This window comes from Brassica rapa, chromosome A08 (genome assembly GCF_000309985.2).
Source record: "Brassica rapa cultivar Chiifu-401-42 chromosome A08, CAAS_Brap_v3.01, whole genome shotgun sequence".
NCBI lineage: Eukaryota > Viridiplantae > Streptophyta > Magnoliopsida > Brassicales > Brassicaceae > Brassica > Brassica rapa.
The window spans coordinates 7,606,117-7,750,295 of record NC_024802.2 but is presented as its reverse complement, the minus strand read 5'-3'; the positions used below and the strand labels follow the sequence as shown (position 1 = coordinate 7,750,295).

The following is a 144,179-nucleotide window of genomic DNA, read 5'->3' as shown; positions in this document are numbered from 1 at the left end:
AGGGCATGAGCCAAGCGTTGTACACAACTCCAGAGCTACCATGCAATTGCGCAAAAATCTCCCTTCACTCCCTGGCAACCGCGTGCTAATGTAGCTGTTACAGAATCGTACAATACGAATCAGTGGTTGCTCGATAGTGGTGCTACTCATCATATCACCTTAGACCTTTAAAACCTATCCATGCATCAGCCATATGAAGGAGGTGAGGCGGTTGTCATTGAAGATGAGACTAATCAGTCGATCACACATACTGGTTTTGTTACACTTCCTACTCCGACTAAGTCTATTGTGTTGAATGATATATTGTGGGTCCCTAACATACAAAAGAACCTGATTTATGTATATGGCTTATGCAATACTAATCAAGTTTTTGTCGAATTCTTTCCCTCCAAATTTCAGGTGAAGGATCTGAGCACGGGAACCCAGTTAATCCAAGGCAGAACTAGACAACAGCTTTATGAATGGCCAACTGTGAAGCTTGCTCCTACAGCTATGTTTGCTACTCGTTCTCTGAAGGCTACAATATCTTCTTGGCACTCATTGGGCCATCCTTCTATCTCTATTTTAAACAAAACAATTTCTAAGTTTTCACTTCCTGTCTCTCAAATTTCCTCAAAAATAATGTCATGTTCTGATTGCTTGATTAATAAAAGCCACAAATTTTCTTTTTCCAATTCCAATATTACTTCTACTAGACCTTTTGAGTTTGTTTTCACAGATGTATGGTCCTCTCCCATACTATATATTGATCACTTCAAATACTACCTAACTAGGATAAGACATGCACCTTGCGCAGGATAAGTTTATTTTGTATATATTATCGATAATTGTTTTTTATATATTTGATCATTTTATTTACACATATACAATGTTTTTTGCCGTTATTATATAATTTTTTTCTGATGGACCGGATCAATTTTTATTAAAAGTTGTGGAATTAAACTATAAATCATGGGTTGATCGGATTGAACATTAAACAAATTATGACACAAGTATTGTTCTAGTAGATCACTACACCAAATACACTTGGCTTTACCCCCTAAAACAAAAGTCCCAAATCAAGGAGATTTTTGTAACTTACAAGGAGCTAGTTGAAAATAGATTCCAGAACAAGATTGAGACTCTATTCTCAAACAATGGAGGTGAATTTGTGGCACTAAAATCTTACATTCATACGAATGAAATCTCACATCTGACATCACCTCCACACTCCCGAACACAATGGAGCTGCATAGAGGAAACAAATGCACATAGTTGAGACTGGTCTCACTCTCATGTCTCATACTTCGATGCCCAAATTCTATTGGTCCTTCGCCTTTGCTGCTGCAATATACTTGATCAATCGGATGCCAACTCCAAACCTTGAGTACCAATCTCCATACGAACACTTATTAAAGAAAACTCCAAACTACAATAGACTTTGTGTCTTTGGATGCTGTTGTTACCCTTGGTTGTGACCATACACGACTAACAAGCTGGATGATCTCTCCAAACTCTGTGTGTTTCTGGGGTATTCCACAACTCAAAGTGCGTACCTATGGCTTCATTTACCCACTCAGAGGCTCTATACTTCGCGCCATGTGATGTTCTAGGAGTCGGTCTTTCCGTTCTCCGTCGAACAGTCTCATACAGCTTCAATTAGTCAGATTGAGGAGTTGAGCTCATACACAATTCATCACCTGGCGGTTACATTGGTTTTTCTCTCTCCTCAATTACGGACGCCGACGATAGCTCCCCCGTGCTTGGATCCTCACCTCTAGACTTCGCCAACTCCGTCGTCTCCTCCATGAACTTAGATTCCGTCTCATATCTCTCAATCTCATTCTTCTTCTCCCTCTAACTCTAAGCCCACTGCTCCAAATCAAAATGGGCCGAATCCCATGGCCCAACCCAACCAGACAAATGAAACCCAACCACAAGAAACACAACATCTATCTCCTCCTTCTCTCCAAACCCGTTCTCCTCCTTCTCTCCAAACCCGTGTTCCTCAAGCTAGTATACCAGAAAATCAACCACCATCAAACAACATAACCACCCAAAACTCAGAAAATCAAACCACAGCCGTCACTTTTGAACAACCCCAAAATCAGCATCCAATACGTACGAGGGCTAAAAACAAGATAGTCAAACCGGTCACCAAGTTCAGTCTCAACGCTTCCAAGAAATGCGCCACCTCAGAACCAAGAACGGTAACTCAAGCACTAAAGGATGAGAAGTGGCGTAAAACAATGTCTACTGAGTATGATGCACATATTCAATATGAGATTTGGGAGTTGATTCCTCCACATTCGTCTCAACACTCGGTTAGTTGTCATTGGATTTACACAACAAAATATTTTGCTAATGGCGAGGAAGAAAGACCCAAGGCTCGCCTTGTGGCTCGTGGCAATACACAACAATATGGAGTAGATTATGGAGAAACATTCAGTCCGGTCATCAAATCTACTACGATTCGACTTGTTCTGAATATTGCGGTGACAAAAGGATGGCAACTTAAGCAGTTGGATGTAAACAACATATTTCTACAAGGTGAACTTCAGGAGGAAGTTTACATGACGCAACCACCCGGCTTTGTTGACCGAGATAGACCAAATCATGTCTGCAGACTGAAATAACCCATTTACGGCCTGAAACAGGCCCCCGTGCTTGGTACATGGCTCTCAAACTACACATGATCGACATTGGCTTTCATAACTCCTTGGCGGATACATCTTTGTTCATCTATACCGCTGGAGAACACATCACTTATATCCTTGTTTACGTCGATAATATAGTGGTTACAGGAAGTGATGCTCGTCATGTCTCCTATGTTCTTCAGTCCTTAGCATAACAGTTTTCAATTAAGGATCGAGTTGATCTTCACTATTTTTTGGGTATTGAGGTCACGCGAACGACCAAGGGATTACACCTAATGAAACGCCGATACATTCTGGATTTTCAAACACAGACCACCATGCTTGATGCCAAGATTGTCTCCACGCCAATGGCAACCACTCCCAAATTCACACTTCATGGTGGTCCAAAAATGTCTGATGCATCTCAATATCGATATGTTTTTGGGAGTCTTCAGTATCTGGCATTCACCCGGCCTGAGATCTCGTTTGCGGTCAACCGATTATCTCAGTTCATGCACCAACCTACTAACACTCATTGGCGTTATTTGGCCGGCACAACAAGCCATGTGATTTACATGAGAGCTGTGTCGCCTTTGCTACTACATGGGTTCACATATGCAAATTGGACAGGTGATGGTGATGACTATGTGTCTACGAATGCCTACATTATCTATCTCGGCTCCACACCAGTCTCATGGTCTTCTAAGAAACAGAAAAGAGTAGCAAGATCATCAACGGAGGCAGAGTATAGAGCTGTAGCCAATACATCATCGGAGGTTCGGTGGATCTGCTCGCTTCTTCAGGAGCTCGGGATCAAGGTTCCTGCAGCCCCAATGATATATTGCGACAACATCGGAGCCACTTACTTGTATGCAAACTCAGTCTTCCACTCCAGGATGAAACCTATTACCTTAGACTATCACTTCATCAGAAATATGATACAGCTAGGCATGATCAGGGTCTCTCACATTTCTACTAAAGATCAGTTAGCTGATGCTCTTACCAAACCATTGTGTCGTCAACAGTTCATTCAAGCAACATCCAAGATTGGAGTCACAAGAGTACCTCCATCTTGAGGGGCATATTAAGAACATAGATGTAGATATGGAAAAGACTCTGATGTAAATAACATTAACCTAGATTAGCATCCTACGCTATCTATATATTGTAATGTGTTTACCTCTAATGAGAATTACATTCTCAATTAATATATATATGGGATTTGGTTTGCACATAGTTTTACCAAATCTAATTTCTATTTAGTTTTAGTTAGTTGGGTTTTACCAAATTGAACTTGTGATAATATGAATATTATTACCGTTAAACTCATACGAAAGAACTCCGTCCATTGGTGCAGCTCCAGTAATCATGGTATCGGTGTTGGAGTCGCAATGATTCTTGGTATTGTATCTACCTAGCGGTGTTGATTATATATCACATTATCAACTAATAGTTATAATGGAATGGAGATTATTTTCTTTTTTTTGGGCAAATGAGATTATTTTCTTTAGGTTAAAAATCAGGTGAATCCAGATTTTGATTGGGTGGATGGGTAACTAAACAAATATTAAGTTTTATGAAGGGTAAGATTGTAATTTTCAGGTGTTTTAGTTAAAAACAAGAAAAATAGAAGAAAAAAAAGATTTATAAGAGGAGGATATTTCAGCATTTCTTTTTTATAAATGGTTACGGACGGATCTGGGAAGGAAGAAGCTCGTTGCCTTGCCGTCTCTCTCCCTCCCGATTTCTCGACCATTGCAAAATTGAAGCTTTGACATGGCTGAATCCAACGGGTCCCATAACGAGACTTCCTCAGGTAATCCTCTAAGCTTTTGCTTTCTCAATTATCTACGCGGAGACCTTTTAAATCGCCTCATGACTCTTAGGGTTTTCAATCTTAGCTTCTTCAACTGCAAAGGAGTAGCCTTTTTTTCTTATTTACCGAAGTTTGTTGCTTGCTTGTCGAATTTTGGATTAGTACAATATCTCAAACTAACTAGACATGAGCTTTTGGAACATGCAAGTTCGGTGCCTTTTTAGGTCGGCTCATGACGTTTTTTTTTTTAATTTTGGGTTTAGCTTCTTCAAGTGGAAATGAGTAGCCTTTTGTGATCCTTGGACATATATTTAGGATTCTTTATAAATTGGAAGAGGGTTTGTGGGATTGTAATTGATGAATAGATGGGAAATGATAGTTTTATTAGAGAGAGAGAGAGAGAGGCTAGGGAGACTGCAGCCTTACTAGATGATAGAGAGAAGAAGCGGGTCATAATGATACCTTGGCAGCTCAGCTGGGTTCATCTATATGTTGTCCTTTGCAGATGACGAGGAGGAATATGAGGACAGCAACAGGGGTTTTAACCTGGGCTTTATCTTTGGAAATGTTGATAACTCTGGCGACTTGGATGCTGATTACCTTGATGAGGTTATCTCTCTGCTTTCTTGAATTTAAGATACCTACTTTATTAGCTGGCTGGTGCCAATGATAACACGTTTCAACTTTTTACAGGACGCCAAAGAACATCTTTCTGCATTGGCTGATAAGCTGGGTTCATCTCTACCAGATATTAATGTAACATCCTACGCACTCTCTAATATTTTGTTTCTTTAAACTCAGTGTTTTTAATCACTTTTTTTGCTGTACTGGGATGCCAAAAATTGGGGATTCTAAACTCAACAGTTATTGGCAAAATCTGATCGTACAAGTGATCCAGCTGAGCAAGGTGGTGCATATTAATCTGCGTAAATCATATATAGTTATTTTACGGCCTATGTTTGAGATCTTCTAAATATGCAAGGAGCACTTCGCATAGCAGTTACATACTGATACTATCTGCTACCAAGTCCTGGTCATCAGCTTTCACTGACTGTGATGATATGCTGTGTAGATTATGATAGAAAAGCTGAGGATGCTGTTGATTATGAGGATATTGATGAACAGTATGATGGGCCCGAGGTTCAAGTAGTTAGTGAGGAAGATCATCTGCTGCCCAAAAAGGAATATTTTTCCACTCCAGTTGCTTTGGGTAGTCTAAGTTCTAGAGCATCTGTGTTTGATGATGATGATTATGATGAGGAAGAAGAAGAACAAGAGGAGGAGCATGCCCCAGTTGAAAAAGCTCTTGAGACTGAAGAGAGCGAACCAGGTTTGCAATTAGAAATCTTCTGTTAAGATCCCTCTTGAGCTACTGGTTATGAGACAGAAAAAATATTGCTTTGCAGTTGTCGCCAAGGAAGACAAGACCTTGGAGTATGAAAAGGAGGTTAGAATCTTGGAAAGCGAGGATCATATGGACACAAACGGTGCCCAGGAGGTCAGTCCCCCCACATCCCCTAAAGGGAAATTGTTTCTGAAACAACGTATCTATTTTCTGCTGTGGGATGATTTTGTTCTGTTAGTGATCTCATCAAAACATTCAGGAGGAGGTTGATGAGTTCCTGGAAGGTGCATTGGATGAGAAAGGCGCCACCCCATTGCCTACTTTATATGTGGAAGATGGTATGGTCATATTACAATTCTCCGAGATATTTGCTATCCATGAGCCACCACAGAAACGGGACAAGAGAGAAAATAGATATGCCTCGTATAATAGAGGTATGCGATCTGAAATGTTTTTCGTATTTAATATCTTCTCAAACCCTACTAAGTTTTAAATTTGCAACACCAAATAAAATTCCCCAGATGTTAATAGTATTTACCTCTCAATCACTGTAACTCTCATGTGTCTCAGTCTCTTCTTGCCGATCATGTACTAGATCTGTGTAGTTGGTGCCATTGAAAATATGTTCTACATCTGTTTCTCTTTTTTTTTTCTAAGCAACTTCATGTGAAAGTGGAACTGTTGCATCATAGCCTTCTTCCGTACAGATAAATACAAATCAATGGATATCTCTGAGCTTGTTGAAGATGATGAGGAGATACTCCTGAAGAGCCATGGTGGGATCGATGATGATGCAAACCAAGCTGATTTGATTCAGCTAGATGTTCCCTTTCCAATTAGCGAGGGCTTACAGCTGGTAAAATCTAGCACAATTGGAGGTATCACACCTGAATCAAGAGAATTTTCCAAGCTAGGAAGGGATTCATGTATCATGGGTGAACTGTTGAAGCAGGACGTAATAGAAGATGATTCCTCTCTGTGCCAGTCTCAGTTATCAATGGAAGTTTTTCCTCTCGACCAGCATGAGTGGGAACATCAAATTCTTTGGGAAAATTCTCCTGAAACTAGTGATAATTCTGGGGATAGCTTCGAATCTAGACTTGAGTCACTAGGTATGCTGGTTCAAGGAACAAATTCAGAGACAGAACAAGAAAGCTTGAATGTGATGAACTCTGGAGAGCAAGCTCAAGCTGAAAAGAATATGCTTGTGTCTTTTTCTGCCAATCTATTGGAGTCTTTTGGCTCAAGAGGTTCCCATTCTGGAAGCGAGTCCACTAACAATCGTCGACATCATCCACAACTGCTAAGGCTAGAATCCAAGTCGGATGAGGATCATCTTAGTGAAAACGACATTACTGGATTGGAGAATATGAAGCGACCTGAAAGCAAATCTCGCTTCAGCAAACTTGCTTTGCAAAAGAGGGATATGGGGGATGAGGCATGGTTAGATCGTATAATATGGGAATCAGATAAAGAGTTGAGCAGGTCTCAACTAATTTTTGATCTTCAAGATGAGCAAATGGTCTTCGAAATTTTGGATAACGAGGAAACCAAAAATCTTCAACTTCATGCTGGAGCTATGATTGTATCCCGGTCTTCAAAATCCAATGATGAAATCCTTCAGGAAGGCTGTGAATCAAACTCTGGCTGGCAATTTAATATTTCTAATGACAAATTCTATATGAACGGGAAAAGCTCCCAGCAGCTGCAAGCAAACACTAATAAATCCGGTGTTCATAGTTTGAGAGTTTTTCATTCAGCACCAGCAATTAAATTGCAGACAATGAAGAACAGATTGAGCAAGTAAGTGGTCACTCTAATTTTGGATTCTTAAAAGTTTGAAGATTGGATGTTTTTACATCTATTTTTAGTGTCTGTTAAATTGTTTTGTGTTAACTCATTACAGTAAAGACATAGCAAATTTTCACCGGCCCAAAGCTGTGTGGTATCCACATGACAATGAGCTAGCCATCAAGCAGCAAGGAAAGTTACCCTCCCGAGGAGGATCCATGAAAATTGTAATTAAGAGCCTGGGGGGTAAAGGAAGCAAGCTACACGTTGGAATAGAGGAATCTGTCTCTTCGTTAAAAGCGAAGGCTTCTAAAAAGCTAGGTTGTTTTCTTTTTGTCTGCCGCATTATGGCGTGAATTCTAATTGAAGAACACAATATTTTATTGGTTTCACTGACAAGTGTTGGTGCTCAATTTCTACCTGTTTTGCAGATTTTAAGGAAACTGAAGCAGTCAAAATGTTTTATATGGGAAAGGAACTTGAGGATGAAAACTCTCTCGCTGTACAAAATGTTCAACCAAATTCTTTGGTACATCTTGTGCGTACCAAAGTACATCTGTGGCCATTGGCACAAAAGCTGCCTGGCGAAAATAAAGCTTTGAGACCTCCTGGGGCATTCAAGAGGAAGGCTGATTTATCTACTAAAGATGGCCATGTTTTTTTGTTGGAGTAAGAATGTTTTTTTTGCTCTTGTAGATAATTTCACCTGTCTGTCAGCAGGAAAAGACTCGTATTGGAAGTCACCGTTTCTTTTCATTGATCTGTGTAGGTATTGCGAGGAGAGGCCGTTGATGCTCAGCAATGCAGGAATGGGTGCAAATTTGTGTACATATTATCAGAAGTCATCCTCAGAGGATCAACGTGGGAACTTGTTGCGCAATCAAAGTGACACCTTAGGGAATGTGATGATTCTGGAACCTGGAGACAAATCCCCTTTCCTTGGGGAGATACAGCCTGGTTGCTGTCAGTCATCTGTTGAAACAAACATGTATAAAGCACCTGTTTTTCCGCATAGATTGCAGTCAACAGATTATTTACTGGTCCGGTCTCCCAAAGGGAAGCTCTCTCTAAGGCGTATTGACAAGATAGCTGTTGTCGGACAACAGGTTTGTCTTTCGCAAGAATTGTCTCGTAGATTTTTTGTCCAAGGAAGGTCTCAGTGCATGTCTATATATATACATAGAAAATTAGAAAAATAACTTTGTATGTTTCGTGCTTTTGATTTAGTAGCGCAATAGAGGAGCTTAGTAGCCTGAGTGTATTAAATTCTATTATCATTTACGTTACCGCTTTTACCTTTGCTACTTTCGTTGGTACTTTGGCGTTAGTGTTTAAATGTGAGATGCTCATTTTAGTCTGGTTATGAGTTCCACCTGCATTATAATTAATTGTGACATTCTGCAGCTTATTTTTTTTTTTGGTTTCATAAAGTCGGCATGCTCAGATTATTTTTTTCCCAGGAACCTCGCATGGAAGTAATGTCTCCTGGATCAAAGAATCTACAGACTTATTTGGTGAACAGGATGTTGGTTTATGTGTACCGGGAGTTTATGAAGAGCCACTCAATTGCTGCAGATGAGCTAGCCTTTTTATTTTCTAACTTAACAGATGCAGTTGTCAGAAGGAACATGAAACTTTGTGCCGGTTTGAAGGTATATTATCAAATTCTCACTTCTGCATAAGTAGCATCTATAGTTGCACGCTTACGCTCTCTCTTTTTATTTTTATTTTTATTTTTGCTTAATCATGCTTTGTATCATAGTATCATACTTACCCCTTACATAAATGTACAAAATGCAGAGGGATAAAAATGGCCAGCCTTGTTGGTACAAGAGACCTGATTTTCAAGTTCCACCTGAGAATGAACTTAAAAAGCTGGTGGCACCAGAGCATGTTAGTTTTCCCTTTGAGTTCTTTTCATGGTTGAAATATGCCCCGTCTGCTTTCCACTATTCAGAGTTGCAGTTAATAAGCTTTGGATTGATATTACCAGAAATATACTCTTTAAGATGCATGGTTTTCTATATTTTGTTGGCCTAGGTGTGTTCCTACGAGAGTATGCTAGCTGGGCTGTACCGGCTCAAACATTTAGGGATCACCCGGTTTACATTACCTGCCAGCATATCAGCTGCATTGACTCAGCTCCCAGACGAAGCTATTGCTCTCGCTGCTGCATCACATATTGAGAGGGAGTTGCAGATAACGCCATGGAATCTGAGCAGTAATTTTGTTGCTTGTACAAATCAGGTAAACATCACTTATCTATGTTGAGACTTACATAGCCAGTGAGTTCTATATATATATATATTTATATTATGTTAGGAACTTAGGAGTTACGGTTGAGTCAGCCATAATCCGTAAAGGCGTGGTTTTTATATATATGCCAGGGCTGAGACATTATTAGTACATTCATATCAACACTAGAATCTATTTCATCTCCATGTACACTAGTTTTGTGAAAAGTGTTTCCGAATCTTGTCAGTGGAATTGGATTTGATGCTTCTGATCAGTCCTTGCTCATACCTTAGTTTTACCTTTCCGATGCTCACATATCTGGTTTTCATTTGTGGATTTGAGTAGGATAGAGCAAATATAGAGCGTTTGGAAATTACTGGGGTTGGCGATCCATCTGGACGGGGTCTAGGATTCAGCTTTGTCAAAGCTGCACCAAAAGCACCAGCTGCGGCCGGGCATATGAAGAAAAAGGCAGCAGCTGGTCGTGGAGCCCCAACTGTCACTGGTACAGATGCTGATCTTCGCAGATTAAGCATGGAAGCAGCTCGAGAGGTATACTTCTTTATTTCAGATGTCTAGGAACCTTAAAGGACATCGTTCTTACAAGTTTCCCTTTCCTTCTATAAAGTAAATCCAGTGAAAGTCTTAATTAAGATATGGTTTGGATGATCTCTTTTTAGGTTCTTATCAAATTCAATGTTCCTGATGAGATAATTGCTAAGCAAACTCGATGGCACCGTATAGCTATGATACGGAAGCTATCAAGTGAGCAGGCGGCATCTGGTGTTAAGGTTGACCCTACAACAATAGGCAAGTATGCCCGTGGGCAGAGAATGTCTTTCCTGCAGATGCAACAGCAGGCTCGAGAAAAGTGTCAGGAGATTTGGGATAGGCAACTTTCTTCCCTTTCTGCTTATGATGGTGATGAGAATGAAAGTGAAAATGAGGCCAACAGTGATTTGGACTCCTTTGCCGGAGATCTGGAAAACCTGCTTGATGCTGAGGAAGGTGGGGAGGGGGAAGAATCTAACATATCTAAGAATGACAAGTTGGACGGAGTTAAGGGTCTCAAGATGAGACGAAGGCCATCTCAAGTTGAGACTGACGAAGAAATTGAAGATGAAGCTACTGAATATGCGGAGTTATGCAGATTACTGATGCAAGGTACGTGTGTGGCATTTGTGCTATTAACTAAAGAACTTTTTGTCGGCGCATCACTGACTTTGATGCTTTAATTAGATGAGGACCAGAAGAAGAAAAAGAAGAAGATCAAAGCTGTGGGAGAAGGAATGGGGTCCTTTCCTCCTCCACGTCCCAGTATAGGTTTTCAAATTGCGGAGCCTGTAAGAAAGGCCACTTTCATTGACAAGAATCCTATAGCCACCCAACCTGATGCATCTTTCTTAGTAAATGAGAGCACCGTCAAAGACACCAGAAATGTCAGTACAAGTTTGACTCTTTGCCTTTTTCTGATTGCATGTGTTGACAACTTGTATTTTCCCCTCCAGTGGCAGGTTGATAGCCCTATTCTTAAGACCCCCAAAGGTAAACAGGTTAAAGACAATGGCAATTCTTTGGGCCCGCTTAAGAAAGTCAAAATACTTAACGAAAACCTAAAGGTACAATTAAATGAGTATAACAATCTATAGTTTTTATGGTCAATTCTGAAGTTTTGCCTGTTCTCGTGGTCTAAACTAGGTATTCAAGGAAAAGAAATCGGCCAGAGAGAATTTTGTTTGTGGAGCCTGTGGTCAGGTATATCTGTTTATTTGTGACTAGATTATGAATCTAAACTTTGCTTGTTTGAAAGGAATGTTTGATTATTTATTTTCATGGACAGTATGGGCACATGAGAACCAATAAACACTGCCCAAGATACAGAGAAAATACAGATCCACAACCCGAAGGTGTAGATATGGAGAAGTCCGTGGGAAAACCAAGTACTTCAGAACTATCAGGTCAGGCCAAGATTAAACCTATCAAGAGCAGCAAGGCTGCGCCGAAAAGTGCAATAAAAGTCACCGTAGATGCAACTCCCAAGGGAGATAGTTCCACTTCCAAAACTGGGGGTCTCCCTCTGAAGTTTAGATATGGTATCCCTGCTGGAGCGATGTCAGATACACTTGGTTCAGAAGCTCCAGGAAGTTCTGAGCAAGCAGCAGTGTCGGACATAGACACTGGGACCAAGACCACATCTAAGATCAGCAAACTCAAGATTTCAAGCAAGGCAAAACCTAAAGAATCGAAGGTTGAATCTGACAGACCTTTGCCTACATATAGCAGAGAGAGAGGGGAGAGCGAATCTCACAAGCCTTGTGTCTCTGGAAATCAAGCTGCCTCAAGCAGGCACACTATATCTATTCTGCAACCATCGTTAAGCATGGATAGAGATCAAGCTGAATCTCGTAGGCCTCACCTGGTGATACGACCGCCTACAGAAAGAGAACAGCCTCAGAAGAAACTTGTAATAAAACGTTCGAAAGAGATAACTGATCATGACATGAGTAGTCTTGAAGAGAGTCCACGGTTCGAGTCCCGGAAAACAAAAAGAATGGCAGAACTAACGGGTTTTCAGAGACAGCAGAGCTTCAGAGTAGCAGAGAACTCTCTAGAGCGGAGACCAAAAGAAGACAGAGTATGGTGGGATGAAGAGGAGATAAGCAGGAGAAGAGATTATGATGATATGAATGTAACAGAAGAACCCAACGAGATAGCTGAGATCAGGAGATACGAAGAGGTACTACGGAGTGAGAGGGAGGAAGAGGAACGACAAAAAGCGAAGAATAAAAAGAAGAAAAAGAAGATGCAACCCGAACTAGTAGAAGGGTATCTAGAAGATTATCCTCCTCGAAGAAACAACAACGATAGAAGAGGCCGGAACGTTAGAAGCCGGTATGTGTCCGACTTTGAAATGAATGGTGCGGATTATGCACCTCAACCCAAAAGACGCAAAAAAGGAGAGGTAAAACTTCTCTTTGCAATTCATGTGCGTTACGTATTAAGCTTCAACTCATCTCTGTGTGTTCTCTCTCGTCTATACAAACAGGTTGGGCTAGCAAACATCTTGGAAACCATTGTGGACACACTAAGACTCAAAGAAGAAGTGTCGGGGCTCTTCTTGAAACCGGTTTCGAAGAAGGATGCTCCAGACTATTTTGATATAGTGAAACGCCCGATGGATCTGTCGACAATCAGGGATAAGGTACGGAAGATAGAGTACAGAAACCGCGAGCAGTTTAGACACGATGTGTGGCAGATCCAGCTCAATGCTCATCTTTATAACAACAATGGGCGTAACCCAGGGATACCGCCTTTGGCAGATCAGTTGCTGGAGATTTGTGATTACTTGTTAGAAGATTATGGAGATCAGTTAGCAGAAGCAGAGAAAGGTATTGATAGATAGATCCCACTGACTGAGAGAGTGTGTTTTAAGATAGTCATTCCTCTTTTATGCCATAAAAAAAAGAAGTGGGATTCTAGCTTTAGCTAATGATTTGTATGGAAAAAAAAAAGAAACATTGTCATGTGCTGTCTGTGTAAAGGTCAAGTAAGTAAAAAGAAAATTGTTTTCTTTTTTCTATTGTTGTTTGTAAAATTTTGAGGTTTTCACTAAAGTGATGATTGTGGTATTAAATAGAACTTTGAAAGATGATGTGTTAATGTCGTGTATAAAACTTTGTTTTCATTGAGAATTTGAGAATAGGCCTTTTGTTAATTATTAATTTCTTATCCCCTACCTAGTATTTAGTAAAATTGGAGTTAATTGAGATAAATTTGCCAATCTATCTTTGTTTTGGTCGGGAGTATCCTTCATGGCGCTTCTAATACCTTAACGTCGTCTCTATTATCTCTTCTTCGACATTTGCTGTGTATGATTCCTTGTCTTTATATTTTAAGGAACTATAGAACAAAATATTTTTTTATCAAAATTGACATGCAACAAAAGTAATAAATATTTATTTCTATTTCTTTTATTTGTTCCTATTCTTTTTTTTTTTTCATATTCATTCATATTTATATTTTAAATTTTAATGGTCATGTAATCTATAAATAGCAACATTCAGTGATAAAGGTCAATGAAAGCATGGTTAACATAAACAGAAGATTATCTTTTACATGGTCTTGATTGTTTGTTTGCGTTTACATTCGTTTATCTTTTCTAAGGGTGGGCATATCGGTTTAGTTTCGGGTTCGGTTTGGGTTCGGTTTGGTTTGGGTAATTTGGGTTTTGTAAAACTAAACCCAATTAAAACCATAGTAGCTTTGGTTTGGGTTCGGTTTGGGTTTAGTTTGGTTCGGTTTAGTTCGGTTTGGTTTATATTAAATTCAGTTTGGTTTTGATTTAGTTCGGTTTGCTTTATTATGGTGTAGTTTGGTTCGGTGTAGTTTGGGTTGGTTATAAAATATGATGGCATCAGTTTTACTAAAAAATCATCAACTTATAAAAGATAAAGAGGGAATATAAACTTTGTTAGCTAAAAAATCCATTACTAAAGTCAAAAACAATGTATCCAAAAACTAAATACCAAATATGGTCCAACTGAAAACAGATCTTCACTAAATTATAAAGCCGAATAAAAATCAAAAACCCAATTTAACTATAAAGAGAAAGAAGAAAAATCAATACAATCTATTCTTTAGGTATTAGGATTAGAGATAAATATATAAAATAGTTTTATTTAAATCATATTTAGAATTTTTTAAAAATATATGGAAGTTAAGAAAAAATGGAAAACTAAAATTTACAATATGTTAATATACATATATATATATATATATTTATAGATAAAAATATATTGGATAATCGGTTTGGTTCGGTTTGGTTCGGTTTAAACCCAAACCAAACCAAACCATTCGGGTTGAGTAAAACATGAACCAATTGGGTTATGTAAAGAGGACGGTTTGGTTTGGGTCGGTTTAACTTCGGTTGGTTTGGTTCGGTTCGGTTCGGTTTGGGTTTTTTGCCCACCCCTAACTTTTCCTTAAGATTTCATTTATTAGGAAAAGATCTGCTAAACATAAATGGATAATTCTTGTTTACGTTTAGAGTATTTTCTAAGAATTAGTTGAATTCCCATTTATTTGTTTCATTATTTAACGAGTAAGAATCGGTCCTTTTCTAGTAGTACTAGATTTATTTGAAAATATCTTTGAATTCCTTTTTTATAGGATCGTTTTGCCATACAGTTGAATCTTCATTTTGTATATAAAAATGTTTAAATTGATTTGACAAAAACATTAGCTCTTTCTGTCAATTAACGTCTATTTTGAAACTTTGATCTAGATCTAACATTTGGTGCCAAAGCTTCCACTATAAAATGAAGCTCTGATACTAAATTGTTAGAAGTAGATAAAAGCTTTAATGTTGATGTAAATTGGTCGAAAACAAGAAATGAAAAATGTATTTAGATTTATTTTCCGATTATTACCGGATTTTGGTGCATATTCCGCGATGCTTTCATTCTGATAGGAATATTTTGTAGGTTTATCATTAACTTATTGTTCTTTGATTGTATCTTTTGATGAATTTTTATTCAGTGAATGCTGGAGCGTTATGATTCATGAACGTAAACTGAGTCTCCTGTGAATAAAATCTTAAGCAAAACGTACATATTTCTTTTTATTTTTATATATTAAAATATAATGTTCTCTGCATGCTGTATATTATCATTTTTTGACTAAGAAAAATATAAGGACCAAGTGTCGGGGGTTATGTTGCAGATTCTTGGTGTTAAACAAGACGCCTTTGAGTAATCTTGCAGCTTTCAATGTATCAACGATCGATGCAGTAGAGACAGGCCACGTGGATTCTAAGAAGAAGATTGAGATAATAGTGTTACCAAAAAAAAAGATTGAGATAATAGGAAGTGGTTTACAAATATGGAGTCGAGTAATTATTGTCAATTGATGTGTCTTGTTAGAGCTTTTTTTTTTTTGGTCAACAGATGTTATTAAGAACAAGGTTAGATCATACAATACCAACAGATAAAATAACTTTCCGTGGTTACCTAAACTAGCAGAAAACAGGTATATTTCCGGGCACTAAAACCCACTACGGAACATCATACAAGCATTGAAACAAACGGCTAACTTAAGACAAGTAACTAACTTCCAAACCTCTAGAACAAGTTTCACAATTACATGAATGACAATCTTTTTAGAGAATCTATGCCAGCTGCTTAACGGGAATACCCTCGGCCAGACCACCGCTAAACCACCTCCTCCTAGAACAACGAGGAAACACCTCAAGTACCACACGTAACCAAAAATTCATACACCGGCAAGTAAGAATCAATCTCGGATTCAGTCAAGCACTCCCGGAAACGTCTGGATCTCTAGCTACTATTGAAAGCCTAGTTATGAAGCCACATATACAACAACAAAATCTCCACGAGATCTGAAAGAACCACTAGGGGCAAAACATATCTAATCCGGAATATAAGAGCTGGCCATGAATGGCATAAGAATGGATTAGATAGAAGCCACAGCAAACTCTACACGTACAGTAATCACCTATTGCCTTCAACAAGACAAGTCTAGAGGCGAAGGAGAAACACAAAATTAACCGGACAAAACAGATCGGGAGTGAGATACGAACTCAAAAGCTTTGTAGCTAAACACATCGTTATCGATAGATCCTTGAACTTTTAGTTTAAGCACCCACATCAATCTGAGACCCAAGGCGATTTGGAACAAGTGAATCTTCTCCCAAAATGAAGTAGAAGCTACACACCGACAACAGATGAACAAAGAACAAGACAAAAGAGGAGATTTGGACCGCCGCTGGTGCTGAGAGAGCTACCACGCGCCTGTCTAGGAGAGAAACACAAAGACGATGAAGAGCGGCCGCAAAAGAGTTCGAAAGAAAAAATAGGTTTTTGTTAGGTTCCTTCGCATACAATGTTTTAAAAATAGGCAAGAGAGCTCGAAAGAAAAAATAGGTTTTTTAGGTTTTAAAACAAACCTCTTCTTTGTTTTAGAGCTTTTATATTATATAAAAAATAGAGATGTATTAAAAATAGTCTTAGCTAGCTGAATAAAGTAAACCATTCCGTGATTAACATAACAATTAAATTATGTTGGATCAAGACCAAGATGACTTTTGACATCGGAGGTGATTGGTAGTTGATGTAGGTGCTGTCAACGGTCTTATTTATTTCTACAACACCAAATTCAGAGCAATCAAGCTTTAATTTTTTTTTTAAACCACATCTCTTGAAATAACCTACAGCTGTACAAGTGCTCTGCAGAGCCAAATATCCAAAAGTGCTTTCCATAAAATTCTACAACAATAAAATCTAAACCACAACAAAAAGTCTACAGACTTTTTTCTACAGCAAAAATTTTAAAGGTACAACCATTACCAATCGTTTTGGTTAATTGCTTCCATATAAAAATTTTGAAAAAAATTAATCGGTTATATATTGTCACAAATCGTTAATACAAAGAAAACTCATCTTATTAAGATTTTGATAAAATTGATCATAGTTAAATATTTAGATATACAAGTTCGTATGATTTATGGCATTTATCAATATGTTGTATTTTTATATGAATAACCATATCTCTATAATATTATTTGAGAAGTCAGTTTGCTATGTGTCGCTCTCACGTTAACTCTCACGATGGTTGATTACACTGATACCCTTAATGAATTAACTTATATTTAAAATACTATTATTTATTATTTTATTTAGTTTCCTTTTTAAAAAAATTCGAAAAATATACACATAAAATAAAAAGGAAATTTTTATAAAGTTAAAAAAAAGAATTGAAAAACGAAAATATATGTATATATAATATGATTTCATAAAAAAGGAAAGTTCACAAAATAGTAATATTAAATTTAATTTTTTTTTAAATAACATAAAATATTATTTTGAACTAATAAAATACTTTCTTTATATCTATATTTTCGTAGATGAAAATTATAAATTTCTATATAACATGATTTCATTGAAAACAATTTACACATATAATTTTGATATTAGAAACAGAAAAATTATTTCTTCTAAAACATAATTTAAACAATACAAAAAAGTTCAAATTAATAAAAATATTTTTATATACCTATATTATTAGATGATTACATAAAATAATTAAGTAACATAAACTAATATATGTTTAATTATCTAAAATTATTTACAATTAGTAATATTGAAATGTTTTATTTATTTTTCATAAACTTAGTTGACTATAATATCTTTCAATTACAGCAAAAAAATATCGATAACATATATTTTACTTATATAATATTATTTTAAATACAATCACAATTTTTTTTACTGCTTATTTTTAAGAGTTTCATAAATTTAGTTGACTATAATATCTTTCAATTACAGCAAAAAATATCTATAAATTATATTTTACTTATATAATATTAGTTCTAAATACAATCACAATTTTTTACTGCTTATTTTTAAGAGATATTAAAAAAAAAACTTAAAAAACAAATTCTAAAATACACATCGTTTGATCAAATAGTTACAAAATAGTTTAATGAGGTAGATATATTATATTTTTTCATTATTAATGTTATTTTTTCTTAATATTAAATATGCTTTTAAATTTTATGTTTTTGTATTTGTGGAACTTAATAAAACCATAATCAAAATACCAAAGCAAATCTTAATTCTCATTTTAAAGATTATTCAAATAAACTTTAGTTTCCAACTTTCCATTCAATAAATCAAAGGCATAAAGTTATTTAGAATTTTTAAAATATTTTATTTATTTTAAATATTGATATGTGTACATTAGCTTTCAAAAATGTATCAGCTCCTTACGCATGTCATTTCGTATTCATCATCCTTTATTTTCTATTATTTTTTAAAAAAACATCAACATATAATTTGATAAATGTTATGAAAATACATGCACATTTGACTTAATTATAATAAAAAAAATAATTATACTTCATTTTTAATTTGAAAGAATATATGTAACTCAATATACTCACAACATGAATGATTCGACTAATCCAACTTATATCTAAAACCATAGATTTAACTACAATAAGATTATATAATTTTATAAGAATTGTAATTTATTTTATAAATATAAATCATAGGACAACTCAAAAAATATTAAAAATGAAAATAAAATATTAACCAACTGTTACAATTTAGTTCTTTTGTAAAATTTATATATATATATATATTAAGAATATTATCGTTTCGTTATATTATCGTTATATTCTTTTGAGACTTAAGAATATTATCGTTTCGTTATATTAATTTATGTAATTTAGAATCATACACTTTAGTTTATTTATTTTTATTTCATTCTAAGCACAATATATCTTAAGTTATACATAATCTTCATAAAATATATTTACATATCTAAGATAACAACCACCTAAATTTAAATAAGAAATTAATCAAAATTTTAATATATAGAATAAAAAATATTACAGTTGAATTCATATATGGAATCTAATTTATCCAAATGATAACTAAAGCGACTAAAAAACAACAAAACCGATTAGATATAACATATATAAAAATTAAAGTAATATAATATTATTAATATAAATGATGTATATAAATTATAAATTAATTTAATATTAAATGTAAGTAGCAATCAATTATTATAATATATTTACTTTAGAAATATTTATACCTGTGCATGAGCACGGGAAAATCACCTAGTGGTAATTAAGTAATAGGACAAAGATTTTCTTATCATTGTCAAGACGAGTAAGAAAACCTTGTTTTTATATACAAGATAAATTTAAAATATTTGTATAAGTAACCATATTGATACTTTACTCATTTACAATAATTTTACCTTTGTATAGTTCTTTCGAAATAATAAAGTGGAATGCCTCAAAAATAAAATAAAAATCATAACGTCTTGTAAACACGATCTGGTAACAGATCAAGATCTTGTCAATTCTTAATTTTGTCCCATATCGACAACGATCAAAAGAGAATGAATCAGGGTCTTTGTTATGAATAAGGAACCGCTTCCAATTTCTCTTTCGTCCAAGTCTACGTCCAAGTCCACCATGCTAGTAGTCTAATGGTAGGTAATCAATTAATATCATTTTAAAGCTTATTGTTCGTTATTGTATTTATCCGTGGTTAGATCTGGAGAAGGAAAGGTTGGAGTGTCTGTACGAAAATTTTGAGTTTCTCGAAGGGGTGTTCAATATGGTAAAACTGAACCGTACCGAACCGAACCAAACCGAAATAGACAATATGGTTTGGTTTTGGTATATACCATATAAACCGAATGGATATAATTTTATAAGAACCGTAGGATTTGGATATGGTTTGGTATATAACCGATTAAACCGAATAAACCGAACAAAACCGATTAAAAGTAGAAACATGTAAATATGCATCTATTTTATAATAATACATAAAAATCTATTTGTTACATAAGTTAAATTTGTGTTAATAACTACTACCATAATTTTATAGTAATAAAGAACCTTAATATGTAAAACACTTGAACTATAATTAAATAACAATACATCGAAATTCAGATATCTTATTTTTAAAGTCTTCTTTTGATCTTTTTGCTTTATTTTAGTCTTCACTAAATTAATATTAAAATTATTTTGATAGACAATAATTAACAGAAAATTTTCACAACTTTTTTTTATCTGTAAATAAACAGAGTTTCGTGTTCAATTGAAAAAAACATGATTTTAATGAACACTAAATATGGAAGAGTGAAAAAACTTTTTTTTCATGTTTCTGTTTTGTTTCATATTTTTATTTTCAAAATTTCAAGATTTCATTTTAGTTATAGATTTGATTATTTTATTTGATGGCAGAAGCATTTTTACTTTTTTGTTCATTTATTTGAAAATGTAATATATTTTTAATAAACGATTGTGTTGACAATATAACTTTAAAATTTATATAATATGATCTCAAACTAAATAATTATGTTTTTTGGTATAAAATCGAATAAACCGAAAACCGACGGTATATAAACCGAATCGAACCGAAGTAAATATGGATTTAGAATGGTAGTTATATTTTACTAACCGAAATACCGAAAACCGAAAAAAAACCAAACCTAAACTGAACCGATATCCGGATCGAACACCCCTGGGTTCTCGTGATCGAGATCTCTAAAGCAAAAAGCAGATACATGTCCGAAATCTGCTCCTTTTGATTATTTATACAATAATTATTTTCTTTTCAGTTTATTTGTTGTTAAATTAAAGAAATTTTGCATGAATTTGCACCTCCAATATATATTTTGAGGACGCAACAGATACGAGATGGACTCCAAGAACCTTGGAGTCACCGGAACTTAGCTGAAGCTGAATGTCTAGTCAGAGTTAGGTTTGGACGGACCGATGACAAGAATCTTTCAGAATCTAGATTGACACTACCATTTAAAAATGATCCAACAGATAATTATGATTTCATTTAATTATTAATATGATTTATTATTGGTTTAACATTAGTACTGTCGACGGCCCACACAACGACCGAACCAAACATCCCCTATATATTAAAGGAGAAGCATTTTTAAAACTTACCTTAAAGGATTATTGGCAATGTGTGTGACGTGGTTTTATGAGAAGTTTTTATTTAGCAAAACGCTTAGGTGTCATGCAGAGAACGAGAACGTTTCTCACCAAAAGTTTGAATTTAATGCAAACAAAAACTTTCCTTAAAAAAATTACATACGAAGTTTACGAACGTGAAGCTGAAGGTTTACGTCGAACACTTATAAAAAGTATCGGGTCCCTTATCGCTAAAAGACTCATACCTTTTGGCTGCTTCATCTCTTACAACTAGACGAGTCAGAAACAGAGGATCCCATACCAATATTACCCGGACCTTCTCTCCTTAGCAGCGAACAACGATGTCATCGTTCTCTCCTGCGTTCTGATGATCAGACGCACCACATGTGAACAGAGAAGTGATGAAGGCTCTTGGGAGGAAGGGGATTACAATCAATGTGGGACGAGGAGGGCTGATTGATGAGATGGAGATGGTTAAGTGTCTGGTGGATAGTGTGATTGGTGGTGCTGGTTTAGATGTGTTTGAGAAAGAGCCAGGAGTTCCTGAGGAGTTGTTTGGTTTGGACAATGTTGTCTTGTCTCTACATGCTGCTATGGTCATGCCAGGGTCTTTGGACAATATTGTGCACCTTTATTTAGCTAACGTGAAGGCGTTTTTCTCGGACCAGCCTTTGATTTCCCCGGTTCGGTTAGATTGAAAGATCGTCCGGTTTGATCAAAGGGGCTAATAATCAAATTTATTTTTAATTGTTGCACGATATGGTTAAGAAAAAAGAAAGAGAAGTGTATTGTTGATCAATGATCATTGACTCATATATAGGAGAAGACAGAATATTAAAATCAAAATGTTAATGTGTAACTGTTGGAGCGATCTGTGGAAGAATTAAATAAAATTTTAAATTACTTTAAGATGAAATAATGAGTAACTTAAAATTTGTAAACCGTAAATTCATTATTTCATCTTAAAGTAATTTAAAATTTTATTTAATTTTTGCGTACTTTAAGTACATTATAAAGTTTTGTAGATATTAAGTACATTATAAGGTTTTGTAGGAGAAGACAGAATATTATAAAGCTACCGCGAATTGAGATGGGTAATGGTAAGTTTTTATTCTTCTGAATATTAGTAATCCTGCCAGAAAAATGTTATTCTTTATGATTAGAACTGAATTTTTGAGTTTAATAGGCCGCTTCAGGCATCTAACAACAATTGAAGACTGTTCGGATATTTTATTTGATCCTCGGATTTCTGAAATAAAGTACCTCAAATCACTGTGAGTTTATTATGATTTCAAAATATTATTATAGCAACAGTGAACATAATTAGTATTATGTTAATACTATTGATGTTAAAAAAAAATATTTACTTTCAAGATTCCATTCCGCGCATTTTGAGTCGACTTCAAGAGAATTGAAAACTTTAATTTATTATCTTATGCAAGTTTTATGTTATTTTGGGTTTTTTTTTTATTTTAAACTAATTATTTGTTTTAGAGGGTGGAATAACCTTCGATTGCTTTTATTATGCAACTACATTTTCTGAATTATGAAGCTATACTTTATTAATTTCACCCAGTTATGTTTGTTTGTAACTACGTTTTTCCGATTTTTATTTGTTAAACCCCTAAGTACATAACTACTACAACGTGATAGACGAAATATAAAAATATTATATTCCAAAGTTTCTTTTCAAACTTGCAAATACCGTATACACTACAAGAAAACACAAGTTTTACGAGGGCAGTTTTCCTCGTTACTTCGTCGTAAAAGCAGTGTTACGACGAATTAGCGAGGAAACCCGTTTCGTCGTTATACGTTTGTCGTAACGCATATATCCTCGCTAATTCGTCGTAAGTTAGCGAGGAAATAATTTCGTCGTAAAAGCGAAGGAGGATATTTCGTCGTAAAGACCACGTAAAGATTCCACGTAAGGACGTCGCTAAGTTTCCTCGTAAATACCACGAAAAACTTTCCTCGTAAAACCCACGTAAATAAATACTCGTAAAATAAACGTAAATACCTTGACAGCTTTCCACGTAAAGAAAACGTAAAAACCTTGATAGATTTCCACGTTATTTCCTTGTAAATGTTTCCTCGTAAAAACCACGTTAAACTTCCACGTAAAGAAGCCGCAAAATTAGCTACGAATTTACTTCGTTTCATTATTTTATAGAAATATAAAAAATTATAATTATAAATATAATTTAAATTATTTAAATTATTAATAAAATTAAAATTCTAAAAAAATCAAAACCAAAATATTTTATATATAAATAAGTTTTGAATTCATAATACAAGAACCGAAATTAAAAAGAACTAAGGGTGGTCGTTAATTAATCGCCTCGTAGAATTCATCACTCCTCGCCTGAACATCCGCCTCGGCATGTGAGTCGTCGGTCGGTGACTGGCCTGGGATAGGATTTTGTTGTCGCATGGTCCTCAACAAAGTCGCCCATTCCGGATTTGTGGCCGCTACAACGTCCAAGAAGCCCTCGAGTCCACCCATACGAGATCGCAGCTGAGTAGACTCTCTACGCAGCTGAGTAGACTCTCTACGCAGCTCTTCGGACTCCCTACGCAGCTGAGAGACTTCATCATCCCGTCGCTGAACATAAGACGATGTCGCTCTCGGAACATCGTTGACGGAACCAATCCCCAACGTCCGTCCCTTTTTTTTAGGGACAACCTTAAAAACAAAAAATAAATTTTGTTAGTAAAAATTTAAAGTTAAATTAAATGAATATTTAAAAAAATTAAAATTTTAGAAAATTTACCTCCTCGTAAAGCTTATCCACTTCAGGTGTGGATAAGGTGACGGGTAATCCATCGGTGGACTGTTGGGTCAGCTGGGTCTGGCGTTCTTCAACCCGAGCAGCCAAATCGTTGTAGATTTGCTCGGACTTGCCATCTATAAATCGGCCCGCCTTGTTCTTGTGGATCCTCTCGTAAAGTTGCATAAGAGACGGGAATTCTCCCGTCTCTTTGGCCTAAAAAAACATTTAAGAAAGTTGTTAATTAGAATATATATAAAAATTTAATATAATTAAATTTTTAATTACCATTTCCAAACGGACACCGGCGTGGGGTTTTTGGCCCGTAGTGTGAAGCATCGGCCCGTTCCCGTGCTCATCGACTGTGTTACGGGAGTTAGAGCAAGACTGGGCGATTCTAATGGAATCAGGAAGACGCCAATATCGGATGAGGCCATCCCAGACATCCGTAGTGAGCTCAGCGGGTTTGCCACGCTCATACCCCTTCACGATCCAGTCACCCTTCCAGTTGGAGACCGTGTCCAACAAGCGAACTTTCGCCTTCGCGACAAACTTCTTCCTCACCCTCTCAGTGATCCCCAAGGCCCAATTATATTTTTGCTGTTGGAAAAAATAATTTATAATTAGTTTTTCAGAAAAAAATATATATATAAATAATAAAAAAATTTAAAGATATATATTTAATTAATAGAACTTACAGCGTAAATTTTGAACCACGTCTTTCTGACGTAGTGGGGCGTCGTTTTCCAGTTCGGATGTGCCATGGAGAAGTAACCTTTTATCGTGTCGGTTACGTCCGATGCAAGACATCCGTCAATCCCCCACCTGAAAAATACAAATTTAAAATATAAATTATTTTTTAAAGTTATAAAAGAATTTAAAAAGAATAAAAAAATAATGAAACATACCATAAAGTTCCGTCCGGTCGGTCGGGGTCGATGACTGGTAAACCTTCTCTGCCTGGCAGACGGAGAATGTCCTCTACGGTGTACTGCGAGTAAGGAGCACTCGGAGGCACCATCAAATCGGGATGAATCTCGGCCGCGGGCATCGGAGGTGCCGGCATCGTAGGAGGCACAGGAGGAGGAGGCATCTGGGGAGGCACGTGAAGAACCGATGGTGCACTAGAAGAAAGAGATCCAATGACTCTCTGAGTGTACTGAGTCTCGGGGACAGTCTCCTGACCCGAAGAACCGGGAGCTGAAGAAGACGACGGGTCTAAACGACTACCCGGCTCACCGAACATCTCTCTGTAATGGGCAGTAAGTCTACCTTTTCGAACCTGAGAAAAAAATTTAATTTTTTAAATTTTCGTGAACATATACTTCCCAACATTATCCACCTAATCAACACTAAATAACATAAGATCCGTAAACCTATCTAAATTCCCTATACTAACCACCTAATCTATCCTAAACTAATCAAACTAGAGAGGAATTAGAGAGACTTACCATTGCTACGAATTAGGGAGGAAGTGGAGAGGAAGTGGAGAGGAAAGACGGAGCGAGCTCGCTCGGGATATATATAAGATTACTTGTCCTCGTAATTTCCTCGTAAACTTACGAGGAATTACAGAGGCCCGCGTTTTCAGTTACGACGAAATAGCGACGAAATACAAAGGCCCGCGTTTTCGTTAACGACGTTTTTACGACGAAATGGGTTACGACGAAATACAAAGGCCCGCGTTTACGTTTTCCAAACCCCATCTTTATTTCCATTCCAAACCACAATTCCCACATTTACTTATTTATAAAACAAACTCCCACAATTTCTTATTCATAAAACAAACTCCCACATTACCTTATTCATAAAAGAAACTCTCACATTACCTTATTCATAAAACAAACTACACAAAATCAAATACATCAATCGGATACATCGACATTCTCGTCATCACTAGAAATATCATCATTTTCATTAAACTCGTCTTCTACAGCTTCGTCTGTGGCATCATCGGTAAGATCTTCGTATTCGTGATTATGCGGATCAATGAGAAGGATGTCATCAACTTCTTGTTCAGGTTCCTCGACTTCATTTATCTGTTCTTCTTGCAATGGTGGTTCTTCTCCACTGATGATTCGTCCTCGAGGTGTAACTTTGATCACTGCTAACCAATTTATACCCGAATCTCTCATCCGAGGGTATGGAAGGAAGCTAACTTGGTCTGCTTGTGAAGCTAAGATGAAAGGCTCGAATTTGTTGTACCGACGTCCACCGTTGACATCAACTACACCAAATTTGTTAGACCGAACACCTCTGTTGACGACGGGGTCGAACCATTCACATTTGAAGATGACGCATTTCAGCTTCAGGATCCCTGGAAATTCGACTTCAATAATCTCCGTCAAGATCCCGTAGAAATCTGTTTCCCCTTTCACACATATTCCATAGTTACTGGTCGCCCGCTGTCTACCATACTCATATGTGTGAAAAGTGTAGCCTCGTGTGAAATACATCTGTGATGTGGTGACCTTTACAAGTGGAGATTGAATTACTTCGTGTAACCACTTAGGATAATCTGCATCGTCGTCATAATCAACCTGCAAAAATAAAGAGAACATTAAAATACAAATCATGTATGAAAAAATAGTTTGAGTTATAATACCTGATTCCGCAACCACTTAATGAAGTGCTGATCTTTCCTTTTGTCTACGTCACTTGTGGATATACCAGGAAATGTTTCTTCGACTTGAGAAACAAATAGGCTGTAAAATTAATCACATTTCATAGGAATGAATCTCTTGCAATTATATAATTAATTATATGTGTTTTGAAGTGTCCATATATGTTACCTTTCAAAATAACGCATCAATGGATCCTCGCAATTGAGTAGAATATAGGTGTGTGCACTATGAGCGTCTTGTTCACTCGACCACCAAACCTCTTTAGACTTCCCACCGAGTCGTCCAATCTGGCTAAAGATGTCTGGAACACCAGCAACTGCATATGTTGGCACAACTCCACCATCATCATATCTTCTTGGAGCTCTTCTACGGGTACGTACTTTTGACGCAAAGTAGTACGATGTGAAGTGAGAAACTTCTTCCGTCAAACTTCCAGCAATTATAGAACCTTCAACTTTGGCGAGGTTCTTTGCTTTTCCCTTCAAATATTTCATGGCTCGCTCATACTGATACATCCATCCGTAATGTACAGGTCCACGAAGCAATGCTTCATATGGGAGGTGGACAGCTAGATGCTCCATGACGTCAAAAAATCCAGGAGAAAATATCTTCTCCAAGTTGCACAATAAGATGGGAATGTTCTCCTGAAGCTGTTCTACAACTTCTTCTTTAAGAGTGCGTGTGCTCAGATCCCTGAAAAATGCTCCAATGCCTTTTATATTCCAAAAACAATTAAACACATTGTTAGTCGTATATTATTTTGCAAACAAGACCGTTATAAAATTATTGTGATATAAAACACTACGAACCTGCAAGTGCTTCATGTACGTTTGTTGGAAGTAGCTCCGCAAATGCAAAGGGCAGTAGTCGTTGCATAAAGACATGACAATCATGACTCTTCATCCCAGAGAACTTTTGACCCTTTTCAACACATCTAGAGAGATTTGAAACATACCCATCGGGGAACTTCACTTCTGATGCCACCCAGTTGAACAACACCGACTTTTTTTCTGAAGACAGTCTGAATATCGGAACGGAAACTTGTCCATTGCTTTTAATATGTAACTCGCTTCTTGAGCAAATATCCGGCAAGTCCAACCTCGATTTTATGTTGTCTTTTGTCTTCCCTGGGACATTCAATATTGTATTCATGATGTTCTCAAAGAAATTCTTCTCTATATGCATCACATCGAGGTTGTGGCGCAGAAGAAGATCCTTCCAATATGGCAACTCCCAAAATATACTCTTCTTGTGCCAGTTGTGATGAACACCGTAAGAATCAGGCATATTACGAGGGACATGCCAATTACCACCCCAACGAACTGTTTCGTTAGCTCCGTAGTAGTCGATTTGTGCTTCAATTTGTTCTCCAGTTAGATATGGTGGAGGAGTGTCTCTCACAACCCTTTTGTGCCTAAACAAATTCTTGTTTCTTCGGTAAGGATGGCCAATGGGAAGAAATCGACGATGACAATCAAACCAACTTGTCTTCCTACCATTCTTCAGTTGAAACGCATCTGTCGTTCCATTACAATATGGACAAGCTAATCTCCCATGTGTAGTCCATCCAGACAACATCCCATATGCAGGAAAGTCACTTATGGTCCACAAAAGCATAGCTCGCATCGTAAAATTCGTCTTCGTTGAACAGTCATACGTCCTCACCCTTGTTGACCACAAATCCTTCAACTCTTTTATCAGTGGTTGTAGGAAAACATCCAGGGACCTTTTTGGATGGTTCGGACCAGGTATCAATATCGTCAAGAATAGCAACTCCCGTTGCATGCACATCTCCGGTGGCAGGTTGTATGGCGTAAGAAAGACTGGCCACAATGAATATTGTCTCCCTGACATTCCGAACGGACTAAATCCATCTGTGCATAATCCGAGATACACATTCCGGCTATTGCTAGCAAAATCCGGATGTACTTTGTTGAAATGTTTCCAGGCTCTTGCATCTGATGGATGAGTCATCTCACCATCCGTCTGAGTATGCTCGGCATGCCATCTCATCTTTGCAGCAGTCTGCTCTGATTGATACAATCTTTTCAATCTGTCTGTAATTGGTAGGTACCACATCCTTTGGTACGGTACCCTATTACGTCCCCGTCCTTGCGGCTTGAATCGTGGCTTCTTGCAGAATCGACATACTTCTAGCTTCTCATCATCTCCCCAATAGATCATGCAATTGTCGATGCAGACATCTATCATCTCCGAAGGCAACCCAAGACTATAAACTAATTTCTGAATCTCATAATAAGAATCAGCAGACACATTGTCTTCCGGCAAATACTCTTTAAACAAGTCCGCCCATTCGTTCATGCAACTTTCAGGTAGATTGTGATCAGTTTTAATATTCATCATTCTAGCAGCCAACGACAATTTAGAGAGACCTTCTCTACAACCACTGTAAAGTGGTTGATTCGCCGCGTTTAACATTCCGTAAAACTTTTTTGCATCTATATTAGGTTCTTCATCTTCATCATGAGCTACGAATGCATCAGCTACCATATCATGAACCCTATCATAATCTACCATCTCCTCCTGATGGTAACTATGTTCATTATGCAAATGATGATTAACCGGTTCTTCCTGAAAATTGCTATTACTACTACTAGCTTCATTCTGATCATAATTATAACCTTCCCCATGTTGAAACCAGATATAGTAATTTGGCGTGAAACCTCTATTTATTAAATGCTTCCAAACATTTTCACGGTTTGCCAATTTCGAATTGTTGCATTTCCGACAAGGACAGAACATCTTACCACTTTCTTGGGCGAGCGGTGTTGAATCTGCTTGGTGCATAAATGTCTCCAGCCCCGCAAGGTATTCTTTCGTCACTCTCCCGTTAGCATCTCTATGCATATACATCCAACTCCGCAACTCGTAAATAGTCCCAGAGCCAGCCATTTTTTTTTCTTTCACGTTTTTTGTTGTTGGTGTGTTTAAAATGATGTTCCAACATCCATATTTATAGAAAATTTCGAATCTGGTAGTTGTAATTTTACTATGAAATTACGACGAAAATTAATTGTATGGCCAAAAAAAAAACGTGAGCCACCTACCAAGTTGGTGGATTCAAAATGTCCTCGTTAAGTACACGTAAAATATTTCGTCGTAAAGCACTCGCGAAATTTACGTGGCTTTTACGAGGAAAAACTATTTCCTCGTAAAAGCCACGTCAATTTACATCGTCTTTACGACGAATATTTTTTGTCGTTACCTTACGACGAAATAACGATGCTTTTCTTTTTCAACGTACTTTCCTCGCAAAATCAACGTTTTTTTACGAGGATTATTTTTCCTCGTTAAAGTTACGTTTTCTTGTAGTGATATTACCGCACCCATTGTAAAAATACTCTGGCTTCGCCCCTGATAATAATCATAACTTTAATTATACCTAACTATGATTAAAGTATATATTATGTTATACATAATCATAATATATAATTTCAACATTAATATAGATATCGTATCCCGCGCAAAGAGCGGGTTACTACCTAGTCTCTTGTTATAACAAAGACGCTTACATGTTGTAACCTAATCCTCAAGTTGACGATGGCAGTGTCCCAGCCTTTCTCTGTTCCTCCCATTTCTCAACCTTACGTTTTAAGAAGAAAGAAAAAAAAATATTACAAAACAAAAGTATAATTTAAGAAACTATATCAAAGATATTTGCTCACCAGTGTTTCAGGGCACATCGTACGTACGTAATCTCTCAAACTGTTACAATCATTCGCATCTCTTCCTTTACCCTCAAGACACCTATGTATTTAAAGGTAAATATTTTTTAACATATTAATCTTAGTCATTTAATTTAGTTATAGATAATTTTAAAACTTACCTATGGTATTGCATATACCGATTGAAGCAATGTCGCGTTTCTTTAGTCACCTGAAACAGTTCATCCCTCGCCGAATCAGTCTCTTCTCCACCATCTTCTCCTCTCTTAGCTCGAAACGTGGCCTCGTTCTGGGGTGGAGGCGACACCGTGCCGGGAGCGTGCGTTGGTCTTGGCGCCTGCTGGCCTCTTGCGACTTTACTGAGGTCGCGTGATCTCATTTTGTCGTGTGGGTCCATTTGCGCGGACGACATCTCTGAGATTCAGCTTGCCTCTTTGGGGAGTTTTGCGTTCAACTTTGTTTGGCTGTGAAATCAAAGTTTTAATACTGAGGTTTGATGCTGCGTCATAGCGGTTGAGTATACGTGGCGTGATCAACAGACCTGTACGTGTTTTCTCTTGGTCAGTTTGGTCAAAAAATGTGCTGGCCCAAGTAACCTTTGTTGTAATACTACGGGTCTTAGCATGTTACTAGCGTAAACATTCGGCCCAACGTAGAATGGCATACACTTTCGAGATCTTGAACCTTAAACATTAAACTTTAAACTTTAAACTTTATTTTTTAATCTTTAAACTTTAAACCGTCTCTCAGCCGTAAAACATAGAAAGAAATACTCTTTTACGCTCATCAACCTCAAATTTCTTTCTTTCAAAAACTTTTTGGGGGTAACATATTAATTTAAAAACTTACGAAACTTTAACATATTAATTCAAAATTTCTTTGAAGTTCAGAATTTATGTCTTATGATTTGAAATTTGGGGTATATATTTAACAGTTTTTCTTTTAACTCTGAGAATTACATTACTTAAAAACGAAAAGTGAACAACTAAAACAATCAAGATAAAACTAAAACCAAAACCAAGAAAAACCTCCGTAAAAACACATACTAAACATAGCCGTAATACACTGTGGAGATGAGATACCAATCGTATGTGGCGAGTAGAGGCCCTTTTTGGCTACGGGAAGTTTTGGACAATGATAAACAGGGGTGCCATTCTTGAGTTTTGTTCTTGGCGGCGTTTTATTCTGAGGATATGGGTGGTCTTGGAAGTTGTTGGGGGAGTGTATATATTTTAGAGTTTATGCTTAAGAAATTTATTTTAAAACTATAATTCTTTTTAGGGAAATTGGTCATATTTTTGTTCTCTTGATACAAAACCAACCTTACTTTGTCCCTATAGTATAATAATGGAAATTTTGGTAAAAAGAGATAACTAAACTCACCTATTATCTCTTTAGAACAAAATCAATTTTTACCATTTTTGGACATTTTACATTCATATAATAATTCATATCAATATATTGAGAAAACAGAAAAATATGGAAAAATATAAAATATTAAGATGTATGTGCATTTGTTGACAAAAAAAAGATGTATGTGCATTTAGGAAAAATATTTTTCTGATGAAACTATTTTAGAAAAAACAATTTTGAAATTGGTCAAAAAGTGTTAGTATACCTTTTCTACCATCTACAATGAATTAGAATTGAGAATCCACCGAAAATACAATAATCTACAAGACTTAGAATACCATATATATTCATCTACTAATGTAGAATACTGAATCCTCCATTCCTTATATATTCTCAAATATAGCAGATGAGAACGCCTAAACATTAAACATCTATCTACATTTTCAGAAATTATATTCTTTCATAGAAACTTTCATCTACTTCTTGCTATATATGATTTCTACGCTTTCATCTATTATCTAAGTCAGGTAGAATGTGATTTCTAATATAATTTGCAATTAATATCCGAAAATATAGCTGGAAACGTAAATCTTTTAAATCTCTTTATTTCCTTTTAAATTATTTTGCAAAAAAATAGACAATTTCTTTCTTCTTTCTAGATGTTTTCCTTTTTTCTTCCTTAGCTCTTCATTTCTATTGTCAATCTCAGAATAACAAGAAGTTGAAAATGTATCATCTTATGTGGTATTATTAATCATCAGAAAAAGAAGTTGAGAATGAACATGTAGTCTTTTCATTTTTAGCTACTCCTATTGTTAAATCACACACATGTAGTCTTTTTATTTTTTAGCTACTCCAATTGTTAAATCGCGCATTAGCTTTTAAGCATAATTATTCATGGTTTTTAACAGAGTATAACACCAAGAACAATTTGAGAATCTTTTGCTTGTAAAGTTTCTAAAGTGGACATGAGACTAAATTCTACGAGCTTTTGATGTTACTGTGATGACAGCAGATAAAACCTCATCGATATTGCATCAATAATCTTGGGATATTAGGATCTGCAAAGACCAATGGATCATGGACTACAATTGATTGATATTCACTCTAACAATGACCTAAAAGATCTGGCGATGACACATTCTTGCATTGAAAAGCTTAATGTTTTGACTTCTTTACACTTTCAAAGCAACTGGTTCTATATACTGATACGACCAGTTGCTTTGAACATGGAGATTACTATCCCATAACAATATATAATCCAAATACGTCTACTTTTTTCCCATAAGATCATACAAACCAAAAGGATACCAAAGAGTATCATAAAACCAATATTTGAGATCACTTCTTATATAACTTAACTCAAATATGAACTGATAAATTGTCCAAAGATAAACCATACGAAAATATAAACAATCAAATAAATCTCATGTTGTGCTCTTGTTATTACTCTTGCTTGTGTCTGGATGCACCAATCTCTTGTTTTGTTCATGCCAAAACTTCTGAATGCCTTTGTTCTGCCCATGGGTTCCACTAGCATACCTAATCTGAACACTGAAACTGCCAACTCACAATCCAATCCCATCCTGACCTGAATCAGAGAACCATTTTTCAATTCCAAAACATCATCTTTAAAGCCTTACTACCTTAAGGGAACAATCACTATATTGAAGGCATCCTGAAACAAAAACCAGTGGTTGATGAAAAGGATGTCAACGAGTGGGTTCACACTCACTGGGGAGGCTAAACGGTAAAATCAGGTTATTGGTTAGCATGTCAGCTAGAATGCTCAGACGTGCGTAATGCCTAGCGCCACCGTCCCTTCACGGACTGTTTCAAAAAATGTGGAAGGTAATGCCCCAAAGATCAAGATATTCATGTGGAAAGCATTATCAAACGCACTCTCTGTGAATGATGGACTGTTACCAAGAGGTTTGAAGATAGACCTACGGTGTCAAAGGTGTGGGATGGAAGGTGAATCTATTAATCATGTTCTTTTCTCCTGTCCAGCGGCTCGGCATGTGTGGGCGCAGTCAAACTTCCCATTCGTGGTTTTGAAAACATATCTCTGTATGAAAATTTCAATTACCTCATGTTCCCTCAAAGAGGTTCTAAAACCCCTGAAGAAATCATCTGTCTGTTCCCATACTTTGGATTCCATGGAAAAACAGAAATGTTTTTTTGCTTGAGGGTACGGAGTTCCCGGTAGCAGACACAGTAGCGAAGGTTTGGCAGGATACTAACCATTGGTTCGAGGCCTATATTGAATGAAAGAATCGAATGAATTGATTGACCAAAGTTAGTTACAATCAAGTGTATATATATACACGGTTTAAGCAAAAGGAAACTAAACCGTATTGGTTATCTAATTTAAACCGGTATTATACAATATGCCCCGGTCAAGTCTCTGAAACTGAAGGTGAAGGCGGAAGGAAGAGACTTGAGATGGACATCCTGTTAAGAATAGAATGAAACGGTCCAGAGTGTAGAGGCTTCGTCATGATGTCTGCATGTTGATCAGCACTAGGAACATGCATCAATGTGATGAAGCCTTTCTTGACCTGATCACGAACTGTGTGACAATCTATCTCCACATGTTTAGTTCGCTCATGAAAGACCGGATTAGTGGCTATATACATTGCAGACTTATTGTCACAGAAGAGCTTCGCATTTGTTGAAACCTTGATGTGAAGACTCGTGAGAAGCTGCTGTAACCAGATGAGCTCACAAGTAGCATGTGCCATGCTCCGATACTCAGCTTCAGTACTACTACGGCTCACGACATCCTGTTTCTTCGATTTCCAGGTTATCAAGGAGTTGCCAAGGTAGACACAATAGCCCGTGAGTGAACGTCTACTATCAGGACAGGTTCCCCAGTTAGCATCTGAAAACGCATTTAGGCATAACCGTGAAGAAGCAGAGTAGAAAAGTCCTTGCCCGGGATTGTTCTTAATGTAGCGTAGTATCTTGTGAGCTGCTTCAAGATGAACATCAGTAGGAGATTGCATGAATTGGCTCAGACAATGTACCGCAAAAGTGATATCCGGACGAGTGATTGTGAGGTATAGAAGACGTCCAATCAAAGCGCGATAGCTGGTAGGGTCTTGAAGCAGAGTACCAGAATCTTTACTTAACTTTACCAGAGGATCCATAGGAACAGAACTTGGCTTACAAGCAAGAAGACCAGCATCTGATAGAAGACTCAATGCGTATTTCCGTTGAGAGATAGAGATGCCTTCAGATGATCTTGCAATCTCCAATCCAAGGAAGAAACGAAGTTGTCCAAGATCTTTAATCTTGAATCCAGAGCTCAGAGTCTTCTTCAGAGACGCAACCTTTTCATCATTGTTGCCAACGATCATAATGTCGTCGACATAGACAAGAGCCGCAGTGAAAATGGAACCATTCTGCTTAACAAACAGTGTGTTGTCCGCCGGAGATTGAGTATAACCAGCTGCCAAAAAAACTGATGAGAGACAGTGATACCACTGGCGTGAAGCTTGCTTCAACCCATATAGTGACTTGTGAAGTCGACAGACTGGATTAGGGGGGAAGAATGCCAGAAGCGGGTACATAACCCTGAGGAATGCTCATAAAGATTTCCTCATCAAGATCACTATGCAAAAACGCATTAGAGACGTCCATTTGAGACATGCTCCATCCTTGTATAGCAGCAAGACCAAGAAGAAGTTTCACACTAGCTAGTTTAGCCACAGGTGAGAACGTATCAGTGAAGTCGACACCCTCTTGTTGTGTGAAACCTTTAGCTACCAAACGAGCTTTATATCGTTCTATGGTGCCGTCTGCATTGTACTTAATGGTATATACCCATTTGCAACCAACCACATTCTTACCAGGAGGTAAAGATTCAACTGTCCAAGTTCCATTTGCCTCCATAGCCTGCAACTCATCAACCGTGGCTTTTCGAAAATTTGGAGATAACATGGCCTGCTTAAAAGATGTTGGTTCTGTCTCAAGAGAATAGGAAAGCACATATGACTTATAAAGGGATTGAAGTTATCATATGCGAGAACAGAAGAAAGAGGATATGAAATCGAAGATGATGGTAAAGAAGATGAAGGTGTTAGAGCAAAGTTACTCTGAGCAAGAGCGCAATGGTACTGAGATAAGTAACCAGGGGCTCTTGTATGACACTTAGGTCTGTCACCGAGTAGTCGTCCTTGTCCTGTAGTAACTGGAACAGTCTCTCTATGTATATTTGTGGCATTAGGAACTACAGGTTTTGGAACTACCGAGTCAAGAACAACAGGAATAGGAGCAGGCAAGATAGTTCTATCAAAGATGTTCAGAGAAGGTGAAACAGAGAAAGATGTATCAAGAAATGGAAATGTATTTTCATGAAAAACAATGTTTCGTGTAACAGAGATCTTATTGGAATCGAGATGTAACACTTTATTTCCTTTATAACCACTCGGATAACCCAAGAAAACACATTTATCAGCTCTAGCAGAGAATTTGTTCCTATCTTTAAGCAAAGTAGATGCATAGCATAAGCAGCCAAACGTTTTAAGAAACAAGTAATCAGGAACTCTCTTTTGCAGTTGCTCATAAGGTGTTTTATCATTTAACAGAGCAGATGGAGTACGATTAATAAGAAAGACAGCAGTGCAGATGCAATCACTCCAGTACACAAGCGGAATGTTAGATTGAAATAACAAGGCTCTTGCCACATTGAGAATATGCTGATGCTTTCTCTCCACAACAGAGTTTTGTTGTGGAGTATAAGCACATGAGTATTGATGAAAGATGCCATGTTTCTGAATGAGATTAGTGAAGGCAAGTTCAGGGGCATTATCACTACGAATTACCTTAATATCAGTGTTATATTGTGTTTTAACATGCTGAACAAAGATTGGAAAGACTGTTAAAACTTCTGATTTATTTTTCATCATATAAACCCAAGTAGCTCGTGTACAATCGTCAACTAAAGTAAGAAAATATTTGTAACCTTCTATTGACTCAATACCAAAAGGACCCCATACATCCAAGTGAACCAAATCAAAAGCAGATTTTGACATGTTGTTATTTGATACAAACGGTAATCTCTTTTGTTTAGCTAATGGACAAACAGGACAAACTTCAGACTTATGTAAACTAGACGTGGTGATAGGCAATGTACCAGTAAGAGACTTTAACTTGGAAGTTGATGGATGGCCAAGGCGTTGATGCCATAGGTTCCCATCTACTTGCAAGGATCCACAGAATTCCAGAGAAGACTCAACAGCAGGTTCAAGAACATAAAGATTGCGCAATAAACGTCCTCTACCAATCATCAAGCCCTGAGTAGACTCCTGTAGCAAGCAATGATCAGGATAAAAGTGAGCAGAAGAATGATTGTCACGCAAAAGTGTACAGACACTAATAAGATTGAACCGGAAAGATGGAACATGTAAAACATTATGCAAGGTGAGAGATTTTGACAATTGTACAGTTCCAATATGAGATATTGATTCCCTAATGCCATTAGGGAGAGAGACTGTAACACCAGTTACAGGAGAAGTCTGAGTAAACAGTGACAAATCTGAGCACACATGCGTAGTTGCCCCACTGTCAATTATCCAAGCACCATTAGGCATTGTGTTTGAAAGAGAGGAAAGACATTGGTGTTGAAAGGTGAGGATATTGTTATCAAAACGAAGGCTAGTCGAGGGAAATGAAATGGTTACATTTGGGAATGAAGAATGAGGTGTAAAAGAGACATTACCAGCTGAAGATTGAGGATCCATGTATCCATTTACATTCACCGTCGATTGTTGAGTTGTCACAGCGTTGATAGTAGGTGGCATAAAAGCCTGGAGTTGTTGAATTAGAGATTGAAGTTGGTTCCTGTCCATTTGTCCTGAGGACTGACCAGACTGCTCAGGAAGAACATTCGCCGCAACATTCTGATTAGCATATTGTTGTTGCTGAGGTGTGAAGTTCTGAAACTGAGGTCGTGGTTGTTGATAGTTGTTCTGTCCTCGTGGGATGAATCCGGATGGTGGAGCAGAAGATCTGTTGTTGCGATGACCAGGAGGATATCCATGGAGTTTGAAACACTTAGCAACCACATGACCGAGTTGACCACAATAGGTACAAAGAGGTCTTGACTTTGGGCGAAAGCCACCAGTAGATTGAGTAGCAGCTATAACCGGATTCTCTGATGGAGGAGCAGTAACAGAGACAGGTTCAGAAGGGCCTGAGCTTTGGAAGACAGCAGTAGCCGGTGTTGATGGCTTGATAGATTTCTGCCTTTCATCCTGAATGACAAGATTGAAAACATCTTCAATGGAAGGAATCGGCTTGAGCATTAGGATGTGGCGACGAGTAGGCTCATATGCTTCATTGAGACCCATCAAGAACTTAGTCACACGGCTTCGTAGCTGAAGATTCTCCCATAAAACCGCTGCATTGCATTCACAACGGCCACAAGTGCAAACTGGAAAATCAACATAGTTCTTGTATTCTTCCCATAACGTGACCAATGCAGTATAATAGGTGCTAATGTCCATTGAACCTTGTTGCAGTCGACTCAATTGCTGTTCAATCTCATAAACCCGCGGAGCATCTTCTTGTTTGAATCGCGAGATTATATTTTTCCAGATCGATTCAGCAGTCGTCATGAACAAGAGACTTTGACCTATCTTCTTTGATACAGAGTTCATAAGCCATGTAGCTACCATATCGTTACAGTGAGACCAAGAACCAGCATCCCTATGACTATCTGGAGGTTTAGGAATCGTACCATCGATAAAACCGAGTTTGTTACGGACGTTAAGAGCCATACGCACCGAGCGACGCCAGGAATGGAACTCCGCACCAGAAGAGAGGCGATCGGAGACCAAGATGAGACCAGCATGATCGGAGCTATGAAGATAGTAGGGATTCTCGTAATGATCCAAAAAAGTAGCGTCCGAAGTGGGAAGAGGATTCATAGGGACGAAGATGAAGACGAGAGATGAAGATGAGAGATGAAGATGAGAGCTCAATCCAAGTGAAGAATCGACGCCAAAGATCGAGGATTCTTGATTCAGAACGCGGAAAGAAGAACCAAGAGGAAGTAGACGAAAGCGATAAGTTCCAGCTCGAGAAGAATCAAATCACTGATGATCTGAAGAAGAATCTGAGAACAAGAGAGACTCATGATGATCGAAAGCACATAATCACCATGAGAGTGAAGATCTCAGCTCTGATACCATATTGAATGAAAGAATCAAATGAATTGATTGACCAAAGTTAGTTACAATCAAGTGTATATATATACACGGTTTAAGCAAAAGGAAACTAAACCGTATTGGTTATCTAATTTAAACCGGTATTATACAATAGCCCAGAAAGCCATGGAGGAAGAAGTAGAGTCCGGTAATATTGAGGAACTGTCTAGAAGTAAGTTGGAGGCCCCAACCACTGGCAACATGAAATGTAATGTCGGAGTGAAATGGTCAAAACAGAAGAAGCTTCTGGGAGCGTCTTGGGTCCTACGGAACTGCAGGGGAGAGACATTACTCCATAGTAGAAGGGCTTTTGTCAAAGTAGATTCTTATCTGGATGCAAAATTTTTGTCTTTGATGTGGGCCATAGAATCAATGTGGAGTCGTCATGTGGAGAGAGTCATCTTTGAAACAGATTTCGCTGATTTGGTTGGAGCGGTCTTGCGCCAGAAGGATTGGCCAGCTCTCAGATACCAGAGTTCAGAGCTGAGGAAGGCAGTGAGTGTTTTTCAGGTTTGGAACTTTCGGGTTGTTCCATCACATGCAAATAAGTGTGCACAAGCTATTGCAACAAGTGCGACGAGAGAGAGGTGGTTGCAGTCCTATGTGGCTAAAGGAAAATCCTCGCTTGCTGGAGGAAATATTTGAAGCTGATAAAGTCGGGATGTGAGTTTTTGAAGGTCTAGCTAGTTGGGTGCGTGTGAGGCAAGGAAGGTCTTCTTTCAATAGAGTTTCGTGCTCTGTTTTGGTCTCTGTTTTCTGGGGTTATGTTCCTATTTCGATGTAAGATAGTGGTGGTTTGAACTCATAGTAAAATCCTCTCAAGAGTTAAAAAAAATAATAATTAGAGGGTTAAAATGGGGTTAACGTTAATATTTATTCTTTTTTTTGTCAAACACGTTAATATTTATTCTAAGTGGAGAATAATCTCAAAAATGATTCTAAAGGGACAACATTGTAATGTTTTTTGTTCTTTTTTAGATAAATTCTCTATAATATTTGTGTAAAAGTCAAAGTTAGTCTTTGATTAATCACCCTTAATCAAATAAAATATAATTACTACTTTTACCTATTAAATTTAATTATTAAAAAGTAAAAGGGACAAAAAATAAAGAACAATAAAAACAAAAAAACCCCAAACTTCGACAAACCCTAAATCGACTCTCCGACTCTTCTCTCTCTCCGAACGTGACACCAAAGGCGATTTCAAAGATACTCTCGAGGAAATTAACGGCGAGACCAGTGACCGGTGTTACCGAGTCTCTCTTTTGCGGAACCCCTTTGTTTTTTTCTCTCCGCCTCTCTCTTTCTCTTACATAGCTAGCCCAAAACGTAAAATCGAAACTTTCTCCCTCTAATTTCTCTTTTGAGTTCATTTTTGCTCTTAATATTTCTTCCGGTTGATTTGTTTAGAATGTAAGAGGGCTCGGTTCAAAAGGGGATTCTTCGAGAATGAGGTCACTGCTTTAACTACTAAGAACGCGGAGCTTTAGGCTCGACGAGACCGGGATAAACCATCGGGCTTCTCGGGACGCTCGTCGCGAGGTCGCTGACAGCTACAAGGAAATTCTGACATCTTTGAAGGATATATGGGAGAGAAAGAAGAAAGAACCCAGCAAAGAAATCCAAATTCAAGAGGTAGTCGTGAACATCGACCTACTGGGAAATATTAAGGACATAGGGTTGAATGTGGAGGAAGAGCTTGGTCGCTTAAAGGATATGGAGAAAGAATACGAGTCTGTCTTTGAATTATCTGTTGTTCCTGATTGGTCTCTTTCCGACTTCAATCTTCCCCAGATTTTAGAGGACTCCGTGACTCGTGACCATGTTAGCCCATCGATTGCTGACGAAGAATCTAGTTCTTGTTAGCTATGTTGCTTATTTTTCTTTTTTCACTGGATTTGCAAGTCAGACATGATTATTTTTGATTTTATGAGGTATTAGACGATTTTTATCGGGATTACAATTTTTCAGGATCTCATTATTCGTGCCTCTCTGTTTGAAATCTGCTTGATCTTTTTTTTGTGTGATAATCACAGATCTTTTATGATAACTTGTTCGACTAGATCTCTGAGATTTTGTTGTTTTTCTTTTTGGGGAGAAGATCCTTTTGCGACTTAGGCTTTATAAACTCTTGTTGTTCTCTGTATTTCCTTACTTTGTTTTGCTCCTTCTTGATCATCCTCAATTTTTAGTTCGACAATGTCGTCAAGGAGGACGAGCTCTTGAGAATCAGAGAGGATCCAAAACAGGATCAGAGCTGCTGGATCGGAGAGAATCCATTCGGACAATGTGAGCTATGCACTCATGGAGGTTCTACGGGAGGAGACATGGCTCCCTCGGGCATCAGCTAACATAGATAAGGAAAGGCCTTGATAGAAAGAAACGATTCCGCGTGTGAACTTGAACAGTCCGACTAGTTCCGAAAGGCGAGATAGTACTCCGAAGAAGGCCAAGACGGCTGGGGCTGATCATAATTCTAATTCTTCAAACGACGGTCCTATTGCAAAGCCATTTCATTGGCAATTTTACCATGCTAAGGATTGCCCTATTACTGAAGATCCAGATAGTGTTGTTCATCTGGTCCGACACTTCAAACAAGCTGGGTGCCCGCTCCCTTCGTTGCGGAACATGACGGAACGTGACGCTTATGTGAAGATGGTTGTCGCTAATGCTAATGTATGACAGTTGGTTTTCATAATCCTAGATTTTTAAATCGTTTGCCCTTATTATTCGTTTCCTAGTTTCAGGACATGGAGGCTAACAACGAATTTCCCGCAACTTTGGAGAAACGCTTGAAGGATATTTCTCGTTCTAACGAACTCTATGAGATCAAGAAAGTCGTTTGATAATTGAAACTTAGCTTGGAGGTAGCCCATGATCGAGAACGGGCCAATGCTTCTCAACTAGCTGCTGCCGAGAAACTTGGAAATCAGGATGCCTCTCTTGAGACATGACTTTGGGTAGTTGGGAACGAGAGGAAGTCGGCGCATGAGCTGGTTACCTCGCTGGAGGCGCAGATCGAGTCCTTTGCAATCGAGTATGCTGATGATCTCTGTCGTGCAACTTACGAGCCCAAGAAGATTTTAGCTGACGGCTACTTGGACGTCTTGATATCTTTGAAAGATAAATGGGAGAGGAAGAAGATCACTTCTAACTGTGAGACTCAGCTTCGAGAGGTTATGGCGAACATCAACCTTCTCAAGGAGATTATGAATTACAACTGGCAGGCTTCGGACGAGTTGTCCCGTCTTTGAGTTAAAGAGGTCGAGCTCGGTGATGAGCTCGAGTGTCTCACATATCCAATATTTTGGTAGGGAAGTTAGATCTTCCTCATATTTTGGAGGATTCACCGGATGAATTTTTCACGAAGATTCCTCCTGAAGTGAATGATCCAGGCGGCGATTCGGGGCAGTTGGATGGTCAGCGAGAGGATGGCGAGTTTGGAGCTGACAGACGGACTTAGAAGAAGATCCTCCTTTCCCTTATTTTTGATTGAAGTTTCTCGTTTTGTTTTTGCTTTCTTTGGAAGTTATTATTTTCCCTATTATAATAAATCAAGAGCTGATGGTTCTTTTGTTATTTTGATGGTTCTGGCTGTCTGTACAGGCCGTTTGTTTCAATTTCGATTTTGAGCATGCTATCTTTAAGGCCTTGGATCGAGCCAGTAAATACTGCATCGATGTAGAATTGGAATTTAATAGATATTTGCTGATGCTTTCAGCCGCGTTCTTTTCGGATCGACTGCGTCCGATGACTTGATCAGGGTCTCGGATCGACGGTTAATCGTTTTGTTAGATCAGAAATTGATTTGGAAAGAAATTCCAAAGTTTTGTTTTACTATAAAAGTTGGTCTATCCCGAGTAGGGTAAACTCGGGGGTTACAAATGATAAGAAACCTCTTGATTCTGTTGTTGAAACTGAATCCAAAAAGACGGAGGAGTCAGCGATTTGAGCTTATTCCGAGCTGCCGCGGGCTCTTTTCTTATCGAGCAGTCTTAGTGCTCCCTGAGGCTCTCAAAGTCTCTGTAAGATTTTTATTGGGGAGGGTGACTAGGCTCAAATTCAAACTGCCTACGTACCCTCGTTAAGGGATCAAGTCTTATCGTAGTTATTTTTCCTCCTTTGTGGGGTCGTGTGTTCTTTTGTTCGTGTACGAAAAATCATACGTTTTTCTTGTGTTTTGACATGATGTTTTACTTCGACGGAGATTTGATGTCTTTGAAGCTTGCGAGGTAACAGGTTCTTGAGCTTTTCTGGCTTCCTCGTATAGTTTCAATTCCTCTTGGGTTGGAAATTTTAGGCATTGGTGGTAAGTCCGATGACACTTCTTTCATATTGTACAACCAAGATCTCTCGAGTATGGTGTTGAATGGAGCGGGACGGTCTATCATGATAAGTTTGACGATCTTTCTGACGTCTCCAGCGGTTAATGCGAGTTCGATCGATCTGTGGGAATATGTTGTTTCTACGACGAAGCCAATTAGTGAGGTCTGTTCCTGTTTGAGGAGAGTCTTTGTAAATCCCATTCTTTTGTAGGCATCATAGAAATCGACGTCAGCGGAACTACCGGTGTTGATCATAACCCAAAAGAGCTCGCATCCCCCCGACATCGGGTCGTATGACTAGAGTGTCGTCTTGCGGTTTATCTAGATCGACAGTTTTTTTTCATCGAACGCTATTTCATGGTCAGGACCGGAGAGAGGTTCTCGGATTTTGATGTTATTTTTGGCTCTTCATTGGTAGGCTTTGATGGAATTGACTGAGTTACAAAACTTCTCCGTAGATGAAGACGATTCGCCTTTAGAGCTTATTCTTTTTCATTGCTGGGGAATACCATTTCTTCATCTGTATTGGTTGGTAGTGCCTTTGTCCCCCAGATAGGTTGTGATTTAGGTTGTGATTGAACGATCTCAGGCTGTATTTCTTTTGATTTTTATGTTTTTGAATGATTGGATTTTCTAGAAGTCCTCGTAATTTGAGAATTTTTTGCGCTTGTTATGTTTGTGTCGCTAGGTCAAAGCGTTGTTCCACTTCCAACTTGCTGGATCGATGGACCGGGGTTTTGTCAGGGTCTCCAGGATTTTGGACTGTTACTGTGATGGTGATGCATGCTGTTTGTTCGCTTTGTGATTTAACTTTGGGCTTGTTGGGAACTAGATTGGGGATATCATGCTCAGTTCCTCAGGTGATCATGTTGACTTTCTTTTTGGGCACAGGTGGAGGCGAGCTCGGTACCTCTTCTTCAGTTTCTCTACTTCTTTTATTGGAGGTAACTTTTTTCTTTCCGTTTCGGGTTACTGGTGCTTCCTCCTTTTCGAATTTTCACTGTTTTCCTTGTTTTCGTCTTTGTTTCAGAGAACAGTTCGACATTCCTCAGTTGAATACCCTTTTCGTTTGTGGAAAGAACAGTATTTGTTAGGATTGAAACGAACGTCGATGGTCTACTTTGGGGTGAGTTGTTTATTCGCTCCGTGCCCATTCCTAATTTAAACACCATAATCGAACAAGCTATCACATTTTTCTTATATCTTATTACATTTAATTATTGTTGGACAATCGGACAAACAATTTACGTGGTGTGAGTGGGTTTGGCTGCTTTGTTAGCATTATGACATATGCTTGTTCGAGAATAGTTATTTTCTTATTTTATAGTACTTAAAATAGTAATAATAGTATTCCCTCCGTTTTTAATGTATGATGTTTTAGACATATGCACAACTACTAAGATAGATACTTTTTATCTTAAAAATATAATTAAAGTATTAACTAAAAATTATCCAACCAATTAAAAACAAAAAATAAAATATTATTGACTACACAGTTTTCAATAAAGTCAAAAGTTACATAAGAAAATGAAAACATCTTACATATTAAAACATTAAAAATTCTCTAAAACATTATATATTAAAAACCGGAGGGAGTATACTAAAAACTAATAATAATAATGAAATAATTTATAGGGTGGATTTTAAAGTGTCACGTTTCTAACAAGTTTGGGAGAATCCAACGGCCAAAGATTACATCATCTGCAGATAATGCCGTTTGAGCGATGGGATGGGCAAAAAATGACAATAAGAGGCCCACCATAATAATAAACTAGATGATAACTTGCGTGCATGCGCGGGATGAGTTTTTATAATAATGTTTATTTATGAAATGATTTTAACATTTTGCAATACTACAATTTTTATCGATTATGAAATGATGAATACAAATGTTGGTCTCTTAAATATCATCGTTGTTGAAGAGTTAACATATTACATCTCATTTTAGTTAATTTTAAGACTTCATATGCACAAAAGAAAATTAAGTTTTGCAGCTTACACAAATCATCAAAACCAAATAGGCAACATCGATTGTATAATGACGAAAGGAGATTAAGTTTTCTGCTCTCGATTTGTTTACTATTGACTCTCCATAAGTGATTTCATTTTCTACATATGCAGAATTGTGCTTTCGTTCTTGTCTTTGTTTAATTGATATGAGTTAAGTTTCTTTTTTAACATCTTTTATGAATTCAGTGAATTACATAAGTGTCAATTAAAAAAAAAATAAACATCTATAAAAATTAGTTTCACTCCGTATACATATCTAAGAATTAAAATTATGAAAAAATATCACCGGCAAACTATATTAACAGGTTAGTGTTTAAATCTAATATATCAAGCTGTTATAAAATATAAGTGCAGACTCGAAATATAAATATTTGTCTCGTATATATTCACTATATACACTTTTGTGTTTTAGAGTGTGTTTAAAGCAAGATTAAGAAAAAATATTTTGAGAATAGAGAGAGAATAGAGAGAGAAAGGCTCAAACTCCATTGTCTTTATTATTTCAGTCTGATTACAATATATAGAGAGTAATACAATGGATTTCGAAATGGGACTCAAAGCATGTGAAGTCAATGCTGGCCACTCTGGTTTGAAATACTTGGCTGAGAGACTTCACATGCTTGGACATGCTGTAAAGTAGCTTGACTTTCCAGCTGTGACCAGACCTTATCCAGACTGCTCTTTCTTTATCCAGACTACTCCTTGGGCGTGCTTCACTCACCAAGGGGATGCAAGGTAACTTCCCAAGCTTTAACTTAGTTACCTTTATCCAAAAATGGTAAAACCAAAGTTACTGTGATAAAACTCCAAAGTTACTATCTGTCCTTTTTGTACAGCCCAACCTCAACACTCTTCCTCCATCAATGTATCCAATCTTTATTACCTCATCTCAACAATAGGTACCGCCCAAACTCGAATGCAATAATAAGATATCCATCTATATCTGCAAGTATAATCAGATGTTTAAATCTTATATTCCATCTCTCGCATGAAAATAAGGAACGAGTGTCGATCAATACAACAGAGTGTCGATCGATACTTATTTATGCAAACATTAACCTCAGATAAATATCTTTACTAAGTAATTAAACCAGATCTCACATGCGCTTAACAACCTAATTCAGCAAAATTAGTTTCAGAAATTGAACCCACTCTCGCGGTCGTCAATTATCCTAAGTTAGGGTTCAAGTTAGCTACTCAAGAACACAATCAATTAAATCAATTATGTAAAGGTCCAATTAAATCACCCTAGCAGTTCTATGCTTCAATAATCAACAAATCCCCAATAAACTCTAAATCTAACAAGGTTATTACTCAGATATAATTAAGCAAGACATAAAGATAAACTAGAACTGCATAAATATATAAAGTAAGAGATAGTGGAATTCAAATGCAAAGCTCTGAAAGAGTCTTGATCTTCTCTCCAAACTATAAAGCTTCTAAATAAATATGTCTTCTAAAATATCTTAGCCTAAACAATGGCTTAAAACTATAAATACTAGGTATAAAATCGGCCAGGGATAATCTTGTAATTTGTGGAAACTTTTGAACCAAGCCCAATTTATGGAAATAAAGTCTGTCTATCTCGCGTGGGTGTCTAACGCCACTAAGGATAGTATCAATCGACACTCCTATATCTTTATTCTGACTTCTTTGATTAGCAACGGTTTTCTTCAATTTTAATCTCCATAATGCTCCAAACATACATGTACCTGAACATACTCTAAAGTAGACTCCAAAAGCATATAATAGATTCTAAAATAGACTTCAAACACATATAATAGACTCTAAAAAGAACTTACACAATGGCTAAAAACTAGTAAAATCTATAGTATATCAACAACTCTCCCAGACTTATCATTTTCTTGCCCTCAGCAAAACATAGAACATTCATGGGAAATTGGTTTGAAAATCAAAGCAATTCACATATATTTAAAACTACTACTTTCACCTCTACACTGTTGCAAGCCACATCGAATCAATGAGGCACTTCCTTGTACTAATCTCTAGGTTAGCAACTATACCATCCAGCCCAGAACTCAACTAATAGCATTTGATATACCTCTCTACTGATCTCATTTCTGCAATAAAAGTGCAGACTACATTTTTCACTGAACACATTTACTCTTACTCAAGAAAGTATTTGAACACACGGTTAGTCTTCTCTGATCTCTTTCCTCTCTCTTCTCTGAATCTTTTTCCATTCTTTTTTCTTATTCTTAATGAACAGTTTGTTTGTGTCCATCTATTTTTTCCGTTGTTAGCTCTGCAAAGTTCTTGAAATTTTGGAATCGCGATAGAGTCGACCGATGCTGGTTGAGTGTCAACCGATGCTGGCTGAGTGTCGATCGCCAATTTATCGTTATCTTCATCCTCACGACCATAGTCAGAATAAACTGTCACCGCAAATCATGGATCATCACCCAACTCAATGTAGGACATGTGCCCTTTTATCACTCGAACATGATCATATAATTCATTCTTATCTATGAGTGTCAGACACAACTTATTCGTCTGCATTTCACAGACAGCTCTACATTAGCCATAAAGGCTCACCCAAGCAGTAAGGAAGAATTCAAGTCTATCTAATATCCATAACATGAAAATTCACCGGAACTAAGGCATTGCCAATTTTCATTTGAAGATTTCTGATAATTCCTCATGAATCCACCTTAATCCACAAAAGTGAATGAATCACCAAAAGGTTATATCTTAAAACTTAGCTAATTAGCCATCATCATAGGCATAATGCTTACTGAAGAACCCATATTGCATACTGCATTCTGATAGCTGCGACCTTCAACCATGCATAGAACTACGAACTTTCCAGTGTCACTTTGCTTCGTCAGTGTAATCCTTTGCATCATCTTGTCGCTAAACTGATGGAACATACCCTTGATGTCCTTTTTTTTCTCTCTCCTCTCTATGAAAAACATCCAGAGCCTATAGGTGTAGTAAACCTCATAGACTGGTTCATCTTCTGGGATCCTTAGTACCCTTTTGGTAGAATTATCTATCTTTTTATATGTTGTCTGTCTCCTTAGATGTTCAGGAACTTTGATCTTATTTTTCTTTTCCCAATAGAAATATGTCCCCTAGTAGCCTGCTGAGTGATAATAGGCTCTGGGGCATCATACTCTGGATAACGTTAATCAAAATTTGGTTGTTGATTGATGTCAACCGTTGGTCTTGCTGCTGTCTAAGATGGGTGTCGATCAACATAAAGTCGGTGTCGATCAATGCTAATTGTATACGGTAAGGCAATAGGGTGTTGATCGACGTCTGCGTAGTGTTGATCGATGCTTGCCATCTGACAAGAACCACATATTCTTCAAGGGTGTCGATCAGTGCTCCTCTGATGGTGTCAAACGAGACCAGTGCGTGCTGCCAAACGACATGAAACTTTCGACTTGATGGTCCCCTTATTGGAGCTTCCCATGTTTCACTACGGGCCAGAATTCATCATCTATGATGACACTCACGTGGTGCTTCTGTCCAGACTTACTTTTTCTTTTAATTGTTGCTTCATGTCTCCTCACAATTTCACTAGTCTGAACCACCTGAGTTTTCCAACTTTTTTTCCATAGGTGTTGAGGGCTTCAAACTTATCATTCAAATTGGTGTATACATGATCTATCTTCCCATTGAATTTTACAACCAATTTCCGTTGTCACTCAAGAACTTGATCAAATATTGATTTCATTTTGCTTTCTTGAATTTGTGGTGTAGGATTCGGATAAGAAGATATTCCATAGTTTATTTATGTTTGTTGTTGTTGAATGGTTTCTGGTACTGCAAACCCTGATTGTAATTTTAAAATATAAAAGTTTTTGGTATCATCACTCAAGCTTCAAAAAATGTGTAGCAAAAAAAAATGTAAAACTTCAACAAAGAAAGATTAACACTCAAGTTTCAAAATCTGGAACAACTTTCCGTTTTATTAAAATATATGTTATATAAAAAAATTCTTTACAAAGATATTCTCTGTGTGTTTAAATTAGATGTTGTTCTAGGTGACTTGCACATCAATTATAAAAATAGTTAAATGTTAGTATTTCTTTTATCTTTTATTTAATTATTAAATTTTTTTTCTAACTCATTTAAAATTAAAGAGATAAATTAGTGACAAAAATTGAATTGAAATCCTATAACAAAATTTTCTTATTACACTTAATATAAAACAGAATGATCATTGCCTAACAATAAGAAATTATAAAGTTCAAAAGTATTAACTGAATTTATTGAACTGTTATACTGTATTTCTTTTCTTCAAATGTCAAAAAATCAGATATTATATTACTAAAAATCAGATATTTTTAATAATGGCAACTTTTAAAACTAGGAAGACGATTCCATGGTGGAAAAAAAACAAAGAGGATCAAGTGAAGTTACTCTCTTTTTATTCTTGGGTCTCTTCAATGAATCATTTGGCTATGCATACACTTTGTCTTTTAAGAAGATACAAATTGAGTTTCACAAAAAAAAAAAAAAGATACAAATTGATATCATAATTTTAGAAACAAATAAATGAGATACTATGAACAAAAATACAAGAAACAAGTACATCGAATGTTAAAAATGCCTTTATTTCATTCACATTTGCATTGTATCACATACTTTTATTACTATTTTTTTTTTTGGACAAACACTTTTATTACTATTATTTTGATCCACAAACAGTATTATTTACATATTACCCTTTCAACCCAAAATGTACAGGCGAATGTATTTCCTAACACTCATGCTTCATTCTGTTATCTTTCCCACTTTTTTACACTTTCATATCTACTATTTCACACTATCATGTTAAGCTTTACTTTATACATTCCTCTACACCACTATACGTATATATATACACACGCACATACCCCACAAACTACTGGTGATTGTTATTAGCATTCAGACTATACATTACCATCTTATTAGTATTCTATGATTAGTCCTCCAAAAGGAGCACGATGCGGAATTCCCTTCCTTCGTTTTACAATTCGGCCATTTACGGCCGATAGAGGCGGTGTTGATGGCGTGAAACTATTGTTATTAATCATGTCAGTGTTCTTCTTGAGCCTCCCGTTACTGGTGGTAGTACTGCTATACGAATCATCAGAATCTGAAAGATTGTTTGTCCAATCCTTTCTTTTTTTGTCGAAATTCTTCGAAGTTCCAGAGATCTAGTAAAAAAAAAGATAAAATAAATTTATCGGGAATGTAAAAATTAGAGTTATCTTATAAAATATCTTCTATAAACAAGTTGTAAATATGTTGAAAGCCATGAAAAACGTATGCAAATGAAAAGACCTTTCAATTGAGAGATTGCTTAAGGTCGAAGCTTTTAATTGACTTGGAATATTCAACCCAAGTGCTTTTATCTAATTTTTTCAAACTTCACAATTTCTTGGAGTTGCTATGATTGCCCCCACATTTTCTCGCCCACCCAACACGAAAATCCCTTTTCTCAATTCCCATCAATTATTGATTAAAGAATAAAAGACGTTTTTTAGTTGCTCAAAAAAAAAGAATAAAAGACGTTTATCTTTGAGAAATTGCACCCACTAGCTAAAAAAAAAAATCAAAATTCACTACCTGACTAAAATCTCACATTCTCTTCTCTTTTCTCTCCGTATCTCTCTTCTTTCTCCCTAAAATTCTAATTTATCTTTTTTCAGGTTATTCACTAAATAAACCCTTTATTTTTTATCAATTTTTTTGTGTGGCCCGATAGTCTCCTAATGCCAAGGTGGTTAAGACACTCTCCTAGCCACTAGACTAAGACCTTCCCGGCTATTTTTTATCAACTATAAATAGTAGTTAGCTTGATCTTAAAAAAAAGGAGTTAGATTACCTATTTGGTGAATAGTCGATGTTTGAGTATATACTTTTTAAGCTCAAAGTAGTCAACTCTTTTGTTTCCCCCATTTTTCATGAGAAAATAATAATATATATTTTAAATCACTAAATAATTTTTTCTTCAATCGTATTAATTTTTAAATTATATATAATTAACATTATTTTTAAGTCATTTTTGAATTATAAATACAAATTATTTCAAATTTCAGTTTGAATACAATTTTTATCTCTTTTGACTGTGTGTTTTCACCCATTTTCACTGTATTTTGTTCACTTTCTCGAGAAAATAAACATAAAACTTTTTTTTTCCCGTTATACCTTGCAACCAAGAGAGCAGAATCTGAAGGAATCGACGAGGCTGCGGTAACAGACTTGGCAGGTGTTGACAACACCTTTGCCTGGTCGAGGCTGAGGTCTCTCGTTCAAGAAGACAACCTTAGCACTGTTAATCACATATGTCTGAACTCCTGTTATGTCCAGAAATTTCTGAATCTCCGATACTCTTATCACATCGTGATATGATGATCTCCTTATCTGTAAGTTTAATCAACATACAAAGGTCAGAATCACCAACGATGATCTGGGTTTCTCTTTCTCTCTCAGTAAAAAAACCATATAAACTTTATGGTTTCAAAGAAAGTAAAAATATAGGAACCTGAATGGCGTGATGATCCTTGTGGAAAGAGAGGCAGAAAGAACAGAGAGGACCATTGGTACAATCTAAACAGTACATATTACACTCACTCTTGTGTGAATATGCGTGTAATTTGCATTGTACAAAGAACTTCTCTTGAAGCAGAGGTTTAAGCCATGGAGGCCAACTCTTGCTGTTTTCTTCCTCAGCTCCCTGTTATCAAAAATAATCTCACGAGGATCAGAATCAAATATACCAGAAAATATTCTTATTGGAAGAGAGTACAAATACATAATCAATTTGGGTGAAAAGATTCGAAGTTATGAGAAAGAACCAATTTGGGGAAAATAAGATTATCAGAGCTGATAAAATGAGAGCACTTGATGGAATTTGAAACGATCTCTAAAGTAAAGATGAAACAGGGCATTTATACCCAAATTGAAGAGAGCCCATTTGAGGAAATAAACTGAAACCTTTCTATTTATGGACTACTATTATTATTACCATGATTTCTCTTACACTAGCTTGTTGATTCTCTTCGATCGCCAGTTTTAGTGAGAGAAACCGAAGGAGAGAGAGAGAGAGAGCGAGAGAGAGTTGTAGAAACAGAGGAAAGGAGAAAGACATGCGCGTGTAGAAACAAGAACGAAGAGGCGTTCTTATCCGCACAAAAGTCGACTACTACCGAACCTAAACCCGAAGCTGAGATATTGCTTATGGTAAGGAGTGTTCAATGAACCGAACGCAGCCTCCCACTTTCCTACTTTCTTCTTCTTTTTATATCTTCTCTATTAAAAAAGAAGTACCACTTTTATCTAGGGTTAATTTGTTGAATAACTATATTGGAAGAAATATTAGTTTTGTAGTAAGAGAGTAGAGAGAGATAGGAAGAAAAAGAAGGAGAGATGGAAAGAAATGGTTAGTTAGTGAAATATAATTTTTTTGTTGGTTATTGGTTCAAATTTCCCTTTTATCTACCATAAAAAAATCATACTAGCCTTATAAAATTTATTTCATTAATTGCACTTATTTAATTATTTACATTAATCTATTAAATATATAAAGATATTAATAACAAATCAATTTTAACTGTAAATTTAAATTTTATTTTTAGTTATAACAAAATATTCAGAAAAAATCTGACAAAATCTTTCTAAAAATTTAAAATATTTTATTTAAATTAATATCATTGATTAATTTTGTAATTAATAATATATACTATTATACATTAATTTAAATAAGATTTTATTATAAAAAAAAATAAAATAAAAGTGTATGCTATTTTTCAAATTTTATAATTATATTCTATATCTTATTTATTAAAAGAAATACAATAAAAATTCATACTAGGTCTATTTCATCAATTACATCTATTTGATTATTTAAGTTAATCTATTTAATACATAACATTTCTAAAAAATCTTATAAATTATATAGATATTAATAAATAAATTTAACTGTAAATTTAAATTTTATTTTCACTTATAACAAAATATGTTGAAAAAAATCTAGGGATAATTTGCAAAATACCCTATTTTAGATTTGAAATTTGAAAATTGCATTTTATATTTTACTTTTTGAAAAATACACTTCTTTAATTATGAATTGACTTTTTTACCCAAGATATTTCAAAAATTAAGATATAAATTCGAAATTAATATATAAATTCGAAATTAATATATAAATTCGAAATTAGTATATAAATTCGAAATTAATAAAATAATATCAAAATTATTTTGTTTAAGATAAACATGTTATTTTATCATTTATAATAACAAAGATAAATATGTAAATTATGATTTGTTTTGACTTTGTCATGAAGTTTATACAGATTTCCTTTTATTTTATTTTCTTCAACTTATATAAACAAGTCACGTTGTTAAAAGAAAAAGCAAATCACGTTTGTCTCCTACTATCTTTTATTTAGTTATATTGAAATTTTGTGTTCGTTGGTTTGACATGGTATCATGATGGGAGGATGAAACTTGCGGATGTTAAATTGACAGAGTTTGAACCGGGAGTGGAGATGGAAAAGGAGGACGATCTGCCTTTGTCGAATGTAGCAATTGATGATATCTTCTGATGGAACAGGTTAAGTAGGAAAAATACATTAACAAATGAGCAGTCTCATCATTCAAAATTCAAGTTCTATCATATCATTCCGCCATTGCTCCTCAGTTACTTCCTAGTCACTTAACACAAAAGTTCCACGTTTATGAGGTTCTTGCAGTTGAGAGACTAGTACTAGTCACAATAGTAACAATACTAAATATTGCAGGACTTATCCTGTGTCAACATGACATTGTAGTCCCTGATTGTTACAACATTTATAAACTCCAATATTCACATGATTGTTTTCACACCTCCTTGAAGTCTTGTGTTGTTGTGCGTGAATCTTCTCCACGTCTTCTTCGGTTGTCTCTACAACCGGATAATGCCTCCTTTCACTCATAGGTAAGCATCTCCTTCTTGTGCCGAGTAGCCTTGCTCTGTTTCTTCCAACATGCGGCCTCTCCCGTGTAGTCGTCTTTAACAAAAGACTCCACACCACTCTCGTTAATGAGCCAGGGGTTATGCGTTTATCTTCTCTATGGCGGGAGAGTTTCAGTTATAAGTGTAACAATCTCTTAGGTTATAGTTTAACTACACCACCGTGCTGTCTTTTTGACTACTACTGTCTAGTTTCTACCAAATCTATGTTTTTAACTTCTTTAAAGGGTAACAAGTGTAGCAGAGACAAACGGTCTTGGACAAAGTAGGAGCTAAAGAAATACAAAACAAAAAGTTGGAGCTAAAGAGTTCTCTCATGGGATCAATCAGATAAGAGTATGAAACTAGAACGAGCATTTACAGATTTTGTGCTCTGCAATTTCAGAGTCCATCTAACACATAAACGACACTTGCGTGGAACTTGAACAGAAGCAGAATTCTTCAAAAGGTGTAGAACAAATGGAAAACATAACAAATGTTGTGAAAATAATCAACCTTATTACAAAATAAAAACTAAGACAATTACCAAAACCTAGAGTAACCAAAACCAAACATTGCAGAAAAAATGTCTAGAACAAACGTCTAGAACAGAACAAACTTCAAATTCCAAAGTCGCAACTGACATGATTGTGTCCTGAACGATGACATCTTGAGCAAGCTTGTTTTCGTGCTTTTTTTTTAGCTGTTGCTTGTTCTCCAAAGCATTCATATCTTCTTTTCACAGGTCTTCCAGCACCTCTTTTAAATCTGGAGGAAACCATTTATAAGCCACAACATGTGGAGGTATTTCGCTTGCTTCCAGCAACTCATCTATGGGTCTTATACTCTCTGAATATGCAGCACCAATGTTTGCCTTTGAGTAGTACTGATGCATAAATAACCCAGGGTTAAAGTCTCGACTTGTTGCAGCCTTAGCAGCATGCTTACAAGGGATCTTGTCAACATTAAACACATTACATGTGCAAGTCATTTGTTGAAGATCAACCAAGTAATTTCTTGACCCATCAGTAACCTGAAACTCATGTTGATTTATAGACTGAACATCAAAAGTAGACGCCAAATCACACCTTCTATTGAGCTTCTTTTCAACTTTAGGCGTGAGAGAAGATTTGAGCATCGCAACACTTTTTCGACGTTTGAAAAACCACCGTGTAAGCAAAATTAGAAATTGAAATCTGATTGATGAATCAACAAACCTCTTGAGATGAGAGGAAGAATCTGTAAAACTAGAGAGAAAAGAAATAAATTTCAGAAATTGAATGGATACGAGAAGAAGACGAGACTAGTCTTGAAAAGATATTCCCTGTTAAAAAGTATATTAAAAAGATATTCCCTATTCTCTAGCGATTTTCTTTTAAAATAATTTTTTTAAAAATTGTTTAATAGGAATTGATAAATATTAAGATTGGGAAATTTGGTAAATTTATATATAGATAAGTGTATTTTTCAAAAACTATAAACAAAAGTGTATTTTTCAAATTATATTTTTATTGAAGTGCATTTATCCAAATTTTCCCAAAAATCTAACAAAATCTTAATAAAATTTTAAAATATTTTTAAATTAATTCAACGATTGATTTTATAATTAATAATATAGTATTATTATAATCTATTTACTTATCAAATCCCACAATATACTAAAATAAATAACATAGAAATATAAATTATGCTAAGAAAATATCAGTTCTATAGTATAACTAAATAAAATTTTAAAATGTTTTGTATTCAGTCTGTAAAAATTAGAAAAAATGAAGGAGATTCTCACTTTGTTTATTTTATACTATGAATTTATTTTACCAAACTCGAAAATATATTAATATATAATAACAATTAATAATAAAGTAAAATGTATAAAACAAATTATTATACATTAATAATATCGAATAAGAAACATAACCAATAACATTATAGATTTACACAATATATAACACTAAAATGTAAATTATCTTTGAAAGTTTTGCGATGGTATCTGTTATATATTTATAAAATGAAAATCTACTCGCACGGATGTGCGGATGAAAAATCTAGTTTATTATTGTTACATTTCCACTAAAAAGATGTTCACTAGTGTCTTATCGAAATTCAAGTATAATCTTTTTCTTTTTCACACTGAAACACAACATTAATGAAAGAAATTCGGGATAAACCGATATAAAGCCTTGGTTTGAGTTACATATTGGTGGGAACCTTTCCCTTACTTTCCCGTCTCTCACATCTCTCTCAACAAAAGAAAATCCTAATTTGATGTGTACGGCGGTCGGCGGCTGTTCATCATCACCGTCAACCTCCACTTTTTATGTTTCTTTTGCTCATTTCCCTCATGTATTCTTCCCACATACGTGCAGTTCTGAACCGTCTGGGATCTTTGCCGAATGGTTCGATCTTGAGCTTCTTTCAAGATGCAGCAAGGAAACGGTGAAATAGTGGAGGAGAGAGTCGTATCTCCATGCTCAACGACGGATCTCCATGCTCAACGACGAATCTCCCTTCGTTTGGTGTTTGGAGGTGCTTCCTTCCATCTCCTCCTCGATTTTAGGTCCATGTAGTGGCGAACCTCTAGGAGAGCTCAGCGGTTTCTGGTGCCTCGTCGGGTCATAGGCTGGGGCTCTATTTGAGGACGATGGAGCCAAGACAAGACTTGCTGCTTAGTCATCAGGATCTGCTAGGGTTTGTAGAGTAAGAGTTGAGTCCGTTGATGGCAAAGCAAACTGGGAGATGGCGGTTCTTCTCGGGTTATCTCTTCTCTAGCGCAGGATCACCTTGATTAGTTGAAGGATGGGAGTACAAGGAGGGGAGTAATTTTGATGAGGCTACCACTTCAACATCGATTAACACCACAACTTCAGCATCGATCAACACCACGACCTTAGCATCGATTTACACACACTCCTGTGATATCACTTGAAATCCCTGAAAGTTCGAGTTGTCCACATGACATTTCAGACTTGACATTGGAGAGCACCGATGAATCAAGTTGCTATCTTGCCTCAGATGTACACAAATAGATCACCATGGAAGATTTCTTGGAGCTAGAAGAATTCTTAGAACTAGAGGATGGAGAAAAACTTAAATATTTGGATACTGATAGGGAAGTCACTGTGGAAGAATTTTTGGAGCTGGAAGAATGGCTTTACTCGGAGATAAAGCTTGATGACAATCACCACACTACAGAATTGAACTGGAGACTTCACTGAAAAGTAACATCGATCGCCACCCACCCAACAACACCAAATATCTGATTGCATCGATCGACCACATCCACCTGATATTGATCGACACCCATCGTTGTACGAGCTGCCAGAATACACAGTTGAGCTGGAACCAATTGAGGAAATAATGCACAACTCTGAGGCCTCACACCCTGCTCTGCACGAACATCTGCGACCATCTATCCACGCTGAAGAAGCTGCTGGGTTTCACAAAAGAGTGAAGAGAATTCATGTCCTTGTGAAGATTGTGGTCCCATGCACTGTATTTGAAGTTGAATTTCCTATCACACCAGATAGAAGTGTGCATTTGGGTTCTTACAATGGGGTATTTTATGATCATATGTATGCATTAGCTACTCAGAGAGGGTTGAGATTTGGAGGTGAAATCGACAAAGGCCCAATAGAAGCAGCATCGATCGACACTTCCACTTCATCGTCGATCTACAGCGGACGCGTATCAGAGCAGAAGGAGTTTAAAATGTGACGAAATATTTTTTATGGAGGGACCACCACGCAGCCAGACAAGTTTGTGGGAGAGAAGAGGAAAAATTAGAAGAAGAGTAAAAGGACCAAGGGAGGTCCTTAGTTATCATTGATTTCTCACTTCTCATATGGTGTCAGGAAATTTAGAGTGCGCAGCAGATTCTTCTCACAGCCATTCGCAAAGCTTCGAGCACTCCTTATGTCTGAAATGATCGACAAAGGAGAAGAGTCAATGGAGGCTCACAAAAGAAGAGTGATGAATCTGAAGAAAAGAGACACTGATATTTGTTTTGGAGTAAGTTCATATTCTCATCCGGACTAAATCAGATCTCCAAAAGGCTAGCTAAAGACTAAAAATAAGTGTTGAATGGGAGGCAACCCACTGTTAGATAAGTTTTAATTATATATTTTTATATACTGATTTTTGCTTTTATTTATTTAAGGAAAAAGATGAGGAACAGTGAAGACACTGTAGCAAAGGCACTATAGAAGCAACACTGCACCATCGATCGACACTTTAGTAGAGATACTGTTCATCGGCATAAAAAAAGATCCAAGGAAGACGAGTTTCCACAAGAAACGACGATGCCTAGCTAGCATCGGTCGACAAAGCATCAGTAGTATCGACCGCCACTTAGTTGTGTTGATCAACACTCACATCAAAATCATGTATACTGTCTTTCCTAGTTAATATTGTCTTTATGATTTAATTTCCTACCAATATTAGATTGCATAACACTAGGAAAAATATTATTTAAGTCCCGGGAGGTTCTACTGTTATTGGGTTTTGTTTTGAGCTTTAGTTTTATGAGTATTTATTTAGTTTTATTGAGTCAAGAAGGGGATGATGAACTTTTTCAATTTTACTTACTATATAACCATTCTCTAGCACCATTATTTGAGGTTATTGACTGCAAGGTGTACTGAATGGAAACACCCAAGTGGATCACCTGCCAATAATATCCATGCTAGCTGAGAAAGTCTGAAGGAACCAAAGTAGACCTCCAACCTTAATCAACTTAATGTCCTTGTTTTGGGGCTTGGTATACACTGGATTGTATTACTCAAGCAAGTCTAGAAGGTAAAAGTCAGTGTGTTTCTGGTTCCCCTCTCACATCTCTTCCGCATCAACATACTATAAAATATTGAAATTGATTTCTTGCGGTTTAGGGGGTAGTAATGTCTCCTGCTGCTATAAAAGAATTATCACACATTGTTTGAAAGCGAGAGGTAGGTACATTACCGATGACCCCACTATTCGCCTACACATTTCCAGAAAAAAAAATAGTATCGAAAAGAAGAATAAGACGGACTACATCAATGTTACTATTCATTGAAATTGCGATAAAAAGATTTAGAGAAGAGAGAAGAGAGAGGGAAAAAAATCAGGGAAGACTACCTGTGTGTTCAGATACTTGCTGGTGTAAGAGTCCATATGTCCTTTGGTCAATACTCCCAAGATTTAGCCTACACATTTATATGCATAAATGAGGTCAGTAGAGGGGTATATCAGGCAGAATCAGCTGAGTATTGGGCTGGATGATTTGGTTGCTAAGCTAAAGTCTAGTACATGAAGTTCCTCTAAAGTTGGCATTGATCTGATATGGCGTGCAACATTGCAGAGGTGAAGGTAGTAATTTTAAAATTTTGTGAGTCCCTGCTGTTTTCAAACATCTTTCACATGATTACTCTATGTTTTGCTTGAAGACAAACAAAATGGTAAGTGTCGGAGAGTTGATATACCATGGATTTTAACACTTTTAGACCATGATATATGTACATTTTAGAGAATATTATAAGTGTTTGGAGTATGTTATAGACTCTTTTCAGGTTCATGTACATTTTGGAGAACTTTGGTGGTTATGAAGCTTTTTGAGGTGCAGAACTGCACAAACGCATCAGATGTTTAGCTATGGATAGAGACCTTCCCGCAATTTGATTGAGCCCATCTTTTGACATAAGATAGAGATTTTAGTTAGCTTTCTAATTCCGCCGGTTTAAGATCAATCAGCATCCTATATCAGAAGTTGCACCGGATTTACTAAAAGATTGGTATGTCTGCCTTGCGAGAGGAAGCTGTCGAGGAGATGAAGAAATCGATTGACGATAGATCCTTGGTGTCAATCGATGGTGATCCCAGAAGACGGTCCAAGCCTATTTCATGACCGACTTAAGCCCAAAAGTCACCAAATATTACTGGAATGCCCATGGACGACTCAAAACCTTATTTATGTGTTTTCTAAGCCATTGTTGACGGCTACGCTTTATTTTATTCATAGTCTTATGTTAGGAGAGAAGGGAGGAACTCCTTCAGAGTCTTTATGGAACTTCTTTGGTTTTGACTTTGGTTTTATTTTGAGTTCTATTATATATCTATGATTTATGTGACAAACTTCATGTCTGAATAGACCCCCCCCCCCACCCCCCCCCCCCCCCCCCCCCCCCCCCGCTAATTAGGTTTTCTAGAGTTTTGATGTTCATCTAAGATATAAAATTTATAGGGTGATAATTGAATCCTTCACTGAATTGTTCTTACCACTTGTGTTATACAATAGCTAACTAGAACCATGATCATAGGATAGTTAGGCGCACACGTGAATATGAATTACTACCTGAATTATGCTGAGCCAGTATTGCTAGAAACAAGCGACAACTGATCTGGTGAAACTATTGAACCAATCGATCAGTTCGATAACACTTTCCTAAGGAAGCATCGATCAACGCTAACTCAATAGCATCGATCGATGGTCGATCCGTGTCAACAAGAGACATGTGCGACACTAGACTTAGTTAATAGATTAGACTCTCGGTGAGAGCCGGTCGTCTTTTACATTAGATATCGAGTTATATGATCAACCCTTAGCATCTGTACATTGAGTTCTGATAGTCTGAATAAAACCCTAAGTCTAGCATCCTCCTTTTATTAAAGAACTCATCAATCAACTGAACAACTACCTTGTTCACCTTGCTTTACTATATTTACTACTTTGTAATCTGTTACCTTAGCTGAATCGTGATTTACTTGAGTCTATTGTGTGCCCACGCTCCCTGTAGATTCGATCCCTAAATACTACAACTGAACTTTTTATTTGAAAGAGTAAAGTCATTCTTTAGTGTAATTTGAGTGCTATCACAGAGCCCTCGTAAATAAAAAAAAAGATTACAGGAAGTACCAAAAGATCCTTTTAAAACAATAAAATCATATACCAAAGTCAAAGAGCGCAAGCGCTTCGAACACCAACCTAAGAACCGTAAGATGTTAAAGAACGTCTTGGAAACCAGGAGGTAGGATAAGGCACCAACCAAAGAGAGCTCTCACATTATCCCCACCAAGTATCATATCGACTTGAACAAACATGGAAGCCAAAGAGAACAAGGACTTCAAAACCACACCACAAAGATCAAAATAACAGCCTGATAAAATCAAGACAGCAAGGGAGCAAGGAAACCTTGACAGCTGAGTGGGAAAGGACGTCAAAGAGGACCCTCAATCTTGCACGCATACACAAAATAATCTCGTCTTCTTCATCGATATGCTCAAATTACCCCAAGAGCAACTCTCTTAAATAAGAGATTGATCTAGTACTTTGGGATCAAATCCACAAGGAGCATTGATCACACAACAAAATATTAGTTACAGGTAAAGCTACATCAATGATATTGTAAATCAAGCAAGACAATAAAATTGGTCTGTAAATAGATAAGAAAAACACTAGATCCATGAATATAAAACAGGTACATAACTCAGATAAATAGTTCCTAAGGTATTATTAAGGTCAGTCCTAGAACTCGAATTCATAAGTAAGCCATCCAACTCTCGCTGCGATTACTATCAGATGCCTAGATCAATGATGTCCAACTCTCATTGCGATTCCAAATACTCTAGACAACCACTAAGTACCAATTCGATATGTTAATTAAGTCCTAGACCAACTCTCGTTGTGACTAACAACTTAGCTCAATAGGATTCAGTTCATGTATTGATTCACACTAGTGTCTCAAAATTATCCTAAGATCAAGTCTCTTGTTAATTACTCAAGAAATAAGAAATAAAATTAATCTTGTTGAAGGATGCAATATGATTACCCTAACAGTTCTATAAATTATAAGTTCATCTAAAACATCCCTAAATATAACAAGTAAACTACTCAAATATGATCATACAAAACATAGGAAAAGTCTGGATGAATTGCATAAAAATATAAGTGTAAGAAATACTGGAGTTCCAATCTATCTCTGAAGTAGTCTATGATCTTATCTCCAAAAACTCTCTAAAAAGTATGTGTAGCTTAAACAGTGACTGGAAAATATATAAATATAAGTTAAAAACATCCAAGGGTCTCTTTGCAAATAGAGAATTCTGGGCCAATGTGAAATTCTTGAAAGTTAAGTCGGGAATACTGTCGACCGATGCCAGGAAAGCGTCAATCTACGCCCTCTTCAGATCTTGACTTCAACTTCTGCACATCTATATGGTTTCTTCACTTTAAGCTCCAAATGGCTTCATAGTCTCGATAATGCTCCAAAGCATACCTACATCTGAAAAAGACCTTAAAAGAGACTCGCAATGCAAAATAAAGACTCGATATAGGATGTATACCATGGTATAAAAAGGTAAAAATCATGGTATATCATCCATCTACAGACAAAGACTCGACACCTCCTCGCAAGAGAGAAAATGGGAGACTAGACCACTACGATGCCTTGTAACTCAACTTATAAACAACCTCCTCAGAGAATAGAAATTAGATGTTTTCGTAACAACCATAATCCAGTAGATAAAACTCCAGAACATCATCTCACAACCTTGATACACCAGAAATGATGAAGCAAACGTAGCAAACCTTAAGCAAAAAAGGAGAGTCCATAATAAGAATAAGGGAGCAAGGTAGAACAATAGCCTGGGGATTTGCCATAAGCATATACATACAGCTGCCAAAAATCTTAGGAAATCCAGCACTCATCTGAAGAAATTGGTACAAGACAGCAAAAAAGACTAGATAACAACCCCAGACTAAGAGGAACCCTAGAGACGATCAACTATGAAGGAAAGAGAGAGAAACTGAGACCCATTATAAGATAGAATGGCCAAGGACCATAGGAGGATGAGTAGTATGGGGATTCAAAGGATAACTAAACTCTAATGCCGACTAGAACCACCAAGCATACGCCTTCATTATCTAGAGCATGCCAACCCGTAACCAATGGATGCCATGAACTATCTCCATGCGTCGTCACACACCTCTAAGCCGGATGCTTCAAATCCATCAAACATACTGGATCCTCAACACACCTTCTAAAACCAACAAGAGAAACGAAAATAGATAAGAGAACAAGTAGATACACTCAACTCTGGTGCTATGAGAGCCACCAGAGTCGACCACCATCAACTTTTAGAACTGGTTTTGTTAGAGAGAGGTTGGGACAAAAAGGAGAGAGAGTGCTCGACAAGCAAAAAATGCATCTTCGTTCTCGTTTAACAATCTATATTTACACAATTTTTAAATATACAGAGGGTTTTTTCTATGTTTACGCTTATCCGTAAATTTACTCTGAAGTCTGTTTGTCAACGCATATATTAGTTTTATAATTAAACAAAATTATTTCTGCACCTTAGACTTCTAGTTAAGTCTTCGCCTTTACCTTTGAAAAAAAAAACTGGTTGACTTACGATCAGTCTATGTATAGAAGGTTAGTTTTGCATGTGACCAAAATTTTTATTTTTCTAGTAGACATCGCATGAAGTATATACTATACAAAGATATGTTATTTTGTATTTGACTAACTATTAAAAGTATGACCAAAAATTAAATTAAGAGTAGACTTCATATGATGTATGTTAATCTTAAGAAATGTAGACTTCAATCGAAGTCTACTATTTAATTAATTGATATTTTGGTTAAACACAAAACTTATTTATGGGTTTGAAAGTAGACTTCAGATGAAGTCTATACAATTGTAGACTTTTAATGAAATCCACTCGTGTAATGTCAAACTTGGTCAATTACAAAACTGACTTCTTTTAATATTTAAAAGTGTAAACTGCAGATGGAGTTTGTTTTGGGAAATCAAATAATGTGTGATATCTGGGAAACTACAAAACTAAATTTTATGCAGACTTCTCTCAAAGTCTGCTAGTGTAAAATCATAACCTTTTTTCAAATACAAAAAATAACTTACAAATTATGTAATTGCAAAATATAACCTAAATAATAAACTTACTAAAATCTACAAATGTAGACTGCAATTAAGTGTACTTTGTGCATATGGAGTAAACTCCACTTGAAGTCTAAGTAAAAAGTTGTATTAATAGTGCATTTGTATATTATTATCATATTTTCACGATTTAATTGTTTTACAGTGTGTGTTAATGAATCCTAATTCTATCGAATGAATTTAAAAAATTAATATATTATAATTATGAAACTATCAAATTTCTTGTTTGATTTGGTTGTTAACTAATAAGTGTAGATTTTATTAGAACTCTGATTTCTCTACTTTTATTAAATATGAAATATTTGTTTATTAATTTATTTATGATATTTTCTTTTGCAGGAATGGTTCAGTTAACTGTTTTAGATGGAGAATGAGTGGTGAACGACTCTTTGTGTGATTTTGTTTGAAGTATAAAGTTGAGACTTGTGTATTAATTATTAGTTTTTGCTTATGAGTAAGTTTGATAAATTTATGTATTATAATCATGTTGGATTCAATTTTTTTGGTAGATTACAGTTTATTGTGATAAATTTGAAAACAAATAAAAATTAATAATATCATACAAGTGAAACACAGCTAAAATGAATACTATATTTAAAGTTTATGCATCAAAATAGTAATTTATAAAAAAATATTTTATGACGATAATTTACTACACTGAGGTCTTCTTAAAATTTATGGTTTAGTATATTTCATTTCAATGTCATTAGCCTTAACTTTTATATAGATATTAAGTGTACTGTATCAAATAATATTCAAATCTGAAAAATCTGTATATTTAGAAAACGTGAAAACAGAATATAAATCTGAAAAAAAAATTCAAAAAAAAATTTTTTAAGATACAATAGCAGCAAAGTAAACACATAGAGTTTAATCTATAATTTTATTTGAATGTAAGTACAAAATATGCATTTAAAATCTGTAGACGTAAAACTTAAAATTTTGGATGGAGGAGATGAAAATGAAGGAAGAGATTATCTGCAAAATAAGATAAAATTATGAAGAAAAAATAAGAAAAAAATTTTAAATCAATTTCCACATCTGAATTTTTTTTTGTAAATTTAGAAAACGTGAAAATAGCTTTAATACAAAATTCTTCAAAAATTGAATTTATATGATAAAATAGTGGCAAAGTAAAGCATATAATTAAAATCTATAGTTTTATTTGAATATAAAAAGAAAAGTATACATTTAAATTTTATAAATGTGAATCTTACATTTTTGGTGGGGGAGATGACAACTATGTAAGAGAATATCTGCAAAAATTAGATAAAATTATGAGAAAATATAAGACATAACATTAAAAATCATATTTTGTTTAACTTACAATGAAATCTACTTAAAATTCATGGTTTATTAGACTTAATTTGAAGTCTATTATCCTTCAATTTCAAACAGACTTCATCAGAAGATTACTGAACCGGATAATTTTCAGATCAAAAAATTATTTACATTTAGAAAACATGAAAATAGATTTAAATCTGAAAACCTTCAATGTTGAAATCTATAAGATATATAGTAGCAAAGTAAACACAAAGAACATGAATCTATATATTTATTTGAAAATAAACACAAAATATTCATTTAAAATCTATACATCTAAATTTTATATTTTTGAGACGAGCAGATGAAAACCATAAATAAAAATACCTGTAAAAACAAGACCATATTATGAGAAAGACATGAGAAAAAAAGAGTTATACTTAAGTTTTTCTTCATATTCAAAGAGATTAGAGATTTGAAAGAGTTTTTGAGAGAAGTGATAAAATTTTAAAGAAAAAGGATAACTTTTAAGGAACTTATGCATCCATTTTAGAGAGTGTGTGTAATCTCTTTCATATATGAAGACAAAATTATAACTATGTTAAAATTTATTGCATATCAATATCTTTTGAAGTCTACTAACCTTAAAAGTATGGAATACAAATTGTTGGAAGTCTACATCGTAGATTATTTTGGAAGTATACTCTGACAATTTCATTATTTTAATTATTCTTAATAGTTTTGATATATTATTTTCAGTTATTGAATACTAGTTTAAATAATTTTATATTAAATTATTCATTCAAAAATTAAAATTAATTTAAAATTAGTTTAATTGTTGTATTTTCAAATTTTGTTGACTATAGATGAAATCAATTATACTATAAAATTATGTAGATATCATTTGAAGTTTACTGAACCAGAAATCATAAACTCCAAACATTTTAAATGCCACTTTATAACCAAAAATTATTAATTAATAATTGTATAAAATATAAAATATTGTAAAAAAATACAAACTCAACATTAATATATAAATTTAAGTCAATTGAAAAAAAGAAACGAAAAGAAAATAAAAATCTTAATCTAACCTTAGAAATATGTACATCTTTAAACATATTGTTACCAAACAAACAATAAGCTTTGTATACAAACATGGTTAGAAGACCAATTATATTTTTTTCAAAAATTTCAATTGCATGAAATTTTAATTTATTTACCTCATGTTGATTCATATATTGATGATTTGTACTAAATTTTAAATAAATTATTTCTTACTTTTTCAAATAAAATTATAGACTCTTCTTTATCATGTATAGACTTGGAATGATAGAATCGTAAGATAACTCTTGATTTTTTGTTTGTTATAAAGAGTATATGGTAGTTTTACTAACCATTTAGGTTATTTTCGCATCTGATTGAATACAAAGTATCTTTTTACATTTCAATTGAAATTTTTAGTCAATTTTTGGTAAATTCCTCCAAATTTAATTAATATTTTTTCTAAGTAAAAAGGAAAATTTTATTTTTGCTTAAGCATTTTCCAAACATCTTTGCTCAATCATTTTCAACACATTCTTCCTCAAAATCTTTGCGAATGGTTTTTATGATGGTTGATCATTATAATGGTATTTAATTTCCTCTTTGCTTGGAGATAATTTTTTGCTTGATAAAAGATAGTTTTTCTTGCAAGTATTGGTGATTTATTATTAGATAATTTCAGATCGTTTTGTTTTCCAATTCTTTCTGATGAATACAATTTATGCTTATCATTTGGTGTTTTATGGATGGTATATAAAATTATAACTCCATTACCGTGAATACAACCATCAGAAAGGCCTCATACAGGAAACAAAAATTTACAACCAAAAGTGCAACCTTTTTATTATATGGTGATATTGTATAATCACATAAATTTTCATTGAAAATCATGAATTTTTTTTGGCTGAAATCGATAATACTTAAACAATAAAATATTTTATTATTATACATAAACAGTGGATACACTGAGGTGGAATTTAATAATTTCCTCAATTCAATAAATTTTTTATAATTTGTAATGGATCTGTGCAATTTTTGAATTTTGTGATACAACCTGAAACTGTTATGCAACACCAAAAATAATGTCTACAAATTAAATAGCTATATTATACTCTTTGAGACACAAAGAAAAAAACTAAAAAGAGTTTTCATGATGTTTTAATTTACGCTTTAATTGTATTATTTAATTAAAACTAAGATGTTTATTTATTTGGAAAGAGTTTTTTGATTTGTACGGGTAAAAATATAAAGAAAAATATTCTAGAATAATCTTTCTTATATCGCCAAATATAGAGAAACATAAATATATCTAGTAATTATCAAGACGCAAGCATTTAGAGATTCATATTTATCCAAAAATATTATAACCGCAATATGACCATTTATCAATTTTATTATGAAAAGAAGTTGAAAGAATTTACTTCAAACGAACATCTTCTTATGGGTAAAAAGCCGCATTCACCACAACCTATAATTAAAAACCTAAGTTCAGTAGTGTCGTCTGGTCTCGTCCGACGCGTAAAGCGGTTCAGAAAAAATCTGCTTATTTACTATAACTAAGAAATGCTATATTTTAAGTGTATAATCGAAACTATTAATAAGTTCCAAAAAAATTTAAATAAATTTCAAAATCAGAGAAAAAAACTTATAAAATTGTATTTTTATTTTAAAATTTAAGAATGCAAGAAACTAAGTGATGGAAATATTTTGTAAATTTTGAAAAAATTAATTTTGAAGGAAAAGGTAAATTTCTTTTTTATTTCAGAAAACAAACAAAATTTGATAATTAAAACTTTAATTTTTTATTACAAAATTTTAATATATTCCAAAATTTAGTTACTTTGATTTCTAAAACTTAAAATAAAATTAAAAATTTATATGATTTGTTTTGTACATTTATGAATTTTAAAATTTTCATTTAAACCTTATTAATATTTTGATTAATATAAAAATAATATGGATATTAAAATTGGTAAGTTTATGTATAAAAATAAGCAAAATAATTAGCTAATGTACTAAACTAGATATCAAAGAAGTTTAGGTATTAAAAGGCTTAACAAAATTTAGTTGTAGTATTTTGTATGAATTTTTCCGTAATATCTATCACTGATGGATATATATGTAAAAAATTATTAAAGAAGAAGTGTGAAATTGTAATTAAGTTTGTTGTATGTGTGTAAATGTCACTAGTTATAAGTAGTTGCCATTAATTTTGTGTTATGTATAATGGGATCACGATACCATTCATGTTCTATTATACGCAAATTAAATTTCTTTAATTAGTGGATGTGAATACAATGAGAAAAAGAAAGATATTGACAGCCACGATCAGTGGACGTCAAATTTATGTTATGTCTTAATCTTTAACCTCATTCTTGTTTGCCTATTTTTTGTCCTAATACTATTCTTATATAAGTGTTCTACTTTTATTCTTACATCAACCTTCTTTATTTAATAGTGACAGAACATATCCTTCTTTTATTCTAGATATCAAATCCAACATTATTGTGGGAACCGAAATTCGCACTGTCGATTTCCGTAATCGAAGGAAAGCAAGGAAACTTTAACTTTCCCTGAGGTCTCGGATTCTCTGCGAGAGCCAACGACAAGTGAACAAATAAATGCAGAAAATATAAAAAGATAACAAAACGAATTTGTTGAAAAGGTAGATCTTATTTCGAATCAGCGTAAAAGCGTTGCGATCATTACAAGAGATTATACAAGCTTCAGCCGCAACAGATGTCAGCGAATTACCTAGTTCTAGCAACCTAAAACCTTAAACCTTAAACCTAGTTGAGGTCGCATCTTGATAACAGAAGACAAAAAAGATACGAAAAATGTTTTGATTTGATTTTGGAATGAGCCTTATGAAAGGCTGCCTACGTACCCTTTCGAGGATCAAGCCGAACGTAGTTCGATTGAAAGAGTAGAACAAGAGATCGAACTGCTGGGGTGAGTTCGTCTAGTAATCGAGTACATGTTGGGAATAATGCCTAAAAGTTTATAAGTGCGGAGAGTTCTAAGAGTGAAAAGAATTGTCCTCCTGCATCTTCGACCTCGACATTCTTATATACTCCTCTAGAGGCGGTTTGCTCTTTCTCTTTCTTCCTTCGGTCGAGTTTATCAGTTCGCGGAAATATTCCATTTTTCTTCGATCTTTGTATTTATCTTCGGAAACTTCACATTTATCCTCCGAACTTGACATTAATCTTCTCCTACATAACAAAAGATAAATTTTCATAACGATTGGGCTTGATTTCGTATAATCATAAGTGGGCTTTTAGCCGCGTTCTGGGCCTTTCGGGCCGTTTTCCGACTTAGGCATTTTTACGATTTTATAAAAGACCGCTTTCGAAACGACGTCGATTTCGAAGAACATTCAAATTTCTCGTATAGCGTAGGCAATTTGAGGTGTTCACCTAACCGTTGTCGTTCTATACAATCAATCTCAATGTTATTCGAGAGAACGAGTTCTTGCAGTTTTTAAATCGTAAATTTCCAACGGTGACTCCGATCGAGATGAAACAAGAGCAGGTTCGATCTAATATCGACGGGGGCAGCTACGAGGACGGAACGAAGGCAGGCTGATTGATCCAACTCGCCGAACGGGCGAGTTGGACTGCATGTTCGGCCCAACTCGCCCGTTCGGCGAGTTGGACGGCTTGCTTGATCAAATTCGCCGAACAGGTGATTTGGACGGCTTTCTTGATCCAACTCGCAGAACGGGTCAGTTGGTCAGTGCGTCCGGTCCAATTTGCCCCTTCGGCGAGTTAGAGGATGGGTGTTTTGCTGTCCGGTATCCGTTGTCCGAGGCTTTGAGTAACCTTTCTCGAAAACTTATCGTGTGAATCCTTTTCGGAATTGTTACGAAACTCGATTTAGGTGTTACCGCTTCTCTTATGTTTTGAATTTTATCTCTCTTTTTCAAAGAGGACATATTCGGGGAAGTTTCCGACATTGATTCCGTCGTAACTGATTTTGACCCCAACAGTTAGCCCCCCAGCTCGCTAGAACTTTTGCGATGTTCTTACAAGCGGTTAGGATGGTCAGGTAAGTTAGGAGGAATTATTGGTCGGAAGTGACCTGTTTACTCTACTAAAAGTGGAGTGATATAAGATTAGGGCTGCTCTTTGTGAAGGCTGCCTACGTACCCTTGTCGAAGGGATCAAGCCTTTCATAGTTCGTCATGTAGTTGAGATTCTTACAACCTTTTTTCCAGTTAGACCTTTACGGTCTAGTTATGTGTCATGTAGATGTAATTGAGCATGTTGTTGCTGATGGATTTTATTTTGGACCTTTGTCGGCCTCGGGGTTGGCCTCGTAGGCTGTTTTTTTAGGAGGTTATCTCCTTTTAAAAACGTATAGAGAGGCCATACGCGGAGATGAGAGAAAGAGTGTGAGTTGTCTTCTAATTTCTAACTCTGCAGATCGTGATACGTAGTGTTGCATAAGATGAGAACGTCCGATGACTTGTGTTTGAGAACTCTCTCATAAACACGCAAATATCGACGAAGGGACATGTTTTAGGATCTCGTATCTTTGATATCATGCCTTGAGATGTTGAAGACCAGTGTGCTGGGTTTAGGGAAAGACCTAGGCTTAGTTCTGGTTTTAGGGTGTGCGATGACTAATTTGGCTAATGTATCCCATTGCAGTTTCAACCTGATTACATACCGATTTAAAGTCCGCGATAGGTTCTCGGCTTATACGACTTGTATGGTTGGAACCGAGCATCTCTTCGAGGACAATTTTTATGTCTTCTTAAAGTGCTGAGAAAATTTTTGGATTTTTTTTTATATAGCGCTATTACTCTTGTGTCGGGTGTACGAGGGCTATCTCTATGAGATGGCTTAGTCTGTTTAGGACGTTAAGAGTTTGTTGTGATCAGCAACAAACTTATCGGTAGATATTACCGTTTTTGAATCTTCGCGAAGAATACGTGATTGAGAAGATGTTAGTATGTATGACTGTTTGGTCTTCCAAGAAGGTGCCTTTATCGAGGAAGGTAATTTTGTCAAAAAAATGCTTCTTCAGGCGTCTGCGACGTCTCGCAATGCTGAAGATTGATTTTTCTTTCGTATGCCGCGTTTCGTGCTTGAAATGTCCGCGGGCTTGAAGATGTTTTTTGATATTGCAAGGGTTTAGTCTTAACCCTGCGTTTGAGAAACATTTTGGTTTGTCTACAAATTTTCGCAGCCAAAATTTTTGTGGATCAATCAATCCCCTTCAGCTTTCAGCATATCTCGACCCATATTATCTATTTTTCTCCAAATTATTTCACAATTGCATTATTTTCCAACAAGCTAACTTGTAACCTATAATATAACTGAAGACCAACAAAAAACTCAAAGAAAACCAAAATACCTTCAATAAACCAATCATTCTTTGCTAAAACCAGAGTTTAAAACTAATAAAAACACAACACATCAGGCGACAAGCTTCAATGCGCTTTGACGGAGTTTCTAAGATAGACAGTATATTTTGGGTTAAGGTTAATAATATTAGAAGCCCAATTTCTTATTTCTAACATGACCAATAGAGTTAGCAGTCAGCCCATGAAAAAATCAAACAAAAAAGTGGTGAAGCACATGCCACATGGCAATACCTTATAACTGGATTATATATATGTTTAAGGAATCAGTAAGAGGTAAGTAGGCGCTTTGTTGAAAACTATCGACTTGTCCGATTATTAGGATTTTTGGCGGAGCCTAAACGTTAACAAATTATTGAATTATTTTGATATTACATATACAAAAAATAAACTAGACACTTTTTGGATTTACACTAAAATTATTGCTTAATTTAACAGATTTAGATCAATAAAGACCATTTTAGATCAATTTAAACAAATTTCAACCAATTTAAGAGGGTTTGAAACGACTTAAGTAGCAGAAATTGGCCTTTAAAAATGTTTCTGCTATAGCTGATTTGCACTAAAATTATTGCTTAACTGAAAAGATTTAGATCAATTTAGAACATTTTAGATCGATTTAAACGAATCTTATCTAATATAAAACGGGGTGAACCAATTGAGTTGCATAAATTGGACTTTAAGAAAATTGTTTTTTCTATGGCCGATTTTTCGTCTAGCCGTATGCGTCGCCTAAACAGATTTTTGAACATTGATATATACACTTAACTATACAAAATTGATGTATTAATTGAATAACTTATTTAGTGTAAATATATACACTTAACTATACACTTAACTTTACCAATTTAGTTTTAAATATAACATATTAAATACATATATCAAATCTGTTTTTGTTTTTTTAGTTTAGTAATTCATTTTTATTATATATTTTAAAAATTAATAACCAACGTTTAAATATTAGTGTAAATGAATTTCTTAGGATTACCTTAAAGCTAGTAAAATTACTAGATAATTAATTAATATTTATTGCTAAATAATAAACTAATATTTGTTGCTAATAAATTAATTTTTAGAATATATAATAAAAATTGGGTATTTGGAAAAAAATTTGGGTCCGGATCCTACCCTAGACAAGATCATAAATATGTGTTTATTAGGTATATTTGGATATTTCGAATATGTTTCCAGTATTATGGGTATTGTTTTTAAGTTTTTGGTTTACGATTAGAGTTTTGATTTCAGGTAAATTTTTCAAATTAAAAAAAAAAAATTGGGTATTTGGAAAAAATTTTGGGTATTTTCCAGTTCATTGTGTTAGATTTTGAATAAGATTTTAAATTTTCAGGTATTTAAATTTTTTTGGTATTTGTTTAGAGTTTCAAATACTTTTCGTGTTTCGGATATTTTTCAGATTTTTTATATATTTCGAATTCTTTTAAGATCTTAAATACCCGAACAGATGTGGACCCATTACGTCCATATCAGGTCCAACAACTTTTTGATATAAATTTTTAACATTATTGTACAAAAACATAGTTGATGAAATATTTTTCTGAGTAAAGGTATCATAAGAAATAATATTAAGATCTGTTAAAAATATTTAAAATATTGTATGTTTAGAATAATTTATGTATTATCAGAAAAATAATAAATAGTTATACATAACTCCAACAACTTTTTTATATTAGATTTTTTAAAACTCTTTCCCTTTTAATCGTATTGATTCGTTTTAAGTGAAAAGTATATAAAAGAATAATATCTAAACAAATAATTTTCAAAATCTTGAATAATCAATATTGATATCATGAAGTCGGGTTAGCTTTAATAGAACCAATGAATTTCTTCATTTTTGTGAAGGTAACATAAATATTCAGAAAAATCATTTTTAAATATGAAAATATTATCAAACTATAGACGGTTGAAAGTTTAGTATATGATATGAGATTTTAGTGGGAAAGTTTATATATGATATGATTACTTTATTATAAACGAAAGAGGAAGTTAGAATGTACACATATATGTCTTGTAATTTATCTTGCTTTAAATCATATATTATATGATCAAAGTGATAATATAAAACATTAGTTTCAATGTTTTTACGATTAAAAATCAAAATGATAAATATAGTAATAGTAATGATTAGAGTTTAGGAGTGAGATTTAAATAAATAAAAGAATTGAATAAATTATTGTTACAGAAATATATGGTAACATTGTTAGTATAAATTTAAGGTAAAACCAAAAAATAATGAGTTAAATGAAAAGGCCCAAACAACTTTTATAGGTAGATTTTTTAGACTCCTTCACTTTTAATAGTATTGATTAATGTTGCCAAAAACATATTATATGCAAAAATCTTTATACGTTTCGAGGTGGAAAATAAATTTTAGATACTATACTTTTTCTCTTTCTCTATTTACTTACTTTGTACGAAAAATGCTTCACTAAAATAGTGATATAATACTGTCACACTGATAATCCTTGAACGTAAAACTTATCCAGGTCAATAATGAAAAAGACACAAAAAGAAAAAAATATATATATAGAGAAAAGAGAACCGGCAGTAAGAAGACAAAAATAGAAAATATTAAAATATTAAAATATTAAAATAATTACTGTTCTTTCATCATCTCGGGCTATAACATTTTCCTATTTCCACTAAAATATAGTATTTCAGTATAACTTACAAAAAAAGAAACAAAATAGAAAATAGGATGGCACACATTCAAAGTAACATATAATGCATGTCTCAACCTCTTCAGGAAAATTAACGAAAATTTAGAAAACAGTTTCCAAGGAAAACGTATTTTAAAATTAAATTTGGAGGCACTTTATTACTGAAAAATCAAGAATTGAAGTGGAAAAAATCAAAAATTTAATGAAAATTACGACGTCGACAATAAATAAATATTGTTTGTCTGTGTATATATAAACGTCTGTGTTAATTTGTGTTTCTGAGTGTGAGTAAACTTGTTTCTTTAACATCAAACTTGAGATTCATATCATCTAGTGAGTCTTTCTAGCTTCGATAGTGACTCTATTGTGTTAAAAGATGAATCAGCGACCACGAAATGATTACATGAGAGTGAATAGGACTGGCAAGTACACTCGAAAGAGTATTTTCGATCAAGTACACACTAACGCTAACTCCATACCTCATCAGCCACGGCAACCGCAACTGAAAACGCAAGTGTACATCATTGACAAGGAAGACTTCAAAAGCATTGTTCAGCAACTAACGAGTAATCAATCATGTGAGTTTTTACCTCAAAACCTTCCAAATCGTCAGAAGAGTAGACCAGAGCCGACCTCACCAGTTCCTCTCAATGCCACAGGGGTTCATGTCTCATCGCATATGGGGTATATTGAAAGCTTACTTGAAGAATCATCGGACTCTAGTGGTGACAACTTCCAACAATCATTTGATGAGAATCAATCTCATATACAACCTCAGGTATATTCAAATGGTGACAATTTCCAACAAACATTTGATAAGTATCAATCTCATATGCAACCTATGTCATATTCCAATGGTCCTAAACCGGTCATGACCACTACTTTACCCACTCCTTGGTTCAATGGTTCGCCTCAACAAATAGACAGTGCTTACTCATTGCAATCAACAAGAGTTGAGTATCCTCAACCATTGACTCCAAACTTCTCATTTTCGTCTGTGACTCAACCTGGATTTTTCGATCCGGACCTACGACGATTTTAGCTCCTAAGTTCCATGTTTTTGATTGCTATCACCACTCGGCTTTCCCTCCATCTTAAGATTTTCCAGAACAGAATATTCCCATTAAACAAGAAATAAGCTAGTTTGAATAAGCGAGGTTTGGCTAGAGTGATTTTGCTAAGCTTTAGTTCGTATGATTATGATTATCATATTACTGTCTTGTATGAAGTTCTGTTTGGCTTATCAGTGAAATCAATCAACTCTTTTTGTCTCTTCTAAGCGATTTTGTAGACAAACTGTCACGACCATGACTCGGCTTCTCTTTAAACCGGTATTGGTTTAATTCAAATTATAATTAATTATCTAAAAAACCAAACCAATCCATATTTTCTTTTATTATTAATCGTGTATATATGTTTCTATACCTAATTATATATTTGTGTATCTCCTCCTTTGTCAAAAGAACGTAACGTGAGCAGCCTCCCATAATTTGTATCTCGCTCTCATATCTTCTTCTTTTTTTTTCTTTTTTTTTACTATTATATTAAATTAAACAATCCAAAAAATTGGTAGTACAGACGTCGACGGAGAAACAGTCGGAGCATCTGCATAGGATCAACGTTTCGTCGGTGGTCGGAGCTCCTCCCCAAAGGCCATATCTTCTTCTTACGTTCTTTTTCTTCCTCCTCTCTTATCATTATCTTCTTCACCATTGTTTCATCCACTACAAGAAAACAGCGTAATTCTGACAGACATTCATTTCGGCATTTCCTCGAAATATACCGATGAAATACTGAGGAAATCATATTTCTCGTAAAACACCGACGAATATCCGAGGATATATTATAGCCGCTACAGAGTCCTTGAGGGATTTTAAAAATTCCGAGGAAATTCCGAGGGATAATAGGATTTAGGTATTTCCTCGGAATTTCTTCGGAATAGTCCGAGACTTTTCCGACGATTCAGGGCTTTGCTTTTAGGGTTTCTGTTTCCTCGGAAAAACCTCCGAATATTTCGAGGAAATTCTGAGGAACACTTGTTTTTCCTCGGCATTTCCTCGGAATATTCCGAGGCTTTTCCGAAGAAGTAGAGTTTTTAAACCAAAAACAATGTTTTGCGGTTTGAATAACACTTATATAACTCTTATTAAGTGTCTTAGACTGATTATGAAGTCAAAAATTTGTTTATTACCCTATAATAAATACTTTTCCGATTGTATGAACGAAATCCCCACAACATAAGAGAAACACTTATACACTTTAATGAACGATAAAGGGAATACTTACAATTCGTTTTGAAATTTTGTTATTTCATGGTTTATGATCATCTATACAAAGATTCCTCAATGGTATGCATTGCATTTGTATAAGAAATGATATAGGGCAAAAAAATTTGATTTTTGAAACCCCAAACATGTGTTCCGAGGAAATTCCGATGGATATTTAAGTGGCTGTCGGAATTTCCTCGGAATATTTTCATTTAACCGGGCAAACAAGCCGCCAAATATTTCGCGAAAATTGAAATTGAAAATACCGAGGAAATTCCGACGGATAGTTTCCGTCGGACCCTAGGTTTTATAGACACGAAACACTTTTTCTTCCCCATTTCTCTCTTCTTCCTCCGGCGATCTCTCTCTTCTTCCGGCGATCTCCCCCTTCTCTCGCGACGATCTCTCCGGTGAATCCTCTCTATTCCTACACAAATCATGTAAGGACCCTATCTCACTCTCTTAGGTTCTATTTGTTAGGTTTTTAAGTAGATTTGATGATTTTAGAAGTTTTTTTGATAGATTTTTGTTAGGGTGATTGGTTAGGATTGTGATTTGGTTGTGTAATAGGTTTAGAATTGTGATTTGGTTGGATAATTTGTTGTGTTGAATTGATTTAGAACTTTTTTATAAATTTTTTATTATTTTTGTATTTATAAAATCGATTTTGGATTTTACAAAACGTTTTTTGTATATAAATTCGATTTTTGGATTTATAAAAGATGATTTCATATTTATAAAAATATTTATATTTATTAAAACTAATTTTGTATTTATAAAACATTTTTTTGATTTATAAACACTATTTTATTATTTTTTGTATTTATAAAAACTATTTTTAAATATACAAAACGTTTTTTGTATATGAATTCGATTTTTGGATTTATAAAAGATGATTTCATATTTATAAAAATATTTATATTTATTAAAACTAATTTTGTATTTATAAACATTTTTTGATTTATAAACACTATTTTATTATTTTTTGTATTTATAAAAACTATTTTGTATTTATAAAAAGATGATTTCATATCTATAAAAATATTTATATTTTTAAACTAATTTTGTATTTATAAAACATTTTTTTTATTTATAAACACTATTTTATTTTATTTTGTCTTTATAAAAACGATTTTGTATTTATAAAAAGATGATTTCATATTTATAAAAATATTTATATTTAGAAAACTAATTTTGTATTTATAAAACATTTTTTTGATTTATAAACACTATTTTATTATTTTTTGTATATATAAAAACTATTTTGTATTTATAAAAAGATGATTTCATATTTATAAAAATATTTATATTTATAAAAGTAATTTTGAATTTATAAAACATTTTTTTTATTTATAAACACTATTTTATTATTTTTTGTATTTATAAAAACTATTTTTAAATATGTTTTTCAATTAATATTTATTAAAACTATTTTTAAATATGTTTTCTATTTCAATTTTAATTTTATATTTTCGAATTTCAATTTAAAAAAAATAAATTTATAATTTTTTTTTTAATTTTGGAAATATTCCGAGGAAGTGTATCCCTCGGGATATTCCGACGACAACTTCCTCGGAATATTCCGAGGGACATAGGTCCTCGGAATATCCCGACGGATACACTTCCTCGGAATTTTTCGACGGCCGAGGTTCGTCGGAATATCCTCGGAATCTTTAATTTTAGGTATTCCCTCAGAATTTTACGAGCAAATTCCGAGGAAATTTTACTTTCCGACGAAAAAATTCCGACGACCATTCTCGTCGGTATGTCCTCGGAATACCGTTATTCCGAGGACATACCGACGATATTTGTCGTCGGAATCCCGGTGTTTTCTTGTAGTGATCGTTTCATCGATCCATGACTTTCCTTTGTGGTTCCTATGTTGGAGCGTGGAGACGAGACAACCGGAACGGAGCCACCGTCTCACCATCACCGTGCTGTCCACACCATCATTAACCGTGAGCCTCTAGAGACAGCTCATGCCATCGGAGCTCGAGATCCACCATCACGATTCAAGCCGTGAAGGTTGGGTGCAGTTTTATTTGTTTCTTGTGTCACAAGCTAATTCAGTGCCGTGCGAAGGGTTTTAGAGGCCTAAGGCAAGTTTTAAAAATAAATTTATATACAACTATAAAGAAAACAATTTTCTAATACGATATATCACCTTCGCAAAATACATAAGTTTAACACTTACAAGAATAAGTTTATTACGTAAATATGTTATATTATGTCCTATAAAAAAAGTATATAGATTTAGAAATTGAGTTATTCGATTTTCGTGAAAAGTTTTTTTTTAGAAATAACTTTAAGCAACTAAATTAGAATTATTTTAAATTTTGAAGCCCTAGAAAATGTAATATTATTCGGGGACCTAAGGCGAATGCCTTTTTCAATACACTGTAGGCACGCCTTTGCAAGCTATATCCTTGATTGATGAACCTAAGAGCTCATCTTTTATTTACTTTTCCTCGTATTTGTGTTGTCATGTTGGTTGTGTTTTGGTCCGTGTTGCATCACTGACGGAACCACATCACGGGACCACTGCCATGGCCGCTTGCCGTTGATCACATTCCGGTCCCGTGCCATTTTGGACATGAGATCTTTTGTTCCTTGTGATCACTCACGAACTTGGTTTGCTTGGGTTGGTTTCAAATCAATTATGGTTTGACTAGGGTTACTCCGTTAAATCCCAAGCTAAGCTAGTTTAGTACTACCATTATGAAAATGCTAGTTTGGAAACATGATCAGTCTCTGTAGATCGTGTATGTTTGAGAGTCTTGTTTGTTTATTATTATTTTCTTGTTAAATTGGAAATATGATAATACAAAATTCAACGGTTGACTGAACTGAATGAGTTAAAAATTGTTATAATTATTTATATATATATTTATATAAGTTTGTTATGAGATTGTGGGGGCACAAAGATGTTGTGCTAAAAACGCATTGTGTGGAGATTGCGGGACACAAAGACGTTTGTGTTATCGGCGCATTGTATGGAGATTGCGGGGTACAAAGACGTTTATACTAGCGGCGCATAGGTGATTGCGGGGTACAAGGATGGACTCTTGTACTAGCGGTGCATTAGCTTTATATATGTATATCTTTTAGAGGAGAATGCGGGGTGGTAGAGAATATCTATGTACTATCAGCGCATTGGATGTTTGATGTGGTGTATTAGACACTGAGTTTGTTTCATGCTAGAGCTCGGGTCGACATAGTCGTAGTGCTATGTACAAAGTCAGTGGTCTGCGGTTTGGTATCCCATACATCACTGATTGACTCCCCTGTTACTCACATCTCTTTCTTCTCCTTGCAGGTGAGCATAACGAGTAATGGGATATGTGGATGGACTGGCGTCTTGGGATCGTTGTATTTTATTTTGGTTTTAATTAACTTTTCGATTTAATGTATTTGGTTTTATAATTTTCAAAATATGTTTTCATAATTTTGAAAATATGAGTTTTACATATCTTGAAGTTACTTAATACTCTTAAAAATACAAGTTATTCAAAAACTAGCGTAGAAGACTTCCACGGAAGTCTTCTCGGATCAGCTAGAAAATTTAATAAACATGAATGTTGGTAACCTCATAAATATCACGAATTAAGTTATAAATTTCATTCAGTAGCTAAAATATTGATTAATATACATGAATTAACAAGAAAAAGTTAAAAATTCTTTATAGTTTTAAAGAAAATGAAAGTTTATTAAACATTAGCGCAATCGACTTCCACGGAGGTCATCTGGCAGACTTCTAGAAAGTCGTCCATTTAGGTTAGTTTTGCAATTGATTTTTAACCTAGACGACTTACATGTAAGTCGTCTAGGGAAAACGGTTTAGTTTTGCATTTGACCGGATTGTGTCAGAAATTTGATTTTTCCTCCACGATTTACACGTAAGTCGTCCAATAGAAAATTAAAAAATCAATATTTTGTTATATCTAGACGTCTCAGGTTAGTTTTGCAATTGAAAAATAAAATTTTATTTTATTTTTTCTAGGCGACTTACACGGATGTCGTCTCATAAGAAAAATCTTAGGTGTTTTTATTTTTTTTAGTACTAATACTTAAATGTACATGTTATTACCAAATCTAATATTTCAAATCCTTACTAAAGAAAAATAATTGAAGGTAAAATTCAATTGAAAATATGTAATATCATACATAATTTAAAAATAATTTTCTAATAGCATTTTAGTGTTATATATATATCTAATACAATATCGTCAATCTAATAGATTAGTCAAATTGGTTATTTGAAAAATTTAATTAGGTACAAATTTAGAATTATGAAGTAAAATGGATCTTTTTAAATATGTTCTCATTATTAAGTTTTTATTCCAAAATACGACATCTCCTTTAATTTTTAAAAATATTGTTAATTGATTTCATTAACAATAAAATTTTGAAAAATGTAATAAAATTTTTTTAATAGAGGACAATACTCACGAATTTATGGAAAGAGGTTTTCTACTTTACATATTAAGGTTTATAGCATTAATGTGCATTAAGTGTAATATTTATCATGAATTTGTTGTGGAATAGATTTAGGAAAAAAATTAATTTAGATTTAAGTTTATTAATTACTTCAGTGACATTGTATTGTAATTAAGTTGTAAGTCTTAGTATTATTTCTTATTTTTACTTCTATATTTTAATAAAGTAGATATATGGAGGTAGCAGAGCAGTTCAATGAATCCAAATGAGTAATAAAATGTTAAAGTCAATAAGTTTTTATTAAAATAGAGAGCGAATTAAAAGGAGGAACATTCAAATCTAATCAACTACACAAGAAACTTAAAAGAGGATGGAGCCTATGTTTTACTTCCTTCTTGCCTTAACCGTTGTTTTGGCTGCAACCGTCAAGCCCCGGCGATCCAGTTCTCGACATTGATGGTAATATCATATTCAACGGCAGTTACTACATTCTATCCCACATGGTTGGCACTGGAGGTGGCGGCCTGACTCTTTCCATACTTCCTAGCACCATTATGTTGTACAGGAAACTTCAGAGGCCAATAGGGACTTTCCTGTAAAATTCTCAGACTGGGGGTCTACAATTAGGTTCGTTCTCGAATCAGCGCACATCAACATCCAGATGGTCGTCAACGCCACGGTGACTACTCGGCCAACCTATTGGACTCTCAATATACCATTAAAGATCCTTGAGGCGGACGTAGTAGCAGTTGGTCCTAAACCGTTGAGTCATTACTTCCAGAGCCAGAAAATTGAAGATTCTCTTGGCGGTTACAAGATCGTGTTTTGTTGGAGCAGCGGATCTTGCACGGATCTCGGGATACACCCGGACCTGTATGGCATTCGGCGTTTGCAATTTATCTCTACGCCATATGAGGTTGTGTTCATGAGAGCTCCTGAGACAGAGACTTCGTCCAAGACTATGTCTATTATCTAAGAAAAATTAACGACTAAAAAAACTAAGAAGATCAGAGTTATGATTTCGAACTAATTATAAAACTATATATGTATCATCTGTTTTCTTTGTTCATCAATATATTGAATAAAACATGAGCGATGATCCACCCATGATGACTTTCAGTGGATGACTCAAGTCCTTGGTTCTGATTTAATTCAGTTTTGGTCTAAAATGTTCGGCGTTGGACCGGTCGAGCTTCTTTTTTGGGTCCTCGGTTTCCAATTTTCTGAGGTTCTTCCTTAGGTCGCTAGCCTTAGATTCGTCGAGCTTCGTTCTCAGGTCACTGACCTTAGATTTGTTGAGCTTCGTTTTCAGATCTTCTGTGTTGGAGTAAAAGAGCTCGATATTGGCAAAAACCTCTTTACGAAGACTGGAGACAAGGAGATTTTGTGATGTGGCGCTTTTCTTCTTTGTCTCAAGTTCGTGATGAATTTCAGATGCATCCAGCCTTCTTCGTACTAGTGATTGTGTCTCGTTGGTTGGCAGATGTTGTCGAGTTACTGGTTGGCTGTGCCAACTTTCTTTTAAGCGTGGCACATAAATCGTTGGATAGGGATTCTTCTTCGGAAGCGAACGAGGGTCCGGTCGTGATCATCTTGATACACCTATGTATTTGTGGCCTCTCTTCCTCTTGTGCCGAGTTATCACAATGTCGAGAAGCATGAGCTTCATTTTCTTGCGGACACTCGTCATGCGTCATGTTCTAGGACTTCTGATACTTCTTTTCCTTACTCTTGCTCCAGCTGTTGTTGTTTTTGATAGGTTTTTGTCTTAATGGATCGGGATTTGTGTGTCTGTTGACAAATGGTACCATTAAGGCCTTGTAGAGCTGATTACATTCTTTTGTATCATGCCCCTTTACTTGTGGTATGTGGAGTACTTTGTTCCGTCGAAGGGGTTTGCATGATTGCTAGGAGGCTGTGGTTTTCCTCGACATCTCTTTCCTAAATATTCTCTCTTTTTTTTCGTACTACAATGGATGAGGTCGGCTGCTCGCCCTCGTCAACAACATAGACAATGCTCTTCTGTTGCCGGTGCAGGTTCGCTTCCGGCGTCAACTGCCATGTTGATCTTAGCGCTACTTTGTATAGCCCCACAGTAGACGCTAACTGTTGAATCTGAGTTTGGTCGGCTCTACGGAAGTGAAAAAAACTCGATTGTGAGTTATTTTAAAAGCGTTTTAGTGGTCAAATGAAAGATATGTTACAAATGTGTGTGAACAAGAAAGAAAAATGTGCAATCGGCGAGAGTACCAGAAAAGTATAAAGCGGCGAGATTAAACTAAAATAGAAGAAACCCTAGTTTCTAGCTGTCGATATCTATAACGAAGTCTACATACATTTCTTGGTCTCTGATATCCCTTTTCTATACACGAGCTTCTTCCCTTTTTGCAGTAAGTCAGTTGAGTGAACTGAACAGAGTACTTTTCTTGGTCTCTCATATCCTTTTTTATATACGAGCATCTTCCCTTTTTGCGGTAAGTCAGTTGAGTGAACTGAACAGAGTTTAATGGATCGAGTGCTTAGACCGAATACTTGGACCGAGTTTAATGGGTAGAGTACTTGGACTGAATTTTCAGACTGATCTTTTGATCGCTGATCTTTAGGGCTGAGCTTGTGGACCGAACTCGTGGACCCAATTTTTTTTATTTGACGGTTTTGTAGAAAAATACAATGCATCTCTAAAAATATCTAAAAAACGAACTCACAATCTATTAACCTATATAACAAACTTTCTGCGAAGGGTTAAAAACGATATACGCTTTCTCTCTCGAACCAAAAAGCAGATCTGATAACGCTCCGGCGTCCGGACGGCGCGTGAGCGCGCGTGCCAGCGCCGGAGGCTTCCTCCTCCTCTAGTATCGCCTCTCTTTTGCTCGACATCCGTCTTTGCCCTGTTACCGCCTTGTCTGTGTCTCTGGTCAGAGGGTTTCTGTTGGTATAGTCACCTGCTCGTGAGGGTGTGTGGCTCCACGGTGAGTCAGTCTGTTCTGGAGGCTCGACGCAGTAGAGAGGAGCAGCTACGGGTGTCGTTGTGTTTCGAACTCTCTGACCGTGTTCAAAGTTTGTGTATTTGTTCATCTGTGTGATTTACTTTCGTTTTGGGAGGAGATTCGCCCTTGCCAAAGAAAGGAAAAGGCTTTCAGATTCAGGTTGGTGTTTTGTTTCAAAAGTTCCGGATCTGTGGATTGACGGTGTAGTTTTGCTACAATAGCCTTTTCTCGAAGCCCTTGTCTGGATCTGTTTGTCCATTTGTTTTGCGGGTCTCCTTTGCTTCTGGCTTGGTCTTTTTCTGCAGGTGATGTTTGTCCTCTTTGAGTCTGCTGTAGCTTCCATCTTGTCCTCTATTTTGCTGTTCACGGCTTATGCTGTTTGCGGCCTGTTCGTGTTTTCCGGATTTGGTGGGCCTCGCTCCTAGTTGTTTGTTCAGATCGAGCGGAGTCTGTTGTGTTGGTCGCTTCATACCTAGGCGTTCTATGGTCGTCGTAGATCAAGCCGTTTCCGGAAGTGTTAGGAAGATTCTTTACTTGCCGGATTATGAAGGTTCTGTTACTGGGTCCTTGAGGTGTTTCCTCAGAGTTCTAGGAGGAGGTGGTTTAGCGGTGGTCTGGCCGAGGGCATTCTCACTAAATACGTGTCATAGAGATCCTTTCGGACAGTTTCCCTGTTATGTTTAGACTTATGCTAGAAGTTTGGAAGCTTAATCACTTGTGTTAAGGTTGTAATATTTCTTAATCTTGTATGTTGCCCCGTTGTGAGCTCTAGTCCCCGAAGATATCTCTATGTTCTGCCGGTTTAGCTAACCACGGAAGGGTTTTGTATCCATTGGTTTCAGTTGGTTTGTGTCAATCACAACTTTGCTATCAATAAAATCATTTGACGAAAAAAAAAATATAACAAACTTTCTGTCAGAATAGGACATGAGCTGAATATATTATAGCATTTTCTTTTCTAGGTCTGGCTCTAGATTGAAAACATCAAATGCATGGATAGAATTGTGAAAATGGACTTCCTTTTTTTGCTGGCACAAAAGTTCACTTAAAATGGTCTTATAACTGGGTTTGGTACCAGGGTTTAGTTGTCGTCTGACTCTAAATTGGAATAGGAATTTCACTAATTTGTACATTTCTATTTTCTAGTATAAATACCTTTAATGTACAACAAAATTTGGTTTAGCAAAGATAAATCAGATGGATGCATCAGCATCAGGATAAGGTAATAACTGAGATTCTGAGCAGATGACTATGATTTATTTATAAAACGATGATGTCGCAAAGTTTATTAGCAGGACTTCAATACTCTTTGTCGTGTCTGTCATGTTATCTTCATTAAGCTTATGTTCTTCTAATACAAAAGAAGACAGGTCTCACATGGTCAATCGCTTATACTGCCCTGATAGACTTTCGATTTAATATATGAACAAAAGAAAAAGTAAGATTGACGTCAATCCTCTTGTAGGTATCCCGGACGTTCTCAAAATATATATCAATAAACGTTTACAAAGAGCATCATCTTCAACGCCTACTTACTTATTCAACTTTAAAAGAAAGTCACTAAACGTTTCCATAGGGGTGGTGATGGTGATGCTCCTGAGGATAAGCTGTAGGATAAGCCGTCGGAGGATAAGCCGCCGGATGGTTATGGCCGTAACCATGTCCTACGACTGGTTGGGGAGTCGTCACAGGTGTGTGATGAGGCACATGACTTTGAGAAACATGGTAATGAGATTGCTTAGCCATAAGCTTCTCTTCAGCATGAGCTTCTTTAGCCACGTGCATATCCAGCTTAGCCTCTGCTTGCCTCGCCTTTCTACGCTCGTGTGCTATCTTTTTCTCCTCTTTAGTCCGTGCCCTTGCCTTCTCCGCCTTAATTAAGCAAACAAATAATAATTAGGCATATTATACGTTAATATAAATGATTGATTATAGCTCTAATTAGAACCTTCTCTTCAACTTTTGCTCGACATATCACCATCTTCTTTTTGGCTGTACTAGCCAAATCGCTTAGCTTCTGTTTTGCCGATTGCATTTTTGTGTTTGTATAAAAGGGTTCTTGTTTGTATTTTTTTTTTTTGGTAAACTTCTTGTTTGTTTTTTCATTACTACAAACTGGTTAGTGTTTAATTTAAATGAAATGCATGATAGCCTCGTCGGTACAAGATAAGTCCCGTATGTGCCACGTATCGTTAACTCACCACGTGTCTTGGTTGATTCCCTCCCAGCCTTCTAATTAGCTGCCACGTAGAGATGCTTCGTTGGCTTACATATTGATCCTACTCACGCCGTGTTTTACCCGGTTCATACGTTTGATTTCAACCGGCCAAAAAATTTGGTCGTAGATCATTGGTTTAACTAATCATCCAATTGCTAAACCGAAATACAAACGATAACCCCTTCGGTTTACGTATTGCAGCGAATTTTTATTTTTTTCCCCGAATTGTAGAATTTTTAACATCAGCCGGCCAAAATTTGATCGTGAATCACTGGTCTAGCTAATTATTCAATTTATAAACCGGAAATACAAACTAAAACCTTTTCCGGTTTACATAATGCAGCGAATGGTTACTCTTTTCTCCCATCATAGAACTTCAACTGGCCGTAACCATTGGTGTAACTACTAATCATCCAAGCCTAAACCGAAGAGAGGATAGAATTTAAATAAACCGGGAATACAAACCAAAACCCACTTCCGGTTTAAGTATTTGCAGCGAATGGTTACTCTTTCACCTTATCTTCAACCTCTCGACGTAAAGCCGCTAAAAAATCAAAATACCCCCCAAGAAGATGGCTCTGGCATTCCCCTGTACATTTTGTACTCCGTTTAAGCTGAAGACGTCTCCGATCAATCGCCGATATTCTCGGAGCATCCGTCCACAAGCTACGTCGAGTGAATTTCGAATTCCTGTAGAAATTTCGAGTCCAGCGGATAGAGGATCGATGGCTGTGCCTACGCACAAGGTCACTGTACACGATCGACAAAGAGGAGTAGTTCATGAGTTTGAGGTTCCAGAGGTGAGTGTTTTCGATCCGTATGTATCTTTGAGTTTGCCGATTATGTATTGTTGAAAGATGAGAATGTATTCTAAATGCAGGATCAGTACATATTGCACTCAGCTGAATCTCAGAACATTACTCTTCCCTTTGCTTGCAGGCATGGTACTCTTCTCTTCAACCCTTTCACTATGTCCTGTTTATGTTTAATCAGCAGTATGTTAGACCCACATGCGTGAACAATATGGTCTTTGTTATGTGTCTTTACTACTACAGTTTGAGTTTTACAGTCGTTGAATGTCCCTTGTTGTGTTGACAGGTTGCTGCACTAGTTGTGCTGTACGTGTAAAATCTGGAGATCTGAGGCAGCCTCAAGCATTAGGAATATCAGCAGAACTCAAGTCTCAGGTAATTAATATCTCTTTTGAAGCTTTTACCAGTTGATTTTCATCGCTTCAGATTATACAGTGTCAAAGCTTATCTCATTGTATTTGTTTTAGAGAATGTATAACGTAGTTTAGGTGGAATAGCAATTCCTTAACAAAGCATAGTGATTTTTTGTTTGTGGATCTTTAGCTCTGAGGCTTTTAAATGCAGGGGTATGCACTTCTTTGTGTGGGTTTCCCTACATCTGACCTTGAAGTAGAAACACAAGATGAGGACGAGGTAACAATACTTGTCTTCTCTCATTTCATTCTAGTGACACAGTTCTAAATCTTATTGGAACTCACAGGTCTACTGGCTGCAATTTGGAAGATACTTCGCTCGTGGACCAATTGTAAGTTCTCTGAGCAAAAACAAAATTTAACCTTTTCTTCTTACAAATCTTCTAAATCTAACTAACGAGTAGGAAGACTAGTGGTGAACTAACAATCGAGTAAAAAGACTAATGTTGAAGTGTATATAGATAGATGGATAGATAGACTGTTAAGAGTCTCAGGGAGTTGTGTATTATAATTGGTGGCTGTTTACTAGTTATGGAATTGATCTTCTCAAAGAGATCAAAACTTATTATTATCAATAGTCAAAAATGATTTGGAATGTTATTTGTCTTTTGACATTGAGATTTTAAGAGTTTGTATCAATGACTGCAGGAAAGAGACGATTACGCCCTTGAACTCGCAATGGGAGACGAGTAGAAACAGAATGGAGCGTCCCAAACTTTCAGTATTAGAAGTGACTAGTGAGTGTTATATTTCTTGTCCTGAATCTCGTGGTCCATCTTCGTAAATCTTTTGATAAACTCAGACGATGTTCCGAGAAACTTCGCAGCAATTCAACGTTTTATAAAAAAACTTGAGCACCTTTTATCCACACTCCGGGTACGAACATAGTTTTTGTTGGCATATCCTTAGCCCAAGGAACTACAACCTTTGGTCCTATCCTAAGTAATTACACAAACAGTATTCTTCTTCAATTTTGGATGTGGAGGAATACATAATTTCATATTTGTGGTCCATATGAGAGGGAAATGCAATGATCTTGTGACCGTAAGAGACGATATGAGATAATAATAGGTGTGGGCATATGATATGCTTTTGTTCATTTTTTATCTGCAAAAGTTTTTTTTTTTTTTTTTTTTTTGACAGCAAAGAATTTACAGACTCATAATAACTTTGTAAACCAAATCGGTAACTCCGCATCCATGTGAACGACAAATGACGATTGTTTCCTAGCACTGCATGCTAGACTATCCGCCCGAAGATTCGCCGTCCGAGGTACATGGACGATATCTGAGTTGAGGAAACTTCCTTTGAGAAGCTTGATGTCTTCCAGATAGCTTTCGAATGCTGGCCATTCTTCTGGTTTCGAAACCATCTTCACCAATTGAGAACAATCCGTTGCAAACGTTACCTGAAACTGTCTTAAATTCTTCATACATTCCATTGCCCAAATCAATGCCTCTACCTCCGAATGGAGGGGTGAAAGACATGCTCTTACATTCCTTGCCCCTAACAGTCCATCAAACCTCGGTAAAGTACTATACCAACCTTGCCCTGAGAATGTATCCTTATCTTTCCATGAACCATCTAGGAAACACCATCGACCTTGTGTCACTAGGGGGCGCTGGTCTGTACCAATAGCCCTCTCGTTGGGTCATTTCCCACATGTGCTTCTGCCCAAAGTGATGATTCTAGTTCAGCTAATTGAAGAGTATCCCTTGGATCAATATCCAGCTTACTAAAAACTTTGTTATTTCGAGCTTTCCAAATATACCATAAAATCCATGCAAACTGATGATCATCCATCTTTGGCCGGACTCTCCAAAAAAGATGATCCATATTAGCAAATAATGAAGTAATAGGAAAGATATTGGGAGATGACGGAATCTTGGATAATGCCCACACTTGGCGTGCCGGAGGACATTCAAAAAATACATGGTTAATTGATTCATCCGGTTTTCCGCATCGAGCACAACATATATCTCCGGTTCTCCGCATCTGCAAAAGTTTATTCTTAATAATTATGAATACTAGGTTAAGATCCGCGGAATGAATATTAGATATAAATTATTTTTAACTATTATATTTTTTTCCATATTATGAAATAATATATATATATATATTGAATAATTAAAAATTTAGTAACTATTACATATATAATTAAATTGGTACAAATACTTAAATAAATTTTATTTATCCAAACAAACACTTTTTTCTATTTTATATGTTATAAAATTAAGCTTAAACGATATTAACATAGATATATAGGACATTTTTAATATTGACATCTGTTAAAAAATATTTTATAATCATATTATTTTTGATCGTCTGTATTTTTTTATAACAAAAATTTTAAATCAATGATAACAATAAAAAATTATGGGATGTTTAATAGTTTTATTAATTTATAATTTTAAAAAAATTCAATGCAAAGTTTAAAATCTAAATATTAAGTTGTCAATAATTGTTCAAAATGTTTATCAAAAAAATTCAAAGCAAATTCGAAATTAAAATACTTATGTATTTTATATGGTATATAATTTACTTTAAAAAAATATTAATATATATATAATATTTATCAAATGAGACTTCCTACTTATGTAATTTTGTATCATTTGTATCTTGTTATAACATAAATTTTAAACCATGGATCACAAAAATTTCAATGTGAGATTTTTAACAACTTTAGTCATTTATTTTATTTTTTTTTAAATTCAAAATATAATATATACGAAAAAATCTAAATTTTTATTATATAGTTAATGTGGTTGTTTAATTTATTTTAAAATGAATTAATATGATAGAGAACAAACTGATTTTTTATCAAATCTTTATTATTCAAAATCATTAATTATCATATATACTTTAGCCACATTAGGTAATTCCGTGATTTTTATTTAAGAAAACAATGAAGAACATTTATGATTAATTTATAGTTAGTTTAATAAAAAGCTTATTATATATTTATATGGACCAACATATTTTTCTAAGGATTCTAAGAATGATTGTGGTGATGACATGTGACTACAAAAATATGTTGTAATACTTTTTTTTAATATATAGGGGATGCTGAGTGCACAAAATAAAATGATTATGAATATGTTTATTTTATTTACTAGGAGTCTAGAACCTTGAATAAGAATATACTTGATATTTTCTTCCTCTTTTGACATAATGAACAAAGTTGGAAACCAATTGAAAGATGCACGCCAACCCCCTATGTTACTGTCTCAATTTGTGTTTGCAAACTGCAAAAGCCCAGAATATTTTGCGTCTCATGCACCAATTTTTTTTCAGTATCAAGTGTTTACTCTAATTTGAATTATTTGTTCTGGAATAAAGAATCTGGAGTTAGATAAAGAGTCATATTCATGGATTACAGTATTTTGTATTTCTGGATAGACTGGAATGATAAACTGTTTAGCGAAATTACACGAAATCCGTTGAATCTAATTGGAATGTTCAAAGTGAATGTCATGCTTTGTTTGATGTTAACTCAGAGATTTTACATGATACACATCCACCATAACAGACAAAGAATTCATAAGCTTTATGCTTACAAAATATTTGTTTGATACATAGATCATCGACTTCGGAATCACACTATAGTGGATATGGTTAGGTATTGGCTAGATGAACTTCGAAATGAATAACTCTTAGGTTGAAAACAAAGATCGACGATTATCACCGCTACATTCAGAATTAGATGCTCTTATTTGGTCAATATTTGCACTATAGGAGATATCAATTTAACAGTATTATAAGGTATCGAAAAACTTAATAAACCAATTTTTTTACAAATATTAGTTAAATTATACATATTTCAACTATCGGATTTTAATAAAATCAAGAAACTTAACAAACTAATAACCTGTTACAGACGACAAATAAAATGATTTTTCTTACAATTTATTTACAGACTATTTTATCAATTATTCAAAATATTCATTAAATACAGAAACGGGTTTAGCTATATATTACTCCATTTCAGTTTATCAATATAATTAAACTAATATGGGATTATTGGGCAATTGTCAATAATAGCACCTTTTGAAGTTTATGTCTCAAAAATAGCACTAGAAGGAGAAAGTCACAAAAATGACATTCATTAAAGGGTAAAATATCTATAATACCCTTGGTTTAAAATTAAATAAACAAACTAAAATAAATAAAAATAAAGAAAAATAAAAAAAATAAAAATAAAAAAAAATAAATTTTTTTTTATAGTTTCAGATTATATGTTTTCAGATTCAAAATTTTTATAATTTTAAAAAAAAAAAAATTTCAAATTTTTTTTTATTTTTTTTTCAGATTTTATTTTTATAATTTAAAAATACTTTTTGAAACTGTTTTTAAAATTTTTATTTTTTATTTTATTATTTATTATTTATAAAATTTTAAACCCTAATTCCAAAACCCCACCCCTTAACTCTAAACCCTAAGGTTTGGATTAATTAACCCTAGGGGTATAAGTGTACATTACCTCTTTAATGAAACCTATTTTTGTGACTTTGAGCCTTGAGTGCTACTTTGGGAACAAAAACTTGGTTTAGTGCTATTCTAGTCTTTTTCTCTTAGTTAAATAAACAGATTATCTGATTTTTATTTTCCTATAATTTTGTTTAGGGATATATGTCATTCCGTAAAAAATAATAATATAAATTAATATTACAGTGAAATTTAAATTTTAAATCTTTTTCTAAACTATGATCTTGTGTTATAATATATGTTATAACGTAACATAAATTTAAATATAGTTTAAAGTTTGTCGTAAAAATTACTCTTCACAATCATTAGTACATTTGACATCAAAAATAAGGTTTAACTTCTATTCATAAATATGTACAAATTTATATTACGTTTTTGTCAACCAAAAAAATATCCCAGGAAATTTAAATAGTAAAACCTTAACATTTTTATGAAAAGTATATAAATATAAGTATAAGACTTGAAAGAAATGTCTGGGGTGTGATTTTAAGTTATAGCGTTAAAATAATTCATTTTGATTCACATATATAGCCTTCGATTTCGACTACTACCCTCGTAGAATGCATGTGGAGAAGTATGTCTTAATCTAAAATCCAAATTCTACAGATTTTTTTTTGTATTATAGGGAAGACAATCTCTATAATATTATTTGAGAAGTCAGTTTTAACGTATCGCGTTCACGTAAATTCTTACGACGGTTATTTACAGAGGTACCCTTAACGAATCAAAAAAATTAAATTTAAATACTATTATTCATTTTTTTTTAGTTTCCTTTCTATTTTTTTCCAAATAAGATATATAATAAAAAGGAAACATTTGTCAAATTTAAAAACGAATTTAAAAACAAAAATATGTATATATAATATAATTTCATTAAAAACGAAAGTTCACAAAATAGTAATATTCTGTTTAAAACATATTTTAACATAAAAAATACACTTTCAAAGTAATAAAAATACTTTCTTTATATATATTTTTTTTCTAAGATGAAAACAAAAATATTTTTATATAATGTGATTTCATAAAACAAAGTTCGCAAAAATAATCTTGATATTAAAAAATAAATATTATTCATTTAAAACATTTTTATACAATATAAAATAACTATATTTTCAAAGTAGTAGAAATATCTTCCTTATATATATATATATATATATATATATCTATTTTCAAAGATGATTGCATAAAATAATTAAAGAACATAAACTGATATATGTTTAATTGACTAGAAATAATTTATAATTATTATTATTGAAATATGTTTTCATAATATTTAGCTGACTATGACAGCTTACAATAAAAGTAAAAATATTTATAAATTATAGTTTTTTTATATAATATGATTTCACAAAACAATCACAATTTTAGTGATGATTTTAAGAGATATTAAACATGGAAACTAAACATATTTTTTTATGATAAGTATATTTTGATGAAATAATTAAAAAATCTTTTTAAATAGCATATACTTTTAATTAGGTATGTATATTATATTCTATAATTATTAAAAATATTTTTTCTTAATATTTAGTTTCTTTTTAATTTTATGTTTTCTTTATGTTTGTGGAACTTAATATACCCATAATCAAAATACAAGAAAATCTGAATTCTCATTTTAAAATTATTTAAAATAATTTTAAGTTTACCTTTTAATAAATCTAAGTCATACAATTATTTAGAGGTTATAAAATATTTTAATTATTGTAAATATTAATATTCTTTCATGACCTTACAAAAATTTATCAACTATACTTATGTATGTAATTTCCTATTGACCATCTCTTATTTTCTAATATTTTTTAAAAATCAAAATATAATTTTGATAAATATTATGAAAATACATGCACATTTAAGAGAGAAATAAAACTAATTTCTTTTACTTAGAATCAAAATAATTATACTTAAGTTTGATTTGAATCTGAATTTGAATTTGAAAGAATATATATAACTCAATATACTCACAACATGAGTGAATCGACTAATCCAATTTATATCCAAAATAAAAAATGGAGACATAATATAATATTATTAATATAATATATCCAAAATCATATGTCTAATTAAAATAATATAATATTAATAAAATCATATAATATTATTAAAATAAATTATACTTATAAATTATAAATTGTTTCAAAACTAAAATTAAATATCAATTACTATTATAAATTAACTTTATAAATATTTATGTATGTGCATGAGCACCGGAAAATCACATCTATCTATATATATATATATATAAATGTTGGTCTCTCTCCAAAGAGAGACACATCATTAAGTAAAATAAGGAGAGTTCGCCACGTGTCTTTGTTTTTCTTTTCATGGACCCCGTGAAAAAATATTTGGGCTTTAGCGTATTGTCTTCCTCAAAGTCACCGCAACCGAATCTAGGGTTCGTGTTCTGCTTAGTTCTCCGAGACCAGAACGTTCTTCTTCCTTTTCTGACATCGACAATGGAGTTTCCAGATATTGAGTGAGTCGAATTGATTCGATTTGAAGGAGCTCTGTGTGAATCTTCTGAGAGCGTCGTTTTGGCTTACGTTCTATTCGTCTGTAACGTCTCGAGTTACTGATCCCTCGCCATTATCATACTTCTTAACTCCACCGTCTTCCTCTACAAGGTAGTATCTACACCTATATAAAGGTAAGACTTCTTCTCTTCGACATCATCCATGATCCCGACTTTTCTATCCCTTTAGTCTGCATTGCTGACTTCCCAATGCGCAGATCGTTGTGTCTCGCTGCGGCGATCGATGCTGCGGAGGATCCGGTTCGGTTAAGGCATGTGCTTCTTCCTAGGCTGGAAAGATCTGATGAATTAGAAGATCAACAGCCAAAAGATTTGTCACCTGACTTTGTAGGTATTATAATTTTCCAAGACCTATAATTGTATTATAATTGTTCTGGATTCGTAGTTCACTAAACAGTTTACTATTGCTGACTTTGTAGGTATGAGCGATTTGTCAATGCCCTTGATGAATTATCTGATGATACACTTCCCGATCTAAAAGAGAAGGCTTTGAAGGTATATCCTATTTACCACACTGCACCTTTAGTCTCTTACAGGCACACTGGTTTTTATGAGTTTCTTATAGTTATAAACATTTGAGTGGTAGAAATTGAATACTGTTATTTGAATGATGCCTGATTTCATAGTAGATGTCTCAGATTTCTAATAAATATGTTTTGTCTCTCTTTTTGGTTAACAAGAGCAGGATCTTAACAATTGTTGTTGATTTTTTTATTCGACCCAAGGAATGATTCTACTATACGATTTGTCTTTCTTTTGGGTCAATAAATACTTGAATATTTGATTCTCAAAACCAGGTTGAGACTAAAGAGCTAGGTGAAACACTTGATGTTGCCTCAAAGCTGTGTTTAAAATGGTGCTCGCCTTTTGCGCCATGGCGCGAGGCGCACTCAAGCAATGGCTCTGTCGCCACGTACCACCTAGGCGAGGGTGGGTTCCACAAGGTGCGCGCCATGGGTGCCTTGTCGAGAGGCGAGCAAGTCGAAGGCGAGCGACATGGCGAGATTAACGTAAACCGTATCTAAACCATGTAAGCCTTAACTAATAATTAAACCCTAGACTTAAAAAAAACTTGACCGTCGGGGAAACTTAAACGCCTAAAAAACAATGAGAACCCTAGCTTTATAAAAGAGAAGTTACGTAAAACATAAACATAGAACTCAAGGTTTTTTGCTTAAGGTTAGAACTCTCTAGTCTCTACTCTTTCCAATCTCGTTTATGCTTATTCTTATAGATTCTAGTATTCCTTTGTGACAGATTAGAGTTGCTTTGGTCGGAGTTAACACACACGGTTAGTCTTTTACTCTCTGCACTTTTTTTTGTTCTCTTTTTTGTCTTCATTCTGTCTCATTTTTGGTCAGTGATCACAGTCTAGTTATGGATAATAACTTATGAACAGTATGGTTTGTTTTACTTTGATCACAGTTTTAATGTCTGAGGCTGGGGGTAATGCTACACGTCGTGAAGTTGATCCAGGAAGAAAATATGGGATCATGTTGAATAACAATTCCAACTCTTGGAAGTGTATCTTCTGTAAGAACAACTTCAATACTGGAATTTCACGTCTCAAGCAACACTTGAGAGGGGATCATAGGAATGCCAAAGCTTGTACTTTATGTCCACCACATGTGAGAGAGGCGTTAATCAAACACAAGCAGATGAAGGAGGACGAGATAGCTGCTCGTAACTTGGCTCTCCAAGAAGAAGAAGAAGGTCTTGACGAGTATGATGAAGAGTGCGGGAATGAAAGTCAGCCGCGACGTTCTGTCCATGCTAAGAAGAGGAGAGTTAGAGGTCCACTGGACAGGTATGTGACTGTTCCTCCTCCTGATGTTTTGCAAGGAAGGAAAGATAGAAAGAGTACTCTTGGAGCTGCTTGTGTTAAAGAGGCAAGGGAAAATGTAGTGGAGATATAACTAAGTGGTTTTTGGATGCTGGTCTTGCGTTCAATGCAGTCAACTATTCTAGTTTTGACAAGATGATTCAATCAATTGGGCTATATGTACCAGGATTGAAACCACCAAGTATGTATGAATTAAAGGTTCCATTGGTTAATAAAGAAGTGCAGAACACTCTTGTCCAAATTGAGGATAAAAAGAAGGAGTGGGCTAGTAAAGGATGTTCACTTATGTCTGATGGTTGGAGAGATTCAGTGGCTAAGAAAGACATTGTCAACTTCCTAGTTAATTCCCCTAAAGGTTATGTTTTCATCAAGTCAAAAGATGTTTTCGAAGTGGTACGTATGTTCTGAACCAGTATTTATTTTCAAAGTTTATATTTCTTTGTTTTAATACTTTATTTTTTTTAGGTGAAAGATGCATAGTTGTTGTTTAACTTGCCAGATGATATGGTTGAGGAAATTGGAGAAGCTAATGTAGTTTAAGTCATCACAGACAATGCAAAGAACTACATAAAAGCTGGTATGTATGATCTGAACCAATATTTAAATCCAATCTTTGTTTTAACATTTGATATTTTTTTTTTGTAACACTAATATAAAATACTTAAATTCATGAAAATTGCTTGAAGCAAAAAGACCTCATCTCTACTGGACTCAGTGTTTTGAAACCCGACCCGGACCCGCGGTTGAACCGGTAAATCCGGTGACCCAGAAAAAATCCGGTTTGGATTTTGTGAAAAATCCAATATTTAGAAACCCGCAAAAATCCGCAAAAACCCGGTAAAACCCGGAACCCGGTACCGGTTGAACCATTGGTCGACCCAATAAATAACTTTTTACTTCTTTTTAGTTTTTAATTATGTTTTTAGATTATGTTTTATATTCTAAGTTTCTAATTAAGAAGTTAGGTACTGACAAAAAAAAAGAATTTAGGTTTTTTTTTTTCAGTTTTATATTTGTGTTTTTTAGATTTTGATGAAGATTTCACTATGTCACCTAAAGAAAATAAAGTGAACGATGGTAGAGAAAACCAAAATTAATTGATGTGATTTGGTGTTAGTTTATTTCCGTTATTGATAATTTCTTACAATGATCTTTTACTTTTGGTTTATTTTGTATTTGTAGTTCAATTTATTATTCACATTAGGCATCTAAATATTTAAATATTTATAAATTTTATGTTTGGATTTATTTTAGATGTCATAACTCTTACGTTGTTAGGGAAAATTTTAAATAGTCTAAACTATTTTTTTGATATTTTGTATGTCAAATGAAAATAAAAATATAAAAACTAAAGTTAAGTATTTTCTAAATGTTTTTAAACATAAAATATATACATATCCAAGCTATTATTTTATGTTTTAAAAACATTTAGAAAATATTAAAATTTAGTTTCTATATTTTCATTTACAAAACTGATATATTATTATATAATAAAAATAATTCATTTATCAACCCGCGGTTCACCCGCGGTCGAACCAGTGACCCAACAACCCGGTAAATCGTCCGGTTCAGTATCCGGGTCGGGTTTAAAAACATTGACTGGACTCCATGTGCTGCACATTGCATTGATCTAATGTTGGAGGACATTGGAGAAATCCCAGCATTGAAGAATGCAATGAAAAAATGCATGTTCATGAATGGATATATCTACAGCCATGTCCCTCTTGTGAACATGATGAGGAAATTCACAAAGCAAAGAAATCTGCACAGGCCGGCTATAACAAGGTTTGCTACTTCTTGCATAACCATGACTCAGTTTCTCAAATAGCAGAAGCTTATAAGGGATATGGTCAATTCTGCTGAATGGAGTGAGTCTAAATGGCCCAAAGAAGCTGGAGCAAGAAAAGTTAGACAGTATCTTATGCAATCGAGTTTTTGGAAGAATATTCGACGTGCTCTGAAGATTATGACTCCTCTTGTCAACGTACTTAGGATGGTTGATGGAGAGAAAAAACCAGCCATGAGATACATTTATGCAGCCATGGACAGGGCAAAAGAGACAATCGAAAGGGATTTCAACTGGAATAAAGAGAAGTACGAAAAAGCCTTTGAGATCATTGACAAAAGGTGGCAGTGTCAGCTTCACCATCACTTGCATGCTGCTGGGTATTTCCTAAACCCTTCAATCCGTTACAAATATCACGATGATGTACGTTGCGCCGAAGTGGAAGGGGGCTTGTACAATTGCATTACTAGGTTGGTTTTTTAAATTGTGTTTTTGTTTTGTATGAATAGGTTGGTACACCATTTTCAGATGATAGTTTTGTTTGTGTTTCATTAATAGGTTGGTTCCAAATACAGAGACTCAAGACAAGATAATGACAGAGTTGGATTCTTTCAAGGACGCTTCTGGTATCTTCGGCCACGACATGGTCATTAGGCAAAGAGATATCAAAGCACCAGGTAACACAAATTTGAATTACTTTTAGATAATTGATCCAAATAAATACTAATAACTTTTTTTATTTTAATAGCTGAATGGTGGTCTTGTTATGGATCTTCTGCTCCAAATTTGAGAAGCTTTGCTGTTAAGATCCTTAGTCTGACTTGTAGTGCTACTGGTTGTGAAAGAAATTGGAGTGTTTTCCAACTTGTAAGTCTTTTTAATCACCTTTATTGTATATTTGTAGGTGATATTTTTAACTTATAAGTTTTAAACTTGATTTGTAACAACTTCATACAAAGAAGAGAAATCGCCTAGCACAACATCCGCTGAACAACATGGTTTTTGTGAAGTACAACAGAGCTCTAAAACGCAGAAGCTTGAGAAATGTGTGTGCCACCAGAGATCCTATTCTTTTGGATGAAATTGATGACAACAATGAGTGGTTGATTGGAAGAATGGATGGAGATTCATCTGATAATGATGATTTGGTGTGGGGAGATGATGATTTGTCATGGAATGTTGTGAGCCAAGCTATGGGTGTTGAAGAACCCAGTTATTCTACTAGAGGAGTTGGAGCAAAAGGTGCAAGTTCATCTAAAACAGATAAAGGAAAAGGTATTGCTAGCTCAAACCAGAAGCAATCATCTGCGCCTGCTATGAGATTGGTTGATGAAGAAGATGAGTTGGAAGAAGATTTAGATGAAGATGACCTTGGGTATGAGGATGTTGAGTACGATTATGAAGATGACAATAATGGTGTTTCTGAAGATGAATTTTAGGTATTGGTTTTGAGTTATTTATTATGATATTATTTTTTGGTTTCTACATTTGAGACTTTGTTTTTGGGTTTTCTTTTTGAATAATTTTGTTTTGGTTTAACTTATCTTCAAATAATAAAGCTTGCATCTTATTTAAATTTAGTGTATCAATCATTGCATAAGTGTTTTCTACGTTTTTTCTACAATACAAAACAAAACAAGACGTAACTAAAATGTTCTTCAAGGCGAGCGCCATATTGCGCCATGGCGCGAGGCGCAAGGCTCGGCACGTCTCGCCTTGGTGCGCCATGCGCCATTTTAAACACAGCCTCAAAGTATGGAAGGCATTGTGCAAAACATTGGAAACTTTCTGCCTATGGTACTATCAATGTGTTTCACACAAGACATGAGCATATGAACGTGAACAAATGTTGAAACTGAAACAACTTCCTTGATGCACTTTGCAGACACAAGAGATGGAGGCGTTGATGTCCGAACTAGCTAGAGTAAGCAGCAATGCAAAAGCATCGGCAGAAGACTAGAGTTGGATTGCTTAAGACACATTCATCACATGTAAGAACCTGTAACATAGATTTTGACATAACCATTTCTTTCTTTTCAATTTCTGAAGGCTGAAGTGTTTTTTCCTCTTCTGCAGATTGAATAATGATGACTTAGAAGTTAGCTTATTCAGCAGAATATGAACTCCAATGGGCTAACAATCAAAATGGATAAGTAACTTCTTATCTCAATCAAAATGGATAAGTAACTTTTTATATTCCATTTGTTTTAAAATATGGTGCACTTTTTAAGACAATTGCATTTTCATAATTTTATATCTCTATATGTTATCAGTAACGTATCTGTTACTATGAGTATGTTTGACGGACAGAATGTCAAGCTCCACAACAAACTTGAAACAAATGCGAGGTGATCCAAGGGTTGGGGTTGCAACCAGTATCAACCCCAAACTTGTGGGAGGTAAATAATTATAAACTTAAATTCAAATAATGTGCCATTTTATGTTTCTCAGTGCATTGACAATATATTTACTTTGCAGGGCACCTGTTTCTGAATGCCACCTCAGGGACACACATATATTTTGACAAGGAAACTAATGCAGGCGAGAGCTATTTCTACAGGTAATTTCTTATGTGAATGTTGGGTACAGACAGTGTCCACGCATGTGAGATCCACTTATCTGTCACTTAGTATGACAGATTTCAATTCATATATGTAGACTGGTTTCCCAAGACAATTGGCTTCCATCAGCAGCTCCACTTCTAAAGACCTATGCCAACGTGGAAACTTTGAGCACAGCAGAGCTCAGTGAGTTTGTCATAGCTGCTCCATCTCAGGTATTAGATCATATTTATATGTTTTGAATATCACATGTATAAAATTGTGTGTGATACAGATGTTTTAATTGATTACATTCATTAAACAAGATGTCCATATAAAATAGTTCACTTTAAGCTTTAATACATGTTAACTGCCTGTCAGATATCGTGAAACCGCTGAGGGTCTGTTTGTCTGTTTTGATGGGATTATGATAAACTGCATAACATGAGAGCCAATGAAGCTGGCCATCTTCTGGTATGTCTTCAGTTCACCTTCCATGCTCCCTTTTACCTTATTTTCTCATGATAATGCATTCATCTCTTACTTACTCAGGCTGGTGAGGGAGTGAAACCGGAAGAAAATCAGGCTCCTCCCTTTGTTGCAGCAATGGACGGTAAAAACTACATATTCTAGGTGAGAGTTAGTTCCTACAACTTCATAGCAAATCACCAAACCTTTACGGGAGAATCTCCCGGATCCTCAGTGAACATGACCGTTTGCCACTACCTGCATTTTTGAAAATGTAAGATTCATTTTATCGTTTACATTCCAGTTTGGTAGCTTCTCGATATGCAGATTTTAACAGGTTGTTTGTTTGAGCAGGGAGGAGACGATGACAACCTTGAAGCCATCTCGGTTCCTGCTAAGTTGGAGATTGGTGGTAATAGTCCGGCGCAAGTGTCCGCTGAGAAGGTGAAAAAGGCACGTAAGGCATAGGTGGCAAAGATTGAAGTTTACGTTGCACTATTTCCATTTTCAATAATGCTTATGCATGTCGTTTTTTTTTTCTTTTTTTTTGTACTTTTGGTTTATGAATTATGAGCTACTTTGTCTTTAACTCTTATAATTCAATGATTGGTTCTCTCCAATTTTTATAATATCTCTCTAAGTTTCAAAATGTTTCTAATTTTGAGATACCTGTTTATATATGAATTGTTTAAATAAATCATGGAATATAAGTAAAATTCTACTCATATTACTTGAGAATTCACATTTTGAGGGTCTCTCTTGACTACAATACCAAACATAGAAGATGAGTTCAAACCATTCATATTCGAAATAAATACAAATTATTAGCATTCTAATCAGTATGAGATGATAGATTTTATCATAGCCTAAGTAGGTACGTATATGTTATAATCTTATACAAGTATCCATTTGTTTAAAAATTGCATTCATGTTCAACCACGTAGCGGCAAACTTACAATCATATTTAAACACATTATGCTCTGCTAAAAAAACCATGCTTAAAATGCATAGCATAGGATTAACAGATGAAGCACATAAAATGGAAAATTGTCCACATATATATATATATATATATATATTATCATTGTCAAAGCCGTTTACAGTTTGTTCAAGTAATTGGGTGTTCTTTAAAAAAAAAATAATAATTGGGTGTTGACACCAGGTGGTAAATCTTACTCTTCATGCTACCTGCGTAGCTGTTTAGCTCCACTCTGACCCTTGACTTATAGTTATCACATACTAAAACTACGAGCTGTATATTCGTTCAAATACGTTCCTCCCAAGTTCTGTATATTACAAATGTTGTGCCCCATCAAATTTGTTAACTTCGTCTATAAATGTGATATGCACCAATGAGCATGAGCCCATCCATCACAATCATAACAAAGGAACATTAAACACACAAACCAATCATCTAATTTCAAAACATAACTAGATCTTGCCGTGCAGGTATTATTTTCAATTTTATATGTATATATCTATATTTATTTAGATCATTAGTGGTATACACTTTTAACCTTAATCATATATTTGAATGTTTATATAGCTATTTCAAATACAATAATCTATAGTTTACATGTTTTAAATAATCAATTGTTTAAAACTGTCACATGTATCTGTTCTTTATTATTATATATTTATTTTATTGTATTTGCATTTAGCTATGAAACAAATTAATATGTGCATGAAAAACGTATTTGAAAATTATTTTGTATTTAATTTATGTTACTTTTTTACCCGCCTTTTAAAACTTGATTTCCTTTTAGTAATAGTTTCTTACGTTTATTCATTTTACATAATATATTATTGTCTATACAAAAGTCTAAGATGTGTTAATTTTTATACATGTATTATATAGTTTGCTAATGTTAAGACGTTCTTTCATCATTTCATATTTTTAACAAAAAAAACTTATATTAATGATATTTTTTTAATAAATTTATCAATTTAATATAATTTTATCATATTCAGTTCACAATAATAATTTTATTTTAACATGAATTTATATTAATGCATAATAATAATTCATTGCTAATTACGAAATTAGTGAAAATATTTAAATAAACTTTTTGAAAATTAAGATATTTTTAAATATTTAGATCAACATAATAATTTTCTTTTAATATGATTAGTTGTGATTATATAGAAGATAAAAATAGGAAAGATTATTTATTTTTCATCGTATAAATGATAACTGAATATATTAATGTATAATAATATTTCAAAACTAATTACAAAATTAGTAAACATATTTTCAAATGAATTTTGAAAATTAAGATTAAAATATTTTTAAACAGATCTTTCTAATTTTTTAAATATTTATATTTATATTTATATTTTGAATGAAAAGATATAAAAACATATTATGATTAAAGTAGTTCAAAGATTCTATATATTATTAGTCTTATTAAAATACATTTAATAAAATTTCTTAAGAGTGTCCAACTCGAAAATCACACATGAAATGAGATTGTGATTTCTATTTTAATAGAATAGTTATACAAAAATGTGCCCCTCAATTTCGAGATAAACATCAAGTAAAAAATATTAAGAACATTTTAACACACAAACAACAAAATAAAACAACAATTATATAGCACACGTTGTCAAAAAAAAATATAACACATAATGATTCAATAAATGAATGTATCTTGATTCACCATTATAGCACATAATACATTTTACACTAATACATATATTATATTATATTTTTTTTGTTCCATAATAAATTTATGGTTAATTTTGTAAATAAAATAATAGATTACTCAGTATAACCAATGAAAAAATACATAAGGTAATATAATAGAATATATAAAACATCCACTAATTATACCTGGAACTTTATAATAATATTTTATAAAAATATTCTATTCAATTTCGATTGTGTAGTTCATTTAATAAATGTTTTAATACAATCTACCTAAATTTAGACTAAATATTATTACAGTCACGCTATTATTTATTTTCCTTATTTACTTAAACAAATAGATTTAAAAGAAAATATATAAGATCAACTAAAAGACTAAGTGGATTATATATCATCCAAAAATCAATATATACCTACTATTTTTAATGACTTTTTAAAATAATCAAACAAGGTTTTTTAACTACAAAACAACAAAGAGTAAACTGAGTTAATATTATTATCAATTATTTTGAAATTTGGTATAGACAACACAGATCGCTTAACATAATCATGTTCACAAACAAACTAACATAAAATGAAAACTGGCACTAAATAATATATTTGATAACAAAAATACATCACATCATGCACGTAGCGCGGACCCTTCCTAGTAGTTAATAAAATATTGTTGATACAAACTCGGGAATTGGTGATGAGAATGGCCAAAATCAAGAACGTAATTTTTTTTCATATATATGCTAATACGAAAGATGCTAAGGAATCTCTCTTCGGCGATGATAGGATAGTAAGGTTGGTTAGTCTTTCTATTAAATTACAAAGCTAATCTCAACAAATTACAAAAGTATCCAATAGTTCTTTTATTTATTTATGTAGCTAGTAGATATATTATACATTGATTAAACATAATTTTGAGACCTAAAAGGTCTTAGAAAAGTGTAATTATAAATTTTATAACCACTTCTAGCTGATGCTGCAGAGAATCTTGCAGTTTCATATTTATACTATGCAACTATACTACATGTGTACACACCCAAACAAATCTAAGTTTCAAATAAAATGGATTATAGTTAGATCTTGATCCATGTAGAGTGAGTTATAGTTTTTCTTTTTTTACCGAAGAACATCATAGTTAATGACTTCATTGTTAACATGAGCTTCTTGATACTGTACGAACGGAAAAGAATTCTCCATTCCCCAGTCGAAATTCAAATCTGCAAAGAACTCTGGTGGGTATCCGATTTCGGGTAGTGAAAACTCTTGGAAACCAGAATCGTCTTCTGTTTGCGATTGTGAATGCCCCTAAATAAAAGAAAATGAAGTTTGAGACACAGTGGCACTTATAGTCAAAGGTACATTTTTGGAGTGTGGATTGATTTGTTAAACCTTAGTCGATGATCCAAGGATGAAGTCAGGGGAAGCCCGGAGTGTATTACTTGTGTCACACGAACCCTTTCCTATGTATCTTGCTTCACAAGGAATATCGACATTGTTGGTCTGTGGCTCACCTGGAACTGGAACCTCCAGTGAACTGGTTTCACATTTCTTAAGTGTAACCTCATGATTCCTCTTTACCACGCGACATAGCGCGAAGTCTCCCTATATAGCGGAAGAATACCAAAATAATCAGTCTCCTTTAAGTGAAAGGATTGCATAGTACACATATAAAACTAGGATTAGATATATGATACCTTGAAATTCAGTGATCCTTGTGAAGTATCGTTATCAAAGAGACGATACTCATGCATTGCCCACTCGGTTCTACCACCAAAAGGGGCTCGACCCAGATAAAAAACTAGGGTTTTTCGACACCCAATGATTGATGAAGTCGACGAGGAAGACGAAGACTGACAAACGATTTTTCTATCTTTTCCAGTGGCTTTCCAGTAACCAGATTTAGTTGCTCTGTTTATTCGAGAACCGTTCTGGTATTTTCTGTCTCGGTGACAGAAGAAAAACCATTCCATATCTCGATTTGGCAAAAAGGATTTCTCTGCAATGAAAATAAAAAGATTAATTTCTTTGTATTATTCCTATAATGGTAATGGGAAAGATTTGGCTTTGTAAGAAAGAAACGTACCAGGAAGTTCCCAAGGATCAAACTTGTATAAATCCATTAATGGAATTATTTCGAGCTCAATTTGAAGGCCTTCGTTTCTCCTGTGCAGGTAATACCCCACTAGTTCTTCATCTGTTGGGTGAAATCTGAAACCAGGTGGTAAATACGATCTCGCCATCGTCTATATCGATTATTTGTTTCAAATGATTCTCTCAATTTTATGGAGTGAAAAATCCGGGAACCCCCCAGAAGTATAGTATTATTTGATTCAATCACTTTCTCGTAAAAACAGAGTAAAATTTTCACGGGACAAAGCCCTAGTTTATTATTGTGTTTCGTTAAGCTCAAGGAACAGTTAAAAACAGAGTATGATATTGGGGATGTAAGTTTGGACCGTTTGGTAGGGGATTATACATATATATAGCAGAGGGAAAAAGGCCTAAAGGTTGAATTAAAGGCATAACATCTATTTTTACGTAGGTTATGATAAAATAATACAAACCGAAAGTTGCGAAGATTACTTGTCTGAAACGTCCAACAAATTCCACAACAATGGCCCACCCGAACCAAAAAGCTTCAGTTGTAGTTCACACTCTCTTTAAAACTTAGTGTCGTTTGCAACTTATACATATAGAAACCTTGCCCTCTCTAGTTAATATTAACTCACACCTTGCCGTTTTCTGTGACCCATAACAATGACTTCTGGTTTTTTATGTAAAAAAGGCTAACAATAACTTGTGTTTAGGCTTGCAATGGATGTAGTTGCCTAGATATCAAATAAAAACAAAACCTGCCGATATTAGTTTATTAACACATTAAATAAATGATTTTTTTGGGTGTAAGTGTTATATCACATTAAATAATAATTCCGGTAGAAACGAATTTAGTATTCACAGGGAAGATAGCAAATGTGTTTTAAAATAAACTAGATTTTGATCTGCGATTTCTAAGCGCAGATTTATTTTTGAAATTAAATAAAATTTTCTTATATAATTTATATATAAGATAATGTATAGGTTTGAGTACATTTATCCGGATATACTGAATCATACCAAACTGAAAAAACTAAAATCAACCTAGATTTCATAAATAATCGAGCATATCTTATATCTTTAGAATCGAAAAATAGAAACCAAACTAAATGACCAAATAAGTACTTAAATTTTTAAGATACAAATTATATATACCTATTAAACATAACTACACCATTAAAAAAATGTATACTATTAATAAAATTATATGCGGTAATGATTACATAATGTGTAAACATGTTTGAATAATTTGTCATATATTCATGGAGATCTATTGTTACAGTAATTATATAATAGATTATGAAAGAATAATAAATGAGTTCATTTAAATGCTGTAAAATATTTATATAGTTATAGAAATATAAAGAAAGACCAAATAAATAGTTAAGTCTAATGAAATAGTCGAACAACCTTGTTTTCCTTTTAATTGTATACTAGGTTAAGACCCGCGCCTTGCGCGGGATGAACATTATATATATAAATTATTTTATATATTATATTTTTATAACATATTATGAAATAATAAATATATATTGAATAATTAAAAAGTCATTATCTAATACTTATATAATTAAATTGGTGCGAACATATAAATAAATTTTATAAATGGAAAAAATATTTTTTCTATTTGATATGATATATAATTAAATTTAAATGATAGTAACATATATATGGTATATTTTAATATTAATATTTATTAGATGATATTTTTTGCTCATATTTTTTTTTTTATCATTTGTATCTGTTATAGCAAAAAATTTAAATTAGTGATAACAAAATTTTCACTGTGGGATTAATGGTTTAAATAAAGTTCTCAATATTTTTTCAAATTTTTTATCAAAAAAATGTTCAAAGTAAATTTCAAAATTAAGATATATATGTATTTTTATATGGCATATAGTTTAATTTAAAATGATTCATATATTTATATATCTTTTATTTTTTATACTTATTAAATGAGACTTTCAACTTATATTATTTTTTAACTATTTGTATCATGTCATAACAAAAGTTTTAAATGATAGATCACAAAATTTGAATGTGAAACTTTTAGGAGTTTTAGTAATTTATACTCGTTTTTAAAAATTCAAAATATAATATATAAATAATTTTTTAAAATTTTATTATATGGTTATTATGATTGTTTAATTTATTTTAATAGCTTAAAATTAAACAAATATAATTATAATACACACTTATTTTTATCAAATCTTTATTATTCAAAATCATTAATTGTCATATATACTTTAGCCACATTAGGCAATTCTGTAATCTTATTTAAGAAAATAATGAAGCACATTAATAATGTATTTATTGTGGTTTAATAAAAAACTTATTATATATTTAGATGGACCAACCTATTTTTCTAAAGATTCTAAAAATCATTCTAGTGATGACATGTGACTACAAAAAGATGTTGCAATGTTTCTCAAATAATATATAAGGGATAGATTAAGTTTCTATCATGAATTATATAACAACATTGATTGATATAAACACTTAATGCTGATTTTGTTTTACTATAAATTGCCTGATAAATGAAAATGTGAACACGAGTGAGAACCGGGCCTGTTTTGCTTTATTTCCACCTCACGGTGTGTTGGAAAATAAATATTTATTAACTAACTTTGTATCGATTAAGTAAATTGCCTGTGGACCCCACACTAGTGCCTGTGATTTAGTACTAAAACCTTATTCAGTTCATTTATTAGTTCTTATATCCGCGTTGTTCACCTTTTGGACATGACCAAACACTAGTGTTGTACTTTATTGTTGAATTCACATTTTATTTGTCTTTAGGTGTAAAGTTAGTTTCTTCACCTCATGGACATCTACAAGGACAAAAAGATGAAAACTAAACTTCTCATTCAGTTGAGCGAGATATTGTGTTCAAAACACGCAAAACACTTTTTAACAAAGAAACTGAAAAATATTCTGGTTGATGACAAAAGATTTAAGAGTCATGTAACTCTGATTTTTCATAAACTGATGCACCAGACAGTTGCTCATTTTCCATTTCTGGATCTTCGCTTGTGTTTAACCAGGAGATGATGAACACAATATTTTTTTCAGTCGTCCACATCCTATGTTTCCTACGCTCTGCAGGAGTGTCTTGAAGGTAGCTTGAAGCTTTAGCTCCTTGAATGCCAAACACAGGGATTTGCGATGAAGATAGTTGGACACTATCTTTTACTAAACTAAAGATACTTTCTTGTTGACTCGTAAGGAGATCAACAAAGTTAGCACTCTACCGGTATGGATTCGAATCCATACCCGAGAATGTCACAGAAGATAGAAAGAAAAAAAGAAGATAACAAATAGAAGGAAGAGAAGAAGAAGCAATGTTTAACAGAAGAGAGAAAGAGAGGAACACTGTCTTAAATACATCAAACAAGTAAATGGAGTTGACATCAACCTAACACATTCATCACAATTCAACATCGCTTTCTATCTAACCATCAACCTAGCCATTACACTCATTTATTACTAACACAACCATAATATAACACTAAGAAAAACATTAACTACCTAACTCAATCATAAAGCGCTCAATAAATTCGAAAGAAGTAGACATTTACCTGTATTTCTCTGCTCTGCACTCCTCTGCTTTGAGGTTCCTTCCTCTTGTACCGTGGATCCACGCAGCCTAACACACAAACACACAAACAGAAAGTCAGAAACGATTTGAAGGATTAATGTATTTGAGAAACACAAACACACAAACAGCAAGTCAGAACTTAGAAAACACAAACACACAAACACACATCCATCTTAAGACAAAACATACCGAATCAAACAAATCAAAATTGAAACAAACTTGTAAACAAATCAAATTTGATCCATCCATCTTTATTGAAACAAACTTACAAACAAATCGAATTTGATCCATCAAAATTTAGAATATTTAAGAACATGAAACAACAGAAGCTTTACCTTTCGATCGTGAAACAACATAAGCCACCGTGAGAGAGCTGTGTCGCCGTCGAGGAGAGATCCGTCGCCGTCGAGGAGAGCTTTATCGCCGTCGAGGAAAGCTCTGTCGCTGTCGAGGAGAGCTCCGGCGCCGTCGAGGAGAGCTCCGTCGCCACTATACACCAAATCGAACCGAACAAACAAAAAATAAAGTAAAAATTGCGATCAGAACAAGTTGCACATTAATCAATCACATGCATAATGAAACAACAGAAGAACCGGATTATCTTTCGATTAGGGCCGAGCCATCATGGGAAAGCTCCGTCGCCATCGAGGACACCCACCGAGAGACATATTCGACGAGAACCAACAAATAACAACCGATCAGAACAAGAAGAGGCTTAATCTAAGACATGCATAATCGATCAAATCGCCTTTCGCCATGAAAATCGCCTTCGTCGAGAGAGAGAGAGAGAGAGAGAGAGAGAGAGAGAGAGAGAGAGAGAGAGAGAGAGAGAGAGAGAGAGAGAGAGAGAGAGAGAGAGAGAGAGAGAGAGAGAAGTTTGATACGCGTAACCGAACCTCCACCCTCTTGTTTGTTGACACGTGTCCACCAAGATGCATTCCTTTGCGGGCTAACTAAAGAGCCATCTCATCCGCTTTCTTCCTCTTTTATTTTAATTTTAATTACAAAAGCCTTAAGAGATGTGATTAACATACTGTGATAATCATACTCTCAAGTAGGCATGAGCGTTCGGTTTTTGGTTCGGTTCCGGTTGGTTCTTTCGGTTTTCAATTTTTCGGTTATAGAGATATAGGAACCATTCGGTTATCTATGAAATTCAGTTCGGAGTCGGTTCGGTTCTTTTCAGTTTTGGGTCGGATCAGATAACAATTATAAGAACCGACTAATATCCGATAAATTTGTGATTTCAATTCAGTTGCGGTTCGGTTCTGATTTTTTCGGTTAATTTTGGATGATTCGGGGTAAAAAACAATTTATTGGGAATGTTTTGGATGTAAATAGGGTAATTCGGATAAATTTTAATATTTGGGATAAAAACTATTCGAGTAATTCAGTTTTTAGGATAATTTGGATAATTTAAAATACTCTAAATATAAAAAATATTTGAGTATTTCGATTTTTTTGGATATTTCGGTATATAAGTAGTGAGTTTTGAATATTTAATACTAAATATAATTAATAGTTTTAGCGTGCCCTTATGTTTCAGAAACACCTTTCTTCTTTTCTGAGCAGTGTGTCTAACGTCAGAGATGTGGGTGAAATTCTCAAACGATTAGCATCTATTTGGATCCAACCGCTGGAAAAATGTTTGTATCGAAGAATGTTTTTCCTGTAGAAAAAGGTTCAATGCTGTTGAACGGTTTACTCTTTCCCTAAATTCGAAACTAAAACCTAGGATTATAAATTTAGTGATCTTTGTTTTATTGTAGTCATAAGCTGGGCACAAGGTTTAACAACCACTCAGTTGAGGCAGTAGGATCTCTTTCGTATTGATCGTACAAGGTCTGTTGTTAGCCTTCGCTTTTTATATTTTCGTCTGAGAATAAATGGAGTATGAAAAGAAATTAACCAATCACTGTCATTCATTTTCCTAATATTGACCACTCTCTTCAGATGCTAAGTCAGTGCTTAAGTACTCCATACAAACAGGGGAGGCGTTTTCTCTTGAGTTTATGCGTGATGGGGTTATATGTTTATTTTCCTATATATGTTTTTTCTGTGGTTTTTGAAATTTTTAGAGCTAATATAATCATATCTAATTCAAAGATCTCTCTCTCTCTCTCTCTCTCTCTCTCTCTCTCTCTCTCTCTCTCTCTCTCTCTCTCTCTCTCTCTCTCTCTCTCTCTCTCTCTCTCTCTCTCTCTCTCTCTCTCTCTCTCTCTCTCTCTCTCTCTCTCTCTCTCTCTCTCTCTCTCTCTCTCTCTCTCTCTCTCTCTCTCTCTCTCTCTCTACACAAAAGTTGCTAAAAGGAAAACATACATGATTAGAGAATTCATTCATCCAAAACTAACTTGATATGTTCTTACTGGCTTTTTGCGTAAATTGCATTATTGCTTTCATTCCTCAGCAACAAGATTACTTATGTTCGTTAACAAGATTACTTATGTTTTTTCTTCTTCTTTATTTTTTGAATGTTTCTAAGTTGGTGGTCTAGTATTTTGGATTCTAATATTTGGAACGGGTGTTTTGGTTTCAAACTTTCATATTATTAATGGCTACATTTTTATTTACCCTTTTTTCTTCATACACACATTGGTCAAAGGGAAAGGCAAAGAATATCAAAACTTTTTTATATATCTACATATACTGTATCATTAAAATTGTCAAATTTCTCCGGCATTCTTCCACTTTGCATTCTATATATTAAACATGTGTCTTTTTGAAAAGACACATAATTTTAGAAAATTATTAATAGTAAATAATCTACCAAAATATCTCAGATTAATTTTATTAATATTATTTAGTAATAGAAAACAAAATCTTGATTCAGTTTTTTTTTAAAATTAAATTTTCAGGATTAGAAGCCAAATAACTAGTTCTGATATGGGAATTATCTGACATAAAGTAACAAGATACGTCCACAGTTCTGATATGGATTATTTCAGACCTTATTTTGGTAAACGGATTACTTCTGTTTCACTAGTATTGTTTGTTTACATAATGGAAATAATTTTACACAATTCACTGTTAGAAAATTTCTCTATAGCCAACAAAAATTTGTAGCTATACAAAAAACCCTGTGACTATGCAAGAAATTTTAACAGATATTTACAAATATTGTACTAGTGTTTCTCTTGAGACTTTATAAATTTAAATGCCAAATCAGGTTCTTTTATTAATGCCAAATAGATCTCTCATCTAAGTAACAACATGCGCGGTCTCTAGAAACGGTGTTTAAATGATAACTTATTCACTCATCAGAAAATCAGAATACACTTTATAATTTAATTCATAATACAGCAATCAGGTTAAAAAAGATTCATTAGCAAGCATGAGTAGTTCAAAATTAAGTCTACCAAAATTTTTATCCCACCAAAACACAACAACATCTCCTGTCCTGAACTTTCTCTTCCCTTGAACGCACGACCACCCATGTAGTTTGAAGTTTCCATTTTCGTCTCTTTTCATGGCCACAGCTGTTGTTACTTGAGATTCATACTCATAGAGATGCACCATCTCAAACGAGTTGGGTTCTAACAATCCTTCGGAACGTTTGACAGACCACCAAGGGAATAACTTCGCTTCTACCTGTTCTTTTGGTATCGTTATTGTATCGCTGGAACATGTGTCTGATTCGGTCAACGTTATCGTGATGTGCCATCCCTCGGCTTGACTATACGACACATCATTTTTTCTTCCCATGAGATAGCACACAAAGATATATGGATATTGGAATAAATGATATACAAGAGTTGTGTTGTAAATAATAATAATATGTTGGAATAAATGATATACAAGAGTTGTGTTGTAAATAATAATAATATGTTCTTGAGTTTAGGATATATATATATATATATAATAGCAATAATTTGTGTTGTCTAGAAGATTGTAATGAAGACTTTATAACTTTTAGAAATATATGATTTTGATTTTTGCATTGATATCCTTAGATTCGTGCGCTAGTAAGTGGACTTGTTATATTTTAGACATGATAAGACTAATTTGTTTAATATTTCATATTTTTAACATATATGTAAATATTTTACTATCTTAAATCTGAAAAGTGTTAAAAGTTAATTAATTTTACTACATATACTAGATTAATATATAATAATAATGTAGAAATTATCTAATGAATATCAAAACTATTAATATATCTACATATACTATCATTAAATTTGTTAAATTTCTCCAGCCTTCTTCCACTATGCATTCTATATATTAAACATGTATCTTCTATAAAAAAGACACATAATTTAAAAACATTATTAATGGAAGATAATCTTCTATAAAAAGAAACATAATTTAAAAACATTATTAATGGTAGATCATCTACCAAAGTATCTCATATTTTTTTTATTCATATTATTTAGTAACAGAAAACAAAATCCAGATTCAGATTTTATATTTCAATTTGTCAGCATTCAAATAACTAGTGCAATCCACATAATATTCTTTAAATATCTAAGGGGGGGGGGGGGGTAGTGGGAGATGGATTTTTAAGGAGTTGAAGAATTTAAAGATTCTATTGTTATTGGTAACATGATTCTTAGATTCCTAAAAAGTCTTGTGTTATTGCTTTGGTGATTTTAAAATTCCATATAAATCTTTTGTTATTCAAAAAGTTGAGTATTTTCTGACTTTATAATTCTATTAAATTATGGTGTTATTGAAAAAATGATTCATTACATTTTAACTCATTACTCATAACTTTCAAAATACTATAGTTAAGTCATGTATTCTTAAAGTTGAGATGACAAAATCAATATCTCTTTTATCATACGTGATTGTTTATATGTGAGGCACCACCACTATAGTTAACAATCATGTTTCTCAATGACCAAAACGTGGTATGAATAAACAATCATACCAACAAACCTCAACTTAACTTTTTTTTCGAAACTCAACCCGTATACAACTCATCACCAATCAAGCTAAAAGAATATATGGATTCTACAAATATGAGAAGACATATTGTTAGAATCAATAAAAATCTTTACAGAATTAAAATTCTATTGATTTTTTAAATCGGTGTGAATCAGCTTCCCACTAAACCCTCCCTAAAAGAAAATTTTCAATCAAGTTATCACCAATTGTTTTTAGGATGAAAGTTTATTTAATATAAGATATCAGAGCAATTGTCCAAAATGAGTGAATGATTATATAACAACGGAAAGATGAATGAGTGTATTAATTAGCATAAGTCAATTACCTTGAGAAGTTTATTTTCCACTGTACAAAATCTTAATGGGCAATGGCACTTATTATATACAAACTTGAGCTCTCTCTAGAAAACAAAAGTTGCTAAAAAGACAAACACACATTCTTAGAGAATTCTTTCACCTGAAACTAACTTAATATGTTCTTATGCCTTGATTGGTAGAGCAATAGCATTAATAGTATGCTATAGAAGCAATATGGTGCATGAGCTGTATGTTTTTACTAAACTGTTTAATAGAATGATTGGTAGAGCAGTATGAATATGCTATTTAAAATTATAAAAAATTAGTTTATAATATATATATATATATTTTTAATGAATATATTTTTAATACATATATATATATATATATAAATATATTAACATATGAAATTAAAAGATTATGGAAATAAGATTCTCTCTTCTCCTCTCTCTCTCTCTCTCTCTCTCTCTCTCTCTCTCTCTCTCTCTCTCTCTCTCTTCTCTCTCTCTCTCTCCTCTCTCTCTCTCTCTCTCTCTCTCTCTCTCTCTCTCTCTCTCTCTCTCTCTCTCTCTCTCTCTCTCTGCAGTTACGACATCTCTGCAATTGGCAAAGGAAAACAAGCTGTTAAATCGTAAGCTACTGTGTGAATGTGTTTAATAAAACCGTAGTATGCTTTATGTGTCTGATCTCGGTTCTACCTAAATACATTATTATGCGTACAAGTGCTCTGATGGATCAACATTTTTTGCAGGGAAATTAAGAAGATGAAATGATATGAGATAGCATGCAAAAAAGGTGTTATTGAAGTGGGGGAAATGGAGTAGTGCATGGTTCTCATATACCCGACTTATGTAGTAAACTATTGTGGTTCTCTTGAAGATTGGTGATTTATGACGAATCTTGATATCTTCAGAGTGAAACAGAGCGAGGAGAAGCTATAAGGTAATTTCTAAACTAATCTCCTCATCATATATCTATATTCTAACATAAAGTGAAAACAAGAGCATCAATTAGACTGGGGTTTTATCAATGTGAAAAAAACAGATGCGAGGAGCACATCAGATATGAATCATGCAAGGTTGAAAGAATCGGTGGCAGAGGAAGAAAATGATATAGAGAATGGAGCAGATTAAAGTGTTCAAGAAAGTGAGAAAAAATATAAGAACATCGAGAAAAGGCTTACCAAACATGGTCATGGTCATTACCACGATCATATCAAACCCATTGAACCTCAGCCAATTACGAGATACCTTTTATGGACATGAGTTGATGGATACTTCGGAGTTAATGATATGTTCCCTCTTATGTCTTTTGCCAAATCTTTCGAGTACCACGTTTTTATGTAAGAAGATTTAATCTTTTTCCCAATTATTTCTTTGTTTTGTAACCAGGAAGCTCATATCCAAGTGTTCAAGTTTGAAAGAAGAGTAGACCTAGGTATCTCATGTTTTAATACATCAATGTCATAGGAATGTCTGCTTAAAATGTACGAATTTGGTCAGTGCTTTGAAATAGAAGCAAGAGAAGTAAGGGCAAATCAAGACCTAATGTCACACCTGAAATCAAAATTGCTGTAAGATATTATTTAACTTAATGTAGGAGCTTCTTTCAATAGTAATTTTTGAACGCTTTATGAGCCGTTCATTGATAATTTATCATAATATACGTGTTAGCCAACATCTTTGTGTATGTGCTCCAGACCAGCGTGTTGCTATAATTGGCTCTTTTTCTTGAATCAACATGATAGGAGAAACAAGTGTAATCAAGTCCTGTTATTAGCATATCCGAGTTTTGGCTTAGTGTTTGTACATTCTGCAGTATTTTATTGTTTTTGTATTAACTCATGTACACTATATGATATATCTAAATTGAATAAGTTCTCTGCCGAAGAAACAACAAACAATATATGATTGTTTTAATCAAGATAATGACAAATGGTCTTCGGTTTGCAATACACAATGAACCAATGGTTATACTTATAATCATCTTGCCTTTTTTCATAAGTAATGAACACAAATTATTCTTGACTAGCCCTACAATCAAGAGTTCTATCATCAATTTTTTCAGCAAGAAGATGAATTTCCAACCCAAAGAAAAGGGAAAATGTTCCAAAGATAGAGAATCTAAGGATCACAGAAAAGATACATCAAAAAGATGGAAAAGCAAATAAAAGCAAAAGAGTAATGTTAGTTTTGAAGTACGAAATAACTTAATTGGAATATGAACTAGATTTGATGGACGAATGAAAATGGTGATTTATCCATCCAGCTACCTGTTGGGATAAGCTTGAATCAAAAGATAGCTTGAGATGCAAGCAAAGATCTAATCCTATTGTGTTTGAGATTTATAATATATGTAGGAATTATCTAAGATATGTTATCTAATAGGATTAGGAGTTTATAATCTCTATATAAGAATATGTCAAAGTGTGGTATAACTAATGGGATTTAGAGATTGAGAGCTTAAGTTTTTGAGTGAGTTTTCTTAAGCATTAATAAAGAGAGTTAGTCTATATACAATCTTTGCATTCTATATTTGGTATCAGAGCTAAGAAGAAGAAGAGATGCGTGGAGAAATTGTTGCTGCGACAGCAACATCAAAACCGAGAAAGAAGGGGGATCCTCTTCTATACGATGTCCAATGCTTACTGCAACCAATTATTCGGTATGGGCGATCAGAATGAAAATCGCACTTAAAGTACACAAGGTTTGGGAAGCGATCGAAGAAGAAGTAACCGAAGGAGAGAAGAATGACATGGCGATGGCGTTATTGTTTCAATCCATACCAGAAGTCTTAATTCTCCAAGTTGGCGAACTAAGCACCGCCAAGAAAGTATGGGAAGCAATCAAAACTCGACATGTAGGAGCTGAAAGAGTTAAAGAGGCAAGGTTACAAACATTGATGGCTGATTTTGATCGCTTGAGGATGAAAGAAACAGAGTCAGTCGATGAGTTTGGAGGAAAATTGTCCGAGATCGTGTCAAAATCTGCAGCTCTAGGAGTCAGCATAGAAGAACAAAAGTTAGTCAAGAAATTTCTAACCAGTCTACCACGGAGGAAGTATATTCATATTGTGGCTTCTCTTGAGCAAGTACTAGATCTAAATAATACAAGCTTTGAAGACATCATGGACCGTATGAAAGCTTATGAAAGTGAAGAAGAGGAACTACAAAAGGAGCAAAACAAACTGATGTATGCGAACTCCGAGCTACAAGCTACGCAGTCTAACCAAGATTACAACATAGACAATCGATACTATCGTGGCAGAGGCAGAGGAAGGTCATACTACAGAGGCCGTGGACGATGACGTTACATTGGAGACAGAGATGCATCAAAAGTTACATGCTATCGGTGTGACAAACTAGGACACTACGTTACTGATTGTCCTGACCGTATCCTTAAGTTGCAGGAGGCTCAGGAGACCGACAATAGCGACACTCAGGACGCAGATGAGTTGATGATGCATGAGGTTGTCTATCTCAATGACCAGAACTGTGTCCCCGAGAAGGATGAAACATGTATGGATGCAGAAGACATATGGTACTTAGACAATGGAGCCAGCAATCACATGACAGGAGATCAAAGGTACTTCTCAGAGATAGACAAACTTGTCATGGGAAAAGTAAGGTTCGGTGACGATTCCAGAATTGATATTAAAGGAAAGGGGACTATCTCCTTCATAGATATGAATGGGGAAGCAAGGAAGATGAATGATGTGTATTTCATACCTGATTTGAGGAGAAATATAATCAGTCTCGGTCAAGCAACGGAGTCGGGATGTGATATAAGACTGAGAGGAAACCATCTCACGATGCATGACAAACATGGAAAGCTCCTTATCCAAGCCAACAAATCGAAGAATCGGCTCTACAAGGTCGTATGGGAATCAAAGACTCAACGCAGCTATGTTTAAGTGAGATCAGTGAGTCAAATAGGTGGTATGCGAGACTTGGCCACGTCAACACCGCTACGATGAAAAGGATGATACAAAAGGAACTCGTCGGCGGTATTCATGGCGTCAATTTCAAGAAAGAGTTGTGTTCTTCATGCTTACTTGGGAAACAAGCAAGAAAGGTGTTTCCACAAGCAACAATGTACAGAGCAACAAGACCACTTGAGCTCCTACACGGAGATTGTTGTGGCCCTATTACGCCGAGTACAATGGCTGGAAATAAATATATATTTGTGATCATTGATGACCATACAAGATACATGTGGAATATTCTCCTTAAACAGAAAAGTGAATTTTTTGGGAAGTTTAAAAAGCTGACGGGTCTGATAGAACAAGAACTTAGAGAGAACATAGAAACCTTCAGAACCGATCGAGGGGGTGAATTCGTTTCACATGAGTTCAATTCATACTGCGAGGAAGAAGGCATCATGAGACATCTCACTGCTCCGTACACTTTCCAGCAGAACGGAGTAGTTAAGAGACGTAACAGGACATCAATGGAGATGGCCAGGAGCATCTTGAAGCATATGCATATACCGAATCATTTGTGGGGTGAGGCAATCCGACATGCAACCTATTTAATCAATAGAATAGCAACAAGGTCGTTACAAGATCAGACGCCTTATGAAGTCTTAAGGAAAAAAAAAACCAAATTTGAATCATTTATGTATCTTTGGTTGACTTGGCTATGAAAAGATTGAGAAGGCTCAGCTAAGGAAACTAGATGATAGATCGAGAAGGCTTGTTCATCTTAGAACCTAGCCTGGCTCAAAGGCCTACAGGCTACTTGATCCTGAGACTAAGAAAATTATGGTCAGTCATGACGTGGTGTTTGATGAGACTAAAGGTTGGAATTGGAAAAGAAGTGATTCAGAGCAAAAGAGTTATAATGACTTCGTTGTTGAACTCGGTGAGTTTGGAAATCACAAAATATCGGAGCCGGCAACTGAAGCTAAACCATCTGATCAACCACGAGGGTTAGAACAAACGGGAGACAACCGTGAGAATGAAGAAACAGGTGAAACAGAAAAGGATATAATAAAAATAGAAGATGATAAAAGCGAAGGTGGTGGAGAAAGCGAAGTTGGTGGTGAAAACAGAGTATTGAGAAGAAGTGAAAGACAAACTTCGCGACCAAAATACCTTGATGACTATGTCTTATTGGCCGAAGAAGAAGGAGAGATGTTGTTGCTGTGTCTGAATGGTGAACCAAGAACTTTCGAGGAAGCAAGTGAACTGATAGAGTGGATAGAAGCATGTGAAGATGAACTACATTCCATCGAAAAGAATGAGGTGTGGACCCTGGTCGAGCTTCCGGATGGAGTAAAGCCAATCGGTTTGAGATGGATCTTTAAGATCAAACGTAACGCTGACGGGTCTATCAAGAAGTACAAAGCTCGCCTAGTAGCAAAGGGGTAGGTACAAAAACATGGGATTGATTTTGATGAAGTGTATGCACCAGTAGCCAGAATCGAGACCATCAGACTACTTGTAAGCATTGCTGCAACAAATGGTTGGGAGGTGCATAATCTGGATGTTAAAACGGCTTTCTTACACGGAGAACTCAAGGAAACAGTTTATGTGACCCAGCCTGAAGGCTTCGAAGTGAAAGGAAGTGAGAAAAAAGGTTTATAAACTCAAGGAAGCGTTGTACGGTTTAAAACAGGCACCAAGGGCATGGAACATCAAACTAAACCTGTCATTACTTGATCTCAGTTTTAAAAGATGTTCCAAAGAACCCTCTGTTTACAGAAAGACGGCGAACTCGTGTATTCTAGTGGTGGCTGTGTACGTTGACGATCTCTTTATATCCGGTGCAAGCGCTGAGATTATCGAAGCTTTCAAGAAGGAGATGGCGTCAAAGTTTGACATGAGCGACCTTGGCAAGCTGAGTTACTATCTCGGTATTAAAGTATGTCAAGATGAAGGGATTATAACCTTAAATCAACAACGATATGCTTTGAAAATCTTGGAGGAGAGTGGAATGAAGAACTGCAATATGTCACATACACCAATGGAGAACGGTTTGAAGTTGGCCAAGTCGATTGAAGAGGAAGATGTAGATGCGACGAGGTATCACAAGAACGTGGGTTGTCTACGGTATCTCCTACACACTAGGCCGGATATGTCGTATACGGTGGAATTTTTGAGCCGATACATGCAGAGTTCAAAGGTGTCTCATGAGGCTGCAATGAAGCATTGTCTCAGATACCTACAAGGATCGACCATCACTTGGACTCGTCTTTACTCGAACAACACCCAAAGTTCCAAATCTGATTGGCTATAGTGATAGTAGCCATAATATTGATAAAGACGCTGGGAGAAGCACCACATGACATATCTTCTACCTTGGAGACAGCTTAATCACTTGGTGTTCTGGTAAGCAAGAAACGGTCACGCTTTCAAGCTGTGAAGCATAGTTCATGGCTGGGACAGAGGCGGAAAAGCAGGCCATTTGGATACAAGAAGTACTTAGTGAAGTCACAGAGCAACCGGTCGAGAAGGTGGTGATCAGAATCGATAATCAGTCGGAAATAGCCCTTACCAAGAATCCATTGTTCCATGGTAGGAGCAAGCACATACACTCAAGGTTTCACTTTATTAGGGAGTGTGTGGAAAGAGGTCAAATAATCGTGGAGCATGTTTCTGGTGATCTACAAAAGGCTGATATCTTGACTACGGTTCTTGGAAGAATCAAGTTCAAGGAGATGAAAGATCTGATTGCAATGCAAGAGGTGGTGAGAAATGATTTCAAGCTTAAGGGGAAGAATGTTGGGATAAGCGTGAATCAAAAGATAGTTTGAGATGCAAGCAAATATCTAATCCTATTGTGTTTAAGGTTTATAATATATTTAGGAGTTATCTAAGATACATTATCTAATAGGACTAGGAGTTTATAATCTCTATATAAAGATATGTCAAAGTGTAGCATAACTCGTGGGATTTAGAGATTGAAAGCTTAAGTTTTTGATTGAGTTTTTTTAAGCATTAATAAAGAGAGTTAGTCTTTATACAATCTTTGAATTCTATACTACATGTATTAAAAAATTTATTATTTAGTTTTCTTAGTTAGAAAATTAAATCTGATCTCCCAAATATGCTTTTATATGTGTTCATTGTTTCATGGCTTTCCTTTTTGATTGTGCATTCAATAAAATCTATTGACGTATATGTTGTGCGAAGATATTTGCGTGCATTGTCTACTCATCATAATTGATTTCGGGATTGTAACATAAAATCAGTGTTCTCTGTGCTATGAAACTGTAATCAACTTGGTATGTAGCCGGAAGTTTGAAAACAACTTAAGAGCATGTGCAAGGGTATGTCTCAATTTTTTGTATCCAACAACATCCTCAGATCTATGCCATTTGAGACAAGGCCGAAATTCTTAATTTGCAGAGTCATTAGTTTTTTTTGGACAGTCATTGATGGTTTGTTTTAAAAGTTTGTCTTTAGTCTATTTTATTTTTTTATTTATAATGTATTTTCATGAACTGAATAATATTACTCTTACGTTTGGATTTTTGATTCAATTTTATTTCTACTATTAGACTGTTCAGTTTGGTATTATAATAACTCAACTAGATCTTGATCGGCGTCCCGCGCGGGTGTTGGATTTAGGGTGTTGGATTTAACTTACATTCAATGTAAATTTATAAACCATTGATTTTATAAAATATCTATTTATACTTTTATGTTTTGTAAAATATATTTAGAGTAAAATATATTATATTATAATATAGATGTTTGATAATAATTTTTTATATGTATGTAATATTATATTTATAATTTTATAACTTGATGCAATTTGATGTAATTGTAATATTCATATATTAATTTATTGATTTTTTTGTTTATTTATTTAAAAATGATTTAATTTTTTGCAGTAGATTTTATGAATTATTATTAATTTTATGATATTTGGTTTTCTTGAAAATTGTATTGTATCAGATTAATATATACTATATATTACAGTTTGTGTTTGTATTTTCAGCAAAAAGAAATAATAATTCATTGTAATTAATTTAATTTTTTTATTTTATGTGAAGTGGCAGATTTATAAATAAGGAAGCAATACAACGGCTAAATGTGTAAATAAAAAGAAATATTTAATCTACTATCTCCAAACAATTCTCATTTAATATGTTATCCAAGTTTCCAAACGACAGAATCTGTAAATGAGAAATAAATACAGTGACTAAATATGTAAAAAAAAAATATTTAATCTGCTATCCTTGTTTCCAAACAACTTTCATTTAATATACTATCTAAGTTTCCAAACAGTACCAAAAGGTACTTCAGTTTTAATAATATAGCTGATCTAAAGTTAAAACAAAGTTTAAATTGGCTGTAAATGTTACGATTATTTTATACAATCCCTAAATAAATAAGATAAAATGTATTTAAATCATATATATGTTCAGTTAATTTTTACTCATCTTAGTTATCATTCTACATATGATTTGTGAGTTAAATTATTTTAAATTTGTTAGACACAAGGCAATGAATAAATGCAAAAATTTAAATTTTTAATTTAATAATTTAAAATAGATTAAAATATATATACACAATTTATATTCAAATATAAATGTAAAATTTTTAATTTAACTAAAAATTATACAAATATCCCGGGCAAGAGTACTATACCGATGGACAGAAGAGGTAAAATTGTGTACTCATGTTTCATTTTTTTTTTGACGTCAAAATGCCATTCTATTACTCAAAAACTTGTGGTGGTCTGGGTAACCAGACCGGAATAGAACAACCAATAAATGTAACTTCCTATGGAAGGATCTAGCAGTTTTAGCTAAAAAAAAGTCTGAAATCTGATTGTGCGCTCGTGGAATGTGAGTGATGTTGAAATCCGGGAAGCATATGTAGCGTCTCTATCCTTTCCAATTCTGTCGCAAAGCTTGGCGAGGCATGAGGTTCCTTTATCATTGCAATCAGCTCCTTACAGTCTGTCCTAAAGCTCTGGCATGTTGAATGTTGAAGCATGTTCTCCCTTTCCCATCGCAGTGCTTCTACCTCTGAATGCAAGGCTGATTCTCGTCGAGTGAAATTTCTTGTCCCCATAAGTTGAATGTTCTCACCACTGTCCATCCAGACCCATCCACATCCACTAAATTGAGCAGAAGCTGTCCAAGATCCATCTAACAAGCAAATATTACCCAAGCTTATGACTTGGGGATCCTCAGTATTGCTATCTTGTACTGCTGGTTGTACCACTTCGTTCGCATCAAACCAGGCTTGACATTCACTTTCTGCATGTCGAACTAGCTCCAAAGCATCTCTGTTTATCCCCCTGAAAAAGTTTGTCATTTGCTAGCGTTCCAAATATACAAGATTATCTAAGGATAAAGATCCTTGTCTCGTTCTGTCTCGATAATGTTGTTTTTCCTCCAGAATAGGTAATCCATATTTGTGTAGACGCTTGGTAGTGGAAATATATCTGGGTTTGTTGGAGTCGATGATAAGGACCAAGCTTGTAGAGCTGGCGGGCATGCATTAAATATGGCATGGGTTACAGATTTTTCTAGTTTCTCACATCTTGGGCAGTAGTTATCACACCTTATATTGCGTCTTGTTAAGTTCCTCGTTACCGCCACATGACCGGTTAACAATTGCAATATAAGATGACATATCTTCGCAGGTGCCTTAACTTCCAAGCAAAGGCTTGAAGCTTTATGATACTCGGTGATATATGGTGTTTTATACATCTTGTATATATGCTTTTCAATTGGTTTTCAAGTCTTTATCGAGTCTTCCTAGTCCTTTTCGAGTCATTACAGGTCTGGAGTTGCATTGGATGGGAGATGGACCAGCTGGAACAAAAGAGGCAGCAAACAGTGCAATTTGGTGATTTTCACGCAGAATAGTCTTGATGACTGTTCCGGATAGCGGAGCAACCCGAGTGACTGTTCCGAGTGAGTGTTCCAGCGGCAGAGATTTTTAAGGAAACTACAACCTATTTCGGGATTTGCCCTAATCTCTCTATTTTCTCTCCCAGCCGCCTGTGGCTTGAATATATCTTCTTTTTCTGTTTTTCCTTATCATTCTACGCTGTTTTTGGGAGAAGAAACCAGACCTTAGAGTTGGAGACTTGTGATTTGATACTTTGTAAAGGGAGAAGGCTCCATCTCTCTCACCATAGAGAAGAACCCCCTGAACCCTTATTCTATTTTATCTACACATGTTTTATTCAGTCTCTGTCTCTGTGTTTTCTTGCTCCATGGCTGAGTAGTCAGCTTGTTTAGTCTAGGGTGTTAGGGTGTTAGATCCGTGAGCTTGACATAAATAAGTTATAAATCGATTGTCTTCATTCACTGTTGTTCTTAAGGCTTGCATCAAGTTAACCACTTAGTGCCTGATTTTAGGTTTAATCTATTCATCAAAAGTGTTATAGGTTGCTAGACATAACTTGAATGAGCATTGCATCCCTAATCAGCGAAAGTAGATATTAGGGTGTTTTGTGAACATATCGGACTTGATCTCTATTGCTTGCTGTCGCATCTTGATCCAAACGAGAGTTTAGGTATCAAGATCGATCAGCATAGGGGGCAGTACCACGACAGTGGATTGTTCTATTTGAGTGATCCGAGTTCTAGACTTGCTTTTAATTGAACTTGAATAATTGTTTGGCTCACACCTGTTTAACACCCGACTAAACCACCCTAGGCTAGCATTTTAATCATCTGAAATCTTAATTAATCTTATTACTTGCTTCTTACGAAATCAACCTCAAAACTCCATCATTGTTTTAGCTAAGCATTGATCCCATAAAGATAAAGTGTAATCGTTGGTCTCTGTGGATTCGATCCTAAAGTGCTACATCGACATACCATTCGATTGTGGTAGTGTGCACATTAGGTTATTTGGTGTGCGTATACACGTAATATCACTCGGCTCCAAGACCTCCTTCTCCTCCGCTGCCTATAATAAATTCTGAGCCACCCAATATCCAGATTTAACCGTGTATTGACCATTCCTTGTGTTGTTCCAGCAGAACGTATCCCGACGATGAGTTGAGCTTATGGCTAAACTCCTTATAAGAGGTATGTCATCAAGATTGACATAGTTTTCCAATAGACCAACATCCCAATCCTTCGATACCTGATTAATGAGATCGCTAGCTCTCAGATTAGGATGCATAACTGGCGCTGCAGGGATAGCTAGTCTCGCAGGGGTCGTTGGAATCCACGGATCCTCCCACACCTTGACTTCATAACCTGAATGTATCTTCTGTCTAATTCCCAATAATAACAACTTCCTTGCAGTAGAAATGTTAGTCCACACATACGATGGCTTGCTAGCAGAATTTACTCTGAGTGGTGAACTCAATCTATAGTATCTTCCTCTCAAGACCCGGGAAACCAAGGAGTCAGGAAATTGAACTAGCCTCCATAATTGTTTTGCCAATAGTGCCAGACTGAACTCATGGATCATACGAAACCCAGTCCCACCCTCCTCTCTTGGTAAACAGACCTTTTTTCATTCCGCCCAGTGTATTCCTCTTTTTGGTGGATTTGAACTCCACCAGAATTGAGCAATAGCACTTGCTACGTTTTCACATATCTCCAAAGAGAGCAGGAAGGTAGACATAACGTAAGTCGGAAGTGCAAGCAGAATGGATTTAATCAGCACTTCCTTCCCTCCTTTTGAGAACCATCTACCTGTCCATCCATTCACTCTATGCATCAACTTATCCTTGAGGAATGCAAAAAGTTTGCACTTGGAACCACTTATGTCTTCCAGGATACCTAGGTAAGTTCCCATTCCTCCTTCGTTTTGTATTCCAAGTGCATCTTTAATCTCTTGTCTAATATTTGCATTAATCCGCTTACCAAAGAGTAAGGACGATTTATCAAAGTTGATACATTGACCTGATGCTTTACCATACTTCATGCCTACTTTCATTACTTCTTCACATTCACACAGCTCCGCCTTATAGAAGAAAATGCTATCATCAGCAAAGAGAAGGTGGGATACCAAAGACACGCGCGTGTGACCCGCATCCCCGTTATCTTCCCTTGGCTCTCTGCATGATTGAGAAGGCTAGCGAGCGCTTCCGTGCATAGAATAAAGATGAAAGGAGACAAAGGATCTCCTTGGCGTAGGCCTCTACCAGGAACAATATTTCCTCTTGGATTTCCATTCATGAGTACCTTATATTTCACCGACGTAATACATCACATTATCCAGGTGATCCATGTCTCTGAAAAACCCATCTTACGCATGACAGCTTCAAGAAACGACCATTCCATCATGTTATATGATTTGCTCATGTCCGTTTTAATGGCCATCCTTTTACTGCGTCCACTTCGTTTAGTTCGCAGAGCGTGGAACATTTCTTGAGCAATCATAATGTTGTCTAAAATATGTCTTCCAGCAACAAAACCTGATTGTGTTTCTGATATCAGGCCTGGTAGCACTTTCTTCATTCTCTGGCATAAGACCTTAGAAATTATCTTGTAGCTAACATTACGCAAGCTAGTGGGTCTAAATTGAGTCATTTCATTAGGCTTTGTTGTCTTTGGAATGAGACATATATTCGTATCATTCAGTCCAATCGCCACCGTCCTCTCAAAAAGGAATTTATTAACCATAAGAGTCAAATCCTCCTTTACAATCTCCCAAAATTTCTGATAGAAAAGCGCAGTCATCCTATCTGGTCGTAGAGCCTTATCTGGATGCATCGCAAAAAGCGCTAATTTGACCTCCCATTCAGTGACTGGAGCTATAAGGTTGTCATTCACTGCCCCAGTGATCGTCGTAAGGACTTGAGCTAGTGCCTCTTCAATGTCCTCAGGATTAGATGATTCAAAGATCTGCCTAAAATAACTAATAGCAATGGCTACTAATCCTTCTTCATCCTTAACTATATTTCCATTTACATCCAAGAGCTGCATGTTTCGTTATTCAGCAGATCCAATCATGTTAATATAGTGAATGATCATAAACTGAGCAATGTGGAATCTTGATGAAACTCATGGAGAATTTTGCTATTGATTGCTTAATAATGATTGTTTGTGTTGGCTTCTCTTTAGCTAATGGAGGTTTTGAGTTGTGCCCTTGTGTTTAGTGGGATGATGGTTCAAGATCCTAAGAAAGCAAAAGATGTTGGTTCAACAACCACCACACAGTGAGAGACGTGCGTGGGTTCATCGACGCTTCAAGACAGTTGGCAAAACTTGGACCAAACCATGGAGCAAGCGGGTATGGACAAAGCGGTGAGGTGTATACGGTAATGCATAGCAGAAACAAAAGCAAGAAGTTGACATGGACGTGTTGGAGATTCGAGAAGATAAGCAATGCAATAACACACCACTTTACTCAAGGCATTTGCCGGTTATGTGATTGGGTACGAGAAGACGAATAACAGAGAAGCTGAGAGTATTGATGTTAAGTGTTAGGTCGTGTTAGTGATGATGGCTTCTTGTAAACTTTTTTTATCTGGTTTTCTTAAGCTTTAGGCCGTAAATTGTGTACCAATGATTGATGATGATACATGTGAGATGTTGATTTATAACTCTCTGATTTGTTGGAAAAGTTTCGTGACCAATCCAAATTGTTTAAAAGCAAGATTTTCTCTAAAAAGAGAAGACGAGAATGCTCTAAGGCTTGGACTGGACTGGGCACTAACGACATGTCCATTTGCCAACTACGAAACTTCACTGGTCACTGCAATCAGATATTCATACACCCGATTTAACATAGATAATAACTATGTTGTGTTGATAGAGTGAAGAGATAGTGAGATGGTGAGATGGATGAAGAAAAAAAATAAACAGAGAACAAAAGAGAAAAAGATCATGGGAGAGAAAAATGTGGAAGAAAAAATATTATGTGAGATTTATTATAGATTCAAGGTAGATTTAAGAAAGATAATAACTGAATTATGGTAACTTCCATTTTTTCCTTATTCTAGTGGAATACATAAAATATGTAGATTAGGACAATGGCTAATAGTTGAGATATATATTTTTTTTCCAAGCAGGCTCTAAAGTTATAGTTAGAATAAGTTAAAAGAAACATAAATAAATTAAGGGTCCCACTAATGACCATTCTGGAAACAAGATGAACGAATAAGAAAAGAATGTAGAGGAATAGAATTGCAGAAACGAAAGGGAATGGTTGTTCCATCCCATATTTAACAAGTAATTAATTTGTTCTTTATTTTTCTACAAAAAAAAGAATGGTAGGGAATGAGAAGGAAAAATTATTTCTTATGAATGGTGATTTTTTTAAAGAATGTTAGGGAATACATTTGTTCCTCGTCGTTTCTTAGTCACCATTCATACCCTAAGTTAGACCATAGAGTAAACTTTACAACACGTATTCGAGGTAGATGTAGACCACTGTTATCTTGCTATAATGAAATAAAAAAATTCTAGCAAGAGTAGAATAAGTAAGAAAATGTTGTTTATGTTTTACATCCAAGTTTTTTTTTTTTGACGTCAAAAGGCCATTCTATTACTCAAACTTGAGGTGGTCTGGGTAACCAAACCGGAATAGAACAACCAATAAAAAGTAACTCCCTATGGAAGGATCTTGCAGTCTTAGCTAAAAAATCTGAAATCTGATTGCGCGCCCGTGGAACATGAATGATGCTGAAGTCCGGAAAGCATATCTGTAATGTCTCTATTCTCTCCAATTCTGTCGCAAAGCTTGGCCAATCTTGAGGGTCCTTTAACATTGCAATCAGCTCCTTGCAGTCTGTCCCAAAGTTCTGGCATGTTGAATGTTGAAGCATATTTTCCATCGCCCACCGCAGTGCTTCTACTTCCGAATGCAAAGCTGATTCACGTCGAGTGAAATTCTTTGTTCCCATAAGTTGATTATTCCCAACACTGTCCATCCATACCCAGCCGCATCCGCTAAAGTGAGCAGAAGATGTCCAAGATCCATCTAGCAAGCATATATTACCCAAACGTATGACTTGGGCTATCCCAGGGGTTTTACATCCAAGTTAAATCATTGTAATGTACTTTGTATATGAGTTCTAAACTAAATAGACTGCTAGAATGAGTATTCTATACTTAGGTAGGACATAAAATAAAATATGGTTACATAAATTATTATTATTTTTTAAATATACAAATAGTCTTACTTTGTTTCAAATAGTTTTCATATTTTTTGAAAATTTTAAAACTTAAAATACTATTTTTCTACTGCAAAAGGGTAAAATATGTCCAAAGTGGTATAAAAGATCGAAAGTCCTATTGGACCTAGGAGTGTCAATTCGGGCTGGTCCGGTGATATACCTTGGATTTGACCCGTTTTCATCCATGGTATATAGGTGTTTTACTATATATATATATATATATATCTATGTTTTCTACTCTTCTAGATATGTTTTCAGGTTCAGGTGCATTTCGGAGTAAAGCTATGACTTTGGAGCATTTTGGAGCTTAAAGGACATTTCACCCGAGCTGACCACGTAGAGGTCGACGAGAGGAAGAACAATCGATCGATGCACATCAGTGCTGACGATCGATACCAGGAGATGCCTCGACAAATGAAGATTAATATCGATCGATGTACACAAGTACCATCGATCGATGTACACAAGTACTATCGATCGATGTCGAGACATCAGACACGCGACATTTTGGATTAAGCAGACTTAAAAACCAAGGCCAAGCCAAATTACGAAAATGCCCTGACGAGTTTTTAACCTAGTAGATTATACACTGCCTAAGTGTTTTGACGGCGAGAGAGTTTTTTTGGGTAGAGACCTTTCTGTTACAAGTTTTGGAGAGAAGATCACTTGTGATTGGAACTCCTTGTTATCATTTCTTTTCATCTATACTATGAGTTTCTATTTCTTTATTGTTATGAATTGCTTTGCTATGTCTGAGTAGTTCAATTATTAGATCCAGGGTTCAGATAGGTTTGTGGGATTAGCCCCAAACTATAGATCTGCCTTGTTGTGATATTCATGATAGATTTGTATTCATTGTTTGTTTTAGCCTTGCTAACTAGAACTTGATCATAGGATTGCATATTCAAGCACCCTTGTTATCCCATCCTGACATCTATCTATCATATTAGGACTGCTAGAGAGGGCTAACCGCCAATTTAGTATCTTAATAGGGCATTTCATACTCGCGCATAGGCCTGGCTAGAACCCGTCGATCGATGTCCTCAACTGACTATCGATCGACGTTGGCAAAGGTGTATCGGTCGACGTCTCAATAGGACCATCGATCGACACTCTCTCGTTGTCGACATACTAACCGTTGAGACACGAGATATAGCCTGTTAACCAGTGAAACATGCGACAACTGATCATTGAGTTAAGCGATTGAGCTATAATATATCATGCATGCAAGAAATAGGCATCTATAAGTATTATAATCTTCAACATCTGAATAGTGGCCCTGCATCTAATATCATTTCCAACCAAGTTACGTTTACTAGTTACTTTGGTTGTTAATATTGCTATCTCATTTAAACATTTACAACCCTTAGAATTAATAAATACTAGATTTAATTGTTCCCTAGCTCCTTGTGGATTCGATCCCTAAGTACTACATCTGAACCTCTTTTGATGAGAGTAACATTCCTTAGGGTAATTTGAGTGGTATCAAATTTGGCGCCGTTGCCGGGGAGCTTTGATCGCCATTAGATTTAGTTTTATTGATTCCTATTCTTTTCTCTACTCCCTTTCTAATAATCTTTTTCTTGTCTTTTCAGGTGCATGCCCAGCAGTAAGCAACAAGGAGAAAGACTTGCTGTTCTCACACGATCCTGCTCATTTGGAACGCACCATCCGTAGAGGTCAACGTTCAACATCGCTTGACGCAACAACATCGTCGTCGATCGATACGCGCAACCAACCGTCGACCGACACCAGACCTTCATCGTCGATCGATCCCAATCGTTCGACAACGATCGATACTACACCGCGTACGTCGATCGATACCATGTCGTTAAAAATGGTAAACATTATTATTCTAACACAGGACGAGAACGGAAACCTGTATGACCAGGACGGTCATCTGCGTAATGCAACCGTTCAGAAAATAGACGCTCAGGGGACTGTAATCCCTGATGCTAATGCTACAGGGGCTGCTCAACCTGTAGATGAGGACGCTCGATCGAAACCACTGGCCGACTACAATCGCCCAGATGAGTACTATTCCAACAGATCAACTATTCGACTTCCAGAGATTCAGAAGCAGAATTTCGAGCTGAAGCCTCAATACTACACCCTCGTGTCGCAGATACCCTACTCTGGGTTATCGTACGAGCATCCTATGGACCATCTGAAACGGTTCGAGGATCTAATTGCTGCTATTCGGATGGAAGGAGTCCCCGAAGATTACTTGCTGTGCAAGCTCTTTAGATACACGCTGAATGGAGAAGCGATGCACTGGCTTAGGCTGCTACCCACAGGATCTTTAACATCCTGGGCCGACATCAAGAATGCTTTCTTACGAAACTTCTTTGATGAGGCGCGCGCTGAAGAACTTCGGAACAAAATTTCCACATTCTCGCAGGAGGCTGGAGAGTCCTTCAAAGATGCGTGGATCAGAATTAGGTTCTTCCAGCGAGACTGTCCACACCATGGATTTAACGAAGTGCAGCTGTTAAGCACTTTCTTCCGAGGTCTCGCCTTACAGTATCAAATGGCTCTTGATACGGCGAGTGAAGGAAACTTCACTACTCGGAATCCGTTGGAAGCTGTGAGACTTATCGAAAACCTTGCTGACAGCAGCAGCACCAAAAACACTGACTCTGAATGGAAGAAGTCTGTAGCCTCTATCGGGAAGGAACCGATGGACGAAGTAAGAGCTAAGTTAGATGTGGTGCACGAGCTTCTTAGGAAGCAAGTCTGTTCAGCTGAAGGAGAAGTAGCAGATACGAAAGGAGAAGAAAATGTGAACTACATCGGAGGTACCGGATTCCAAAAATTTGGAAACCAGGGCGGAAACAGAAACTTCTTTGGAAATGGTCAAAGAAGTAACCAAAATTCACAATTTCAAAAACCCTTCAACAACAGCAAAAGCTACTCGAACTTTTACTACCAAAATCCACCACCCCAGACTCAGGAAAACAAGATCGAAGAGATGCTTGATCGAGTACTGTTGGGACAACAACAAATCACCGGGGATTTTAATGGTAAAATAGACTCCGCCTACAACAATCTGAACACCAAAATCGAGACCTTAGGGACTCAGGTGAGAAAACTTGAAACGCAAGTAATTCAGACGGGCGAGACTATAAATAGGCAAGAAGCTTTCGCTAGAGAGGCAGGAGCCGACAAAGGGAAACACCACGTAAATGCCATCATAGACGATGATTTCTGGCAAGTGGTGAGAAATAAAAAGCTTGAGGAAGGAGACTTCGAAATCGAAATCTCCATGAGTCTCGGCGGTTCTCAATGGTGTCGACCGATGTCGATGAACTTGCATCGATCGACAGACCATGACGAAGATCGATGAACGGATTACTCCAGTCATCGATCGACGTCGTCCACTAAATCGACTGATTGCAATGCAATTCGAATTCTAACTCATGAGGAATTCACAGCTAAGCATCCTCGCCCACCCTCCTCTTTCTATGATAAAATCGATCGATCGGTTGAGCTAACCATCGATCGACAGAGTGAGTCCGACGTCGATCGTCACAACACACCTCCCATCGATTGACAGGCACCTCTGACATACCGAGTGCAGTTACCCTCAATCGATAATGATTATATCAACGCACTCAGACCACCACCTAAACCATTAGCTGCACCACCCGAATCAAAACCCAACCCTTTAAATAGTTCACCAGAACCAGTTCAAGAAAATCAAGAAACTGTAGGGAAAAGGTTAAGGAAAAGAAAGGAGAAGATTCCTAAAAACCTTAAGAGGGAAGCTAACGATAAGGAGATGGATAGTTTCACTAAAGGAGTCCTCAGAATCCCAATCAAAAAAGCTTTTGATGAAGTTTACTTCACACACCGGTTGTGGATGTTCTTCAGAGAAACAAGGATAATTGAGGAGGACATTATGAGAAAGTTTCATCAAGTCAGAGAGAAGATGAAACACAGGATCACATTGACGAAGAAGAGTGATCCTGGTAAGTTTGCAATACCATGCGTAGTCAAGGGCGTTGAATTTCCCCATTCAATGTGTGACACATGAGCATCAGTTAGTATCCTTCCTAGAATCATGGCAGACCAGCTTGGTTTGACCATCGAATCTTCAACAGAATCCTTCACCTTCGTAGATCTTTCAGAAAAACGATCAGGAGGTATCATACGAGATCTGGAGGTACAGATTGGTAATGCCGTTGTCCCTGTAGATTTTCATGTCCTAGACATCGAGCTTAACTGAAATTCTTCACTTCTGCTTGGAAGATCTTTCCTAGCTAGAGTAGGAGCCGTATGTGACATGAACAAAAACAAATTGTGTCTGACGCTAATAGACCCCAACATCCACTACGACCCCATCCGACCTAAGAGGAAGGTTATTAATTCTGTGGATTACGGAAAAGAACTTGACTTCATTGGCGCATGCCATTGTGGAGCAGAGTATGAATCGGAGTACGAAACAGAGTACTCGGAATCGATCGACACCCCCACTTTTCCATCGATCGATTCCAATGATTCAACTGTGACCGATGACCGCAACAACACGTCACTCGGCGTAAAGCAGCCAGTTGACCATTTCACTCCACCTAATCATTGTTACCCCCACTCTGCCTTCCAACCTCCAAGCAAGAGAGGACATGATAATTATTTTATAGGCAGTTGGGCAGACAGTGGTTTCCATGAAAATTTTGCAGTTGACACTGTAATTACTTCATCTAACGAGGAACATACAGAGGAATACGATGAGGATTATTGGAAAGAACGTGCAATAGAAATGTCTTTGCAGGATGAAAGATTTGAAACACATAAATTCACAAACACGTTTCCAACATCGATCGCCGAAGTGCACTCCACATAGGTCGATACCCACCCTCGTCCAGCAAAACAACCGCTCACATTGATCGACACCCACACAGGAAGATCGATCGATATTCGCACCGCAGCGAAAATTCAGGAGCAGGAGAATATTCCCTCTCCAACTAGGTTTATAGATACCTATATAAATCGTTTTGCACCCCCGAAACCACCTCAACACACCAGAGCAGACACACAAGCAAATAAGATGAACACTCTTCCTTCTACATCAACAGGAAAATCCATGAAGAGCAATCATCTCAAGAACACAAGTTCTGCAGAAATTACAATGCCATCGATCGATGCATCTGCATCTACATCGATCAATACTACTCTAAACCCTAATCTTTCTATTTCTAAATTGAATGATAATGCAAACATTGATTACGGTTTTCTAACACCTGATGAATTTGGTATTTTCAGGGACCCAGATGGCAACGCACGTGCAATAGATGGAAGGATCTTACAAGTGTCCAGAAAGGACATAGCAGATATCCTTCAAGTAGCCAATGGACCTGACAACCTATTCTCACAGCAACGTGGCACTCCAGACGTCATTCAAACAGATCCTAACAACCACGTAGGAGTCGCCACAACATAAATCAATCCAGATCTGTCACGCCAACCAAAAGGGCAATCATCGATCGACGGGACAACTGAGACATCACTCGACAGGGTAACACCAACGTCGATCGATAAGGATGACCCGACGTCGATCGATAGACGTTACAAAATTGGAAACCGCGCTTTTGACATGTACAGAGCCAGAAAGTTCACTTGGGAACGAAGGGACGAGTATGGAGTCTACAGAGATGAGTGTGGACACGCACGAGGCGTAGCTGGTGAGATGATACCTGTCACAAAGAACGACATCAGGAAATTACTAGAAAGAGCATCTCTTTTTGAAGAGAGCCACATCTGTCTTCCAGAATATGCCACTTCCTTCACACTCACAAGACTGGCACCAGAACTCTACACCAAAGATGAAATCAATGAGATGGTGTTTGGTATTTGTGGAGCTCAAGAAAGACTGGGAGAGGAGCTCAAAACATTGGTAGAAGATGCACATCAACCTTTGGATAGAGGCTACAATGAGCTTTTCAGAAGTATGGCAGAAATGAGGACATAAATTGAGAGTTTACGTCAGCAACTTGAGAAGGAAGCCACGACCTCAACATCGATCGACGCACCACGTGCACCATCGATCGATGTCAGTCTTCCTACAGCCCAGATCCCTGCAGAACCGCAATGTTCAGCACAACACAAGGATGAATGGGAAGTCTCATACATCAACACAAGGATAAACGACGTGTACTACCCTCTCAACAACAACGTGGACTGGCTAAGCACTAAAATCGAGCTACTACAGCAAGATCTGGACACCATTCGCAAGAAGGACCAACAACTAGCCACATCGATCGACGTGTGTACATTCTCATCGCTCGACGCTAAGGTCTCAGCCATGAATGAGAGGCTGAGTACTTACGAGGACATGCATGACCGCTTTATATCACTAGTCATGATAGATTTAAACAAATTGTCTAGTCAATTACTTCATGCCCAAAAGGATATTGATAACATTACTAATAAAAAAATTTTGCAGGCAAATTCAGCATCGATCGACAGGCTACGAGGGCCTTGGATCGATGGCAAGAATCCTGTGGAGTTACTTTCTTACACAGCAGCAGAGGTTGACAAGATCACATCTAAGATCTACACTGCTATAGACAACATGGAGGAACGACTTGACAAACGCTGCGATGACATCTACTTTCCATTCGACAACAAAATCAGTGGACTAGACAGCCAAGCAGAATGGCTACAGAAAGAAGTCAAAGCCATTCAGAGGCAACTCGCAGCTCAGCACCAGATATCAGCATCGATCGACAGGACGCGAGCGAAATCGCTCGATGGTAAGTCACCAAGATCGACCGACGCACACATAATTGCATTGATCGACACCGAGTCTACACCAGCCGGCGAGCAGCTGATACACAAGACGATAAAGTCAATGCACAAGGAACTGACAGAACTTTCAGCATACGCCTATGACAACATAGGCTGGCACCAGGTCAGCATTGACAACATTCAAGATAGGCTACAGAACATCTCCAATGTACTTGAGAAGATGGATGACAAATAGACAAGAAATGATGAGGCCACAAGAAGCTTCATTGCATCATGGTCCAGAATGTGCAGAGATGATGTGGATGCTTGCTTTCCAACAAGCAGCTGTTTCTCCACCAAATAGCCAATCACTACCACAGTCAACCTAAATGACTATAACCAAGCGCTGAGTGGGAGGCAACCCACTATTAAGTATTTTATTTTGGTTTTATTAGCTAGCATTTATTTACTTTCGGTTTATTTCTTTCAGATTTAGGAGACCCAAGTAGGAGGACCTGAATATCGACCGCCGACGAGACGTCGACATCGCTCGACATGGACAACCACACGACGATCGATGTAAAATATTCCCATCGATCGATATCTACTCCGGTCAGATGTATCTTCCCTACTTGTTACATTTCGTACATCATGAACTATTTCATCATAACTCCGACTGAGTTACACTGGGACAGTGTAATTTAAGTCTGGGGGAGATTTACTGATATAGTTTATTTTATTCTTATATAAAAAGAATTTTAATAAATTATGCTTAGCTAATAAATTATGCTTAGCTATTGAAAATAGCGACTATAATCTTATATTGATTTAAACTTGAATATCCAACCAATCTTTAGCACCATTTTAGATTTACTGATTGCAGATAGTACTATAGATGCTAAAAAAGATCAACCTATCAACTACACACTTGCCTTGAAACGCATGAAGCAACCAAAGCTGATTTTCAACACTAAACCTGACATAACCGCTTGTCTTGGGCTTGGTATACATGGGATCGGATTCTTCAGACAAGTCTGGAAGGTAACGCCTGGTGTAGATTATTTATCATATTTTCTCTCTCTAAATTTCGATACTAAAATAGTTTAGTGAGTATTTAAAAAAAAATAATAATAATAAGATCTATTTTTTATTTAGGATGAGTCTGAACAGGACTTGGTGGCTAAAACCATTAAGGCTTGATTCATAAAGACTCCAATAAAAGAGTTCGAAACGGGACTTGGAGGCGGCAATCTTCAAGGCTCGCTTTCGCAAAGAACTCTTGGATATAGGTCAAAAAGAAGTGAACAGAACTTGGTGGCAACCACCATTAAGTTTTGATTCATGGAAGCCTGTCCAATCTTGGTCACTGATCCTGCAATCGAAGCAGACTTTGACTCAAGAGAGAAAATTAGAGAGAGAAAAACTAGGAACTAACTTTTACCTGCAGCTCCAGATACTTGTCTGAAATCCTTGCATCATATGATCGATACTCCCAGGGTAAAGCATTCACTTTATATTTATGCTAAGAAATAAAATCAGTAGAGGGGATGTCAGACGTGAATTGATGAGTTGTGTTATGTTAGAAATGGTTGCTAAGCTAGGATATTGCATAGTGTGCTTCTGTGATTAGGACTTTTTAAATGTGGTTGCAAAATTGTTGAGGAAAAGATTTCTTGCTTTAAAATCTTATGTCCCTAAAATTTTCAAACCTCTTTCAGAGAGACTGCCTGTATGTTTTGCTTGAGGACAAGCAAAAGGATAAGTCTGGGGGAGTTGATATACCTTGGATTTGACCCGTTTTCATCCATGGTATATAAATGTTTTACTATATACATATATATATATATATATATATATCTATGTTTTCTACTCTTCTAGGTATGTTTTCAGGTTCAGGTGCATTTCGGAGTAAAGCTATGACTTTGGAGCATTTTAGAGCTTAAAGGACATTTCACCCGAGCTGACCACGTAGAGGTCGACGAGAGGAAGAACAATCGATCGATGCGCATCAGTGCTGACGATCGATACCAGGAGATGCCTCGACAAATGAAGATTAATATCGATCGATGTACACAAGTACCATCGATCGATGTCGAGACATCAGACACGCGACATTTTGGATTCAGCAGACTTAAAAACCAAGGCCAAGCCAAATTACGAAAATGCCCTGACGAGTTTTTAACCTAGTAGATAATATACTGCCTAAGTGTTTTGACAGCGAGAGAGTTTTTTTGGGTAGAGACCTTCCTGCTACAAGTTTTGGAGAGAAGATCACTTGTGATTAGAACTCCTTGTTATCGTTTCTTTTCATCTATACTATGAGTTTCTATTTCTTTATTGTTATGAATTGCTTTGCTATGTCTGATAGTTCAATTATTAGATCCAGGGTTCAGATAGGTTTGTGGGATTAGCCCCAAATTATAGATCTGCCTTGTTGTGATATTCATGATAGATTTGTATTCATTGCTTGTTTTAGCCTTGCTAACTAGAACTTGATCATAGGATTGCATATTCAAACACCCTTGTTATCCCATCCTGACATCTATCTATCATATTAGGACTGCTAGAGAGGGCTAACCGCCAATTTAGTATCTTAATAGGGTATTTCATACTCGCGCATAGGCCTGGCTAGAATCCATCGATCGATGTTGTCAACTGACTATCGATCGACGTTGGCAAAGGTGTATCGGTCGACGTCCCAATAGGACCATCGATCGACACTCTCTCGTTGTCGACATACTAACCGTTGAGACACGAGATATAGCCTGTTAACCAGTGACACATGCGACAGCTGATCACTGAGTTAAGCGATTGAGCTCTAATATGTCATGCATGCAACAAATAGGCATCTACTGGTATTATAATCTCCAACACCTGAATAGTGGTCCTGCATCTAATATCATTTCCAACCAAGTTACGTTTACTAGTTACTTTGCTTGTTACTATTGCTATCTCATTTAAACATTTACAACCCTTAGAATTAATAAATACTAGATTTAATTGTTTCCTAGCTCCTTGTGGATTCGATCTCTAAGTACTACATCTGAACCTCTTTTGATGAGAGTAACACTCTTTAGGGTAATTTGAGTGGTATCACCCGGCGTGGTTCGGCCCAAACCCGCTAAGCCAGTAAATATTTGAGCCCAACCCAAAAATATTTTAGGCCTAAAATTCAAAGTCCGGCCCGGCCCTTATAGGGTTATAGGGCTTTTTGGGCTTTTCGAAAATTAAATTTTCATTGTTACTTTTATCGTTTTAATACATGTAAATTTTCATTAAAAAATAGTTTCATTCTTTGTTTTAAAATATAAAATGAGTTTAAACTTTTATTCTTTATCAAAAATGTTTTACTTTTTTCGTATGCTTTAAAAACATAATATAAACAAACCAAATTTAATAAGATTTAAATAATCAAATATAAATTATTACAAAACATATAAGAGAACAAAATTTATGATAAACATGGTTAAATGTTTCATATTTTGTAGTTTGAAAAAAAAACATGTTGTACATGAAAGAAGAGAGTACATTTGCAAAATTTAAAATGAGACACTTGTAATGATCAAACAATAATATGTATTAAAAACTTTTAGATTTGCTTTATTAGTGTTTGGATTAAAATATTAAAATTATATGTCAACACTAATAATAGTTTTGATTGCAAGAACGATAATATTTAAGCAAAAGTATAAAATTTCAGATTTTTGGAGCGGTTCTAGCCCAAACATGTTTAGGCCTAAAAAACCCAAAACTAAGATAAGCTTAGCCTGAAATACCCAATTTCTTTAGGCTTATAAAACTAAGACCAAGCCCGATAAATTTTAGGGCTGGGCGGGCTGTAACTGCGGACGTCGACCCAAATTGACGTGTCTAATTGGACCAGATAAAAATTGAGAGTGTTATATTATACTAACTAGGTGCGTATACCACGCGCTTGCGCGGGGTTGTTGATGGAAGTGTTGCTTTACGTAAAGAAAGTCAAGGTTGTTCCCCTCGAGCAATTTTCCATGAAATTTTTGTACTTTTTAGCTTGAGGTGGGTTCTAAACCAAAGGCTTGAGATTGAGATCCTTCGCTACAAAGTAATCGTCAAAAGTGATGTTGAGGTCCTTGCAAGTGAGGATGGTTTTGTAGTCACAATTGCTTGTAGCTTTATTATCATTAGATGAGAAAAAGTTAATCATTCATCATGATCAGAGAAATTATATAATCGAAACAGGAAATACATACGAACTACGACCAAAAAAATTCTAACCGGAAGTTAAGAGTGCTAGAGTAATCCAAACAATATTGCTTTCGGTCAAATTTTGGATCAACGAAAACATCTTCTTGCCGAAAAAATCCAATATTTTCTCCATTTGGTAAGATTCATCTGCACTATCACATGATGCTTGTCATAATGATTCCAATAAAACAGCAGAAGGAAAAAAAATATTTGAACTACCACTTTTCATGATTTACAAATATTAAAATATAGCAAGAAATTAATCATAAATCTTACCATAGACAGTGCACCTTACAACTCCAGTATTAACCATGCCAATAAGCACATTGCTGGTTTTGATCTCAAGAAACAGAAGTTTCTCAACCTCGAGTTGAAAATAGTGAGGAAGGAATTTAAAAAAAAAATACAGTGAGGAAGAGCAAATAAGAATACAGATCTGTTTAGGGAATTGTTATGAGGGCTGCAAGCGTTGTAAGCCACACATTTATAATAGTCAGACGATGATAACTGAAACAGTAGAAAAGAGAATCTGTTGAGAAAGTATTCATCTTTAGTAGTAGTTAAGAAGAGTAATAATAACAATTCATGTGGAAGATGTGGAGTGAATATACACAGTTAGAAAAGCAGTAGAACAGGTTGCATTCGGATTCTCTTTGTTTAAGGGAAGTGACTTGTGAGAGATGTGAAGCACTGAAGATTGTATAAAGCTCTCCAGATTCTACTCCATGATCTACTGAGTATCCGCATAGCATGTTTCCCATGTATTCTTGATTTGATCTTGCATCAGGGCCTTCATGTGATCTTATAATCATCTAAAGACGGTAAAAATAAACACATTAAAGTTTATATAATCACAAATGAAAACATCATTAGAAGCTTTACATTTACCTTTTAAGTTCAATTGTTTTAGAAAACTCTCAGTGCAATCAGCTCCCTAAAGAAGTCCCTTATAATTACTTTCGCTCAGACCATCACCCATCCACAGACACGACCATAAAACATGGTTAAGAGTTATATTCCCATCATCATTCTCACCAACTTGTCTCATGTCAACCTTGTCAAGTTCTTCTAATGAACCCAACAATAAAGTGCTATCTTCATGGACCCGAGAGGAGCTTTGAAAGAGGCCTCCATGAGTTGTGTAGACACTATCTGTTAGTACATATGCCAAAGGTAACGTCTTGAAACAATCGATACACCTGGAATGTAGCACTGGACCGTGTTCACCGTATCTGTCACATGTCTCTTTCAAGAAACCAAACTCTTCTGCAGAAACTCTTGTTTCTGAGCTTCCTCTAAGTAGAAATACCCTCTCAGGCATCAGAATTTGTAGTTATCACCAAACTAAATTGAACGTGAGAAATAAATCACCAAACTAAATTGAACGTGGGTCCCACAACTTGCTGAAGGCGTAAAACTGTTATTAGAACGCATAAATAATGAAAAGAACCCCAACTCATGTTAAACGAAGACAGTTTACAATATGGAAAAACTATAATTGTTTTTTTTTCATATAACGTGATGAAACTCATAATACATTTGTAGGTCCGGCCCACAGAGAAAACTGAAGAAGCAAAGGTTTCCGACCTTCATAAATATATATTAGTTTCGGCCATCAATGTACAAAGTATCCTTTAGTTCAGTGGTATAAATGTTGTAGCTTATATCTCAATAATCCGGGTTCGAGTCACATACTTGACACTTTTTCACACTTTTTAAAAGTGGAATCCACCAAAATGCTGACGTGACGGCTCAGGAGTAGAGAAACTCTCCTATTATATTATAGACTAGAGATTTTTTTAATATTATTTGTCGGTTTTTATTTGTGTCTTATAAATTTTATTTTATTTATAATATTATTTGTCGGTTTTTTTCTTTTACATTAATTTCTTATTTTTCCAATGTTAGTTTTTCTTAATTTAAATTTATATGTTTATAGTTTTTTTTTGTTGTAGATGGAAAATTATATTTTTTATTGATGGTTTTTTGTATGTGACATAAACTTTTTGAAATTTTAAAATAATGTTATATATAGTACGATTAACACATTAAAGAAGAGAAACATATTCAGACACATTTTACACAGGTTTTATCTGCATAATTTTAAACATTATATATGTATATATTATAAGTTTGAAACATGTAAATGTTTTCTAAAGCTAAATACTTGTTCTGAGTTTACATAACTTATCGAAAGTTTTATCTTTTTTTAAATTCAAATCACAGAAAAAAATATCAAAAACTCAGTATAGATGGGGTTTTTGAGCTTTTAAATCAACACTGAAAAATTACATGAATCAGATAACAACAGTTTTATAAACAACTGGATAAAATTTGACCGAGCCAAAGATTTTTATACAATATGTTCTTTCTTCTTCAAATTGCGAAGGACCTATAGGCACAAGAAAAAAAAATCATAATTTTTGTTTTCACTTATATAACATTTTTTTTTCCTTTACACACGGAGTTTATTACACAGCTATAAGCAATGGAGAACTCTATTCATATAAAATTCACATCTATGCATTTTGACAAAGAAGAATTTTACCCATCTTTAGTTTCGGAATGGCCCAATTTCAGTCATATACACTATATTTTCTCTATGATACAAATCTTACAATTTTAATATATGTGCAGATTTCCATGTGAAAAGGCACGCATGCCATCTATCATTCAACCTATTACTTTTTCCAAAGTAAACACTATAATCCTCGTTTGGTTAGCTCCACAAACTAATCTCTTTGGATCAGTTTACTAAAAAATATGGATACTAATGTCAGAAAAGAATATAAACACTATCAACAACAAATATTGGCACAAGACTATTTGGTTCAAGGAACATATTCCACGTAATGCGTTTATATCATGGCTGGCTTTGCGGAGAAGACTGCCAACCAAGGATCGCTTGAGACGTTGGGGGTTAAATGTCTCAGAAACGTGCGTCCTTTGTAATCTGGAAATAGAGACTCACCATCATCTCTTCTTTGAGTGCTCTTTCTCTCGCTTGATATGGGAGCCTTTTGCTGCTGAAGTTTAGATTTCTCCTCCGGCTGATCTACACTCTGTTGCAGCTTGGATCAATCAACCTCGCGTCAACGCAGATGCACATGCTACTCCAGTTATCAAGCTCTACTTTCAGTCAGCCATCTACCTGCTGTGGAAAGAGCGTAATGCTTGTGTGTTTACAGCTGTCTCCTCACCTTCATCAGTCATCCTTGCATCTCTCGACCGTATGTTGCGTGACCGTCTCCTCTTTTACCCGGCAAGTTCTTCTTTCTCCTCTTCTTTTTATCTTTCCTGTATAAGACTTCCTTAAGGTTTTTTTTACCTAAAGTTGTTGTTGGTTGTTTTTTGTTTG

At 35.2% G+C, this 144,179-nt stretch overlaps 8 protein-coding genes, 3 long non-coding RNA genes and 1 other non-coding gene across 24 annotated transcripts; 7 read left to right on the top strand and 5 right to left on the bottom strand.

Moving 5' to 3' along the window:
* Positions 1-4,207: 4,207 nt before the first annotated feature.
* On the top strand, positions 4,208-13,517 carry LOC103833661 (transcription initiation factor TFIID subunit 1). Of its 3 annotated transcripts, XM_009109736.2 has the most exons (21): positions 4,208-4,431; positions 4,937-5,040; positions 5,125-5,187; positions 5,296-5,338; positions 5,504-5,761; positions 5,838-5,929; positions 6,036-6,210; positions 6,484-7,579; positions 7,683-7,888; positions 7,999-8,236; positions 8,337-8,673; positions 9,028-9,219; positions 9,368-9,460; positions 9,608-9,814; positions 10,148-10,354; positions 10,483-10,966; positions 11,042-11,241; positions 11,311-11,421; positions 11,501-11,557; positions 11,643-12,764; positions 12,849-13,517. In XM_009109736.2, exons 1-21 carry the CDS (start codon positions 4,392-4,394, stop codon positions 13,203-13,205), a joined length of 5,682 nt encoding a protein of 1,893 aa, XP_009107984.2. In that variant the 5' UTR covers positions 4,208-4,391; the 3' UTR covers positions 13,206-13,517. The 3 variants fall into 3 exon arrangements, with proteins under 3 accessions (XP_009107984.2, XP_033132252.1, XP_033132253.1); XM_033276361.1 differs by lacking the exons at positions 4,208-4,431; positions 5,296-5,338; XM_033276362.1 differs by lacking the exons at positions 4,208-4,431; positions 5,296-5,338 and having other exon boundaries at positions 6,015-6,210.
* A 16,392-nt stretch (positions 13,518-29,909) lies between these two features.
* LOC103833659 (putative cytochrome c oxidase subunit 6b-like) lies at positions 29,910-30,834 on the bottom strand. Of its 2 annotated transcripts, XM_033276404.1 has the most exons (4): positions 30,539-30,834; positions 30,378-30,459; positions 30,225-30,295; positions 29,910-30,066 (listed from the first exon to the last, which is right to left on the bottom strand). In XM_033276404.1, exons 1-3 carry the CDS (start codon positions 30,787-30,789, stop codon positions 30,242-30,244), a joined length of 387 nt encoding a protein of 128 aa, XP_033132295.1. In that variant the 5' UTR covers positions 30,790-30,834; the 3' UTR covers positions 29,910-30,066; positions 30,225-30,241. The 2 variants fall into 2 exon arrangements, with proteins under 2 accessions (XP_033132295.1, XP_009107983.1); XM_009109735.3 differs by lacking the exon at positions 29,910-30,066 and having other exon boundaries at positions 30,102-30,295.
* A 19,015-nt stretch (positions 30,835-49,849) lies between these two features.
* LOC103833655 lies at positions 49,850-52,512 on the bottom strand. Of its 2 annotated transcripts, none has more exons than XM_009109730.3 (4): positions 52,265-52,512; positions 51,782-51,973; positions 51,445-51,660; positions 49,850-50,450 (listed from the first exon to the last, which is right to left on the bottom strand). In XM_009109730.3, the coding sequence occupies exons 1-4, from the start codon at positions 52,385-52,387 to the stop codon at positions 50,202-50,204; spliced, it is 780 nt and encodes a 259-aa protein (XP_009107978.1). In that variant the 5' UTR covers positions 52,388-52,512; the 3' UTR covers positions 49,850-50,201. The 2 variants fall into 2 exon arrangements, with proteins under 2 accessions (XP_009107978.1, XP_009107979.1); XM_009109731.3 differs by having other exon boundaries at positions 52,280-52,413.
* A 3,516-nt stretch (positions 52,513-56,028) lies between these two features.
* Positions 56,029-58,808, top strand: LOC117127108. The gene is made up of 2 exons (XR_004449890.1): positions 56,029-58,237; positions 58,386-58,808. It is a non-coding gene; the product is annotated as an uncharacterized LOC117127108 (long non-coding RNA).
* A 15,172-nt stretch (positions 58,809-73,980) lies between these two features.
* LOC103833720 (VQ motif-containing protein 5) lies at positions 73,981-76,923 on the top strand. Its single transcript, XM_033276400.1, has one exon. It carries the CDS (start codon positions 74,888-74,890, stop codon positions 75,551-75,553), a length of 666 nt encoding a protein of 221 aa, XP_033132291.1. The 5' UTR covers positions 73,981-74,887; the 3' UTR covers positions 75,554-76,923.
* Positions 76,924-85,590: 8,667 nt separating this feature from the next.
* LOC103833654 (late embryogenesis abundant protein 6) lies at positions 85,591-86,329 on the bottom strand. Its single transcript, XM_009109729.3, has 2 exons — positions 86,154-86,329; positions 85,591-86,077 (listed from the first exon to the last, which is right to left on the bottom strand). The coding sequence occupies exons 1-2, from the start codon at positions 86,238-86,240 to the stop codon at positions 85,766-85,768; spliced, it is 399 nt and encodes a 132-aa protein (XP_009107977.1). The 5' UTR covers positions 86,241-86,329; the 3' UTR covers positions 85,591-85,765.
* A 606-nt stretch (positions 86,330-86,935) lies between these two features.
* On the top strand, positions 86,936-88,516 carry LOC103833653 (ferredoxin C 2, chloroplastic). The gene is made up of 6 exons (XM_009109728.3): positions 86,936-87,223; positions 87,304-87,367; positions 87,522-87,610; positions 87,800-87,868; positions 87,936-87,980; positions 88,297-88,516. The coding sequence occupies exons 1-6, from the start codon at positions 86,996-86,998 to the stop codon at positions 88,339-88,341; spliced, it is 540 nt and encodes a 179-aa protein (XP_009107976.1). The 5' UTR covers positions 86,936-86,995; the 3' UTR covers positions 88,342-88,516.
* A 5,005-nt stretch (positions 88,517-93,521) lies between these two features.
* Positions 93,522-101,949, top strand: LOC103833652. 5 transcript variants are annotated; one of them, XR_004449868.1, is made up of 15 exons: positions 93,527-94,777; positions 94,861-94,994; positions 95,083-95,158; positions 95,461-95,693; positions 95,921-95,954; positions 96,089-96,899; positions 96,972-97,083; positions 99,956-100,089; positions 100,178-100,283; positions 100,369-100,691; positions 100,771-100,852; positions 100,951-101,068; positions 101,214-101,306; positions 101,385-101,574; positions 101,655-101,949. It is a non-coding gene; the product is annotated as an uncharacterized LOC103833652 (long non-coding RNA). The 5 variants fall into 5 exon arrangements; XR_004449869.1 differs by lacking the exon at positions 99,956-100,089 and having other exon boundaries at positions 93,541-94,777; positions 100,369-100,445; positions 100,566-100,691; XR_004449871.1 differs by lacking the exon at positions 99,956-100,089 and having other exon boundaries at positions 93,522-94,777; positions 95,898-95,954.
* Positions 97,831-99,872, top strand: LOC117125661. Its single transcript, XM_033276391.1, has 4 exons — positions 97,831-98,762; positions 98,851-98,969; positions 99,041-99,159; positions 99,240-99,872. Exons 1-4 carry the CDS (start codon positions 98,353-98,355, stop codon positions 99,729-99,731), a joined length of 1,140 nt encoding a protein of 379 aa, XP_033132282.1. The 5' UTR covers positions 97,831-98,352; the 3' UTR covers positions 99,732-99,872.
* Positions 101,950-104,789: 2,840 nt separating the features above from the next.
* Positions 104,790-111,711, bottom strand: LOC103833651 (NAC domain-containing protein 71). 5 transcript variants are annotated; one of them, XM_009109723.3, is made up of 7 exons: positions 110,227-111,711; positions 109,969-110,122; positions 109,614-109,681; positions 106,025-106,149; positions 105,636-105,937; positions 105,331-105,543; positions 104,790-105,246 (listed from the first exon to the last, which is right to left on the bottom strand). In XM_009109723.3, exons 2-7 carry the CDS (start codon positions 109,987-109,989, stop codon positions 105,058-105,060), a joined length of 918 nt encoding a protein of 305 aa, XP_009107971.1. In that variant the 5' UTR covers positions 109,990-110,122; positions 110,227-111,711; the 3' UTR covers positions 104,790-105,057. The 5 variants fall into 5 exon arrangements, 3 of the variants coding, with proteins under 3 accessions (XP_009107971.1, XP_033132288.1, XP_009107972.1); XM_033276397.1 differs by having other exon boundaries at positions 106,025-106,135; positions 109,969-111,709; XM_009109724.2 differs by lacking the exons at positions 109,969-110,122; positions 110,227-111,711 and having other exon boundaries at positions 106,025-106,769.
* A 3,611-nt stretch (positions 111,712-115,322) lies between these two features.
* LOC117127109 lies at positions 115,323-124,953 on the top strand. The gene is made up of 2 exons (XR_004449891.1): positions 115,323-115,758; positions 115,861-124,953. It is a non-coding gene; the product is annotated as an uncharacterized LOC117127109 (long non-coding RNA).
* Positions 124,954-132,239: 7,286 nt separating this feature from the next.
* Positions 132,240-132,346, bottom strand: LOC117127555. Its single transcript, XR_004450575.1, has one exon. It is a non-coding gene; the product is annotated as a small nucleolar RNA R71 (small nucleolar RNA).
* Positions 132,347-144,179: the final 11,833 nt, after the last annotated feature.

Coding starts and splice junctions, on each gene's coding strand:
- LOC103833653 (XM_009109728.3), top strand. CDS start 86,996: ATGGCTCTGGCATTCCCCTGTACATTTTGTACTCCGTTTAAGCTGAAG. Junction 87,368..87,521: donor TCCCTTTGCTTGCAGGCATG/GTACTCTTCTCT, acceptor TTGTGTTGACAG/GTTGCTGCACTAGTTGTGCT. Junction 87,981..88,296: donor ACTTCGCTCGTGGACCAATT/GTAAGTTCTCTG, acceptor CAATGACTGCAG/GAAAGAGACGATTACGCCCT.
- LOC103833659 (XM_033276404.1), bottom strand. CDS start 30,789: ATGTCGTCCGCGCAAATGGACCCACACGACAAAATGAGATCACGCGAC. Junction 30,460..30,538: donor CGGTATATGCAATACCATAG/GTAAGTTTTAAA, acceptor TTAAATACATAG/GTGTCTTGAGGGTAAAGGAA. Junction 30,296..30,377: donor CGATGTGCCCTGAAACACTG/GTGAGCAAATAT, acceptor TTAAAACGTAAG/GTTGAGAAATGGGAGGAACA.
- LOC103833661 (XM_009109736.2), top strand. CDS start 4,392: ATGGCTGAATCCAACGGGTCCCATAACGAGACTTCCTCAG. Junction 10,967..11,041: donor ATGCAGATTACTGATGCAAG/GTACGTGTGTGG, acceptor TGCTTTAATTAG/ATGAGGACCAGAAGAAGAAA. Junction 11,242..11,310: donor CCGTCAAAGACACCAGAAAT/GTCAGTACAAGT, acceptor TTTCCCCTCCAG/TGGCAGGTTGATAGCCCTAT.
- LOC103833720 (XM_033276400.1), top strand. CDS start 74,888: ATGAATCAGCGACCACGAAATGATTACATGAGAGTGAATAGGACTGGC.
- LOC103833654 (XM_009109729.3), bottom strand. CDS start 86,240: ATGCAATCGGCAAAACAGAAGCTAAGCGATTTGGCTAGTACAGCCAAA. Junction 86,078..86,153: donor GAGCAAAAGTTGAAGAGAAG/GTTCTAATTAGA, acceptor TGCTTAATTAAG/GCGGAGAAGGCAAGGGCACG.
- LOC103833655 (XM_009109730.3), bottom strand. CDS start 52,387: ATGTCTTTCTCCTTTCCTCTGTTTCTACAACTCTCTCTCGCTCTCTCT. Junction 51,661..51,781: donor AGGATCATCACGCCATTCAG/GTTCCTATATTT, acceptor TTAAACTTACAG/ATAAGGAGATCATCATATCA. Junction 50,451..51,444: donor TCTGCTCTCTTGGTTGCAAG/GTATAACGGGAA, acceptor TTTTTTTACTAG/ATCTCTGGAACTTCGAAGAA.
- LOC117125661 (XM_033276391.1), top strand. CDS start 98,353: ATGGTCAATTCTGCTGAATGGAGTGAGTCTAAATGGCCCAAAGAAGCT. Junction 98,763..98,850: donor TTGTACAATTGCATTACTAG/GTTGGTTTTTTA, acceptor TTTCATTAATAG/GTTGGTTCCAAATACAGAGA. Junction 98,970..99,040: donor AAGAGATATCAAAGCACCAG/GTAACACAAATT, acceptor TTATTTTAATAG/CTGAATGGTGGTCTTGTTAT.
- LOC103833651 (XM_009109723.3), bottom strand. CDS start 109,989: ATGTTGTTTCACGATCGAAAG. Junction 105,938..106,024: donor TGATCCTTGGGAACTTCCTG/GTACGTTTCTTT, acceptor TTTTCATTGCAG/AGAAATCCTTTTTGCCAAAT. Junction 105,544..105,635: donor AAGGATCACTGAATTTCAAG/GTATCATATATC, acceptor TCCGCTATATAG/GGAGACTTCGCGCTATGTCG.